This window comes from Mauremys reevesii, linkage group 11 (assembly GCF_016161935.1).
Source record: "Mauremys reevesii isolate NIE-2019 linkage group 11, ASM1616193v1, whole genome shotgun sequence".
In the NCBI taxonomy this organism is placed as follows: Eukaryota; Metazoa; Chordata; order Testudines; family Geoemydidae; genus Mauremys; species Mauremys reevesii.
The window spans coordinates 36,090,785-36,207,562 of NC_052633.1; the positions used below are offsets into that span (position 1 = coordinate 36,090,785).

The following is a 116,778-nucleotide window of genomic DNA, read 5'->3' on the forward strand; positions in this document are numbered from 1 at the left end:
AACAAGGATTGGCTGGCCTTCTGCCCTTGAAGGGGACAGATCACCTGTTACATGCACAAAAATCACATTTTTACATAGCTCAACATATACAATTAATACAGAGATACTTAAGATCATAGATTGTCAGAAATGTTCACTCTGTCTCCTTTAAGGGCTGTCACATAGTAGAGTTCCATTTTACCCCACTTCTAGCAGTGACATGAGCAGGGGCGGCTCTACCTTTTTGGCCACCCCAAGCAGTCATGCGCGGGAGGCGCCCCGGAGCCGCGGGAGCAGCGGACCTCCTGCAGGCATGACTGCAGCGGGACTGCTGGTCCCACATGGCTCGGCTGGACCTCCCGTGGCTGCGGACGGTTCGCGGGTCCGGCGGCTCCGCTTGAGCTGCCGCAGTCATGCCTGCGGGAGGTCCAGCCGAGCCACGCGGGACCAGCGGTCCCTCTGCAGTCATGCCCGCGGGAGGTCCAGTCGTCCCGGGGCTCCGGTGGACCTCCCGCAGGCATGACTGCGGCAGGTCCGCCGGCCCAGCCTGCCGCCCGCCCCCCCCCCGGCTGCAGGGGACGCTCGCAGCGGCAGGATGAGCTCGGGCCCCAGCCTTTTGCCGCCCCCTAGATTTTGCCGCCCTAGGCATCAGCTTGTTTTGCTGGTGCCTAGAGCCACCCCTGGACATGAGGAGCTGTTGAGGTCTGCAGTTTCATATAAATGCGGTGATGTCCAGATATACATGTATTTTTCATTAAACCTAGACACTGTAACCCAGACCCTTACAGATATCTAGGTGCCAAAATGCCTTTGAGGATCAGGATTTTTTTTTGCTTTCGCAGGTGGGGATGAAAGCAAACTCACCCTCAAACCCACATAAAAGAGGAGGTAAGGCTGATAGGCATGGGGCAACATTCAGAGGACTGAGCCATAACTGTGAGTGCACATGCTGTTGTTAGTGTATGTCTGACCTTTAAAAATATAGTTTTCAGTCTCTGGGGTAGGTTGGAACCATCACTACTTTTGGATCACAAGTGACTCTAGTAATACATAATACATTTGTTTCAGTTATGTCTAGGCCCACAATATGATAGTTCTTTTTCACATGGACCTCACCTCACCAAGTCACACCTGTGCAATCTCATGGCTAGATAACTGAAACATATCCTACTTGGGGCTTCACTTGAAAACCAGCAGGAAGCACCACCTGGCTCACCTCTTATATTGCATATGAGAACTGTGCTTCCATTTTCTGCACTGGCTACCTATTCACATCCAAGTGAAATACACCTTGTGTGGTCTTGCACCCAGTTATATCCAGGGGTGCTGGAACAATTTGTACAGTGAGTGTGCTGAGAGCCATTGAACCAAACTGTAAACCCCATATGATGGAAACCACTTCAAGCCAGGGTGTGCAGCAGCAACACCAGCACACCTAATTCCAGCACCTATGGTTATATCAGAGATCTTTTCTGTCCTGTGAAGACAGTCACAATCTATTGGTTCAATCTTGCTGTAAGTTCTTGCAGCTGAACAATCTGGCACCCGCATTGGGGAGTTCTTAGTGAGTGGCCCATGCTTTTGGGATCCACTCCCACTGGCATGCAAGACCAGGTTTGATAAGCTTCAGGGTGCAAAATAATGGAAGTTTGTTCTGCCAAGTTTTTTACTTGACTTCTGAACAGTTTTTAAGAGCAAGATATATGGGTTTTATTAAGAGCCTTTTTAACTTACATTTTGTGAATTTTATAATTTTATATTTTTTAATTTGAGGCACTCGTGTGATGAAGAGAGAGTCACCATTTATAAATTAGTGAATATATGAATACATGGATTTTAAAATAATACTCCTATACCCATGTTAACCACTGGATTTAATACTAAAGATTACCAGAAAGTTAAATTGCATCCATTATGTGAACAGTGGTTGGGCAAAATCCAATCTTTGCTAGTCATTAAAAAATTTATTGTTAGTGGGCTTTGTATCATCTATTTTCAAATACCACTCTAAACTTTATTGTGTTTAATCTAGTTTACTTGTTAAAGGAATATAAAAAAGGACATTAAGAATGTAGATTTAGTGTAGCAAGGCAGTTAAAATGAAGAATAATGGATATAAAGCCTTCATTCTCAGGTTTCACTGATGCAGTAACATAACAAAAATCATATTACAAGGATGCAGACATTTTTACAAAGGGTATATAAACAAAATGCACCTTTTTTCCTCATAAAGAATGGTCCTGATCCAGCAAACACTTACACATGTGAGTAACTTTATATACACACAGCTGCATTGGGCCATTAGTAAAAACAATAACTGCTGAAATTATAGTTGACACTCCTGCAATGAGCTATCTAGAAGTGGAACCCCTCTGCTCATGTAGTGCCTCATTAAAGTCAACAGAGTTGGGTGTGGGTGAAGAGGTCTCATTGCAGGGACATAGGTTGTAACAGAAAAGTTATTCTTTTGATAACCCTTTTGTAAGAAATGCACTGTTTATGCCACTGTAGTTAAGGTGAATCAGTGGTTTCCATTATAAACCTACATTTTCTGGACTTTATTACTTGCTATAACAATTTGCTGTATTCTGAAGTGTAGTAGCAAATATATCTTTTTGGAGAGTGCTAGCTGTAACTCAAATGATACAGCTTCAGGTTGGTATTTTTGTTTGTTTGTTTGTTTAGTTTTAATTGCTACTTTGCAATCCATTACTCTTCCATGGCTGTTACCTTTGTGTGTTTTAGGAAACAAAAACACAAATAAAAAATAAGGAATTGAATTTCATTATGAAGCTATTTTGTGGAGATATGTACTAATTTTGTTCAAGATATAAGGCCATGTCTACACTAGCAAGCTTATAGCAAGCTGTAAGATCACTCAGGTAGCCACTCTATGCCGACCGGAGAGAGCTCTCCCCTCAACATAATAAACTACCTTGATGAGTGGCAGGCAGTAGCTATGTCGGTGAGAGAAGCTCTCCTGCCAATAGCGTTGTGAACACTGGCACTTATGCCAGCATAACTTATGTCACTCAAGGTGTGTTTTTTTCACACCCCTGAGCAACATACATTTTGCTGACATAAGTGGTAGTGTAGACATGGCCTAATCCTGCATCTCATGTTCACACAAAACTCCCAAGCTGAGATTTTAACTTTATATATTGGCAAAACACAGAAATCAAAGATGATCAAAACTTTGTGCACTTGAGGGCTGCATTGGCAACTTGCCAAGAGTGCAAGGAACGCAACTAATTTGCTTAAAATAAGGTAGATATTAATAAATTATAATACTGTAGTATTTTGCGCGTCTATCATTCTCATCTGTACAGCGCACAGTGGTTATTATTATCCCCACCTTACAGATGAAACTAGTACACAGAAAAATTAAATAACATTCCCAGGGTTACAAAACAAGTAAGTGGCAGAGTCCAGAATAGGACCTAGGTTTCCTGATTCCCAACTTCATGCTCAACCAATTGAATAAGTAAACATCACCTGTTCATCTCAAGATAGAGCATAGCATGCTGGGACTTGTAGTCTCAGTGGGTCAGCTTTCTGTATTAAAGAAAAGGGGAGCCATGGGTCAAAAGCAGAACCTTGTGGGCTGCATTTTGTTCCCCTCCTGCTATAAAGGCTTAGTGCAAACTGTGATTGATTTATGCATCACACCATAAATCTTTTCTTGGAGGCCACAAAGACCCACAGATGCAAAAATCATCTTAATCAAAAGTATTCTAATTGTATTAGCACAGAGTGACTGTCTATTGGGTAAATAACACCACATTTTATATTTGGCTTGCATACCCCATTACATACTTAATTGCCTACAGCTTAGAACCACTAAACTGTCAATGGAATAAATAGTAAATGACTAGAAACAGGTATTTATTTAACTTCCCAACGTGAACTGACTTGTGTGTTGTGATGAAGCAGACACAGTGCAGTTTGTCCTCTGTTACTGTGTGATGTACAGTGGTTGTTATCATTATAATTTATTTGTATTGTTGTAGTGCCTAAGAGCCCCAGTCATGGACCAGGGTCCCACTGTGCTAGGCACTGTACAGAGAACAAATAGTCAATTTAATCTCTCTCTGATTCAACAAGGTGCCTTATCCCAGTTAAAAAACACCATAATTATAAGTATGTGCAGTGAAAAAAATCAGTCAAAACGGAAGGCCTATGTTTAAAATGAAAATGAAGAAAGAGTTTACTCTAAACTTAAGGCATCTATTAGTGACATGGTGACAATGTATGTGGCTTATGGGTAGTTTTTCCCATATCTATTTCCCACTGCACAGCAAACAAATGGACTTGTAACAACTGTAAGTATTTACTTAGCATTTAGGATAAGAGAATAATATAGTTTAAAAAGTATAAAAGTCATCCAAGGTTTGTAAGCTGTTATGAGAAAATATTTGACACCACAAAGCAGGTCTTTCCATTTCTAATTTTGTCTGCTAAGCACTTTTTTTTAAAGAGAGAAGACAATTAATAATTTGTTTTGTTTTACTCTTTCATGTGTAAATTATTGCTCCAATTTTTTTACTAAAAAATAAAGTGAGGGCTCACATTTAAAAAAAAGATAATATAGTCTGTATGTTTGTTGTCTGGTTTATCTATTTGTTCCTTGATCCTGAAAACAGAGCTATTTATGCAATCAACAGTATATTTTGCAGTAGTCTGGGATGACCCTAAAGGAAAGATCTGTGGTATTGTATTGCAAGTGTCCCACACACATTCAATTCTGTGTGACCATTTCAAACGTGATATGTTCTTACTGCCTGCATCTGATTTCCAAGGAAACAAGATTTTCCATGATTATCTAAATAGCCAAAGTATACATAATCCAAATGTTTCTTTATCCCACTCAGACATGGCAACTGCATGCCATTTCCTCCATAGAAAATGACAAATGCACCGCCAGCCTTCCAAGCCAATGGTTTTGTTATGTCTTCTATGGCAAAAATATATAAGTTTTTTTGCAGATCCTTTTCTGGACTGTGGGCTTCCACCAATAGCATCTAGGTAAAATGTAATCTATGACTGATATAGTCATTTCTTTTTGGTTTTCTTTTTTAATGAAGTCTGGGGGAAAATAAAGTGAACAAAAATCATAATATTAATTATTCTTAATAATGCAGAGCATGGTGAGTATTTGCTAAGGTAAGGCTGGAATACTGTACTAATTCCAATGAGAATTATGAACTGTGCTTTTATTCCTATTAGCATAACTGACAACCTGCTTCCAACTGCTAGGCATCAAAGTGAACATATGCAACACCCAACTGCTGGGTTTAATGTTGAATGAATAAATGTTAGACCTTATCTATCATTTATTTGTCTCATGTGTACACCCATGTATATTACAGACATTTTTATTCAATTATTCAGGAATTGGCACATGAGTTGCATTATCTCATTCCTCTGGGTATCTTGCAGACAGAATAATGCAAAAGAACAGGAACTAATGTGTACAGTTAAGATTGTTCATGGGGAACCAAGGTGTCATTAAGCTGCTCATATCATGTGAGAAAAAACTATATTTAAAATAAGCACTAGGTTTTAACACAGACTGTGGTTATGTTCGTACCAGTGAATTGTTTGACTCTTGTTGTAGAGTTTAGTCTTAATTTAATGTGCTTGCAAATTAAGACTAAACTCTACAACTCTTCAACAAGAGTCAGAAACAATTCACAGGTATGAACTGTGTCATTTTGATAGATACAGAGCCATGTACTGCTACAAAGCAAAAGTGTATGTATTTAGTTAGGAAAATATATGGCATGAGACAATTAATTGTAAGTGGCTTGGTGTGATCTAATGGCCTCATCCAGCTCCACTAACATTGATGGGAGTCTTTCCTTTGACTTCAATGGAACAGGAGCAGCACCCAAAATGAGGATTTTACCTGACCTTTTTATAAAATTGATACATTCCTCAAAATCTAAGTGACTGGCATGAACATGGAAACCATTACTAAAATGAAAACCATGACAAACCACTAACCCCTAAGCCATGTGACAACTTTAGAGGCAGAAGCAACACAGCTGTTTTTGAAGTTTGCATGAGAACCATGTGCTGTTAGGAAAATATGTTACTGTGGATGCATGTGTATGAGCATTTGTATTTAAAATAGAAGGAATACTAACAGTAGGCTTGGCAGGGAAAATGTATTTAAAAACAATAAAAAATATTTGTAGAGGAATCAAGTCATTTTAAATATTTGGATAAAAAGTTTTGATTTGGATTTATTTCTCCAATGCTTGTTGTACTTCACTTGTTTGGGATATTCCCTTTTTATTTATTTATTTTCTTTTTTAAAGGACAGTTAGAAGTTAGTAGCTATTTTTCTAGTGTTTTAGTGAGTGATCAGCACAGGCTTTGAACATTCATTTTTGGTGTCATTAATTTTATAAGAAGCTGTAAACATTTATTTTGGTTGCAATTAGTTTCATGCAGGTAATCCAATTACTGTGTTTTTTTAATGGCAACCTAAGAAGTGAATCAGCTATTTAGGGATAAATGGTAACATGCATTATAGAAGAAGTGTCTGTGCATGTGTGTGTTTGTGTTTGTAAGTATGTGTAATTTGGGGCTTACAATTTCATTTTACTTTGCAAATGCAAGTAAAATACAATGTGTAACCTAACACTTCAATCTTGGGAGGTCACATCCCTCAAGCACTAAAGATACTTACACCATACACATTGTCAAGAATCCCTTATGTGCCCCCCGCCCAGCCATCTGTCTTTCACCTCAACATTCAGCCCGAGATGTCTGGTCTTTTTTTTTTTTTTTTTTTTTACTCTGTTTGGGAAAGTTCTGTTTCCTGTGATCTCCCATGTCTCCATCTGTGTTAGCAGCAATCAGCAGAGCAGCTACTGATGATGATTATGCTTGACGCTTCAGAGGAAGAGAAGTTCTAGTGGAAAGGGAAAGGCCTCTATTTCAACCTTATTCTGAAGGGCACCTTGGGATAGGGTGACCAGACAGCAAGTGTGAAAAATTGGGACAGGGGGTAGGGGGTAATAGGAGCCTATATAAGAAAAAGACCCAAAAATCAGGACTGTCCCTATAAAATCAGAACATCTGGTCACCCTACCTCGGGATGGAAGATACAACGTGGAGTAATAAGCCACACAGGTTGCAACTTCGCAGCCTATCTGACTAATCTAGTTCACAGTCCTGGTTTGATTTCTACCTCTTGGACCTAAACAACAACAGCCATTTTTCTTCAAGGATGGGGCAGATTCAAGATATGTCTTGGATGCCCAAAAGCAAGCCAAAACATAACTGTAAACATTAACAACATTCACGGAACGTGTTCTGGGGCACAACAGCATTAGCCATCCCTTAGATTATACATGAAGGTAAAAATTAAAGTGGAATTTTCAAATCACCTGTTGGAATATTTATAGCCCTTTGCCAGCCACAAGACGACATTTCAAGTGAGGTGTAGTGCTAATGACAGACCAACTGACTGAACTTCTTTCTCCACAGAACTGGCATAACAAGTGCTAGCTTCCCCATGCTACCTAGACAATGTACTTCAGCCCTCATCTGCAGAGCAATTCAGTCTCCAGGCTCCTCAGCTCTCTGTCAAGATTATCAACAGAGTGCAAAGTAGTGCCAGTTGTGATAGTGGACAACTGCCAACTAGGAACCACAATGAGACACTACACCTATTTCACATAGGCCAGCAAGCAGCCAACAACCAGCAATAACTGCTGGATCTGGGCTGGCTTCTACCCAGCCACCCTAAAGTCACAAATCCACTGAAATTGATCCCCCTTTAAACTGGGATTTTATGTTTAACATCTATTTAGTTTTGGGGTTTTCTCATTCTGTTAGCCATGAGTTTATTTTGTCCCTTGCCTTCTGACTTCTCAACTAAACCCAGGAAGGCAGGAAATCAGTCTAAAACAGGCCCTTTGGGATTTCCTTCGGCTCGGTTTTACCTTGCTCTTTATTCTACAAGTGCTGACTTACAGAAATCAGATGAGAGAGATCAGCCTTGTTCACACTTGGATGAACTTCACTTGTCTGTTCCTCATTTTGAACTTGGAACTGCACAACAAAGAACCATCAGTCCCACTGGTCTTTTGCACAAAGAGATGTCTGCAGGCAAACCAAATCTTTCTGAACTTTAACAGTCAGAGGTTTTCAAATTTGATAAGATTTATTGTAAACTAATGTAATATGGAGCATTTATTTAACCATATGGTATAATCAAGAACCTGAGAACTAGAAGATAACATAAGTAATCAGATCAGGTTGCAAGTGCTGTGTGAGGCCTATTTCTTTTCCATTCTTGCCCAACGGCCCCTCCCCTCAGAGAAGGCAGGAGGTAAGAATCAATCGGGCAAAACGGAGTAGAATGGGAGCTTGTGATGCAACCCTATGATTGGGACAACGTGAAACCCAGCCCCTTCCCCCCCAAAACATCATTGCATTGGTTTAGTTTTGCCCGATAGCCTCTCTCTCTTCGGTACTGTGCTTATGTCTTTTCAAACGTTTATTCGAATTACTGTGCGGATTCTGGAGTAAGCCAGTCCCCTTTGGGAAAACAAAGTAGGGATCCAGTAAATGCTACAGCCCTCGACTACAGACCGGCATTCATTCTTGAAATGGACCTGCGAGGAACAGATAAGGTGCTAAGGGCACCTTTTTTTTTTTAAACCGGGGAGCTTTTAGAAATATTGGCATTTTTTGGTGGTGGCAACAAAAATCTTGCAAAGGATAAAGTATTTTCTACTCTTCCTTGTCTGTCTCTTCTCTGCCTGAACTCTCTCTGACCCTGCTCTCCTCGAAGGTCTGTTGGGTGGGATAGAAACAGTCCACGCCCCCTTTTAAAGTTCAGTTAAAAATGGAATTGGGGAACCAAGACTTGCTGCATTCCCGCTGACTGCCAGTTCGGCCCGTGATGATTTTGTGTGATCAACGCGAGCAGACTCTGGTTTTGAACGAGCCGGACCGCGAGGCAAGACAACATAACTTGAAGGAGATCAGATTTACTCCTCCCTCCAGGTGTAAATGTGAAGCCACCGTGTGTTTTCATATGTGTGTTTGAATGAGCAGGCGAGAGACTTTCAAGTAGTTCCCTTTGGAAAAGGAAATATGTATCAGGGAATCCGTGAAGTTGTTTCGCTTTGCATATGTGTAGATTTCAGTGTTTTTCAAGGCAGGATGCATTGCCATATCAAAGACTTCTGGAGGAGAGACCGGAGGTCACTGAAAATGCGTCCATCCCGGAGACCCTTTGAAATACCGATACATCACTGTGGGTCCTCTGTTGTTTTAACCAAGAGCTAATTAGCATTACGCGGTTGAAAGACAGATGGGCCCAATACATAAGAATAATATTGAAAACGTTACATTGAAAAGTGTGACGTAGTTTTCCAATCCGGTTTTTTTTTTTTATTTCTCCAGACTCTTAAAATCCGTGAGTTTTGGTTAAAAGGGATCGCCACAAAACTTATCTTGAATGTGCTAGGGTTCTGCTTTTATGCAAGTGATTGCTTTCGGGTGACTGACTTTTCAGTAGTCGTTTTTTATCAGGGGAGTATTATGCACTTATTTCCCGGCGGTTTAGGCTTTTTAAAATAGGATTGTGATGTCCTGGGTAATTAAACTATTTCATCCACGTGGATTGATACTGGGATGTTTTTCAAAGGTTTGTAGGTCAGTGATTTACTAGAGAAAACAAGTGGAGATTCCCTAGCGTGAGGAATCTCTCGGTTCCATTGGAGACTGAAGGTCATCCATTGAACTTCTGAAACAAGAACATGCACGTGTTCCTTTTTACTTCAACTCTCTTTTGTAATTCTTGACTTTACATGTGTGAATTCGCCCCCTTGCGCCCTTTTGATGTGTGGGTACCCTACTGCGAACCCTAAAAGTTTTTTTTAAAATTAAAATACCCTATTTGCAAACCACGCTTCTGTAGGCGTTTGCACTGTAAAGGTGGGAAAGAGGCAATATGTGCCTCTTGTTTTTGTAATCACATTGCGTCCGAATCTTTTTTTTTTTAAACCCCTGACATCGGAAGAGGGACAACAAGCATTGTATTTACTGTTATAATTTGTCAAACATACTGAAGCAAAGTCTGACCCTGGCAGAAGGCATAAAGACAAGACAGTAATGATGCTATTACCGTTCACCAAACCCTTCCCACATCCATTTCACTTGAATCCGTTCTGTAGCTATGTATTAATTTTGACTATTTTTCAGCTCCGAGTGATTTTGTATTTTATTTTTCAATAAAAACCAACAACCATGCTCTAGCACTTAATTAAATTCAGAATTATTCAAGACAAAGCCTGTTGTTCACAAAATATAAATACAATACAAATCCGGACACAGCGTTGATCATTCGGAGTTTTGACATTTAACAGGACAGTCAGTCCTTGATAGTATTGGATCTATATGAATGGTGATTGTTTCCCCCGCCCATTCAGGCACATTGAAAACTAGGAGCAATTTAAAACACCTTATAGTGCAAATTTTAAACTTCTCTGTCAGTGCAGAAACTCAACTGAACCAGCCAGTTTGCATTTTCTTTGGCTCTCTTACTAATAGCAATAATACTCTAACTTATTTTTGTTGCATATATATTACTAAGCTGGAGGACTCGGCGTGGTCTTGTTTGACCTTTAAAACTGATACAGTACAGGCACAGCGTGTGTCGGCTACTTTACCAAAAAATTCATAAGGCCAATGAGGAAATTAGCAGTGTTTCGACTGACAACTTTCCCTGATATACCCATAAATAAAATGTAAACAAGTTGCAATAACGAGCACTAATATGTAGCTGATTTTTTTTTAACAATATACAATTCCTTAGGTAGACACAGCCCAAATATTTCATTGGCAGTGATAGCCTTAGTGAAATGATTGTTTTTTTGGCTCGGGTTGTGCGAGATTAACACTGTTGCGATGCTTTATGCATTCCTTCAAGTGTCCGAAACTCGGCCTTCCTTTCCTCGCAGGTAGCTGTCACAACAGCTGGTACTGCAGCGATCAGCAGAAGTCTTTGGCAGGACAGGAGGGCACAGAATTCTTGCCTGGCTTGGCGGGGCTTTCCGCGGAGGGGGATCCGGCAGGTGAAGGGATCAGCAGCCCTTCTCTTTCCCGTTTCTTTTGTTTCATCCTTCTGTTTTGGAACCAGATTTTCACTTGAGTGTCATTAAGGCGGAGCGAGTGCGCGATCTCTACGCGGCGGGCCCGGGTGAGGTACTTATTGAAATGAAACTCCTTTTCAAGTTCTGTGATCTGCTTGGTGCTGAAATGGGTCCGCACGGTGCTGGGAGGGCTATGCACCCCATAGGCGGAGAGTTTGCCTGCAACACAAAACGTTTGTTCAGTAGCAGTGAGAGCTGGGCACAGCGCAAGGGAGCCGGTTCTCTGGGCATTAAGCCGGCTCCAAAGGCGAAGAAGTAACGCTTTGCATGAACATCTCACGCGGGCGCTCATCGCTCACGGGTATTTGAGGCGAGAGAAGGAAACAATAAGTGGCCCTGCGAGCGATCCCGTCCTCGTTTCGCTCTTAGCGCTTATGGAGGAGGAGAGCGGCGCGCCCTAAGCGCTAAGAGCGAGCTGTGCCCAGGAAGCCCCCTGGCCGAGGTTCACACTTACTTTTCTTGGGCGCATTTCTTTTCACTTTCATCCACTCGAAGGTGCCGAGCGCGCCCCCTGAGGCCGGAGAGGTGGGCTTGGGGTAGGTCCCCAGGGAGGGGGAGACGCTCTGGAAGCCCCCCGGCTGGACGCCAGGCGGTTCTTTGAGGCAGGGGTGGAAGTGGCTTTGCTCGGCCAAGGCGCTGTAACCCACCGGGAGCGGCGATCCGCTGCCGGAGAAGATGGAAGTTGCATAGCGCAGGTGGCCCCCGCCAGCATCCTCCACCTGGGCACTGGCTCCGTAGGGCAGGACGTAGCCTGAGCTCGGGGGCAGGACGTTGAAGTCAGCAGCAGCAGGTGGACCGGAGTCGTAAGCCCCTGCCAGAGCGCAGGCAGCAAAGCGAGAGGCCGCGGCTGGGCGCTGGGCCAGGCCGGGCGCAGTCCCTGCGCCTGGCACTATCCGGCTGCCCAGGTACGAGCTCTCCCCGCCCAGGGGGCACGAGGGCTGCAGGGCGACGGCGCTGGGGTCTGCAGGGCAGAAGCCAGGCGGGGCGCGCAGGGCATCGCCGCGAGACAGGTACTCCAGGTAGGAGTTCATGTCCTGGCGCGGCTCTGGGCCGGCGGCCGGGGGCGCGGGGCAGGAGCCCACTGCTGCCCGCGGATGCTGCCCGGGCCGCTCTCTGGACCTGCCCTCCTCCTCCCAGAGCCATCGCAGCGGCGGAGGTAAATATTGTCCTAATATAGAGCCAGAGGGCCGGCACGTGCCGCCCGGTGGCCAATCGTAGCCCTCCGTGGAGAGCCCACCTCAAGGATGCTGGGTGCTGCTAGCTGCCTGCTGCCCCGGCGCAAACTTTGCCAAGGAGGAAGCGGGCTGCGGCGCACAGGACCCGGGAACCTCGCAGCGCCGGTAGGGTCGAGGAGGCATCGCCTGGCATCGCCCTGCGCCGACCCGGGCTGCCCCTGCAGAGGTGCGGGGACAGGGGAGGGAGGCTCTGGCCACAGGGCTTGGCTCGGCTCGGCAGAATGGGGTAAAGGCGGCTGGTGCTGTGGGTGCAGAACACAGGCGGGCCTCTCCAGCGCGCCCCAGGGACGAGTCGCCTGTTTTCATGTGGTCTGAGTCTTACCCATTGCCTTGCACCACCGCTATAATCCTGATTGTGGTTATAGGACTCCAGGGAGCCCGGCTCGGTACCGTCTGCAGTTTTAGTTCGGGAGGCAAAGGGGGCTGGCAGTTCCCTAAACTGAAATCCCGGTCACTTTGAGTACTGCCGGGAGGCTTTCATGTGCAAAATAAATGCTCGAAAAGCCTTCTTCCCTACGTTAATGTACCTGGCCAAACCTAGGTCGACTGTTCCAACCGTTTAGGTGGGATAGAACAGTAATGTTTTGTGTATTTCACTGGAAGGCGGACGTTTCTTGTACGTTGTAATGTATTATGTATCTTAGAGGTGTTCCTAGGTTTCTCTTTGCAGTTTCATCTATCCTTACTTACAATAAATGGCGAAAACGGTCTTTTGCCAACTTTGTGGTAGCTCATCCTCAGCTATACCTGTGTTTCTTCTCCGCTTCATTTATGCGGATGAATTTTCTAAGAAATTCGAGGTTAAAATGCATCAAATTCAGTTCAAATCTGGGTGGGGTTCCATGTTACTGCACTTCACTGCAATTAATGGACCTGCTCCATCAGATAAGTGCTTTGTAGTCTCTTGAAAGTGAATCCGAGGGCTCACAATGTTAATGGGCTCTCATGTCCCCCAGGGTGATACAATAGTGTTTACTAAGTGTTTATGACTGGCACAGAAATAAATAAAAGGAAACAGGAAAGAGATTAGAGTAAATCTCACTGCTCTACCAAACTTTGTAAACTTCATTTCCCTTGGGCAGAAAGGAATTAATCTGGTGAAGGGAAAGATCAGACTTCACAAGGCAAGTGATCGTGTTTTCGTAGAGTGTTACAATGAAAGTACTTCAAAATTTGACTCATGAACTCTTGGGCTCTATTCCAATCCAAATCTACTAAACATGAAGTCACTACACGCTAAAAAGGCAAGTATTGAGTACTCCTTGGAGTTCAAGACGCATGACAGAAAAGGTGTTACCTGTCATGTAGCCCATGGGAGGAAAGGGAACGGAGCTACAGTTTAAAGTTTTGAAATATGCGTCCTTCTCTATAAGAGAAATCTACAAAGTTCAGAAGCAGACTCTTAAAAGAGAGGGGGAAAGAACATTCATAATTCAGCCCTACTCTCGCCCCAATACAATAATGCACTCCCCATCGGATACATATACCTCCCATAGAATACTCAGTTCTACCTAAGGTTCTGTCCTGTCTTCCGTTAAAAGGGTGCAGCTCCCGCTGAAGTCACATAATCGAGGCAGAATCAGGTCCTACCCCGGAGATTTTTCATGGGGCTTAGAGCTAAGGGGTCATGTCTAAAACTGCCCCCTTGCTTCTGATGACCTACTCCCCGAAGCAGCAGAGCACCTGCAACTCCCACAAAGCAAAGTTGCAAACTTCTATCCTAGTGCTCTTAGTGGAAGTTGCAGACACCCAGGCCCAATCCTGCATTCCATACCTCGATGATAGAAAAGACTGCATTAAAGAAGGCAGGTTGTGGGACATGGGCTTAAAGAAGGAAATTAGTAAGGCAGCACAAGTGAAGCATTTAATAATAAATAATAAATAAGTTGTTAAGGTTATGAACTTCTGTTAGACATTTTTGCCATTGCTTATATCCACTGAAATGTTTAGCCAACTTCAACCCTTCAAAATAAGGACTTTATGATGTTCTCTTGAACAACAAGGAAAATTCCTGTTATTTGCAGCAACCCAAAGAGTTTGTTTCCCTCCCTTTAAAGGTCCAGTATCCATTCTCCTAAATGGTGTGTTTGTTCAGTAGCTGGACATTCTAACAGTAGAACACTTAGGCCTCTGCCCCATTCTCTCTCACAAACCTTTGCTTTTAAGCTTTCAACTCAACCACAGTTGGGACTGAAGTTTATTTAGCATTAGTTCTGCCCCTTTTAATGCACAGATGGCAGAAAAACAGAAGTGTTTTGGATATTTTTCCTACCTCAACATTTTATAAAATAAAATATGGCAGGGTCACTGGACCACTATGTTGATCAATGCTTTTGTGGTGCAGTTAAATCAAGAGTTACTGAGGTTAGGGGGAAAAAAGTGTCTTCACAACTACATTAAAACCAACCAACCAAGTTTTTGATTACTGTGAACACAGATTCCTGGATTAGATTTTCCCTCTATACCCACTGACAGTCGTCTTTTAACAGTTACAAACTATGTTGTCAGTGATTCACCATAATGGGAGTCTCATTTCGGTTTGCAGCGGATCCAGCTATGAATTCGATCGTTATGATCCCAGAAAAAAATGTATTTAACCAACTGAGGCCGCCAGCTGATGTGTGGTCAGGAAATTTAGTTTTTGGCTTTGTGTCCATTTAAGTCCAGACTATGGTGATAATGAGGGTCACCACACCTGTCTGGTATAAACTTCTCAGGCGTAGTTCACTGAGATCAAAAGAGTTGGGGGGGGGCGCATTTTCATTGGAGTCTGAGGTGCTCAGCAGCTCCAAGCAAACAGGGGGTTTCCTGAAAGGGGGTTGTCTGGAAAAGAAACCTGGGAAGTTGAGGGTTGGAGAAGGGAATCTTACAGCTGGGGGAAAGGAAGTGTCAGCTCAGTAGGGAGTGCTAGGGCTGCTAAGAGCGTGGATTTGGAAAGCCACTGGGCACACAGTTTATGTCAGGCTTATTGACTAGCTCATAGATTCATAGAATTCAAGATCAGAAGGGACCATTATGATCATCTAGTCTGACCTCCTGCAAGATGCAGGCCACATAAGCCGATCCACCCACTCCTTAAGCAAGCGACCCCTGCCCCATGCTTCGGAGGAAGGCGAAAAACCTCCAGGGCCACTGCCAATCTACCCTGGAGGAAAATTCCTTCCCGACCCCAAATATGGCGGTCAGCTGAACCCCAAGCATGCGGGCAAGACTCTCCAGCCATACCCTCTGGAAAAAGGCTAACAATATCCTATCATTGACAGAGCCCAGTTTAAATCGCTTGGGTGAAATCCTGGCATTTGTCCAGAATAAGTGGAATCTGGCGGGCAAGTGCGCTGTTGCCCCACCAGCGCAGAGAACTAGCCTTAACCAAACTAGGTGCGAACAATGGCGTCCGTCCTCTTCGCAAACAAGTCACTTAAAAGAATTCACTCTAAAGCCAAGTTGGAGTCATGAATATTAACATAAAATAAGAAAGTCTGACAAATAGCTGGAGTGAAGGCACTTTTTAAAAAGGTATTGGCACTGCTCAAGCACACCTCCACTAAAGTCAAAGGTAGCTTTCCCAAGTAGAGGCAGAGTACTTCAGAATTTGACCCATTTGTCCTTTTGTTCATTCTCCTTCGTTTTCTTCCTTCCCCCCGCCCCATAACTGTTTCAATCCTTTTCTCCAGAGGAAAGTTTACGTCTTCCAGGTACCAGCTGAAAGAGAAGTGTTTTCCTTGCACTGTCATCCTTGATGGTTCTAATATCGTAGCTTATATTGACACTATGGTTATTTAAATGTGACCTAGAAAAGCGCTGAGGAAATTTCACTCCACACTAGCGTAGATACAATAGACTCTCCATACAACTTAGGAAGTGAAAGCCCTAGTCCAGATATGCACTTAGATTTCCCGCCTTACTGTCTGATATTTTATTTTTACAGAGAAGTTGTTTATTAGAGACAGTTACTGGTGGATCTAGATCTATACTGTGTCATACACATTCTCGTTTGAAATTACTCTGGGGAATATTTTTTCAAGTGGCTCTCCAGGAAAATTGACCATGTACATTTCACGAGGGTAGATATGAAAAGCTAATGATAAACATTTCAGCAACAGTTGCCGATACTCTGAATTGTTGTGACCCCACTGTACAAGCAAATTATAGCTGCCCGGATGTGAAGGTTAATAGTGGTAGTTGGAGAAAGAAATTGAAATGCAGTAGAGGAGGTAGATTATTTCGGAAAGTTTTGGATAAAGCAAGGACTACATTTGGATAATTAGCATTAGCAAAAAGTGAAGTCATCCTAGTGTAATCCAAACTCAGCTCCTGGAAAAACATGGACACACTGAAGGCAGCTCACTTCTTCAGATTGAGGAAGGTGCATCAGTCTCCCTCGGCTGACCTTTGGGGCAGTTTTGATAGGCGTTGGAGAGGATTCTGCCCCCCCCTCCCCGAATCTGATAGTTGAAGGTGAAATGGGGAGACTAACGGAGAACCTCCCACCCATAGACGGAAAAATTGTCTTCAGAAACTAGCCTGTTATGCATAACTAGGGAAAGTCCCTGTAATTCTCATCAGTGTCACTGAAATAAGACCTAGGCTGGTGACATGGAGTCTTTGCTTTCCTGTATCCTGCTACGTGGACTCTATAAACATCTGGAGAAAAGATTAAGTGGTGTAAGTCCAATAACTTTAACAACATGGGAACGTCTTGTTAGGGGAGTGCAGAGAGGCGCCCCTACCGGCCAAGCATGACTCTGCAGCACTCTACTTCGGTTTACTCTTTCCAGGACTCCTTAAATAACTCCACTACTCCATAGGCCTTAAGACACTCTCCTGCTGAATCGGTTTATATTACTATTCACACCAACACTCAATTCTGGGGCTTCTCCCCTTCACCCACACGGCAATCCTCCATTCTCTAGCCTTCCCACCCAGCCTCTTTTTCCCCTGGTGTCTCAACACAGACTTGAGCTTCTCCTCTTTCCCCTAGAGAGGGATTCAAACCTTCCAGCTACACCCACGTTCTTCCCTGCTTTGGGGAAGCCACTCCCAGCCTACCTGGTTGGTATATTTCGGTCCCTGAAAGGCCAGACTCTCCTAGCGCCTTCTATTCGCTGTAGCCCTAGAGAAGAGGTCCAACGCTCTACAACTTCACCGAACTACGCCGGTCTCCTTTCCTGTTTCCTTCCTGCTCTCTTAATCTTCTCCCCCACCTCCCTCTCCCCTTTATAAGGCCCAGGTGCTTTCCCGTAAGCCCAGCTGGACAGCAGGTAACCAGTCACAGGTGCACTCAAATCCACCCCCTCTTAAAGGCACAGGTCACCCTGTGACAGGGAGACAATGCAAAATCTCACTTTACAATTGTCAGTTAACACATACACGCCAATTTGCTGGATTGGTCCTACATTGACAAATTCCTTTATTTTATGTTATGTTAAAGAAACGCCACAAAGTACTTTAGGCTGATCAGAGCGAAATGGATTTAGATTCGTGGGACTCACCGCAATACCTCCGGGCCTGTACCTCTGCGGAAGGTGTTTTTGTTTGTTTGTTTGTTTTTTAATTACTATAACAGCTACGTTTATTTTCAAGTCCAGTTACAATTTTTCCACCAGGGAGCTTGCTAGGCAAAAATAGAATTAAATAATTGACTAATTAATTGACTAATTACGCGTTTTAACTTCGTTTACATGAATGTGAGCCCCTTAATTAAGTAGCCAAAAGTTTTGGGGCTTTATTAAGGGAAACGTTTTAGTTAAATCGTTTGTGCTAAATCCTTCTGGCTTAATTCCAGATTTGTTTTTATAGGTAAGATGGGAGGCAGGAAAATATGAGCCAATGAAGATGTCCTCAGAGCTATCACTTAGAGCAGTGGCTCTCAACCTTTCCAGCCTACTGTACCCCCAAGTTTCACCTCATTTAAAAACTACTTGCTTATAAAATCAGACATAAAATACAGACGTGTCACAGCACACTATTACTGAAAATGGCTTACTTTTGCATCTTTACCTTATTATTATAAAATACATCAGTTGGGATATAAATATTGTACTTACATTTCAGTGTATGTAGAGCAGTATAAACAAGTCGTTGTCTGCATTAAATTTTAATTTGTACTGACTTAGCTAGTGGTTTTCATGTGGCCTGTTGTAAAACTAGGCAAATATCTAGATGACTGGATGTGCCCCCTGGAAGACCTCTGTGTACCCCCAGGGGTAGGCCTACCCTGCTTGAGAACAATTGACTTCATAGAAATGACTGGAAATAAGGAAGACAAAGCCCACCTTGCTTATCCTGGGCATACTTGTGTATTGCCTTCAGGGGCAAAATTGCCGGGTGGGGACGGGAGAGGCACAAAGTCTGAGGACGCTGTTACCCCGACCAGAGGGTCACTTTTTTAATTTCGTTTTTTGTGACTAAAGGATTCAGTTGCATCCTCCCTGCTGGAAACTGAATGCTGAGCGTCAGCCCGTGAATATTAGATTGCGGTGTTCTGAGCTTCGGTTTCTGTCTCCTCCGGCTGCGGTTTCTGGTCGAATCCCAGCTGGCCCAGACTCGAGCTGAAGTAGGAGGAACCGCTGTCGAGTGAAGAGTGCACATTGTGTGATTGATGAACTCCCCCTCCTCCCCCGCCAGCCCCGCTCCTAGCAAGGACCGCAGCCTTCCCACTGCAACTGCTCACTTGGTAATGCAGAGTGGTTGCCTGTTCAGTGATTAACTTGATATCTAGTCTCCAGAAGTGTCATGGGGCAATGTAACTCTGCGCTAGCCGATCTCACGACTTTTAAAAATATAGGTTGTGGGTTCATAAATATATAATAGCACGTGGTCCTAGAGCCAACCAACACGGACCACTAATTGCACACGTAGAAGAAACGGGCTTTTTGTGCCGCCTGTCAGCCACAGAGCTATTGTTCCTGGCGAGGGATTTCAAACGTTCCCTTGGATAGACCCAGCGTCACTGCAGATAACAAACACGGTGAATAGTGAAAGCTGTGCAGATCAGTTCTTCTGAGACTATAGAGTATCTGCAGTGGCTTTCATTGTGTCTTATTATTGGCAGTCTTTGGAAATATAAAGAGACAGGAACTAAAATTGAGTGTCGTTGTCTCTTTTCTTCTTCTTCCAGCTTTTATTTAACTGCTCAGACATCTTTCTTTAACAGCAACAGATCCAAGTTAGGCTGTTGCAGAATTTGAACCATAAGGCAGAATTTCAACAATTTGCATATTGCAGAATGTGGATCAGCCAGGGCAAAATCATGCTTGAGTTCAGCGGATTCAGTGGAACTGTTTTGAGTCCGGAGAGCAAGACTGGGCCCTCCCAGGGACCCTTTTTGCTCTATATTCCTGTGTTCGTGTTTAATTCTCGCTGAATTAAACTTTTGCTCGTGAATCTACCTTCCAATCAGTGTCAGATGGTTTCCTTGGTTTTCCACCGGGCTGGCTGAGTGCGAGGAAGTCTGCTTTGTGAGCTGGTTTATTACTTACAAACAATTCACTACCGGGGTTTTAAAATTAGCCGCCTCTCTTTAGCCACTTCTACATCAATAACTTTTGCAGGGTTTTACAGAGATTTACATGCCAGCTCTGCAACCCTGACCTTATTGGCACACTCTTAATAGATGGATTTTTAAGACTGTTTGTTTGGCAGGGTTGTCTCCCTCCAGCTTCCTCTTTATGTTGCTGCTGTGCAAATGATTTGATATTTATTTTACCCTGATCCCTCCCGCTATTTTAACTCCATTCGCCAAAACTTGCCATGTCCATCCCTTAGACCTGAGCCCGTGCCAAATCTGCTGCAGCCTTTTCAGAGGGTTGCGAGGTCTGTCCCAGCATCAGAGATGCCAGTTCCAGCATTCCACGGGGCCTTCGCATTGAAAAGGCACGGCAGCTTGCAAGCCAGACAGTGCACACACGTAATGCGGGGGTGGCAGGATGGCTTTGAAAAGCCAGGGCTTTCAAAGCTGGAGAGCTCCTGCCAGTTTTAGGGTGAGGCTATTACTGATGCGTTCTTCTAAGGAGCACGCTAGGGAGCTAATCATAAATACACCGGAAGGAGACTCAAAGTATGATGAACCCTGCAACTGTAGACATTTTAGTTATATTTCTAAAACAGATACAAGCCTCAGACACCGGTTATAAAATCATCCAGGGGGGGAATGAAGTTCCCCGCGTCACCCATATGAGAGAACTGTTTCGTGCATTATTTCTTTTTCTATGGGCTTGCATTTTATTTTCCTATTGACCATTGTAAGATGCACCACCAAATACAATCAGAAATAAAGGTTTTCCAGAAGAAGAGGACCACGTGACAAACAGGATATACAGAATACCACTTCCACATTTATTTCCAAACAACAATTTACAGGAATTGTGCCTATAAAATATTAAAGTAAATTATGTAGAGCTATTAGCACAAAGATTATGACAAAGTCCCCAGCCAAAAGGCTGGATATACATATGGGTATATTTCTCCGAGCTTTGTCAAAGGGTCCCGTCTGTTGAATGTGAGCTGTTTAGGAGCCGTATCAAGTGGGACGAAGGGAATAACGCTTAGTGAAGGTGGTCAGCTGACATGCTAAATATCTTGCATAATGACTGGTTATTACCAGCCCAGACACCAATTCTTTCTTTGGTATAAATTATCTTAACGGGGGAGAGGGAGCTGATCTTTACAGTTCCTGCATTCAAAGGCATTTGCTGGTAACGCACAAGGGGTATCGGTCTTTATTTTTCCATGACGTGGTTTAGAGGCAGGTTCTCGTTTTCCTTTAGCCTGTTCTGTGGATTATAATGGAGTTTTCGGGGTCTAACTGGATGGCTATAGATCAGAACAGCACGAAATAGTTACGTGTGCTCCCTGATCGCTCTCCTTTAGTTTCGTTGCGATCAGGACGCTGAGAAGTCTTTGTACAGACTGAAAATGTTATTACAACCAAAAGAGCATTAAGCATAGTAAGTGATGATAAGCACCAGTCCAGCCTTTAAATCAGCCTCAGCATACAGGCATATCCCATTCAATTCAGTGGTTCTATGACCACTGAGGTCGCCTAACTATAGTGTGTAATTCAAAACAACAACAAAACCCACCCAGGGAGGAGGTACTTAAAGGTGTAATTTATGAGTTCTTTTTCCTGTGCACAGCTCCGTTTGAAATGGTAAATAATAAGTGGATTATACTGGGCAGAAGGTTACCTGCTACTTACATTCAAAAATAAAGATGCTTTTCATAAAGTCCCATTCACTGACTTCAGCGGGGCCAGGATTTCCCCCGGTGAGTTTTGCTGCTGACTATATATGGAATAGGATCTGGCTCTAAACCTTTTACTTTAGTTTATTACTCATCACAAGAGGCCCCCACAATCAAAACGCTTACATCGAGGTCACATTTTCCCGCCAGCTCCGCACTAAATATCTTCTTTTAGCAGGAATTGATCCTTACCAAGAAGCGCCGTTATAATAAGCTCATCTGAGGCCTGATCCAAAGCCAAGTGAAGTCAATGGGAGTCGTTCCATCGACTTCAATGGGGTTCGGGTCAGACTTTAAGTAGCCTGACTTGCAAGGAAGCCATCTTGGTCTCCTTCTCAGCAGCACGTCACAAGGGCTTGTTTGGCCCCGCTTAGAAATGAATGTTCAGGGCTAATGAATTGTCGGTGACTGTCACTGTACCAGGCGTTACTGAAATGATTCCCACGCGAATTGAAAGACCAACTTCAGCCTTCCTGACCCGGTTTGCTGCTCTTGGTTTCGGCGGGGTTGGGGGAGGGGTTCGTTCCTGGAATGAATGAAGGTTTGGAGTCCCACACAGCTCAGTCCTTGCACTCCTGATTTGTTTTATTTAGGTTACCACGGCTCACACAACTAATTGCACGCTCAAAAGGAACCGAGTGTGTGTTGAACGTGAAAGCGGGTTGTATAATTTATGAAGTTTTAAACTGCGGGCCAAGGAAAAGGACGGCGTATGCCAAAGTGTCTCTCTCTTAGGTTGCTGGTGCTTGTACAAACACTGTAAAAATGCCAACGCTATAGAGCAGGTAACATGACTTCCCATCATTAGGGTGTGCCCATGGGGTTCTATCGCAGTTACATCAGATTTGCCTCTACCAGAAGAAACCATAAGAAACGGAATTTATTTATCACATGACCCCTCTCCCACCCCACCTCCCACACACAACAGTCAGAACAGTCGGAGAAGGAGACTTGCAAGCGTTGCCCCCAGGACATACAAAGATATGATATACCAGCGCTCACCGGTAACACTGTGTTTTTATTCTAAAGCAATTTCTTCAATTCCCCCCCGCCCTTTTTAAGGGGAAGTGTATTTATAATCATTTCCCTGGTAACATGAATTTTAAATGAACTAATAATATAACCCAGCCCAGACACTATGTGAAGTCTAGCCCATAAAACATTAAACAGTAGACAACACTTGGATTGTAGACACCCGCAGACTCAGAAGATGCACGTTGAGTAACATAAGATACTATAAAATGCCAACTGGAATATACTGATTATGCATTTTTTATTTATAGGCGGATGAAGTTAAATATGCTTTCGTCTGAAGAACATAAAACTAATCTACATGTACCAGTTCAGTTTTTTGATCTATTCCCTGCAAACTGTAACACAAAGCATCGTATTTGTATAATTCACGAATAGAGTTTATTACTATTTATCTTAGTGATTATTTATTTAAAATATTAATAGCGTAACTCTGACGAAATAATCGATATGTGTCATAGAAAACAATGGTAGGTCTCGAAGTGGTTAAAATATGTCTTCGATCAAAGTAGTTTATTCTGTTTTGTTTACAGATCTACAACACGTATATTCAAATCTGCTGGGGTAAAAGTTGAAACTTAACAAAAGGATACACTTCTTTTCTCAGCGTAAGTGACATTTTAAAAATAACAGAGGAAAAACTAAATAATATTTCGAAGCATTGTTGTCCAGCAAAACACAAGGATCAGAAAATAAAGATTTCCCATGTTGACCAGAATTCTAGGAGTTAAGTATTTCTCACACTAGGAATTCCAGATCTTGTCATCAGGGGATGGCGCAGGGGCGGCAGTTACTTGTCAAACTAAAAAGTGATGCGTCGGGACGATTTTGCTGGGAATACAGAAGATCTGAATCTTAACTGAGCATTTGTAAACGCGATAAGAATAACGTCTTCCTGGAAGGACATGTCTGGTTACTAACATTGCTAATACAATTTCTACGTTTACAAAATCGTTGTAAATCCGGCAAGAGATTAAACACCGTGATATAAATAAAAAGGAGGAACCAAGATGTTTGTTTCTTTTATGAAATATTCTGTTAATTATGGCAGTAAGATTTGTTTTCACAAAGAATGTATCAATGTCTGCTACAGAAGATTACACGGATGGAGATAACTTTCCTAACTAAAAGCTATTGTGATAATCTCGGAATAGTTTGTTTACCTACACTGTGCCTCAGTTTCTACACTTAGCGGCTTCCTTTCATTTGTATATATTTGATTGTCAATTTTCTTTCATTTTTTTAATGCGCGAAATTAAGCTCGGGCTTCCAATAATGTCTAAAAAATTGATTTATGGTTAGTATAAAGACAACAGTATAAATAACAAAGGAGACGGGCAGCTGCAGCTCGGATTGCTATGGAAACCCTAATTAAATTATCACTATTAGATGGTTTCTATTTTAATTTTTTTTGCATTCTAAGCTTTTTCTATTTCAAATAGCTAGAATGTAATACCAACAAAATAGCCCACCGAATTAATGTGTGCAAGAGATAGCTAATCAATAAATAAATGCCAACCTCTCGGAGGTTTTTGTATGCAGAAGTTTATCAGAAACAAAATGGCCGAGTGTTCCGCTTTGCAGCTTGCATTATTAAAACAGACACACTTCCAACTTTAAAAGGTGGCTTACTTTTTTAAATCTAAATAGATGTTCAAACGGCACCAGACAATTTGAAATAAATACACTTTATAAAAAGGCGTTAGGGCTATTGTGTGATGCCACAGTTTGTTTTACTCTATTAAAGACTTACAGTCTTAATTAATCCTTACATAAACTACAAACACCAGCCACTGTTACAACTGTTCAAAACTACTCTCTCAACTAGTTCAGACCAAATATACTAAATAGGTGAAATGTAATAGTCACCAGGGACCTGACTCAATCTCCCGAAGTTATGGTGAATAAATTCTACAAATATCCACATAAATACATTAAGACGAGGATAAATAATCAGTGATACAAAAATGTCTCGCTTAAAACAATAAATACATATCATTTAGTCCAATGCAATCCTTACATTATTGAAGAATTCATAAATTAACTTCTCTGAAATAAGTTTATATGCAGGCAAGATCCCATCGTTCACAATTGGTCTAAAAACACCTCAGCATGACGCGCTGCTAATACTAATTGATCTATAAGACTTACCTTCAAGTACATCATTACCAGATTATTAGCCCCTTGGTTTGCAGTATATTGCACTGTCATGCTTTAAACAGCTATAAAAGAAAGGATCCTTTTCATTGACTTATTTAGAGTCGCAAAAAAAGAACGTAGCTGTTAGGGGAGAGAAATCCACTAATACTGTTGGCACTCAGAGGAAAGTAACACTGTAACGTCAGAAAAGTGAGGTAATTTAAACGTGAGTACATTTCGCTCTCTCAATCCGTCCCAGTCCACTACAGATGCGTTAGTTTGGGTGCTTCCTGAATCCTTCCCTGAGATGTGTGATGAGAAGTAAGATCTGTGTATGTAGGATGAGGGTCACAAGGTCCATGGTGATGGTTGCCTGGGATCTGAGCAGCGCAGCTGTAGTCCACGCTAGCAGATGAAGGATGAGAAAGATGGCCGATATTGAACATTGGGCCAGGAGCTGGCATGGAATCAACAAAGTTACCTCCGACATAAACGGGGCTGCCCTGCAGATTGGGATTGGCAAAGCCGCCGCTGCTTTGCATGGTGTGATGGTCATACTCTGCTCCCGGGTATCGTTTCTGCTGGGGTAAACAGCTGCTGAGAGGTGCTGTGTAAGCAGCCAGGCCATACATGTTTTGCTGTGATTTGGCAAAGGATGTTGGCGAAGGAGCATCATAGCTAAGACTATTTACAGTTGGAAGCTGGCTGGAATATCCTACGTGATTTGGGCCACTTAAGGGTGGACTTCGGTCAGGGGACTGTCCTACAGGAGAGTGCATGATCCCTTTGGCTTTCTGGTCTTTTTTGTACTTCATTCTCCTGTTCTGGAACCAGATCTTTATCTGGCGCTCCGTCAGGTTTAGAAGGTTGGCCATTTCCACTCTGCGTGGGCGGCAGAGATACCGGTTGAAATGAAACTCCTTCTCCAGCTCCACCAGCTGCGCGCTGGTATAGGCAGTGCGGACTCGCTTGGAAGCCGGGCCGGGGGGACTTTTATCTTCGCAGTTGTCTCCTGCTGAAGGAAAAGAAACAAATAAAGGTTGATCCTTGTATAGACCCTGACACAGCAGCCGGCTAAGGACGGGACAGTGCTCCAAAGAGCGTTCTGTACAACCCAAACCAACACAAGCCACTGTCCCCGTTCTGACGAGGTAAAGGACTCTGCTATTGTCAGGAACTGGTCCTGTGTGTGCCCTGTCTATGCAGACTCACTCACACCGAACCTGCGCCAGTGGTTTGACTAGAATCAGATCAAATCCCGTGTACCTTGGTTCTGCTTTCCCCGGCGCTCTTCCAAAGGTGTCTATTTACCACTCCGAGGTGTAGTTGATGTAACATAGCCCTTAAGATATTACCACACTGGAATTCAAAGTAAAATGAGACTTAATGGGCAGAGTACTGACCGTTTTATGGGAAACAGTGTGTCAGAGATTGCTGATGATTTCAGTATAACCTCCTTTCATATCACATTAATTAACGATGAGGTACAGACTATTCCGGATTTTTATAAATATGCCCCGACTCTGAGCACTCCTCAAAGAGACTTTAGTGGCCTCATATCCAAGTTCCTCTGTCCACGCGTCTCTCTCTCTCGCTCTCTTTTTTTTTTTAACCAAACCTAACACCGGATCCTGCTCCCAATTTGCACAACATCAAAACTCACATTGTTTCAAGCGGGAGCAGGCCAGACTACTTAATCCGGATACTTAATCCGGACTCTTTATTTGGATTGTGAAGCACCAGAGGCGGGGGAAGTCATTAATAAGGAGCAATGGTGGATAATAAAAGGGGTGCAAGTAAATTAGATATTGGGAGATTTCTGAATAGTCTCAATTTAACTGAATGGAGAAAGAGGGGGGGGGATGATGGGTCCCCCTTTCTTTTATCCCAAACCAGAGCAAAGGCCAAATGGCAGGATTGAAAACCAGCAGAACTGCTAGCAAGAATAAATAGAGGGGGGATTGGCTTTATGCTCCCATTAGTGGAAAAAAAGATCGGGGACCTTTCCAAGAATGAGTGTTAGGAATACGCGGTTTTCAGTGCTTGTGCTGTCTACATTTCTAAAGGCTCCGTACTAGAAGCCATTTCGGAGTCAGGGAGAAACGACAGATTGAAGCGTTTAGACGGAGGGCCAGGACATGCTGTTTTCCTCTGCACACCAGACGGGCTCGAATGGCGAGCAGGAATGTAAACCCTACATTGGTGCTCCAGTCCAGGGGCCTCTCCCTGTAGCACTGCATTGCCTCCTCGGAAAGCCTCGATCACAGCGCAGGGGACCAAAGCACCCCGCAAATTCGGGTTCTAATAGACAGAGTTGTTATCGACAGTGACACAGGCCCCGGGCCGCAGAGGACTGTACTTAGCAGCCCCTCATTCAACTATCCCAGAAGCCACAGAGTCGGTATGTCAAAGATTTTAGGGGCCCTCTCTCCCCGTGCTTCATTGGCCCCTTTGCCTTGCTGGGGAGGGGCTCTGGCCAGGCTGGTCAGTGTGCTGCTTAGCAGGACCGGGTACAGCTGGACTGGGGGGACGTGAACTGAAAGGGTGACCCCAGGGAGCGGAGCGTGCCGGGTACCTGAAGCGGCGCAGGTGTTTTTCTGCTTGGAGTTCTGCCGGGACTCTTTCATCCAGGGGAAGATCTGTTTGCTAATGGTGGCCGTGGAAGAGCCGGAGGAATTGGGGCCGCCTTTGTTTTTTTTCGGGGGGGCCGCATTGGTGGGATTCGGTGGGGAGGAGGGGGGCAGCGCAGGCGGCTGCTGCTGCTCGCCTATACCCGGGGGCTGACTGCCTGCCTGGCTGCCGCCGTTGGTCCGCATGCAGCTGCCATTCAGCTCGCTGCTCTTGTGGGTCGGGGCTCGGATGGGCGCCGAGCTCTGGATGGAGCAGGCGGAGCTCGGGTAGTCTGTGTCCAGGGCGGCTTGTGCATAAGGCTGGTGGGCCGAGCTGTAGCTGTAGGCGTCGGCTTTGCTGTAGGTGTAGCTCCCGAAGAGCCCCGAGTTATCGTAGTAAGCGGTTTTCTGCATCTTGCTCTCTGGGATCGCCAAGGCCTGGGGACCCTGCTCAAATAACATTGACTGGGTCCCAGCGGCTCACGTGGTCGGCCCGGGCCACTCACTGCCTAGGAAGCCACCTAGGGGGAAACAGCAAGAGACAAAAGAAACTTTAATTGAGAAGAACTGGTGGGATTTCCTAGACTTTAAGGCCTGATCATCTAGTCTGGCCTCCTGCACATGACAGGCCACAGAACCTCACCCACCCAGGCCCATCAGCTCTGGCTGAATAACGAAATCCTCAAATCTTGATTTAAAGATTGCAAATTACAGAGAATCAGCCTTTTACTCCAGTTCAAACCAGCAAGTGACCATCGCCCCATGTGCAGAGGGAGGCTGTAAAACCCGCCCTACTATCAGGAAGGCAGACATCTCCTTTAGCCACACACACACCCCCTTACAAACACACATGCATACACACTCCCTCACATGCTTACATAGAGACTCACATACACGAACTCATTCACTCAGTCCTACACTTTGACACTCAGACGTGCTAAGATTTGGCTAGTATACAGATTCCTTTCAGACCCTTCGTCTGTACATTTCACACGCTTTCCTTTCAGATCTTTTATCTTTGCAGCGAGAGGGAGACTATGGATTAACTTGATTGAGAAGCTACACTGAACATAAAATGGGTGAAAAATAATCCTAATCTAGTTGAATAGTCAGACAAATCCCTCAGAGTCTTTCTGAGGGTTTCCTTCTTTCTCTATAACCAAAAAGCATAGATCAAATCACCTAAGTGAAGGGATGAGCATTGGGCCGCATGTCTTTAAAATCTGAACAGATCCTCTGATAATGGCGGAAATAATGTGCAAACAATCGCCCAGACTTTAGGGACACATTTCAGGATTTGTTTGATTTCCTCTCGTTCTAGTTTTTTTAAATTTTGAACTGACGATTAATACATTCACGTCAAAACACCTGAGCCATTAAAAATAAATGTGTTAGGCTTTCACTGAAAAATGTGAGGTTACATTGTCCCCCAATATCATTGTAGTATAACTTTAGGTCGTTAAAAAAATCTCAGATGTATGGAAATGAATTAAATACTGTATTTCTTTTGTGCATTGTATCTATACATGTTTTCCTTCCCTGTGTTTCCCAGAATGCGTTCTAAAACCACATATACCCCTTCCTTTCTCTCTTTTTTCCCAGCTTTTTGTCATATTATCATTTATTTTGTTATCATCTATGTGAATATATTTATCCATAATATGCATGATTTGTGACCCTCCTATACCATTTTGGTATAAAGATTAACCCACCTCCCTACTCCCCCCCCCTTTTTTTTTCTGGACACGCAGGCGCAAAAGTGTGAAAGAGCCCCAGATGACATGATGGATTGAACCCGAATTAGAACCTGAAAAAAATAGAAAATTCCATCTCTATTGTAAATTCTGCCTCTTCTTTCCTTGAAAGATTCCTAGGAAGTTAAAGTATAACTAACACCATTCAGTAACTTAAGTTTGCACTATAAAGAAAAACGCTTAGCTCAGCTACCCTATCTTAACTCTTTGATTAATTTTACCCTGCTCAAAATCTTTCACCCAACGTTTCTTGTTAATTATTGTCAATCGAATCAATCTGAGACCATTTATATGGTTTGGTTTTCATTACAAACCATGTATTGTTTATGTATTAGCATGCAAAACTTATTTCAGATTTCAGTGTTTTCCTATCAAACTGCTTGGTCTGGAAAATGTATCCAAATGAAAAGTTTTCCATATAATCGATATTTTTGTTCGGATACAAAAGCTATAAAGAATTTGTTGAATGTAAATCTGTATTTTATCTTTTGCAAGATGGGAACCAACATGTAGTTTTGATCAATGCTATAATGTGGCTGCTACAACTTCTCTATTGGTACCCTTAGAATTTGTATGCGTTTTTTAAAATTGCATCTTTTATCCCTTCTAGCAAAATAAAGTACGGAATATTTCACCCGACAACATAGCCTGAGAAAATCTCAGGTGTCTTTCTTTAATGTCTAAATGTATTAACATATTACAGGAAAGTGGTTCTAAAATATTAAAGCAGTCTCTGTTAATTGTTATTCCTCAGTCAATATTTATGAAAGGCTTAAAATTGTATTTGTTTGCTGCTTCCCCAATGGTAATGTGTAGAACTCAGTAGAATTGGCATTCTTGCTAAAAGTTACCACAATACATATTCTGAACTAAGAGAACGAAAATTCGAGGTCACTTTAAATTGTGTATACTGCCATCTTATTCTTAAATACTGCTTCACCAGAGGAATTCTTTTCTTTCATCAACATGAGCTGATAGCTCTTTGGGAAGCTGGTAGGGGCAGAAAAACTGAGGCTTAGCCCCAACCCCACCCTGAAGAATGCAATCAACAGAGGCCTAAGAAGTAATAATCGAAGGCTTATTGTGAGTGCTAAGAAAACACAACGGTCCAGACTAGGCTATCTATGGTTTAACTGTCTTTCATAATTTACTTTTGGCAAATAATCCACTCCATTAATAATTTTCTACCTTTATCGTTTACATTTTCAGGCATAGTCTGGACTGAAGCATTTTGTTAACACAACACAGCATTGGTCTTATTCTTTTATATACACAATAAAATATAGTCCCCAAAAGAATACACAGAATCTTAAGAAACAATATTGCTGAAAAACTGTTAGAAGCCTTATTTCTTGTCTGAAATACCAACTGCTTGTGAACTCTGCTTGAACCTAAAAAGGAGGCAATGGGCCATAAATCACACGGACAATGCTCAACTGTTTGGTGGCTCATCTTTTAGATCTTTTTTTTTTAATTTTTACACGTTTTTTACTTTACATAGGGCCATGTTTTTGTATGTAACACCAAAAGCGCGGGCTTAACACTTCTTGGTTTGGCCAAAGACAGTCTGCAGAAAAGTAACCTCCAAATGGTTTGCCAGCGTTGTGCGGGGGGGTGGGGTGGACTGAAATGCAGTAGGGCTAGGCAACCACAAAGTATCTATGTCTGTGTTTCGAGTTTCCCTCCCTACTATCCAGAGAGGTTAACCTCATCTGAACCGTTATACATTACATATGGTAATGGGGCCCTTTGTCCTGTCTCTGTTTTCCAAACGCTTGGAAGCTACTACGCCTCATACAGTTATATCTGGAAATCAGACTAGATAAAAGAGATGCAAGATTGTTAGACAAAATACCTGATTCTTCCACTTACACACACACGCGCACTCACACACGCACAAGTGTGTGTATGCACGAAATACAACCACCTCAAATTCTGACAAGTTTCCAGTCTCACAATTGTGTTCGATCCGACACCCAAACATATTCATATTAAGCAGTTCGCTACTAATACTTCCACTACACTTAATTCTGCTTAGGATCAATATCTAATATGATACCGAATAAATAACAGGCAGTAAGAGCGGCCAGTGGAGTGGTTATTAAGTAGCCGGAGCTCTCACGGTGCATATCAATGCACCTGTCACTGTGGTTTGTAACAAAATTTATGACTGCTAGTACTATGGCAGTAAACGCTTCAGTAAGGAATGAAAAGGAAAACACTTCTCAAGACCTAGCACTTTCAGAAGGGTAAAACAGGCTACGCGTAGGAGGAAGACCAGCAAAAGAATTCCCTACTCCGCAAATTTTCCTTATTTGCAGCCTGGAAGGGAACATATATATAAAGTAGCCAAACGGTTTCCTTATTTACTGCTTCTCTGTCAGAGCACAGAATGTTTTCCTTCACGTTTCCAGGGACTTTTGAACCCCTCTCTTTACCCCGCTTCCCCACTTCCCCCAAATCAGGTTCTACTAATGATCTTTGGATTTGCTGGAATATAGGTTATCGAGCGGACGGATAGACGGCAACATGAAGACTTCCAGGAAATTAACTCCCCCTCCTCCCAATTTTTGTGGGGGAAGAGTGACTGATGTAATTTGACCATGGCTGCCACTGATACTGAAATGTATTCGTGTTATAGATTGTACACAATGGCTCACAGAGGGAGCCGCGTTTTAATAGGTGTATGTTCTGTTTCTCTTCCAGTCATTTAAGACTCTGTGAGCCACCTGATTACATTGGTAAATCAGGATCATAATGTTGGTCTTTCTATCTGACCTATTTCAGAGTTCTTCTGAGCAAAGCAGAGGTCTTCCTAAAATATTGTTTTGGAGCTTTAATATTACTATTTGTAACCAGCCTTTGGTACATAAAAGCAGCATTAAAAGGTTACTGGCTTTTAAGGGGCCCCACTGAAGATGGTGACAAATTCCCATTCGGTGGGAGCAGGATCGGTCCGAATGTGGTTCTATCAAATGCTTCTTTTGTTTTCCATTGGTGTTTAAATAGGTTTAATAATAATGAGCTACTTTAAATGGGGCGACAGCATTTTAAATAATGTTATTTAGGTGAAATAGCTTTTACAGTAATAACATTCTTCGTGTTTGAAGTATTGGGTTAACGCTATTAAACAGGAATAGATTTGAAAATCGATTATCAGTTACCATGTAATGTATGTTAGCTTACACTAGGGTGATAAACTTTCAAGCATTTTTGTTCTTTACATATGATAAATTATCCGTGGCGACTACTTCGGTAGCAAGCGAGGTGACAAATCTATAGAGACAAAAACAAAAACTCACCACACTTATGTTTTTTCTTGATTTTTGACTTTAACTCTTTTTGTAGGATCTTCGGATTCCTTTGGATAATCCGTTGGGACGTACCTGAAACAAAAGTGAGAACTTTCAGTGGAAGCTGTTTTGTTTTGTACTTCCTTCTTGATAAATATCATAATAAATTCACGCCTTTTATGTAGCAATTCTCTCTGTCTCCAACTCCACATCAGCTCTTTTACTAGACAGATAACAGGTGCTTCATATGTATTTACTAACAACACTTTGAAAAGAAGCCTTTGGTTTTTATACGATTCATCTGCAAAACTTTATAGAGGCCTTGTTCGACTTTTCCAGACAATGCAGTACATACAGCTCGTGAGTCTAGCGCTCAGGTAATTAGAGCCCCGGAGCTTTGTAACCATTTGGGCGGAACATTTGATAAAATAGCTCCAACTCAGATCGAAATAAAAAACAGTGCAACATTCTCATGGCTTCCTTAAGGCTTCCAGCACCTCCACAAGTTACTAGCTACTGTAGCAATGTTATTTGCCTCTTAGGGGGAGGAAGTGCAAACATGGCAATTGTGAATTGTAACTTTCCTCCCCCCTCCCCATCAGCAAAAAGATTTAAATCCATCCAGCGCTGTACAGTGTAAGTGATAACTGCATGCATTTCTCATGGGTCAGGAAAAGCATGCACTGATCCAACCATCACACTGAGAAGAATGGAAATTTACTAGAAAGACCACAGCGCCATTACCACGGCTCTCATCCATTATGTATAGCTGTGGTTATCTCGGGTTTGTCACAACAAGGAAAAACAAGGCACAGCACTTGTGCACAGATCTGCCACCCCCGGCTCTCATCTACGAATTTAGGAAAGAGGAATAAAAATTCAGTTGGAACTACCTTTTAAATCCCCTATTTAAGATACATAGAAAACTAAGATAGAAACTTAGCCTGCTGTACGTACACAACAAATATTTGTGGATCAAAATGAACATTTTGCATTTCTTTCTGTAATGTGTCGACTAAGGACTTTGAGAACATAAGGAGTGCCAGAAAATCCCCCACAAAAAACCCTAGGTCATTATAAAGACGATATCTAGCAACCATAAGCCTTTGAAATGACCTTTGGCTTGTATAGCAATAACTCACCACTTAATGAACAACCAACGGAAGCGCCTCCAATAGCTCACAACATAACAGAGCTTGCAACTTTCCAGCAAATCTTCTCTGTCCCCATCCAAACCCAGTATGATGCAGCATCCTCCCTCCAATTCACCTTAATTTATGCTGGCAAACTGGAGTTTGGGAAGTGGAGCTTCATGATTACACACGATGCTCTACCAGGTTCTTGGTCCAAGGCCTGTCCCGGTAACGTCTTATATAATATATTCACGTGGGCGTGCGTCAACTTTAAGTGTTTTATTTTTTTATAACGGAGTTCATTAGAAATAGAATAGTAGGTTACAGTGTGTAAGAAGAAAGCATAAATTCGGTACACCTTAGCTCTTGACCGGAGAGATCATAATATTGTTATCAAGTCATTGTTATCCGCTGTTGATTAATATGGTAAGTTTTCATTTTGTGTCTAATTAATTATCGACTTCTGATCCTTTTTGCAGCAGCACTACAGCCTCACCAGCAGCTCAGTGATATCATCCTTTCTCTAGACAGGGGCTACTTTGCAACCAGTTTTGCAAAGATGTATTTTCTATCCTAACGCGAGCAACATCCGAAGTTTGTATTTCTAAGGATCTGATGCTTAAACACGTTGGCTTTATGCCATCTCACCGAAGCTTCGTCAAAGAAATAGAACTGAGTCCTGATAAAAAGTTGCCAGGGATAAATCCCAGGAAATCTTTAGAACTATTCAGGCATGGACCCAATATAGGTATTATTGAAATTTTAGGTGAAGTTATAAGTGAGTGCTTCCATCGAGCCAAATGAAATGCTGCTTGCAGTAATTGGATTCAGCTGACTAACTTGGCAGGCCAGCAGCTTGGAGGCATACAGCTAAGAAAAATGTTCATTGCCTTTAAGTTCTGATCGAGCAGAGCACACGCAATTGACAAAACAACTTTCTTTCCGTCCTTTCATTGTTCTGCATAAATATGGATGAGCATCAAAAATGAAGGAAGATTTGCCTAAGAGATATAAAGACTTCTGTTCAGATTTTATCCAGCAGTGCCTTATTCTGAGTTTCTGGTACCCAACACAAAGGTTGGATGTTATATTATGCTCATTTCAATAAGTATAATCGGGAAAGATCTTCCATAATTCATATATTTTAAAAGGTAGAAAGTTATTTAAAACACAAACTTTGCGTTTAGTGGGAGGTTCTGGCTATTTTAAGCAGCAAAAAGTTGAGTTAAGGTTTAAACATGTTCCTGTGAGATCTATTTATTTTTACTAGACAAAATAGGTATGAAATTTGTATTTTATTGGTTTTAGACCCCAAACCCTCCACTAAATATTCCCTCGCTGAACACGCTGTCTCATTTATTAGTTGATCAAATTATGGAAATAGATTTAAAGAAAACGTCTTGGTGTATGAATAGCAAATAATACTTTAAGAGCATGTGTGACTGAAAGAAATACAAAAAACAGTAGCTCAGATAGAAATACAACATCAAATGATAAATATGAACCAGAGGCTAAGGAAATACTTGAGTATGTGAGTGCATTTGCTAAGAGCATTCAAGAAACCATTTGTGGAGGCTCCCTTACCGGTGCATTTGTTTCAAATGTTACAGTAAAGATCAACCCGGCTACACCCTGCCCAACAGTCCAAGCCAGCGAATTAATAGGATGCTCTATAGTATTTTGGCAGTGACAGTACATGACAAAGTTTTTCTTTCTTTTATTTGTTCAATTGTCCTATCATACTTGAAACCACCAAAAACAGGAGCGGGGCAAACATATTCTCCTGAACGTTTGGAAAGTGTTTCGTAAAAAAGAGCATATAATTAAGATGATACTGTTATAAACGTAGATGGAAACATATTTCTAGACATATTTTGCACTCAGATCACAGATTACTAACAAGTTTTATTTAGTCTCTGACTAAAGGCGATAATGCAGCTCTATGGTTAAAGGTTCCATTTTGTCATGCAATTGCTTACCTGTGTATCAATTTATCATAAACCTGGGCTCCTCGGTCTCAATATCTGTGCTTGCAGTTGTTAGAATATATCCTTCACCCTTTGTCTGCAGACAGTACTGTCCTAAGCCTGATCTTGCGGTTTTACAGACATTTTCATACACCAGTATTCCCGATAGAATGAAAACAGGTTCAGGCTCAACTACCAATAAAAGAGGGCGAGTGGAGTTCGGAATTTGTTGTTGTTGTTGTTGTTTTTAATTCACAACAACAGTCCTTGGCAATCAACCCCACGGAATAAAAGTCAGCAATTGGCCGGCGAGTGCTTTGTTTTGGTTTTAAATCATGCGGCCATTTATGATTTTTATGAGAAGAGCAACAGAAACCCCTTTATAATCAGAAATATAGGCGCTGCCTTAAAATACAAGCATATTTGTTCACGTGATCCTGAGAGCAGATTGTTCTGATTGAGGCTGGAACTTTCACAATGTCCGTCCTCTCTAAGCCCCCCAGAATACACATGTCTGGGGGTATTACACAGGGATCCAAAAGCACCCATAAGCTTCACGTGAAAGCAAGGCAGCAGTCCAATGCAAAAACGTCTCACATTCCTGGGTTGTATTATTGTTTTAGGTACCAAAGGGCAACAATTCCTTCCCGACGTGTTACAAATCCCTTTGGATAAATTGATCTTTTTGGTAAAGTACTTTGCAGACCTTCTCTTCCTAGATAAATCAAGCATTCTTAGAGCTTTCGGACAAATTGAACTATCACAGCAACCTTCAGTGGAAGGATCCTTAATCCATGAACACTCTGTAATCGCTATTATATTAATCCTTTTCTTTGTGGGTAAAACAAATACACAGGGTATTAATTTGAATGGTAGATTTTTCAGCCATCGCTGATCAAATAAATTATTAAATCAGAAATTTCCGATAGAAGATTAAAAGAATTTTGGATTTTATGTAACCGAAAATATGGTATAATAAAAACTCGGAAGCACAAATGTACACTACAAAGCTGTCTGAAATGGTTTTACTAGTATGCACTAATCTTTGTTTTCTCCTTCTCTATAGGGGGGAACATTTAGGTAAACTCAGATTTTCCAGATCGGAGGACTAAAGAAGCCTTAGAAAAATCGCCTTACTTTTTTGTTTGTGCACTGAATCTGATCTCTCTCTCTCTCTCTCACACACACACTACATGTATATATGAATACCTGTACATGTACACACAGGGTTAGAACACTCTTTCTATATGTAATGAGTGTATACAAATGTCCTGACCAGCTCAAATTCTGTAAAAATGTATTTTAGCTCCTTTGTTTGATTTTCTAAGGTGTCTGTAGCTATAAATACACCACATCTAATCTAGGATCTACTGAGATTTCATTACCATCCAAAGCATGGAGACCTGACAGTAACGTATTACCTTACAATACTACCCATAAGCGTATTGTAACATTTATCTAAATTACTTTGCTTTTCCTGACTTTGCAAACAAGTTATAAAAAGATTGCAGTCCAGTTACTGAAGCACGCGTTCAAGGTAAATTATTGTTTAGGACTCCGGATTTATAATCTTGTATTTCTTGGAAATGATGTACTTGAATCTTGCATCAAGTAAAAGTCAATTGTTTTTGCATCATTTTCTGTCAGCCATATATTTCTATGTCCGTGTATCTATCTATAGATCTATCTATCTATCTATCTATATAGATATATATATATTCGGAATAGTGTTCACACATTTTCTAATGACGAAAATCTCGTTTGCTCGTTACACAAAAGTGAAAGTGCAAAGTGCGCCATTAATCAAGTAAAGATCAAGAGGAGGGATTGAGAAGAAAAATCTCCCTTTTTATGCTTAATTTGTAAATATCGCTTAGCAAAAGTCACATGTCACCGAGGGGTTCATTTAAGTTATACGGCATAAACATAACAACAACAGCAAAAATTAAGCTATTGCACGGGGACCGCAAAAGCAATAAAGAAGTGTGAACCTCCAGCGATAGTAGGACTCAAGCTTTGAGTGAATTTGTCTCCAGTAAAGGATCTGAAGACTTCTTCAGTCCGAGCATATGTTCATAGAGCAATAAAACAGAAAGATTTACAGTCTTCGCCCGCCCCCCCAGCAGCCTCGCACCCTTTCAGGAATTACTTACGATGATTTATAACAACAACTCCGGCAATTGTCAAACTGATCAAATATCCCAGGCTATATGCAGGAATAAACGTTATTATTAAAGCGTTTCAATTTATGTTCGGGGCCATGTTACCGCGTGGCTTTGTGGAGTTTGGTTTCTTTCTGGGCAAAGAGGATAACATAAACTTCATTGATGAAAACAGAGGCGTTATCGTGAAGCAGCAAAGCTGGTTTTTAGGCTCACCACCAACGCGCATACGCGTTTGCCATCTTTGAATAATTGAATTAATGTGTTATTGTTTGAATGTATCATTCATAACTGAGGAAACTTTGCCTCTGTCCTGCCACCGAAACGGAAGTCATAAAAGCTACAATCTGGGTTTTTAGAAATTACTCCAGCGAGGGATAATAAAGAATATCCTGTTCGCAGAAAGTATTTCCAACCGACTACAGGGTTTAATAGAGAAATCTCAGCCTTGCGGTCTGTGTTTTATAGGATGGGGAAACATGGTTTCTATATAAAAACTGCAACCCTCAATTTTCCTTCCGCGTGGACAACTGGTTCAAAGTTCTAAGAGTGTGTGTCTCCCGCAAAATGACCCAAAGACTGGGGGCTTTTCTTAGCTTTTTTTTTCTGTTTTCAATATCCTCTCCCCGCCCCTCCACCCCCCGCCACTCACACATACACACACACGCGAATGCTCTGCTAATCATTTCAGATAGAAACGGAAAAGGACCAGGTCAAAACTGGGCATTTACCCGACAAAAATAAAAATAAAAATACCCCCTTCCCTTTGTGTAACGGTAGCAGTAATGTCGGGGGAGGGGGGCGAAGCAAGCTCGGAATTCATTATCTGCTGCTTAAAACCTGCCTTGGGTAAAATTTCAACTCAGTTTTATAGCCTTCTATTATGACGCAAAGAAAAATTTACGACCCTTGCTTGAAAAGAAGTTCAGGGCCTTTTCTCACCATTTTAAGAATGGGCAGCAGATGCCCTGACAGCCAGTATTGTTCCCAGTAAGACATAAGCAACCAGTAAATCTTCTCCCATTTCACCACACATACAACTCTTAGTAAACCCTTTCCTTTTCTTTTGCCGTCTGGTTACCTCTACGCAGAACGTATACAAGCACTCACACATAAACAAAGGAAGCCTTTGCCCAACATCATAATCTTTCATAAAAGTGTAAATCTTTTTTTCTGAATCTAAGGTCACCACACAAGCCTAGTCCAACTTCTGACTATTGCACGGTTCCAAATCAGGAAGCAAAGGGTCCTATTTGTCAAGCATTTGACAGCTAAGTTCATTAAGGATTTAAATAGGAAGGAATAAAAAGTAAAATGTTTACATACCAAGCTTCTCTTTTTCGTCTGCTACCAAAGATATAGGTGTTCAGGGAAAGAGCCTACACCCTTTGTATATTATATTCTTGGGATCTCTTCAGTTTTCAAGTCTGATAGAGTCCTTTGCTTGGCAGATTAATGACGACTCCGTGTTTCTTAAGGGACGTGCTGAATTAATTATTTCGCAAATCACGTGGTCAGGACTTGTAGAAATCTATTCTTATCATCTTCCTTGCACTTTGAATTCTGCGTGTTATGACTGCTTCTAGCAAGACCGTTTTGGTCTATACGGTTACAAAAATCAGGGGGAAAGGATAACAAATATGGCCGTTGGAAGCTCTGTGGCTCTGCATTGAAAGGTCCCTATTTACTGTACTGTACAGTGAGTGGTGTTTGCTATTGACTCTGCCTTTGCTCCTCATTCTTACCTTAACGACTAGCGGTGATATAATATACAGAATTGTATTGATGTATTGGTAGTAACAGGAGGAGCCATTAGACACAAGACGGTCAAAGTATAATCAGAAAATGTGCCTGAATATTTAAACTTAATGTCTGGGTACTTAAAAATACACATGCACGCACATCTTCCCCCCCGCATTCCATTGTATTCAGGGCACAAGCCTTATTTATGGCATTATGTTCATTTCACGTTCAAAGAAGTATAATCTATTTTTGGACTCATGCCTTGGCCACTCTTCAAGAAAAGATAAGTCATATGTGACATATATCTGTGCTAAAAATAGTGCAATCGACCTCTTGTAGTAAGAAATTGTTGTTGTTGTTGTTGAAGGTGCTTATATAAAAAAGAAAGGAGGAGTCTGCTACAGGTCTACAGGAAAGTTCAACAGTCTACATTTTTCTTTTATTTGTGGCTTATTGAGATCAGCTGAAATAATTAAACCTTCTTCTCATTTTAAAAAACTACTCCATTTCACTCCGATTTTTAATTTAAAATTAATTTCTTTCATCACCCACCTGAAGCGCACATCTCTTGTGTAGGGTTCAAGGTAACTTCAGGTGTGGTTTCTTAATACTTACCAAGCGTGCATGCATCCGTGAGTCATTTAAGAGTGGCTTGTTAAATGTAAAACATTAACAAATGGATGATGGGCACTTTAACTGCGGCCTGAATGTAAATACAAACTTCAGTTTGCCCCAAAGTCACACCATTCTAGTCAATGTTGTTAGAAAATCTGTTCAAAGGGACAGTTGGATATGATACTTTGGGACTATAGATAAGCTTCCATGTTTTTACAATATTATGCAGGGAAGGGCCTGAATGGTTAGAGAATGGAGATTCATATGATAAGGACAATTTGGTCAAGGTACAAAACAGAATGTGTTTCTCTACACATTTTTTTATTTCAAATATATATGGAGGAGTTACATCAAAACTACAGGAGACAGTTAATATAAATAATACTTTAATGAATGGCAGCAAAACATTGATAAAGCCTATAAAAAGCATCATACGTAGACAGATATCATAGTATTTTTGGACAATGCAATCTTATAACAAAAGACTACACAACATTGTATCCGTGATAAGAAAAAGAAACATCTTTACTTCTTAAGCTGTATAACGTAACCTCTCAGGAAAGTTAAAAACACTTCTGCCTTTTCTATGGAGTAGAATGGGGGATAACAGCAAATTAGTGTTTGCAGTCATCGTTACACAGAAATTTACAACCCTGCACCTTCAGAACACTGGCAGAAATATAAATACTATATTTTGGTACGCTGGTGTCTCAATTCAAGTATTTTCAGAGTTTACTAATGTGATTGTAACCAAGTAAACTTATACTCCTGCTCAAACTAGACTGGGAAATAGGATTTTAAGAGCTGTGTCTGAACATTCGTCCAGAAGATATTAACATTTCAAAAGACAATGGGCCAACTTCTACTTTCAGATATATCCTTGTTTTACTTCAATTACTTCAGTAAATTTCAACGGGGGAGCGGAGAGAGGTTGCACCTGGGAGCAGAATTTGGCCTTTTCACTTTAGGTATCCATCTCAACCTAACATATATAAATCAAGGATTCGTTTCTCTGAGCAAGTTACTTTAAAGAATATTACACAAAGGAAGCCAAAGCTGTGGGCTTCCTCCCCAAAATAACATATCTGCATGGTTCACAGTTTGCTCAGCACAGACACTAGGTAAACAGTAGCGGGATTTATCTTAAATCAGACTAACCAGAGCTTCTTTTTCAGATTAATTTTGACAGAAAATACATGAATTGTGACAACTGTGTAGAGTTAACGTTGATTTTAAAAAGACTTGCTTTCAACAACTTCGAAACTTGTCTGAGGAAAGCCCTTCCCAAATGCTGCATCTAACTGCTCTCCATGTTAGAAAAAAGGAAGAGTAGTTAGGGTCCAAAAGGTTAAGGGTTTAGAGGTCACTCTTCCCGGCTGAAATACAGCTAATCGAATAGAAAATTTGTCCTCTGGATGAACCTGTTTCTGCAATTTAGCCGAACTTCAGTAAAATACCTTTTCAGCTTCTCAACGTGAAAGCTTCACAAAAAAGACGTCTTTACTATGTATGAACTCTGTGCTTTTTGTATTAGAAACAATGATGAGAATAATGCAGGAATATCCATCTTTAATATCACGACGTGGAGCTTCAAGAATGGCCATGTGCAAGTCTGAGAACTAGGCTAACCCTAAGGAAGAACAAAGAATTGTCTCCAGGCTATAATACAAAAGACCAAAGCTTAGAAGACACTTTACTGAATTCTAAGGATGAGTAAAGGGCAGAAATTAATCCCTGATCACGGTTAATTTTGCCAACTAAATTATTTTTGAAGCTCTTGCCTTTTTATTTCTAACCTATATTAAATCATTTTTCCTAACGTTTTCTCAAGTAAAATGTCCAGATACTAGTTTATTGTCAACAGAGTCCAACTAGTATACGCTTTTGAACTTTCCAAATAACTCAGATATTGTTATCTTGTATTTCTTTGTATAGAAGTAAGAATTTAGGTTAAAATAGAAGCAATGTCTAGTTAAAATAACTGGTGCACTGATATATCCTCGTGACTGTTTTCAGTGTGCAAGAGTAAAGGACTGATCTTTAAATTCGTCTACATTAAGGTGTAAGTTAAGAGGGCAAGTTGATTTTGCTCAGTTCATTAGCATTTTAGCGAAGAAATAAGAAAGGCTCATTGCTAAAAACTTTTCAATGGTGCAAAAGACATTCCCGAAGAAATCAAAGTACATTAGACTTGTTCAGCTATTATAAAAACGTTACATTTCCCCCCAAAAATAACTTTCTTTCATTTCTAAGCTCATTTTTTCTTCTTAAAAACGAGCAGCCCTCCCCAAATCATATTTAACATCCCTCTAAAAAACAAGACTTTCATTAAAAAGAGGACATGAAACAAAGAGTATGTCATCTATTATGAAGACAGAAGGGCTTAAATAATGCCACAAATCGCTTTGATTTTCAACTCTGGATGTTTATTTTATTTTTTTACAGCTTTCTATCTGTTTGTTTGTTTTTCTTAAATTAGGAAACTCTGCTTTAAAGTATAGCGCCGAATAAAGCAGACATTTAAAATACAATACAAAGAATGTAACTTCTTGATGATACATTTGTAAGAGTTAGGAACGCTTTTATATTGACAGAAAAGGAAATCAGAAAAAGAGATAGAAAGTTCTGTAGGTTCAGGTTAACTGAGCATTATGCATATGGATACAGAAAAGAAGAAATACTGGATTTCACCTATCCTCTTTAGTATTTTTGGTTTGACTTTTTCTTTTCTTTCTTTCTTTTTCTTTTTATTCTTTCTAATTAACAATAAATAAATACGCTAACACAAGCAGACAAAAATAACCCGTTTTAATTTCACTTCTACGCATTTGTTCTGAGGTGTTATGGAAATGAGCAAGTGTTTTCATCACACTCTGAAATGTAAAGCAGCACAAAAAGTTCACAAATACTAGCCTCCCTAGTTTAAATAAAAGACTAATCCATAGATTTCTGTCCTGAATTTGCCCAAATGCATAATCCCGAAATTGTATGGGGCAGAAAAGGCAACAAAAACAAAATACCGGAATAAAGCATCAAATCTCAACTTTAAAATTCAAAATTGAACATAGTTTCATTTTCAAATATTTATTAATTTTTATGGACTGAAGATCTCACGTAATATTTCCCCACTTCCCACTACCTGTAAGAAGAGTTTTTAGGTTGTGCTAATGTAGGTAATTCAAATAAAGTCCAAAGTATTGTCATTTTGTCTCCTTTGTACAACAGCACCTTAAAGCAAGATGACCCTCTTGAGTCTTTAGCTGCTACATGCAGGCTCTGCTTGGATAATGTCAGTTATGTACAGTACTGTTCCGAATCAAAGGATGAAATGGAAAATTTCACCTCTTCTATAAAGTTGTCAAGTCAGTGTGATGGTCCTTGGAAACAGTCTGTAAATGTTGGTTTGAACCAGATGAAGAAGACCTACCCTTAGTGTTGGGCAGTTTGTGGTCTTTTTTCCACTTCATTCTTCTGTTCTGAAACCAGATCTTGATCTGGCGTTCAGAGAGACACAAAGTGTGGGCTATTTCAATACGTCGACGCCTAGTCAGATACCTGTTAAAATGAAATTCTTTTTCCAGTTCTAGGACTTGCTGCCTTGTGTAGGCTGTTCTGGAGCGTTTAGGTTCCCCTCCGGTGTAATTGGGATTCACTGAGGAAAAAATACGTATAACTTTAACAATCTAATCTTGGCTTTCTAGTTACACTTCAAAAAACAAACCTTACAGGCTACCATGTGACTGTTATGTCTGATCACATTTCCTTACAACAGACGTGCATGTTTCTTCCTTCTTTATATAGAGAGATACTCTGGAAATCTCTACCATGCTCCTAAAATGGAGTTTTCTCCTGCACAGAAAAGAGCCACATGGCCAGCGGCCTATTTCCTCTGCCATAAAAATTTATGACGAGTGTAATTGGCTACCTCAGTTTAAAAACCTCATCTCTTACTAGTCTTGGAAGGACTTTAGCAAACATCGAACCGGATTAGCTTAATCGGGGTAGAAGAGCAAAGTAAGAAGATAATCCTTACCCGAGTTAACATGGACTTTCTTCATCCAGGGATAAACTACTGCTGGCTGTTTAATTGCTGACCCGTTTGGGGTTTTGAGGTTTTGCTGCTGGCTGCAGGCTCGCGAGTTGGATATTGGAGGCGGCAGACAATGCTCTGCTTGACCGGGGAAGTGGCTCGGTGGGCCGGATTGCTCCTGTCCATGACCCCGCGGCTGCACTGCAGAGTCTTGGGCATTGGTACAGCTAAAGGGCTGTTCGCTGTAGTTTGACCGTGGATAGATTCCCTGATGCTGAAAATCTGAGCCTTGCGATGCACTGTAATAGTCGGAGCCCTGCTCAGCTAAGTAGTTATTCTGTAAATATTCCTCGCAAGGAGGAAATTTAGGATCCACATACTTAGAGTTCACCATATACGAACTCATGGCCATTAATTTCTGAAGGTAGAAAATACTAATTTTTCTCGTGTTGTCTTTTTTTCTCCTTCCATAGAGCCCTCCTACTTGCTGTCAACTGAATAAAGTTAGGCAGCCATGTGACTGGCTCAGCCAATGGAGAGGCAGGGAGTTTATCACCGGATTTGTGTGCATCTCATAATTTCCACCAATTTAACTAAATAATATACGTGTAATCAAGTGACCAAAATTCAGTATAGTTTATTTTCAAAAGCAGATATGAATATGTTAAGAATATTCATCAAGCGCTGACCGCTTCATTGACCCTCAGGTAAATCAAGCTTTTTGTCTGAATTGACTTTTCTAACCTTTGATGCCCTTTAGTCTAATTCACCAGCAATAATTTCAAACATGGTTTATTACATTTGTCAGACAAAATATCGAAAGAAATAAAGACCGAGAAGCTAAAATAGCATTCAGAGGAAGGAAATTGATAAGGAAACAAGAAAAAGAAAAGACATCAAAGAAGAGGGTAATATGATGTACAATAGATCTGTCCTGTCTTTGTCTTGCAGAGGTCATCCAAAAGTTACCAGAATCTAGTTCTGTTGAATAAAATTAGGCAATCAGTAACTTCTACTTCACTTTGCAAGTCTCAATATTTAAAAAAATCACACAGATAACAAGGAAACATTCATTTTTAATCACTAAAATCCAATCAATTGAACTGGAGATGGCATTTAACTTTATGTACAAAATTCACAGATGTAATTAGATAAATGCAGTCTTCATTCATCAGTAGCGTTCTTGGGATACAAGGAAATACCTTTCAGTGTTTCAAATCCTGCTGGTGCTATTGTCATAAATATTTGGATGAAATCTGTATACTTGATAGGAAAATTTTGCTAACATCTGGCATATCAAACTAACTTGTTAAGTATCTTTTAAAAGATTCATTACTTAATTGGTATTTTTCAGAAAATTTGTATTGATCATGTGAATAACGTTTTAAATTAACAGACTATTAGTAATAGTTACTATTGAACAACACAAATAGATATTAAGCATTGTTCTACTGAGTAGTAAATATGATAGAGGCAGCAAAACTTTTAGAACTCCCCAGTATTCAGCATGCACATGTCTTTTGATACCTTCAATATTTAAACTTCTAACCATTTGCAGAAAGGTGAAGTTTTTGCATCGACCATATATTCCCCTAGAATCGAATCTGTGACTATGTGAATACCACACAAATTCGGTTCTACAGGGTATATATAGACAACGTAATAACATTCTGTTTTCATCTACAATATAATAGTCAGGATTATTGCAATTTTCTTATTCCTTACTGTCTTCTGAGGAATGCAAACTATTCGGTTGTGATAAGGTTCTGAAATATGGATGTGATGAAGGGTGTGATTTCAGAAAAGATTCAGGTATGTTATTATTGATGAAATGGATCTTTATAACTTTGTAAGAATTTGTAGCCACAAATTTCTACTAACATTACAAATGATCAGTAAGATCTGGTTATTACTTTAGATGCTCTGTCATTTAAATTTCCACTAAAGCCAATGGATGTTACTAATCAAATTAAACTATTTTAAAAATAAAAATTAAAAATTAAGAGGAATTATACATTTTACGCTATGGGTCTAAAGAAATTTTACCTAATTTGATTACTTTTTTTCCCAAAAAGGATTTCTTTTAATCGAAACAGGAATAAAAAAGGAAGCAACACACACACACACATATATAGAGAGAGATTGGTGGAAAGAGATTTTAATTATAACGTGGGGTTTTTTTTTGCTTTATTAAAATAGTTTCCAAATTTATCTCCATCACATTATGCTGTCTCTAACTATTATTCCTGTTAGCGGAATGTGAACCTATCATCAAAACTCTCAGCTTAGACACACTCTTCAGGTTTTCCGTGCGGTAGCGTTTATGGTGAAGGACAGGGCGAGAGGTCATTCTAAATCATTTACAAACATATCACAAAGTTTCATTATTTTTACGTTGTGGACAGCAGCACACAGGAGTACAAAAGTTCATGAATTGTGTCTGACCCAGCCCCTCAGTGCTGTCCTGTGGTCAAACTCTCCCTCTTCGACTATTTAATACAAGGAAAATCAGGACAAACAAGAGTGTGCGTGCATATTTCGGGGTATTACGTTTATCAAAGTAAGGTTTGCTTTGATGCTACATTTAACATCTACTTTTGATGTGTTTGGGGAAGATATTTTTAAACATCAACTTTCTAATTATGCCGGTGCTAATGATAGCAAATGCAACTCCAAACGATTTTCTGAGCAAAATCAACTGTTCCGGATTGCTGATATTTGCATCTAAATATTTTAATATAGCCTCTTTGCTTGCTCTTTTTATTAATAGTGCTTAACTATGAAACGTTGAACAGTTCAATATGCTCAACAATACAACGCTACACAATCTGGTTCACAGCTCAGCAGAAAGTTTTGGTTTTGGAAAATCATGTATAGTGTTGAACAGAAGGGATCGATAGCGTTGGAAGAATCACCTTCATGTTCTGTTAAATAGTGCCCATTTTCATATTTGTTAGACGCTGTGACCTGCGGTTCACCTTATTGCACGACTTGCTCAGACAGGTCAAAGCCAAAGAGTTATTGATGAACAAAAGCGTTAAATATTCACCTCCTGTTCAACTGCCCATACAAATGCTTTTGATCTATCAGCCTTTTTGTATTCTGGTTCATAATCAGTATGCTAAATGTAGGTTTGTAAAAAGAAAGTAATCCACAGATTTAGGGTCGGCCACAGAATGATATGGCAAGAGCATTCATGCAATTCCGTGCTGAGCTATATAAGAGAAGATACCTATGGAAGGGAATTCAAAACCTACAGCAGAGACAATTGTTTAGTTCAGTCAGAGAGGATTCGAAAAATAATATTGCAAAGTAAAATCAATATCAGAACGATCGCCTGGTATTAAGAAGTAAAAGAGGTTGTTGGTTAGATTGTGTGAAAAGGAAGCAGAGAAAAATATAAATAAAGCACAGTTCCACTCCTGAACATTACCACAATCAGTTCATGCTTTGCAGACATGGTAAGAAATTGAAGTTTAATGAATCTTCAGCAACCTTAGATTTTATTTTTCCCTTAGAAAAACAAGTCAATGTTCCTCTGAAGCATGAAGTTAAAATGCATTTAACTAAGATCTTTGCCATTATTTCAGTCATAAAGCGTCAAAGGCAAGCGTTTTCTACTTTATATTTAGTTGTTGTCTTCGTCACAGATTTCCCCCCTTAATATTCTCTTGTGTTTCATTTCATTTTGAATGATCAAAGATTGGAAAATCAGTAACGTTTGACGTTCCTCCACTGAGCTCAAATATTAGTTCTATTCCACTTCCTTATATCATTTAAATTAATGTCATATTTTCACTAGCTCAAAAAGACTTAATTGAATCAGAGGATCAGTGATACTATTTAGAATAACATAATTACATCACTAGGCAAACAACTCAGCTCACTAATGCTAACAACATACAAATGCCATTATGCCATTCATTCATTATGCCATTCCAAACTAATTTAAAACTAGATAACAAACGTAACTGTGTTTTGAATCCTTTCTGGAAAAAGAGGAGGAGTAGCCAAGCTTATGAGCAACTGTGGTATAACATGATAAATTCAGTATTTGCACAGGGAGGCGCTGTATAGCTCTAGCACGTTAAAATGGTATTACTGCTAATTAGTTTATGCTACTTAAGTGCAGCATAATATGACACCTGGCACTTGTGTTGCACTGTAATTATCTCTAAAGAAACTGTACATCAACAATTTTTAATATTATATGTGATTATAAACATGCACGAGGACAGGCTTAAATAAATTGAAGCCCAAGAGTCTTTATATACAAATAAAACAACTGTGTAATCACGTAAAAATGGCATCTCTTCTCTGATTTTTCCAGTCAAAGGAAAATAATCAGTGTTTTCACGAAATGGTAATTTTGTAAGAAATTAGGAGTTACTTACTGTAGACGTCTTTCCATTGTGTCGAACCTGTTGCAATAAAAACGTTTGTTATTGTTATATTTAATTGATTAATAATATTTCTTTACAACATTTATGGAAACGTGTGACGTGTATACATGTAAATAGGCAGAAAAAGTGATGGCAAATTCTGAGACCAGAATAGTAGAAAGGAATTCCATTTCGAACTAAGAATAATATTCAACCAGATTTTTATGAGCACATCTTTCTCCAATGGCTGAAGTGTGCTAATTTCACTGTTCATTTACTGTTCATATTGTAAACGTTTTATTTCAGAGAGGGGGAAAAGGGGAGGAAAACCCTCTACTTTCACCACTGGAAAAAAGAATAACAAAGGCCTTTTTTCTTTTGTAATTCACTCACATCCAAATTAGGTATTCAGCTCCACCTTTGATCACTCATAACCTATAACGTGTAGCAACACGTCACGAAAACATCATATCCATTCTGAGTCTAGAAAGAACTATAATTCTATTTCAATATGACAGGAGTTACTCCAATATTATTACCCTTTAAAACTGCCAGTAATTATCCAACATTAACCAAGGTATCTTGGTCTGTATTACCAGAGGGTATATTTTAGTAGAATTTACCTTCACCTTTCTTTTCTTTTTTAATTAAATAGAGTTAAACAGTAATTTAAAACAAAATTTTTGTGCATTCAGACTGATGCTCATTAAAATATATACGCTCAAAGAGAAAATGTCAATCTGGTTTTATTTGTAACAACTATTTTGCATCATCCATTGCATTGCTACCCCATCTTGGAGAATTGTTCTATTAATATACAAAGCAATTTAATAGGTAATAATAGTTCACTATATATAGTTTTCCAAACCTTCTTTTCCCTACACGAATCGTTTTTTTTCTAGGATAACAGCTAGCACTTCCAATAAGAGTGGAATCTCAGCAATTAAACACTAAAAAAACACCTTCCCGGGATAGAACAGAGTTAGTTTCAGAGTGAGATGCTACATTATAATCCTGAAATCTCAGACATGGAAAAGCAACCTAATTCTATTCTCTGCCTGATCCTAACTACCGGAACTGTACCCGTCCATGTTTACAGTAAATCTGATTCCAACCTTGTAATATCAGGGCTAGTTTCAGGAGGCACAAAAACAGCGGAGCCTCTCGATCACGTATATGGTTGTATGAAGAGTAATAAGGGACTTACTGTGTGCTTTTCCAGTGGAAGTGGGGGACCTGAAAGAAGAAATGTCTCGATGTTCGGATTCAAGCTGAATGTTCCTTGCTAACACTTTCCCTATTACTGCTTCCAGGAACTGAAGCATCTGCACTTGTATGCTCTTAAACTAATTTATGGTGGGAATTATATTTTGGCTTGTCAACTCTCAAGCCATAAAACAAAGTTTATTGGAATCACGTGCCTCTAAATAGCCACTCAGGGCCTATCTCTGTGGAACCATAAATAACCTTCAGCTTTAAACTTTTATTCACTAAATAAAGGTTCGCTGAAACTGTTCTACAAAATGAAAATAGTTCAAAATATCGAGGCTGCACGGAAGGTCATAGCTGTATCAATATGAGGGTCTTTAAACTAGTATATTGCAAGGAATACGGCTTAAAAGTGGAGTTAACTCTCCAAATTGCTATTGGGAGAAGGAGCGTGTGCATTTCTCTGTGAGTACCAATTCAAACCTTTATTTGAATATGTATGTAGCTCGTAGGGACGGGGAAGCAAGGAGAAAAGAGACGTACTTCATTTAGGTGATTCTCCCCCACCCCCTTTAACCGGAAGTTTATGGCATTTTGGTCAAGCGCCCATAGAAAATGGTTTTGACTGATTAATCTGTTAAACTGTTTCTCTGTGGATTGGTGCCAGAAGGCTGAAGTCTCCCAACACATGCATGAAGCTTCTAGGAAATGTTTGTCTGAAAGGCGTTCGCAAGTGACCAAATGCTTAAAACAGCAAGGCGCTGGGGCTTTCTCAAGTGAGAAATCGCGAAGCCTGCCACAATGAAATCTTTGATAACTGAAGCAGTAAGGAGGGCTATAAAACAATAAAACAGCTCGGGTGTGAAGGGAGCAGGGTGTGAGTGAGCAAATGAGGATTTCTAAGCACAGGAAGTCAAATCTCACTAGCAGTCTCCCAGCCTCCCTTTGCATAGGGAAGCTGGGCACCAATTACCGCGTCCTTTTCAGATTAGAACGGCAGGTAGTAAGTACAGCAGCGTTGGTGGAAAGGAGAGGTTTGCTGATTCATAGTAAAGTCTAGATCTGAAAAGAAACAGGCAACAGACGTAAAAGTGTTTGAATGGAGAAGGGAGCTCCTCTCTCCCCGAATCACACATACATTATTAAAAATTATTCAGCTATAGATTCAAGATGGTAGAATAATGTCTAGCACGAATGATAAAGTATTTGTTATTGTGAGGAAACTCAATAGTCTATAGGCGAAAGCTGGTGCCATAGTCCGCAATCTGCCTAATAAAGATATATTTACATTTTAACTTCCCCAAAAGTCTCACTGTTTCTATAACCATGGCTTTCACTAGGGAGAGAGTATGAGGAGTCCTGATTTTTTTATTATAATAATGTTTCTCTCTTGCTTCCTTTCTCTGACACCTGGTTATTTTGCACTCGGTGTTTTCCTTTTGCGTCCTAAAAACTGATTCAAATATAACGTTTTCGTGTATTCATAAATAGGACAACTCTGTGAAATAGTTTGTTTCTTTTTATGCTCTGTACTGCCTCCGATTCCAGATTCTATCTGTGTTTGGACTGAAGAAGCCTTCTGGATGGTTTGCTATATTCACACTTTCAAGGATATGCCGAACTATAGGGGAACTACCATATCATCTTACTCCAAGAAAGCTATGGACCAATGGAAGTTCAGAATAAACTCTTAGCCAGTACAGTGTGTGAGATTTTAGCTATGGACATCGTTTTAACATGAAAAGGACAGGAAGGGTTAAATCCTCCCTTACCATATAGAAAATATATCCCTCACAGGCTATTTCTTCCAAATCTTCATTTGGGCACTATCGTACCGTGTGAGCAACAGTCTTGAGAATGACAGACCGATAGAATGGAATTGGACAGAGTCCTGGAGAAAGCCCTTCTAGCTGAGAATAGGCCAGAACCTACATCGCCTGTCCAGCTAACGAACCCAATGACTGCAAGTGGATTTGTGGGTGCGCGGGCAATAGAGAATCGAGCCAGCTATGGGATTGCAGAAAGTTAACTGTAGGGAGCAAAACAAAGGCAGATCTCTACATAATATTCCCATATGTACAGGCAGGTTCTGGTCTTTCTACAACTTGGGCATTGTAACATTATGGGTCTTTCTGCAATGTAATGAATTGATGGTGACTGACTATCACATGCACCCTAAATGAGATGTATCAGTGTACTTGTGAGTATACTCATACAAGTTCTGAAAGAGCATTATGAGCCTTGTGTACATGATTTGGAAGAATACAGTCAATATCACGTTTATTGGGGATTGGTCCTGCTTTGAGCAGGGGGTTGGACTAGATGACCTCCTGAGGTCCCTTCCAACCTTATATTCTATGATTCTATTATTCTGTTTCAGTCTTCCTTCCAAAGAACAGCAGCTAAAGCGTCGAAAGTGCTGACCAACTGAAGCATCCAAAGCTAATTACATGGAAGTCCTACAGATAATTATTAAGTGATAGTTAAGGTAAAAGTGAGCTAATCACAAATAGTTTCATTGCAAGGGCGAAGGAAGTGGTTGTAGATCAGAATCTAATGGGGAACCGTCATTGTTTAGGCAGGTCAAAAAATGAAGGCACCAACTCATGGAGTCTGAAAATCATATTGTAGAGGACACACTTTCTTCATATAGCAAGGTAAAATGCGTTTGAAGCTGGCCAGATAACTGAGATCATTGTGGTACAGAAAAGAGGGGAAACATTATTTAAATCTGGCAGGTTAAGATCATGAGTCAACTCAGATCATTTATTAACAGTGTAATAAATTAACGGTGTAAGATTTTCTTAATCTGCATGCACAATCACTGTAGCTCCTTTTGCAATAACCTGGACAATATAAGAGAAATGTATAAAGTGGAATTTGGCACTATAAAGAGAGGAAAAAAGACCGAATGAGCTGTGGGAGAGGAAGTGTTTGTTCACTGAGGTGGCAAAGAACACCATCAGGAAGAAAACATGCCACAACTGGACGGTTCTCAGTGCAATATTAGAACATTGAAAAAATGTGCAGTTCAAAGCAAAACACCATTATTAAGCAGCTAAAAAGGTGTAGCAGACAGAATGCACGTGCAAAGGCTGGAAGACACACATTATTTAGCCTTAGTACTTAAGAAATCAGAATGGAAGCAACAATTTTAGGGATGGATACAATCAAGTCATTCAAGTATCCTGAAGGATGCATAGAAGATCCAGAAATATTGGGAGCGAAGAGGGGATGGGAGGTAGAGCACACAGCGAAGCTCTGCAGAGAGTAAATTGGAATATAAATCTTACTAATTGGGGTATGGAGATACTTTGCCTGCTGCTGAATAGCTCCAGTCCACTCCAGGGAAATATGATGTTCTTCCTGCCGAATTCATTATGAAATGCTAGTGTGTCTTTAAAGCTCTGGTCAGTGAATACGGAAGGCACATTTTTGTTGTTCTAATGAGAAACTGGATTTTGGAGGATTCCGAATAGTACCTGCTTTCAGGTATTGATGTTGCTGATCTTAAAATGGAACAGAAATAGGGAGTAAAGTAATCCAATAATCAGTTTTCACTGGAAATAGTAACGATACAGGAGTGGGATTATTGTATCGCTTCTCGGCCTTCTGGCTGGGGAAGCATTATCTAAATTTGTATAGAGTGCGACTGGCGTTTATGGTACTGGGTGGACATACAGACAAGGATCCTACCTCGAGGAATTTACAATCTAAATGCAAGCAGCGGCTGTGACGTACAATATCATCTGCGTCAACGCTTTCAGCTCAACCCATTGTGCGATCTTTATGATGGCCAATAAATTGGGTGACATTATTTTATCAAAATTTATCCAGCCACGGGAATGTGTCCTGCTCTTGAGTGTAGAGGTGAGGGCTTTCAGTGAACACCTATGGAACTCGAGAGCCTCACCCCCAGCAGCAAGCCTGTAAAGCGAGCAGTGCCAGCGAGTGTGGAAAGTTGGTTGAGTGGGAAGATCAATAAGACAAACACGCTGACTCTGGCAGAGCATCCCAGCCGGTGTAAGGGTTAGGAGTGAAGCTGAGGTGGAGCACTACATGGAGTCCACAGGGTGTGGGAGCTGCCGTAGGAAGCCAGGCTCACCATGGACTGGGCTTATACCATTGAAGGGCACTGAGGACAGAAGGGAAGGCGCTGGGTGACCAGGAAGGTCGGGCTGGTACAAATACGGTACTTGTGGCCTAACGGTGAAAGTTGAAGCCTGCGCCTGAGAAAGAGAGAGGGAGATTTGTGGGTGAATGTGCGTTTGCCGCCTGCTGTCAGAGAGCGGAGAGTAGCCAAATAAGTGGGGGTACTACCGCAAAGTGAGCCTGAAGGGGGAAATGCAGTAGGGGGTGCTGCAGCGGAGATCAAAAGGAGAGCAAAGGAAACGGTGACTGAACAACATCAAAGACCGGGCTGATGACACTGGAGATCAGCTAATAGTGAGCACTGGTGAATCATAGTACAAAAGGCTCCCTATACACCCTCATAAACGAGGACTGCACGTGATGGTCGTGGAAGCTGGTAGTGTTTTAAATGTCAGTGGCCTGCGGCAGACTGGGCAGTGCTAGGGAAACCGTGAATCGTTCTTTGTATGGGGAGGTGCAGTGCTCTTCTCAGATCCTGTAGGTAGATTTGACTCCGAGAATTGGGCCCCCTGCTGAGGTGTATGTTGGCGGGTGGGAAGGGAGGCTGAGTGCAGCTAGAAGGGTCAGCACCAAGAGTTTAATGACTCAGTGGATGATGGTCAGAACAACTTCACTACACCAGTGACTATCTCGGCGTTCATCACAGGGGTCCTACCAACCCCCTGCAGTACCAGATTGAGGGGGACAAAACGGATGTGATAAAAGAAACGGTTTTCCACCCTCGCGAAAGGTTTGCGTCGCACCCTGGATGATACCCTGGTAGGGTGAAAGGAAGGAAAAACGCATCTGAGTATTTCCCAACAGTAAATAGTCATCAGGAATTGTCTCTTGATGGCTGTTTCTGCTGATTGCCAGATGAGAGCCTGGGTGATCGGGTACATGAGTGCAATGTGCACTTGGCATTGCTGCTGCGCTGCTCAGGCACGGTGGACGATCATGTAGAAGGTGCTCGCCCCTCTCATTGCGTAACAGCTAAGCTAAGGGCCATTCTTAACGACAGAAAACTGTGAGGCTTGTCCTACAGCGCCTTCTCCTGGACGAGAGGCCGGAAAACGAAATGGTTATACAGGAGACAGGCCTCCCGGTTTCTGAGGGACAGGTTCCCACCCCAGCGAGACAGCTTTGAATGATCGGGGAGAGGGGGGCCGAGGGAGAGGGTCTGTGGGGAAAATGTTTTCTGAAAACTTGGCCTTTTTGACGTAGCCTAGATAAAGTCTGATGAGTTAATTCGCAGTACACAGATAAACACATAAAAATATCAACTCTCCAAATGGTTTACAACATTACCACATAAATCAAGGGATACTACCTCTCCTCCTCTTTGACTTTGCTATATGCTGTATCCAAACGAAGTGATAAGCAAGAGTCCAGGGATCACATAACCCGCATGCCAACACTCATCGGAATTATAGTCTATTTTCGACACATAAACTGAGCAAGCAGATACAAAAGACAGAATATGATTGTATAGTTTTGAAAGACAAAAGACAGCAAACATCTGAAAGGAATGTTTTCATCTTCTGCCTCTCTCTATATATATTAAATAAATAAAAAAAAATCTTCCTTATACTTAGGGGCAGACTGCCAATTTACTCACTTTGAGTGGCACCTTACTCTTCGAGTATTTCTATTGCTTTCTGGCCTAATAAAATACCAGCAGGAGAAAAAAGCATACAACTGAAAATAACAAATAATCAATGTTAAAAATAAACCTGTGTCTTTCCTGACAAAGGGGTAAACTCCGGGGCACATTTTGCCAGCTACTCTGAAGGAGAACTCCCCATTGCAGGCAGTGGGGGATGCTGCTTTAAAGGTGATTGCACTCTCTGGTCCAATTTCTGGTATAATGGTAGCTTTTTGAAAACAGCGAAAATAAAAGAATATCCAACATTAGCAAATATAGAATCAAAAGCGCATTGGGCTTTTTTTCCAATTTAGTTTTTTTTCAACTTGCTTGGGTTCATTTTTTAATTTTTAAAAATTTATTAGGCAATACCTGCCTACAGTGTAGATGGAGCTATCTATCTATCTATCTATCTATCTATCTATCTATCTATCTATCTACACATACACTAGAAATGCCCATTATCTGAATGCACGTATGTATACACACACATAGAGAGAGAGAAATAGAGAAAAATAACATCTTTCCTAGTAATGAAACGGGTCAGAGTGCATACATAGATGTGAAACATTGCGTAGTCTTCCTTTTCATTAAAACATGCCAAAATAAATTGTTCTTCTTCCCACCTTCACCTTTGCAAGCACTTGAAACCATTTTTTCATGGGAGTTGATATAATCACCGGTTCCCTCTGATTGGCAAACTAAGTTCAGTCACTCGAAGTCACATGTTTCTTGGAGAATGTAGGACGCTTTTATTATTTTGTTATTTCCCCCTTTTAGAATTAGAGATTTGAGATTCCTTCCTTTAACAAGCAAAATTGACAACATGCCTCGGTGAAATATATTCTTGTTGTATCGTATCTACTTTGGAGGCTCTTAGTATAAACTCTACCGAGCTGAACGGTTGCAATGTTTACTATGCTTCATCTTTTCCTTTAACTTCCAGGTTTTTTTCCTCTAACACTGCCAGCAGCATTCACTGCCGCACTGCAGTAGAGCAGTAAATACCTTTAACAGCTGCCTGCCAGCCAAGGAGTGAAATACTGTCTTTGTTCTGATTTTTTCTGCCCCAAGAGCTCATAAAGCACTCCATGAGAAATATATTTCTTTGAGAAAACATGACTGGAAAATAAACAAATCGTTGGATTCTAAGGCTCGGGAAAAAAATCTTGTATTTATTTTCCCTATCTATTAGGTTTGCTTTATGTTCGCATCACCCCCGGATATTCACCAAGCATCTACCGGACACAGATTCAGCTCATTCATCTGTTTTTTTCTTCGGGACAAAAAGTGAGGGAATTTACTTACAAAAACGAAGCATGGGCTATAACTTTATTTTTAAACGTTAAACGAGTGTTAATGAGGTCTGGATAGCACGATTGGTTCCTGGTTGCAGTTTCCTTGATTATAGTTATTCTTTACAGAACGTACGTCATTAAAGTATATTTAATGAATCATCTATTTCCTTTCAATGATTAAATTAATTATATAAATCAATATTCACATTGTACTTCTCACACCTGTTACATCAAGAACGCTTTGCAACCAAATAAACAGACACACAGATACACCCAGATACTTTCTTTAAAATGTTAGCAATTTAGAAGCACATACACACATACTTAGCAGCATGTGTGTGTGTGTTAATTTTAATAACAGAAATATATCGAGAGAGGTAAAGAGAATTGAATGCCGTCCCTTTTAGAAAAAAACCCCGTCAAATACCAAAGAAACCGTTCAATGTGTTTGTGTGTATATATATATATATATATATATATATATATATATATATATATACACAAACCCATTGTCTGTATATATAATATACACAGTAGACAGTTACTACAAAGCTTTTTTAAGTTCTGAAATATTCATTAACTTCAGAGTCTTATATTTTCCATTATTATACAATGGGTTTGTATATATATATATATATATATATATATATATATATATATATATATATATATATATATATATATATATATATATATATACAAACCCATTGTCTGTATATATAATATACACGAGCATATTTTTAAAATTCGCCCTTGCGAAGTTATAGGGTATTCTCCCCACCCACTCAGAGCTGCTATTAATTAGAAAACATTTAAGAGACAATTTTGCAAAATTTTAGATAATTGTATTACTAATCAACTGCATAATATTACCTATACTCATAAATATATCACATGAGGAGTTATTCTGAGAAACAAATAATTAGCTAATGCATAATTTTCCAATTAATATTGTAAATTGTTGCTGTGTCAGAAGTTATTTCCCCAACCTAACTGTCATTTTAAATCAAATGTCATTATGGTGTTGCGAAAGGATACATATAAAGCACCACTAAGTTAAGAGTCTTCACTTTACTCATTATAGCAAATTTATGGGATAACAGACCTATTGGAAGGCACACACACTGTGGGATTGACACTGTTTAATTCTGCAGGCTTCAAAATAGCTATCCTGGACCCAGCAGAATCCTTTCTATTATCATAATCAATTTTGAATACTATATACAATGCTTATATCTGACATAATAAAGGATTGCTTGTGACCTAAATAATGCTGTTGTAAAATGTTGTATGTATATATAATATAATATAATATAATATAATATAATATAATATAATATAATATAATATAATATAATATAATATAATAACCTTTTTCCAGAATTGTAAACATTAGATGCAATGCAACATTTCTATCACTGAGGATGAACAATTATATAATTATTATATATACATTTCAAAATACAGTTTGTAATAGGTAGATTATACATATATGCATAACACATAAAATATATATCATTTGTGTATAATAGCTATATATTGTAAAATTAATCTGTTTATAAAAGGTTATTAACTTACATATCTGTAATTTTACCATTTACAAGTCGTACTGCGAGAACTGTTGTATTGCATTGCATTGCATTGTAGTGTATTGCATGTTTACAGCTCTAAAGAAATGGTAGTCGTGAGTGCGTTTATGTGTATTCCTTGTATCAGTATAATATGTGGTATACCATATAGTAATAAAATAAAATCAAGACAATGTAGATCTGGCAAAAAAAATCACCCTAGATAGCCCTGGAAAATTAAATACACAGTAAACAGTTACTACAAAGCTTTTTTAAGTTCTGAAATATTCATTAACTTCAGAGTCTTATATTTTCCATTATTATAAAATTCTGCCTTGTGATGAATAAAGCTAAGCAGCAAGAAAGAATCAGACCACATACACATCCTTTATGGTTTGTTATAATTAAAAGCATAGAGAGAAGAGATGCTGTAAAATATTTATATTCAGTGTCAACGTCACTCGTAATTTGCTAACGGCATAAATCCAAAATAACTGAGAACTGATAGCATTATTCATCCAGGCTCAACATTGATAACTTTCATGTGACATTCAGCGTTGGAAATTATTAATGACAAACATTCTGATCAGAAAAACACCTGTTAATCTGTAGTTATGCAAATACATTATATAATCCGGAGCAAACTGCAAAATCATGAGACTAAGCAATTCGTCAAAAAGCCCTTTATTGGAGCAAAGCAAAGAATATCCCACAAATTAAAATGTCTGTTCTCTCTCTTTGAGTAGCGTACACTCTGCTTCAACTAAACTTCCTGCTTCGGCATTCAGCAGAGTATTTTGATCGTCTTTGCCACATTTTCTTAGAGCTTGTTCTTCGAGACAGCCCTTAAACCAGACCAAACACCCCCCAATAGAAATAGGTTTGAAAGTGGTGTTTGCTCGTGGCTTAATGGATCAGAAACTGCCTCGCAGACAGGTGACAAAACAGGCAAGGGCAGTTCGCAGCCACAGTCAGTGCAGTTAGTGACCTACACTCGAAGATATTTGAGTGCCTAAATGAATGCTGCGGATATTATTGTCCCGAACACTTTCTTTTATGACTTCTCAAGTCATTTGGTGGCGTCTGGGTTATGGGGAGCCCTGTAATAAGACAGAAATGAATGAATTCCTTACCCGCTCGCTGCACTGGAAGAAGGCAGGGGAGCCGAGGAGGGTCGCTGTAATCCATTAGACGGGTTGATAGCAATCCGAGCCGCATAAAATAAAAAGGCAAAAGACAATGGGCTAACAGGTACAGGGAGAGAGCTCTACCCAAAACAACCTGGCTCCGGGAGCCAGCCTGGCAGACTGGGACCTTGCCACTCGGCAGCGAGATGCTCGCTTATGAGTCCTCAAAATAGCTGGAGGCTGACAAGGTAGCAGCCCGCAGAAATCGGGCGAGGTTTTTTTTAAGAGCCCTGGTCTAAAATGGATCAGTACACAAACATCATAGCGACTGTAATACACCTCATCGGAGACAAAGGTTAGAAAAAGAGGGGTTGAGGCTCTCAGAAGGCAGAATGCAGGGGGAAATTCGCCAGGGAAATCAGGAAAAAGGCCATGAAAGCCATCACTGCCTGCACATGACCAGCCTCAGCCAATGACGAGCCCAAATAGGTCATAAAAAGGTCTATTACCAAGTTGTAAATTTTCTTCAAACAAAAAGGAATTTACTGCAATTCCTTGCGGATTTTGCACATACTGCTTACCAGCGCCATGTTTCTTTTGCCTGCTCTTTCTCTCTCTAGCTTTATTTCCTCTCTTTCCTCTATTTCCCGTGACATGGCAGATCATCTGTGCATTCTGACTGGGTCGTGCAATCAACCCCACTGGAGAGTTGCACTCCCAGGCAGAGAAGTTATGGAAGAAAATGCAAAAGAAATCCGGGTTTGTTTGAAGCGTGTTTATTTCCACAAAAACACAAGCCTGGGTCTTAAAGTCTCTGGGGTCCTCCCAGAGTTCTGGTGCCAGCGCTATTCAAAAGGGAGATCCTCTTCCCTACCTGTTATCTACATTTCTCGATTTTCATATACCAGGAGTGTTGGAATTTATTCTGAATCAGTTTTTTAATGTATGTCATTTATATCCTCCCCCCCCCACCCCCGCAACAAAAAGAAGCGGAACTGCTTTAGCGCCCACTACTGAACTCAAGCTCACCGATAGCCTACAAATAAACTGATCTGGAATAACTCCTTCCTAACCAGTCTCAAATTTATAACGCACACAGGTTGCTCGGTGGCTTCTTTAATTCGAAGGTGGAATCATCCACGTTGTTCAACTGCTGCGTGTTTTTCCATGTTTACGTGAGTTTAATTAATCCGTTTGCATTTGGAGAAAACAGCCACGTGTATGACATTTGCTGCTCAGAAAAAAAAAACCAAAACTTGGATTTCTTAAAAATTGTCCCTGGACCTATAAATGCAGATCGGAGCAAAATCGCTTGACATTCCTGGGTGTTTCCTCTTCATATTTTGACGTTAGGAAACTACTACGAATCCTGTCCTATCAGCATCCAAGATAATTGTGCACACAAATGGAAAACAGAGTTAAAAATAAAGTGTTCTGAAATATATGCACCCTCTTCTTTAATATTCCACATGAGTGAATTACACGTGAGCAAAGGGACACCGAAATGAATGTCACACAAGTGCAATACACACAACAACTTCCATGCATAGAGGTATCAACAGCAGAGATATTTTGTATTTCACTCATTTAAAACACAGATGTTGAAAATTGAAATTAAATCGCACAACCTGTGCAAAAATTAAAGGTGCCATTTTCATAAACTGCTCTTGGGGATTTGTTTGAATTGGCGCTGCATTCACTAGCACATCAAACCCACTTTTCATTCCAAATGTTGCCTCTCCCTCTGTAAATCACAGGACCCGGATTTCACGGGGCCGTACGCTGTTATACTGTGGGCCATTTTGTGCCATCGCTGTGTTTAGCAGAATTCCACACTGATATCCGAGAGCCAAGGGTACGAAATAGCATTATAAACTCACAGAGCCCAAATTAAAAGTGTTGTGGGGGGGAGGCTTTCCCCAAGAACGAATGAGATGGGTGCACTCTGGGGTAATATTGTTAGCCCACCGCAAATAAATTGCACAGAGTTCCTCTTCTTTGCTGGTAGCCTGTTTATACACCTCTGGAAAAACATGCCAACAAGCAATATTGTAATAAATATCTGTGTTTGATTCCCCCCTCTTTGAAAAATAGGTTTATTTTAGAAATCAAATATGTGTCCACAGAAGTCTTCATCCAGATTGATACATATCAGTGAGATAAATAGTCACGTTAAAAAGCAGCATTCGGGTTTATAGACTATGGTAGTTATTTGTACGCTGGCTCAGACAGTCCTGGCCTTTCAAAATGGCTTTCCCTGTAACAGGATTTTCCTATATATAATTTAGTCAAGCCAGTTTTGGTCCGGAGCAAATATGTTTATGTTGTCTTCGGTCAGGGAATATATTTTTAGCGCTGATATTTAAAAAAAAATAGAATATAGAATATCAGGTCGCCTGTAAATCTGCATTACCAAATCACATAGCCTTTGCTGACACTAGGGGGGTACTGGTGTATTTATGCAAATTCATGCAGCAAAATGTTTGCTTCATGGATTTTCTGCAGTCTCCACACGTTTACGAGTTTTAACCAAGTAGGAGATTAAATTTTTCACCTTTATCAAATAGATCAGAACAATAGCTTTGCTTGAATCACTCCTCCTTCAAGGCTGTTTTCTTTAGATGAGGTTCAGTCTGAAGTAACAAGTGGATTTGCCTAAAAGAAACCAGTTAACCTGAATTTTATAAAATTATTGCCCAGCGCCTGTTTTTAGGCCATATTTCATACCGACTTAGATCGTGTCAAATCCGGGAACACTCTATTCAGTTCAGTGGAATTAATATAGATTTGTAGCGGAGCAATTGAGATTGGACTTTGTTCCACTGATACAGTTCTCACTACTGGCTGATCCTGCACCACTGAATTCAAAGGGAGCAGGATCGGGGCTTGTCTGAACTAGCAGTTTGATCTGAGTAAACAGCGCAGCGCAGGACTGCACATAGACTGGGCTAGAGTGTAGGCCATTTCCGAAACCCACTACACACACCCCTCCCAGTATACGTTACAGGCAACTGGTGTTTACATAATTTTAAGGTTGGTGTCCTCAGCAAAATTTAGATTTCTGTTTCCGTGAGGACATGTTTGTTTATCAACCAGATAATTTAAGAGTGGGAAGCCATTTGGTGCACCACTGAGCGCGTTCCTCTGGTTTCTTTGCACGAAACATAATTTACGCAATGTGTGAGGGATTATGGGAAGGAGAAGGTTCTAAGCAAAATCTTGATGGAGACTCTGAAATAGAAATCTTCACCAAACAAGGATTATTTTCACTCGGTCAGATCAGATCATGCGAAATATCATGCCTCGGAGAGAAAAATAGTATTTTCTCTATCAGGAAAAAAAAAGACATCGAAGCATTATACTAAAGCAGTTGGACTTGCCTGCGTCTCAAGCAGAAGCACGAGTAGCAGGGTGTGCTTTTCTTATGAGATCCTGGGGACCTTCAGCCTTATTGGTGAGATCCCTTTACACCGCCTGTTCTAAATATAAACATTTTCCTCTGGAGCGTTTTATATCTCTAAATTTCAGGATTAATGAGACTACACAATATCAGCCCCCAAAGGTTTGTTTTCAAACAGCCCCGCACGAAATGAGTGAAAAACAAAAACCAGAAATATACAGATAGGTTTTTTTAGGGGTAAAAAGGGCCTTTTCCTTTGTTTGTGCTTGTCTCGATCTGCACTGGTCTAGGGCCGGATCCTCAAAAGACTTAATTACTTGAGTAGCTTTTATTCACGCTTCCAAACCTAGCAGACACAAGAGTACTCATGTGAGTAAAGAATATTTAGATGAATGAGGTTTAGCAGGATAGAAGTCCTGTGTTTGGCTGCGCTTTCCTTTAAAGATAAAATAAAAGTCCACCTGTCCAATAGCATCGTGCGGGTATGTGCCAGAGTCCGATGATAATACATACATACGTACATACATACATACATACATACATACATACATACAAACATACATAAAGCATCACTTCAGAGACACCTTGTGTTCTACTTAGGTTTTGTAACATTTTAAACTTAAAGCAACACTGAAATACCTGATGCATAATATTTTTGAAACCTGAATACTCTTAATTAAAATTGGATTGTAATTTAGCAGTGTCATATATATGTCTCTTACTAAATTAAAAAAATGGAAATTAACTTTATTACCCTGCTGACAGTTGATGTTCTGTAGTATTACAAAGACATATTATTGTGGAAATGCAGACAGTACATGCCTAATGAAAGCGATCTACATTTTATGAAATAGTCAGAGATGTGTTCTACTATTTTGAGTTTTGATCACAATATTCATTTGCAAGAGGCATTGCTGTTTTCAAGAAAAACAGTATGAAGACGTACGGACCTGCACCATTGGAAAAAAAATCAAGATGGTTCAAACGATCTTACTAGGCCCATTCGGGTAACACAAATAAATATGGCGACCCTTAAATAAACAAATATTGCAAAACGGAAAATGGACAAATACCATGCAACTTATGAAAATTACAACAGCAGCTGAAAATGAAAATACGAGGAAAATTCCTGGTGAGATGAATGGTTTCTAGTAACTGTGAAGCAGTAGCAGTGTTGGACAGTTAACTAGCATGGACCCGATCCTGCATTACCTGTGCACCCCAAAACCCCCAATGACCTCAAGAGACTACTTAGAATAGAAATGTAATAGAAATGCAGGAACAGGCCTTCTGAATTATACCATCGGCCTTTCAAGTATTCGCTCAATAGACGATTTAATCGTAACAAAGTTATTTCTCTCAAATATAGCAAAAAATTAAAAGTCTGCTATCATTGAAATCAATAACAAGCTTCCATTGACTCAGCCGGAACAAGATAAAGCCTATTCTTTTCTTTTTCTTTTTCTATTTTTTTTAAAACCCTTGTGGCTACCGCACTTTCCACAGACTTCAGGTCACCTGCTCTTTGTTTAAAAGAATGCCGTTTTTCGGCTATGTTCTTTCGAAATATTTGGCTTAAGCTCTCCCAGCAATACCATATATAGTGAGACACGATTAAAGGAAAAAGTTACGGAAATTGCAGAGCTCCAGAAGGTTATCGAGCCAATGAATTACAAAAGGGAGATAAGAGAACTGAGAAGTATTACATTTGAATAAAATTATGTTTATTTTAATCAATATCAATAATAGAAGGTAAATAGTTTAATAAGATAATGTCTTCAAAATTATTAGATTTCTTTAACTTACTCAACATAATATAGCAAAAAGTTTAAAATAGTACAAGTGCACTTGTTCTGATTAATAAAGCATTTTATGTCTCGCTTATTGGTACTTATCATTAGGAAGTTTATGTCGTTGACAGTAATCACCATCTTTTAAACATTGGAAAATTACAATAAAAATATATTGCTACAAATTCGGTATCAAATTTCCATGTAAATAAGAGTAAGTGAGCTAGAGATTGTGCCTGATACAGTAAAAACAAAACCACAGAACACAAAGCTCAGAAACGTCAAGCCAATGACACAGGATAACTTGAAACATACGTAAAGACCTTTGCAACAAAGAAAACCGGCCGTGTTTCCCAGCATATGTGGATCGTTATTTCCAATAATCTTTTATTAATGTTTAAAAGCCAAACTTAATTCGTCTGGCCTTCAGCTCTGTCTTCTTCCAGATCATGTGCTTCCTTTTTGGCCTCCCCTTCCTTTCCCTCCTGCCTGGAAGCTGGGAATTTGTCCTTGTTGTTTTCTTTTTTCCATTTCATCCTCCTGTTCTGAAACCAGATCTTTACCTGCCTCTCGGTGAGTCCTAGCGCGTGGGATACCTCAATCCTTCTCTTCCGTGTCAGATAAGGGTTAAACAGAAATTCCTTTTCCAGCTCTAGCGTCTGGAAACGACTGTATGTTTGTCTTCCTCTCCTCCTACCAGGCGCTGCTGATTAAAACAAAAACACAGGATTTTTCAAAACAAAGAGCTCATTGCCCTGAGCGCTTATATGTGTCTGTGCAGCTAGATATAACCATACAGCCAGGAGACTAGCTAGGAGCATATAGACGGATTAATACAGATATGTGGCTAGTTAGATATGAAGTTGTGTACAAGGGTACAGAAAAATAGCCGTAGACATTACACTACTCTGCTTTCATTACACGTCAGAACTTACTGGCTTGTTTTATGACCTGATCGCTGGAAAAACACACCCAGTATTTACACTTAAGCACAGGGCTTTTTTGACACGGGTGTACCTGTATTCATGGGATTTACGCCCTACGCGTATGATCAGAGAGTTTAAGGCTACCGTGGTGTCTCCTGCACCTACGGCACAGGCTTTGGTTTCCTCGCTGTGTTACTTTATTCGCACACACCAGCGCGGTCCCAGCACACACAGAGCCGCAGAGACAGGAAGAGGGAGAGGAGGAGCAGAGAGAAGGGAAAGAAGTTTAGAACTCAGACGTGAGATGGAAGCAAATTGGTTTTGCCAGCGTCCAACCTTGCGGTCTCATCCAGGGGAACATTGGAGCGGGAGACGAGCTCTGATTTAAGTGGTCTGGTTCCTCGCCAATATTAGCACTGGACGATTTACAGTCAGGATATTGTACCAGCTCGGCCTCTTGCTGGGTCGTAAAAAGCTGCTGTCTCTGTAAATTATCGTATCCGTAAAATTTCGCGGGCTCCCCGTGACAGGTAATCCCGCCGCAGGGGGCAGGAGGAGGCGGCGCGGGCGCGGGGGGAGGAGGCGGCTGGTAGGCAGCCGCGGGGCTCCCCGCGGCCGGCAGGTAATAGTCTGGGCCGCCGCCGCCGGGCCCGGGGTGCGGCTGGAAGCCCGCGGCGGCCGCGCTGGTCCCGTAGAGCAGGGCAGCGGCGTGGCGGCCGCTCAGCTCGGGCGCAAAGGGGCAGTCGTAGTACGCGGGGCCCAGGGGCTCGCCCGCCGCCGCCGCAGCCGCCGCCGCCGCCTTGTACTTGGCGTACAGCGGGTTGACAAAGTAGGAGCTCATGGGCGCTGCCCGCGGCCGGGGGAGGGGGCCCGCGGCCAGCACAGCAGCTGCAGCAGCCGGCGCGGGGGGCCCAGGCCCCGGGAGGGGCTGCCGCGGCCGCCCCGGCCCGGCCCGCTCTGCGCTGCGCTGCTGGCGGCGCCGCTGCCGTCCGGCTGCTGCTCTGCGCCGCGGCGGTGCCCAGGGCTGGGACGGACTCGCTCCCCGAATGACCTGCCTCGCTGCTTTTACGGTTTCCTATCAGGCACACACCGCGGCCCCACACACACGCACACGCGCTGCCGGGCAGGGGGAGCTTCGGCCTCGCTTGGCACGTCCCGCTCCCGAGCCACAGCGCAAATACCCCCCTCCCCGCCCCCGCCACCTGCACCCCCGGGGTGTGCTCGGAAAGCGCATATTTAAAACCCCGCGGAGCAGGCCGAGAGATCGGCCCCAGATAACTGCGGGGCGGGTTGATCCAATGGCTGAGCGCGCTGGGGGCCAGACGCCTGCCCTGAGACACCGAGACACCCACGCCTGCCATAAACAGGCAGCTCTGCCAAGGGCTAACGTGCCTCCAAATTCAATGGTAGGGCTAGCGTGCAGCGCGCAGGCCCGTGTAACACACGGGCCAAGGGGAGACTTGGGGGAGCGAGGAAAGGCACCTAACCCGGAGAAGCAAAATAAGGGCTGATCGTCTGGCCCTATAGCCACCCATACATCTCCTCTGGAAATGCAACGGGGAGATGATTGTTGCACATGTAAACCCATGCAAAAGAGAAAGGCCCCGGTGTCCTCCGCAGGAACTCAGGCTATTGTCTAGGACAGCAGATAGGTTGGAAATGAGATGCACATTTACCCTTGACGCATTGCACGCATGGCTGCGACTCCCAGGTTAATTGATACTGAATGGAAATCATGCCTATGAATATACTTTCCATCATTTCACCCTGGGTGAACGTCATTAGCGAAGAAAAAAAAAGAAAAGAAGACTGTGTGGTTGAGCATTAGCATCGCTTGGGGACGGAATAAGAAATAGGGCAGGAAGGTTCTCAGGGGCCAGGGAAGGAAGGAAGGGCTCGCAGGCCATTTGCATTTCTCGGTGTACAGTACACGCTGCTCTCTCTGAATTCTCTTCAGCTGGATGCCAAGGGAGATTCATAGATTCCAAGGCCACAAGGGCCCGTGTGGCCATCTATCTGACCTGTTGTATAACACAGGCCATAGAGCTCCCCCAAATAATTCATGGAGTACAGAGGCTGGTCAATGTTTGTTCCAGCGTTCCATACCTGAAGCTCCGCGTTATTAATCTGTGATCTCGGCAAAGGGATACCGGGAATCAGTCAGGTCCCTCCCTACGAATTTAGTGATTCGGTCTTTAAATTCAATTCAAACCAAGATTTGAGCGTCTGATCCAGCTCCCACAGGAGTCAGTGGCCAAACTCCCGCTGGTTTCAAGCGGTGCAGAATCGACTGCCGATTTTTCCATATTTCGGCAAAAGAGTTTCCTTAAATAACGGTCAGTTTATAGGATAAAGATGAATATGATCTCATTGTCTGTTTAAAACAGGACATTAACATTTAGGTGAAATATTATATAGATCCAGTCAGAGCCATGTGTGACCGTCTTGTGCGAATCGAAAAAAATATTTGTGGTTACATAAAAGAGACTCCAGAATCCTTTCCCATCTCTCTCTGTCTCTCTCACACACATACTTCTCCCTTATGTTATTATGTCCAATAAACTTTCTTTTTTTTCTGTTTATGTAGGTAACGTGGTAACTTCCACAAAATGAACTTGTCTATGCATAAAAACCCGAGACAGAAACATATCTCATGGAAAGAATATCCAGTTTAACATAAAACACGTTAAGACATCTTTCGGCGGAAAGGAAGAAATAGAATGTCATAAAATATACAATGTTATTCCAGAGAATTTATTTTCCAGCTCAGTTGTTTTAAAGGATATGTACGTAAATTATTGTTGGCGTTATGGTTTCTAATCTGTAATTGCTTCTAACGAGTATCCTGTGTTCAGTTGAGTATGTGTGTTCTAAAAACATACTGAATTGCGTATTCTATAAGTGTAGGCCTCGATCCTGTAAATCCCAATGAAATGGAGCCGTCCATACTTATGACAACGCATACTTCTTGTGTGAAAAAGGCTGCCCACCTGATTTGCAGAGCTACACCGTTTAGGATTTACACCGGCGCAACTGGGAGCGGAGTCAGCCCGTAAAAGCCCGTAAAAGATTGTCCTATTGATTCCTTTTGTGAGATGGAAATGTATGGCTATCGAGACAGACCTTATTTTCCTTGCTATGCTAATTGGGTATAGGAATATATCTAGCGATTGCTTGTGAAATATAGCAATGTATTGTATTTCATAACAGTGTATCTGTCTGTTACGTTCTTAACTGTTCTTTAAAATAAATGTGTTTTATTCCCTGGGAAATTTGTAGGTTTTTTTCCCCTGGACCCGTAAATATTATTTATTATACGCAGATGATCACTCAGAGAAAAAATAGATATGTTTTATCTTAATGAAACATATACCAGTTCTGACCTTAATAAACCTCGTCTTGTTTGTAAAACACAAGGACAAGATCACAATTTTTTTGGAAAAAATATCTTTCAAACTTAGCTTCTTACCTTCTTTTACCCTTGGTCTTTATAACGTTTATGTTCATACTCCAGAAGTCTGTAAATTAATCGAAAGAATGCACAAGACGTTTGCTTAATATTCATAAAGAGCTTCAAGTATTTTATGGTTTCAGCAACAAATCCTAGAAAATACAGGGAGCATTTTTCGACAATAGGCCCAATAAGCCAGCATTACTTATAGCTTTTTTTTTTTTCAGGGAACAACTTATAAGTAAAGGAGTTTATCATTGTGTTTATTGTCATAACTTAAATATAATACAATGAGCTGAAACCTCCTGGAAAAACATAGATGTTTACATATTTATGGCGTCATATAATTAAATATTGTGCCATGTACGGTGTGGTCTGCAAGAATCTTTTTGTCATCTCAAAACTGCTGATTACGCAAGGTTTTTCTAAGCTATCCATTTAGCTCATAGTAAAAAACAGTTACACTTGTTTAATTTCGATTACAAATATAAAATTCGTGATTAAAAGTAGTATTGTCTATATTTTTAATAAAAATATATTCTGCACGAAAGCCAGAAGCATTGTCGGCTCAAGAATAATAAAATGGAGCAACAGCGCTCTCTAGTGGTCAAGTGAAATCGTGATCAGCAGCCAATTCTGTTACTTCTCTGTTTATATACTTACTCTACCTTGATTTACAAGTAGTTTACTTGTTTTAACTCTGGCTTCTATGAATTATATAAATACCATCTCTTATCTTTCACGTTCAACATCTAAAGTTATCTAAACAATGCATACAACGCCAAAGGAATGTAGAGACCAGCACTCTTTGCACTAAGAAATAGAGTGGAGTTGAATTCTATATCCTTAGTCACAAAAAGCTTTTTATTCATAGTTCATAATACCATATCTTTTAACACATATATACTACTCTTTCTATTTTACCGGGTAAAATTGAGTGTCTTCTATACACAAGGCAGTCAGTATAGACGTCTAAAGTCTTAAATGTTGAAAACCGTTGCTATCCCATTTTGGTCCTGTTACTTTACATATTACCTCACTAATACTAGAGGTTTGGTATTTTCAGGTTCAGAATTTTTCTGCCTTGAACTTGCTTTTGATTTAATTATTTTTGTAGCTGTAAACTTAAGTAAAGACGATTCTTTTCACCATCCAGCCAATTGTTTATCCCAAATATACCGAACATTCCACTTAACTGATTGGTAAATAATATACTTCTTATATTTCATTCTTAAAGCAGTCAGCGTATAGGAATTAAAATGTCGTGTCGTTGGACACAGAGAGTACTTTGTTTAAATGGAAGTTGTAGGCTACCCAGTGGCTCGAAACGCCTTCATTTCCCTCAGACTATTTGGAAATAAATATACGTTTATACAACGCAAAAAATAGGACAACTTCAACTCTTCCATTTCGACTGGCAAATATTAAAATCAGGTTCTACCTATCTCGCCTTAGTATGATTGCGATTCCTTCCCAGCCTGTGTAATGGAATCAATGCAAGAAAGCGTCCCGCTTGCAGTAATACCGTGTACATCTGAGATCAGCCAGTAAAAACGGCTACTTTCAAAAATATGCCCATATTCGTACCAGTATTTACCGCCATCTAACACTTCTACAAATATAATTTAACAATCAATTAAATGTTAAAACCTCTGTTAACTTTTCGACCTGAGTGTCTTTTCTTGCCCGTATTGTCTTGGCCCAACGGTGACATACTGCAATTTATAGTCCAGATTTTAAGACCGAGTTTTGTCTGTATTTTTGTTTTCTTCTAACAACCGCAAACATCAAAATAAGATAGTTTCAAAGAAAAGCGCCATAGCATATCGTAAACTCATTAGGTCCAGACGTCTAGCCATCTCAATGGTTTTATTATACCTAGGTTCTTCCTGCTTTAAAAGAATTATAGGTATAGGGCTGACAATGAATGGGGAAGCAATGCAACACCTTTTCTTAGCACTATTTGCCTTTCCACTTTTTTCCAGAGGTAAAAACATTAAGTACCAGGTTTCTGCAACTCTTTCCATAACCTTAAACAACTGCTCATAAATATTTACAGATCCTTCATTTTAATGGTTGTTCTCTAAAAAAAGCAAGGTTCTTTTACAATGAACTTCATCTTAATTATCGTGATAAAGTCGTGTGTTTATAAATTTTGAAGGCATGAGACGTGTTGCTACATGCTCTCGCCCCTCTCCCCCAGCTGATAACCTGGAAGTGGCATTAATCCATTCTGAAGCTATTAGTGCTTAGATTAAACAGCACAGAGATTCAAATGGCAAAAATTAATTAATTAGGTATCATCGTAAATATTTGGCTTTGGAGATCCATTTCGGAAATATTTCTTAGATCACTCCAAGAGGTCATTTGTGAAACTTCACTGATTTTTGAAAGACAATTTGTGTATAATGTGTTTCCTGAAAAATTATGTACCAATATACAATTTAAGCCAAACCCCTTGTGATTAACGTTTAGAGAAGGTCGTTGCTGACTATAGTAGAAACCTTGTGAATCTTTTTTCTTATCTCTGCAACTACAAATGTAACGCTGTATTAGTATCTGTGTTGAAGTAGTTTTCATTTGGAGCTACAGTGTGCTTCTTTCCAAAATTCCTGTGTACAAAATAACCGAGAGATCAGAGTCTCTATTGCCTTTTTTAAGCCTCGCGTTAATGATAAATTAACCAGTATTATACATACAAATACTTATTGGAGCATATACCAGACATTGAGAAAATAGTGCATTTATTGTTTTCATATGATTGCGGCTAATTATGAGTGCCAAAAGAAGAGGAAGGCACACATTGCGTATATAACTGCAGTGATTTCATTTGATCAAGTCAGAGTTTATTATGGAATAACTGACAATAATTACAACAGGTCTTTAGTTAGAAACATGTGGTGGCTGATACAACATTTACCAATATTCAGAACTCCAACAATCCAAGGCATCAGTAAATGCTAGGCCTATTGAAAACTGCTTCAGGTATGACACAATCGCCTACAGTGTACTGAAGAAGAAAAAATAAAATGTTCTCATTGCCTCACTCTGGCACCTATTGCAAAGGACAAAATTCAGGACTAGAAAGCAAAGGTTTTGGTAATGGTTTCTTTTAATAAGTCATGGACAACACAATACTGCTATTGATTTAAACAAGTGTACTTCAATATATATATTTATTATCATAATTATAATTATGTCCTTTACCTTTATTTTGGCAAAGTGACTATCTACACTACATAACCTTTTAAGAAACATGTCAAACATTTAACATTAAGGTCCCAAAGCTAACGTGCACTCACAATATCATAAACCAAACAGTTTGGGGGGAAAGGAGAGGGAAATGAAGCAACTTTTATAAACACATTGGCGAGCAAGACAGATTTTCCCCAAAAAACCTGACACGGACCACATTTCCATGTCTACCTAAGAGGTCAGACTGATACAAAGTTCTGCAAAAACGCATCTGGTGCTGGAGGGGGAAGAAGAAGAGGAATGCGCGTCTACACCCGGGCTAGTCTCCTTTATTTCCTTTCTCCTTGTTCATCTTTTTCATTTTCATTCTTCTGTTCTGAAACCATATTTTGACCTGTCTCTCTGTGAGATTTAAAATCCTAGCTACTTCGTAACGGCGGTCCCGAGTCAGATACATGTTAAAGAGGAATTCTTTTTCCAGTTCCAGAGTTTGGTACTTTGTATAGGGACAACGCTTTTTCCTCGTTGAACGAGCGTGGATCCAGTTTGCTGCCGGATTATCTGGAAAAGGGGAGGTATATAGGGAGAAGGGGAAGACGGGGGTGAGGGGAGAAAGGTCGTTAAATTAAATTTAACGAAGGATGGACTCTTTTCACAACATTGTAGGAATTATCATAAAAGCCTTAATACCCCAGTCTGTTTACTGTACAAATCATGTCTTGATGGTAGGTGGTTATGTGGAGTCTTTTATGGGTGCTTGTTGCTGCTTGCGCTAGGGTAGGCGTCTAGACGTTTTTATAGGTTAGTAAAACTATCAGTTTTGCACATTGGAGCCTTACAGGTTTCGGCAATAAATCAAAGGGGCAATTTCTTTTTTACTTACTTGGGTCAAGTTGCTGTTGCTTCTCTTCCTTCAGATCGCTGCTCGGGCTGGGGTTGTGGCTGCAGCCTGGAGGCTCCTTGGGGCTGCCAGTAGCCGTCTTCTCCCGGGTCTCCTGCAGGAAGGAATTGCACGTGTACTCGGGCACACTGATCCCCTGAGACTCCCGGGACGAGGAGCACTCAGTCCTTTTGGAGGTGGAGGAGGAGGAGGAGGAGGAGGAAGAGGAGGCAGCTGCTCCCGTTTCAGGCTTTATCCCGTAGTGGCGCCCGTTGGAGGAGCTGGAGCTGCTGCTGGGGAAGCCGGGGAAGGGCTCTATCCAGGAGCGCACGTATCTGCCAGTCTCGGCTGCTCCTAAGTGGGGCTGGTGCATGTAGGGATGGTAGATCCCTGTCATTGCCGCAGACGGCTGAGGATGGACCGTGGACCAAGAAGTGGAGAACACGGTGGATTTTGGTGCAAAGCTACAGGAAGAAAAATCTGAACTCTCTGCAACACCTGATGGCCTGGAGGTCGCACTGTGACCTGCCTGGACGAATCTACTCCCGTAAACTTCTTCGCTTTCATGGCCTATGAGAGAATCGACATAATAGTTACTTATGGTGCCACTAGACGACATTTTTAGGCTCCCCTCTTAGTCATATAAAAGGTTACACTGTTAACTGTATATGATACCCTCCCTGAGAACAATCGTAGTATTTTGCAGACTGCAACCCTCAACCATTGGTTGTGGCGCCCACGTGATCATATTTACCAATACTAGGAGTAAATCAATCCGCTAAACTGGGGCTGCTGTGATTAAAAAAAATCGTCAACAACAACAACAACAACAGACAATTAAACCCAAACTGTAACTGGACGGCCCGGAAGGAGCCCACGGGGAGACAGCTGCGCCTCTGCCCCAGCAGGATCCCGAGCGGGCGTGGCCCGAGCCAGCGGCACAAGAATGAGACAGCCGGGAACTATTTCTTCACCTCCTAGGAGTGATTTCTGCCATTCATTTCTTAATCGGTGAGACGCAGGGTGTTTAAATAAACCCAGCAGCCTGGGCTTCCGAATTAAACTGAAATCTGCCGAGAGAACCCGCTGGGAAAGGAGAGATTCTTGCTTGTAAAATCAAACCACATCCCAGCGCTCCGAGTATACGACTGCTCATAAAACAGGAAAATGTTACAGTAAAAGCACATTGTGGTGACTTCCATATTTCAAAGCATGTGGCTGTATTCCTGCCCCTTTTAAATAAAGTTTCTGTTTAAGGGGCTTTTTAAAAAGAGAGAGAGATGCCCATAGTGTTGTTTTAAAACAGGTGGAAGACCTCTGTAATGATTTTATGCCTTTCCATAAAATTTTTATGAGGTGGATTTGATTATAGATTAATGTGTCCCTAATAAAACGGACTGATGGGACAGCAAAACCTGTGTCTCCCTGCACAACTGACTCGTTCCTGAACACACGCGCCTGTATTTGTTAAACTTCGGGGCTCGGATGTTCCAACATGGCAAACGTTCTTGTATTATTAATTGTAGCCTCGACACAATTTGGGGAGTGAACTACCAGCAAATGTGATCCAGCGAAATCTCTTACAAGTACATTACAAATATAAATAAAACCACATTTGAAAACAATTCTATGTCAGCAGGCGAGACATTGCACTAATGATAGACCACGTTTTCTTATTTAGTGTCTAATGCACAGCAGCTTCTAATACCTTCCTACCAAGCATATGCAAAACTCATCTTGCTATTATTCCCACCCCCCTCCAAAAATAGTTTGAGAAGGATAATCCCCTTTATTTACCTCACATCCCTAGATGGGTTCTTCTGAACCGTTTGTGCTTCACCAACTAAAAGAATATTTGGTTAGTATTTAAAACTAAATTACCCATATTCTTCTGCACATTTCTGTTCCTTCAGACAGACTGAAGATGGACGTATTTGAATCTGAAGAAAATGCACACAGTTAGTTCATAACCCACAACAGTACTCGTTGAGAATATAACATAACACCATACAGGAAAACAATTCCTACGCACTGACAAATATAAGGAAGGGACTGAAATTCCTGTTTATTTAATGATTTATGGCTGTCTTCTTCCTTTGCATTTGCATGCTTATCTTTTATTTTCCATATACACAGCTTGTTTCATGTTAAGATATTGCACTTAATTAGTCATATATAGAAACTGATTAGTCAGGAAGACTTAAAATGAACATTTTTTTATACATGTGAAAATTTGGTATGTAGCCAGCTAGTTGCATTTCCACTACTGAAACTTCTTTGGCGATGTATTGAGAACTTTTACGCGAAAGAAGAAGAAAGTAAATAGAGGTTCAGATATATTTCTTATTTAAATTGATGGAGATCCTTAGAATTGATATTTTAAAACCAGCATAAAAACGCCATACGTGAATACTATCGGTGTCTTTAGCATCAAAATGTTTGTTCTCTGGCTTGAGGAAAATGTAGTATGTTACTAATTGTTGCCAGTCCAGTATATCTAAAATATATACCCAAGACAAGGGAGGAAAATTTGATATGAACTGTAATTGTGTCATTAAGGAAGAAAACATTTAAAATATCTCGTATCTTATCTCTTGCTTTGGAAATTTCATGGGTGGAGAAAGGGCGGGTTTTTATTTTTTTTATTTTTTTTTGTTTGAATGTTGTTTTTCAAGAGCAGACAGCAGTATCCACACGTTTCTTTCCAGTATTGTTAGAAGGTGAAAGTATGTTCAAGCATTTGGACTTCAATGTGGAGTCATGTTCATTTGCAAGCCATTTACAGTTCTGTTTAGCATTTCATTCCCTCCTCTCCCCCCACCGCCCCAGTTTGCAAGCTAAAGTGACCGTTAATAACATTTTTCAGCTATGTACCGTTAAGAGTGGTGAACTTTATTAGCTTCATGTATGTTACAAAAGCGGAATTGCGTGAAATAAAACTATCTTCCGAGCAAACAAAAATGGTGCAGAATAACAAAAGTAGGTTTGTACAGGCTGTCGTACTTTAGTGTACACCGTTGTGAGCACTGCTAGTAGAAAAATCCCACCCTTGCCAGATATCTACGAGAATTGTTTCTCTTCCACAATGCTCTTAAAGCTCTTGAGCTCATCAAGAACTTCATTGTGTTTTTCTGTACACATATCTCTGGATTTTGTATGTTGCATTTTTAAAAACAAATGAGGACTAGAAATCAAACTCTACACATTGTAGGTACACAATGACTGTTATTTTTTAAATCAACACACTAATGTCAAATAAAACGACACATAGATTGCTGACAGCTTGTACTAGAGATTTTTTTTATCACTTACCATTTATGAGTTGATTGAATGAGGATGTCCAGTTTATGCCATAATATTTTACTATCCCTTTTGCATTCACTTTTCAGACTGCGAACGATTACACAACATTTTAACAATTAATCATTTGTTTACAGTCACAATTATAAAATAATTAGGTTTATATCATTTCTCACCCCCACACACTCCCTAAATAAAACCACACACACAAAAGAGAAGAAACAAGAAAAGAAGCTACATCAATCCAAACAACTGCTGATCAGGAAGGATCAGGAAACCAACCTGAATCTGTACTTTTAAACATTTTTTTAGAAAACCAAAGGAACTGTAGAAGTTTACAGACTTTATTGCATTATACATGCGAATAGAACATGCACAAGAAGAACATATTGCTGTTGTACGACTACTATACCACATATGCACCACAAGAAAATGTCTACAATGGAGAAGATTTAACTATTCCATTTTATGAAGGACAATTTCTAAGTTCATTTGAAAGAATAGTTACATTGTAATGTGCTTTTTTCCCAAAAGTTTTTTCCCCTTAAAGTATTGAATGTATTCAAAATGTTATGGCCCGTATATTAGCCCCCACATAAATACCATTTTGTTAGAAAAAACATGAAAAAGTCACATTGTTTGGATGTTCGACAGTTCCAATAAGTTAAGACCAAATGATAATATTCAATCATAGTTACCCTGCATTACGATGAGAAAAAAAATAAATTACACGTGCTAGGTTTTTATATATATATACTCATCATAGTAATACATATTCACTTGCAGCACTAAATGAATGAAGAAAAGTCACATTCTATCAGAAAAAAATGAAAAATGAAGGTTTGTTTTTTTTCAAAGTCTCTCCTGCATTTTGCAACTGGCGGTGCTGTGCCCCTTTCTCACTGTTTCAACCCCCAGGTTTACGGATTAAGAGAAGGTCAGATTAGCGGTCAGTTCTCGGATTCGGTTCTCCCTGCTCATCTTCTTGAGCTTCATTCTGCGGTTTTGAAACCAAATCTTGACCTGCCTGTCAGTGAGGTTTACGCTCTTACTGATCTCTAGGCGGCGCTCTCGAGTGAGATACATATTGAATAAGAACTCTTTTTCTAATTCCAGTGTTTGATGTTTAGTATAAGGACACCTCTTCTTTCTGCCACTCTTTGCAGTTAACCAATTGCTTGTTGGCGTATCAGACTTGATTTCCTCTATCAAAATTAAAGAAGAAGAAGAAGAAAAATAAAATCAAAAATACCTCAGGCTGGTAAAGTGTACCCTTGGCCATGAACCCTCATCTATAGTGTCTGGCAGATATGTTAAATGCTGGTATTAAACATTGCTAGTATGAGGTGTGTGCACTGGAATAGATATTTAATTGTTGCCAGTCTCAAGGTAAATAGTTCAGATAAAATGATTCACTATCGTTTGGAATTTGGGGCTCTTTTAAAAATTATATCCAAAGTTTTCAACTAGTACATAACATTTGAACAATATTTAACCTGCCATCAGAACAATGATAAAATTTTAACGTATCTGGGCTGCACATGACAGTACAAGTCTTAAGAGACATTTATTAAGACAATCTCTCAATTAAAAAGTATTAATGTAATATATTTTCTATCAGATTCCTGTATCTCATATGTTGAATTACACAAAGAGGCATAGAAGCAGATATGGGCATTTTTCTTAACTAAAAGGATAATTTTTAAATCAACATCTTATACCACGGATTTTTTTTCCATTTTCCTTTTAGAATTTTTCCAATAGAAAAAAAAATTGTCCCAGATAAAGCTAGACTTGAATTGTTAAATACATGTTATACATAGAATTTCTATGCACATATTGGGATAAAAATGGTCCTAGAGGTTGCCAGGCACATTTTTATAAGAGGAAATCTCCCGTTTTTTGTACTCCACCATATCCCGTTCGAAATTAAGGCTATTGTGCACTTTTAAAAGGAAAATATAATCAAACAATTAGCTCCTTCATCACTTAAATACATTTCAAAATAATGTTGTACTTTTAAAGACAAAACCAAGGTTATCAAAAGCACCACCTCAAAACAGTCCACTTTTAATCAAACAGACAGCGGGCTACTGTTTCCTTTGTACATTTGTTTCAAACTTTATACAGCTTTGTAGCACCCATTTCTCCTCTATTTTAATGGGATCATAATTAACTTTCAATGCAATCAAACCACAATTAGACTGAGAGAAAATAGTTGACCAAAATATTACAAGATAAAAGTTAAATTGGTCGTATTGTACATGCTCCAGAGCTATTTTAAGGTGTTTCATTGATTTTTTGATACAGTAATTTATTACAAAGAATAACATATATATTCTCCGCATGCACAGATGCATACGAGGATATGTAAATATCAAAAAAGAATTTGCAATCTTTTGTGTAGCATTTTTCCCTTCTAAAAGCTTCAGAGACACAGCACCTGCAGCCCGATTCCTCCTTATCATTAAATGTTATGGCTGTAATGCTTGTTAGTATTTTACACTGTGTTTTACGATGCTGGCGTGTTCAAGTTATAGCACGTTACGGTTTAAACTTTATAATACCGACCTTTACTTTCCTTCTCCTGTACTTCTGGGCTGGACACAGAGCCTTCAGCCAGGCAGCTCCTTTCATCTTGTAAAGTGGACTTTGGCTCTGGACTTTCCACTTGAGAGACTTTAGCTGAGTTGTCTTGGTTGTTCGGATTTTCATTCATTTTCTTTTCCATCTGAAGTTGAGAAGATAGCTGCGGTTTGGAGCTGCCGCGAGGGTTTAACTGTAACATTACAGTTGAACTCGTTTCAGGACTATTATTGTACTCTTGGGTTTTCCCAGTGGCGTAGGTCTGGCTTAGTCTAAAATATCCTGGGACAGGAACCTCAGGATTTTCAATGGGACATGATTCAGAGACCAACCTCTGGTAGGAAGGGACGTCTGAAGAAATTAGTTTTGTTCTCTTATCAGAATACATGCAGCAATTGCTTTCTTCCTTAATATTTGTAGTAAAGGAACAAGTGGGTACCTGCTGTGTAACAGGTTGCTCTATTCGACAAGACCTATTCGGATCTGTCCAACTGTCTACTTGAGGTATATAAGGATGTACATTCATACCCATATTTTGGTGATTAACTTCTCTTTTAGCCAGAGACGGTAGAAGTCCACAGGTTTGCATTCCATAAGTTCCAATGTCTGTGCTAGGTGGCATATACATGCTGGCGCTGTTAGAATAAAAACTGTCACTTCTACAGGCACTGATCAAAGAATCTACTAAAAAGGTATTAGCAGCAGGAGAGCTGTTTGGAAAGGACATTTTGGGGAGGAATTTGAAGAAGAGAGATTGTGTCCTTTGTAGGCTGACATCTCTAGGAAAACATACCCTGTGTAATTGTGGATGCCTCTGCACAACCACATGACAACCAAGCCAATGAGATTTGAAAATGGCCTTGAGCCGCTACCTCCCCGCGAGTCACGTGCTCCGCGGGACAGTCCGGGCTGAATCCGAAATGTGGTCAACAGCGACATCTAGAACGTCAGGGGAAAAGTGCTCGCTCTGCGCCGGAGCCCTGCGAAGCAGCCCTGGCGCACTGCGCTGATTTAAAACAAGGGGCTTTATTTCTTTTAGTTGTGTTTTATTCCAAACGAGCTGAATCCGAATTCACCGGACCCCTGGCAGCTTCCTGTCCCTTGGTCCAAGGAGATGGGGACAAACATGAAACAAGATCCTTGCAGGCAGAACGCCCCGGAAAACCACTGTCATGTACATAATGAAACCCCATAGTTTGTGCATTTTTTTTTTGGTACGAAAATAAGTGGTTTCTACTGATCGCATGGACGCTCATTACTTCAAGACCCTGTGCAGTTTCAGGCAGAAGACAGTTATTTGGAAGCAATGTGCTCTCAGAGCAACCGCCCCAAATGCTCACTGCATGAGAAAGGCTCTTTCTCCCCCTTTTCCTTAACGCTAGTAATACTAATTACAAAAAAAAAAAAAAGAAAGAACCTTAAAAGTTTTAGACAACTGGATGTGCTGAACCATGTGCGAAATCCGAAAGTGTCATTTGGTTATTATGCAAAGAAAAATATGTTTTCCTTTTATGGATTTTGTAAAAGCATTGGTCCCTGACAAGCGAAAGGTACAAAAGGTTGTGGAATTTATTAATACGTATTAAGAAGAATCAAGGCGATCAATAAAATTCTCATCTACATTCTTGGGCTACTTGGTAATTTTCTTGCTTCTGAAGCTTTTTAAAGAGTTATACCCTCTGTTGCCACACACGGGAAGATATTTTATTAACAAATCAATCGAGACTTTGTAAAGGATAAGATTAATAGTTAAGATTTAGCATAATGGCGTTCGTGTTATGAATTATTGAAAATTATACTATTGATTTTTTCCCCTCGCTACTAACCAAGAGGGTCAATTTTGTTTTAACACAAACCGTCAAATATTAAAAGCTAGATTTTGATCATAACGTGAGTGTATCGTTACCCTAGATTCCTAAAATTGTTTTACAATGCTCTCGCTGTCTCTGCATATGCAAAATAAAATAAGATAAAAATAAAATAAAAAATGACTTGCCCTGGACACTGAAAGCACCGTAAAGATAATTTTTTCTTCTGTAGCATTGCTCGTTTAAAAACATACAGAAACTCAGTTTTATTAGAACTGTTCAAGACACTTCTTTTTTTCCAGAAGAATAAATGCCGCATGAATATTTTTAAAAAATCACAGAAAGCAACAGTAACTGCCTACATGGCAAATTAGACTTTTATTTTCCAACATTTTAAATGTGTTTTGTTGTTTCCCTCCTCACTTTGTATCTATATTTACATCCAGAGCTATTACTTTTAAAATTGTGGGAGACCAGATTTGATCGCGAAACAATTCATTATATTTTTGCCTAGTTTCAAACTCAAACATTTCTCGTTTAAGACTCGTGCTGTCAGGGAATTTCATACAGACAGAGTGAACTTGTTGATAAATTCCGTTTCAGGTTCAGCTAGCTATTTGTTTTGGGCCTTTACATAATCAAAACATTGTTTTTAAAAAGTCCAGATATCTAAGAACAAACAGCACATAAAGGGGCGTTTAAACTGTATCTTTTACACAAAAGCATAGCTTGAAATGGCATATTCCAGCAACGTGAATTTGATTTTTATACGAGTTCCTGGTATTTGAATGTGTTCCACTTTTCCGTACACTTTACATTGTTGGAAACAATAACCCTATTTAAAATCTCGCTGTGGCAATGAGACAGACCCTTTAAAACCTTATCGCAGCTGTTCAAATACAACATCATTGTCAGGTTAAGAGCCAGTGTCTTTTACAGCTTCAGTCTAAAGCTTCAGTGTTGCCAGAGAGTTTAAATATTTCCTTCATAATATGAGCTGCTTTTAAGATTTTTCTGCACTCCCTAAGTCTTGTATACCCCCCTCTGCCCTATTCGTGTATCTTTAATCGCCACAGCGCATTTAGGACAGAAAATGGGATTATGTGTATCTTTAAGATCATTATCAGAGCCATTGCTAAGATTTGCCTGAGCTCAGGAACAAACTGCAGTAGAGTTCACTGCTTGCGGACTGGGATTTTCCCCCTGCTTTCTAACAATTTCCTCTTTTGGAACAACAGCCCTGACAACCCACCGAGTTTAAAGAAACAAAATACTATTTTCCTTGACACAGTTTAAGACTTGACTGTTAAATCTAATCAGGAATTTTATGCCCATCAAATGGTCTTTCGTAATCTTTATTTACTCTTTAAGAAAAGAGTGTCCCAGAAATATTCCTACTGAAGTATTATCCAAGAAGTTTGCTATGTATTTCGCCCAATAGTAAAGTTAAAACAATAACCTAATCCTTAAATGCTCTGCGTTCCTGCGTCTGTTTTATTTAATGAGCTGACTCTGCTGCTGCTGATTATACATTACGTTTCCTTGATTTAAGTGAAAATATGATTTTAACATGTCAGAATATGTAGTTCAAATTATTATTATTTAATACTGAGTTTAGGAATGTCGAATAGCTCAATTTGATCATAATAAATCATGGCTTTTTAAAATCGTTCAGGAAGCAGCCTAGCTTTTATTTGGAAAAATGAACATTAGGAAAGCTGGAGTTTGTTTGCCATAGAAGTTGAATAAACGCGCAGTAGTCTATAGGGAAATGGTTACTTACATTCTGGGGTTTTAATGTCACTATTTTTTAAATCATATTAAGATGGAATAAAGTAATTAACATGAATAAATAAATCAATAGTGTACAATAAACGAGATATACAATCTACATTAATATAAAAGGTTTGCTTTCAAAGCCCCATTTTTTTCAAAGGGGGGGGACCCCCCAAAAGGGCCCATATATACTAGGTTACTATTTGTAATAAACTATAGGTTGACATTATGCTTTTCAGTCTTAATAAATATTAGTAGTAGAAATTCGTGGTTAAAAGACGTTGCTGTGAAGTTTAATTTTCATTCTCCTCCCCTATGTTATTACAGGTTATTTGATTTTTTCCCCCAACTGTTCTAACGATTCTTACTTGCAATTTCCTATGTTGGTATCGGATTATTGGCGTAAAATGGGAGAACGGTTACGAAAAAGGAGAGATATTTTGCAGATGTATTAATCAGTGCAAAAGATATTGCGAGAAATAGCTAACTTTAAAATAGACAGAAACACAGGAAGTCTTTAGTAATATTGCTTTCGATTTGAGGATTTAATGTAGGAAGACGCTAAAATGCAAACGATATGTTTTATATCACGCTCTTATATTGCTCTGAGATTGACGAATATTTTTATTTAGCAAAAAAAATTAATTGGCTACAATAGTGTGACCTTTCTTTTTTAATAATGGAATTGTAACACTATCCTGCTTTTCGTGAGTCACGTTTTTCTACGAAAGAATCAACTTCTTGCTTGGATTGTCGGAACTTTTAAAAAAATATACCGATGCCATTATGTATTTCAACAGTATTATTGTTGATAAAACAATGGTGATTGCACATTAGCTTTTCCTGAAATTGTGATATTAGTGTGTTGTGTGATCACACATAGGTGCGTTGCCTATATTAGGAAGATATTCACACATGGTTTAAACCTTAGCCTATTGTGCATCCATATTTCTTTGTACACATAAGTACAAAACTCAGTGTGTGATCTGGTTGTTATCAGCTTTTAGCGTGTAGATAGGCCAGTGAATACGCCCAATCTTATTTATTTTTAATGCACCTTTACCTATATATAAATTCCTAACAATTTGTTCTTTAACCAGAAATACTCTGTTCGTTGTTCTGATGGGACCAACCAAAATAAATTGGGAAATCGCTAACAATTTTATAAAAAGTATACTCTCCCTTATCCAGCCACAGAACCATCAAATTTACATGATGATTCAAAAAAGAACGAAGGCACATTTTAATCTTCATCTAATTATTTAATTAACAGCATATATAATTTCAATCACAAGTTTACATTCGTTGAGAATGGCCTTAGTATAATTGTGAAGGGCTAAAACATATAAAAGCCAAGAGGTGGAGTGAAGAGGCAAGATCTCAAAAGAAGTACGTTAATTTTAAAACCAACCAACCAACCAACCTATCAACAAAAAGACTCTTCTGTATTTATTCCTTCTCGAGCTAAGTAACTAAATTAATTTTTGGGGCGAGAGGGTTTGCTATGTATTCTGGATTCTGTTGATAAGCGTTACCTTCCTCTTCAAAGATTCCAATGATCTTAGATGGGACAATGTCATTTTATTACAGACGGCAAAGCTATTTCTAAGAAAATGTTAACAATGAACTTCTAAAAAACCTAGCAGACAAACTGTCAACTAATTCTTTCACGGGGATAGGGCTTGTTAAATAGAGAATATAGTTGACCAAGTAGATCATGCATTACCTAGTTTTAGGTGAATTTTGCAAATAGGCAGATAAAAACTAACTGATCTTTGGTGTTATTATTTACAAGTGCGTGGGGTGCGGGGGGGGGGGGGGAAAGAAACATGTAAATTCACTGGAAATTTTCCAGGAAATGTATAGTGTTATATTTAATTTTCAATTCTTTTAGTTACATTTTAATAGCTTTCTACAGCATTATAAGGAGAGAGATTTTATTTAACAATCCCTTGGGAAGGTGATGTTCCGATATTCAAAATATGTACTCTTCCGTTTTGTCATTTACTGTATATTAAATAGGCATATCCAGAATCAAAGTCCGTCTTTTGTTTAAATTACATACACGTCTAAAACTATGTTATAGCTGTGTTTACACTTCTTTAAGAACAGGCTTGCTAAATATCTTACAGATAAGCTTTGGAAAAGAGACACATATTTTGATATAACTTTCGTTCTTTGGGTGTTAAGATTGCCCTAAAAAGAATAAATAGATTTTCGCTCTGCTGAACGAATTCTGAATATCATTATACTTCTCTTAAAATTATAGGATTTTTAAACCTCGGATGTTTTATAAAAGATTACAACCAAAAAAATTCTTTTCAAGTGGCATATTCCTTGAGCATGTCACGGTTGTGGGTTATTTGTTTAATAAATCTTTTTGATGCTTTATTTTCTCATTTCGAAAACCCTGAAATCTTATCGTTACTTATATATTAGATATTTTATTAGTAGTACAATTACTATTAAAAGGAAAATAGACTTGAACATCAGGACGATTGTAAGCATTACAGAACGTGAGCGCGCCCTCCTGTGGAATTCAGAAGCAAAGCACAAGGGAATTTATTTATCTTCTTTGGCTTTCCGTTCAACCTTGATGCTTTTAGGTGTATTCAACAATGGGCTTAATTTCTGTTTTTAAACAGACATTAAAATATAATATAGCTGAAAAATTCGGCAAAGATTATAGCGGTATATTTAGTTTCTGGTGATCATCTTTGCGGTGCCTTAACATTTTAAATGACCATGTATGCTTGGATAATTTATTAAATACACCATAGGGATCTGAAAATCAAATAACTTATTCTTGCACTATGGATTAAGACTCGGAAGAGATGTGCGATTTTTGTGATAATGTTAAATGATTTATTTTAATAGTTTCCTATTAATACATGTTTCTCCATTCGACAGAATGTTTCCTGTTAAAAATATATTTGAAGATGAATTCTCTGGAAATATTGTTTTCCTCCAAAATACCTAGTTATTTTTTACATTCCACGGCTCTCTATGTAGTATTTTAGCTCGGAGCGGTTATCGAAAGAATGGCCTTTCCTAGATTCTCTCAACACCACATAAGTATTAAGAAAAATAGAAAATATTTAACATAAATGACGGATTCCATTAGGGACCTGTCCGAACATAGCGTTATGGGGAAGTATTCATGACAGATGGAATTTTCTTAGCGCTATGATGCATTTGCTAATAAGGCGAGCTAAGCAGTTAACGTGTGTGTGTGTGGTGAGTGTATGTATGTGCTTGTAGGAGAAGGAGATCGAGAGACAGAGAAAAAGAGAGAGAGAGTGGGTGGTGGTTGAAAATAACAGAGGAACCTTAAGGCGCCTAATTATTCAGAAAGGTTAAAGGTGATGACCTTGACATTTTGGAAGTTCAAAGGCATACACTTATGTTTTTCTTGCTAAAGAGTTTAAAATTTTATTTTTTTAACTGTGCCACCTTACGATTTCATCAGATCATTTTTAGGGTTTTTTGGTCTTTTCCGGACTTATTTCCGTACTTTTGCGTTTTCTGGATGCAAGTGTCATGAGACCCACTTTTCTATTCTTTTTCTATTCAAAAAAGCCAAATTCTTTTCTCATTCCTTTCCTTTATTGCACTTTGCGGAAATCTCTTTTTCACCCACCAGAAGGTGTATAATATAACCCAATTAAGCTGTTTGGAACCTCGGCTTTTATGGTGTTGTCTAGACAGTTCAAGGTTTTGTAAACAGCTTCGCCAGGTCATACTGCATGAAGTGAAGAGGGGACCTTCACCACATTCTTTTACTTTCAAAATGAAGACAAGGGCCAGTTATTTTATACTAAGTTGGGGAAACTGATTACATTCCTGTGATTAAATATAGGAAACTCAGAACGACTTGGTAAAAAACATGGTGAAAATATTCTGTTTTTTTTCGCTACACTTTTTTTTAACTAGTTGCAATTGTTTACAGCTGCCTGTTGTTTGAAACATTCAGGGTTCCCATTCTGATAATCCTTTCCTAGCTAGTAAACATCCATTTGAGCTTTGAATTCTTGTCTCGAACGTTAGACGCCTGAACAGTTAATAAACCTTTTTCATAGTTTATAGTAATTGTGGCACCATCAAAAGTGGTGCTCTTCAGACAGCCATGTTTGGGCTGCCTTAAACTGAGGGGAATAACAGTGAAGGTTTTATATAGAATCAGTTAGAGATTTAAACTAACATTTTAATTCTGTTGAAAATAAATTGACTTAACTTCCTCCATTGTTACTTCATTGAATTTGGATCTAGTCGGGTGCACACTCTGATCTTTCAGAAATGGAAATCCATAAGTGAGCAGAAGATATAACCTTAACTTTACTAGAAACCATTTATTCACATGTAAAAGACAGTGGCCCATGCGTTTATATGACAATAGAAACACACACACACACAGACACACAGACACACACACACCATGTACATTTACCATCTTTTAAATAAACTGCATTCATTTAAGGGAGGAAAGGGTTATCCTAGATAAAAACCAACAGGGAAAAAAATCTTTTTGAAAAGCAAAATCTACCATACACACCGCCGGTCCATTGGTTTCCATCATGAAAGAGAGAAAGGAAAAAAAGCCACCTTGGGCGATAAACCCTGGCGAATGGACTTTTGGATTTACTCTAGCTTCCCCTTATAAGGAACGTGTTCCGCCAAACCCCCGATATCTCCAGTGGACATTGATTGTTTGGAGGCACCAGAGTTGAACAAGAAAATGAAACTTTGCGTTCCGCAGGGTGAATGTGTCCTGTAAACCAATCTCCTGGTGTACTCAGATGGCAGGTTAGATAGGGATCTTTTCTTTTCTTTCAAAACAAGGGGTTTCCAGTGAAATATTGGAGTCGATCTCTGTTCAGTTTCTTTTCTTTCATCCTTCGATTCTGGAACCAGATTTTAACTTGTCGATCAGTGAGGTTCAGCATTCTGGACAACTGCAGTCTTTTTTCTTTGTTTATGTACACGTTGAAGAAAAACTCACGTTCCAGTTCTCTTATTTGATATTTGGTGTAGGGACATCTCTTTTTCCTTGATCGCTGGGGAACTATTGAAATTCAAGACAGAATAAACTGATGTTATGCTGTTCCAATAAACACTTTCAGATAACAATAGATAAGACACATTCATAACATCCCATTTACTAGAAAGCAGCATCCTAACAGTTAAGAAAACATTCTGAGAGATTTCTCCCTTTCCCACCCCCCTTCTGGGTAACTTTGCAAAAGGTGGACATTTCCAACTCCCCCTTAAAATAGACCCTATCTAGCAGTATAGAGAGATGTTTAAATTGGTTGGACATATTCCAAGGTTCTCAAACTACTCCCCTAAACAAATGAAAATATTAGAATCTATAATTAAGGGTGCGCTGGAAAATAGCTGTGAAATCTCTCTGCCCCCTCCCAAATCAATAATTTAATAACAATTAATATCCTCCTCCAAAAATAGCGTAAGCCCACGTAAATTGGTTTCCTATCGTAAACACGCTTTACAACGGTAAAGGAAATCTTATAGGATATATAAAATCCTTTGGATGCTTATAAAATTGCACATAAAATGCGGCTTGTCAAAGTGTTGGCCTTCTACGGTTGCCCCGAATTTACTACTGATACCTACCTGAACTGTTGCTCTTCTCTGCAACAGCCTCACCAGAAGGGGAACCGGCGCTGTTTTCTGTTGTCACTTTCTTCTCTTGGCTGGAAGGTGTTTTACTACAAGTGCTATTCTGAGGTTTCAAGTCACTCTTGGCCGCTTCCCCCTCGTTCTCTGCTTGCTGCTGGTATGGAGGTCCATGGGCTGTCTCATAAAACTGATCAAATCCTTGCGGGAGAATGCCGTTCCTTCCCACCGTGTTGTAGAAGTTGGAGGCAGCGGCGGAGGGTCCATGGTGGCTGCACACAGGATCCGTTTTGAATAACATTTCCGTCCTCCTGTTAGCAGGCTGGAGAAAGTCTCGATGCATAACCTCCTCAGCTGAGTAATAAGGAGCATAACTGCCCCTATACTGCCATTTGCTGCGCTCTAATCCGTATTCCCTGAATGCCACTTCTCGCACAGGTTGGACATGAGGTAAATTAGAAGAATAAGGAAAAGTCATTTGACAGGAAGACGATTGCGACAAAAAAGAGGGCTTCGTCGAGAAATCTGAAGGTGAAACGTAATAAGCGCACCCTGGTAGATACATATTGGATGTACTGTGGCTGCAATCGTCAAACTCAGTCATGTCTTCCTTTTTGCGATTGCAAGCAACCAGGAGACTTCAGTGCATTGAACAAGATCCATCTATTGCACAAGAGGGTTTGGACAGGATCAACTAAGAAAAAATCCCCACCGTGTGCTGACGTGCAATTCATCTTGATTGATTCTAGTGGTAATTATGTCACGTGACGCCATGTAGAAATGTCCTTATATCTATATCAGCCCTTCTGAAAGACTCCTAAGACCTCTCCAAAGAGCTTCCAAGCACCGAGAGATGAGCAACGCATTTGTACAAATGTTACATTTTTATCTTTCTTTCTGCCACGGCAAGATGGGGTAAATATATAGAGAGGCTAATCACCTGAGAATGCACAGTCTGTGTAGCGACTCCTACACACTGCTGGAAATCCAGCCCCTACCACTGAAGCAAAACGCACGCACACAGAACTCCTCCGATCCCCTCTGTCTAGGCATGTCTCTACACATATTTAGGGAAATGGGCACAGATAATTCGACTGGGAAAGGTCATCCCTAGCTATCTGGGCGTGAGCTTCAAATCGGAGACCTCGACACTGTAATATGACAATTTAGCATCGGAAATATTTGCTTGTTGCTACTTACACTGGTGATTAGCTGATGGTAGTAATTTTAGGAAAGCAAAGACCGTATTTACATATTATAGTAGATTTGCTAACTCAGATCTAGAAATCCATAGTTGGCATAAAATCTGTTACAAAATTCAAACTATGAGACTCAGTAACCTTATTTTTCCTTTCCCTAAGTACAAGCCCTGTGTGTTTGTCTGAGGGTGTGTGAGAGAGACTGAAAAGAGAAATATGCAAATAGCACATTACTATTAGGCTATTTTGTTAAAGGAAGTCTCTTTCGGGGTTCATTTGGAATTATGGAGAGATTATGATACAACATCATATCTTTGGAGGAAAAGAAACCCAACAGCCACGATTTCTTTGGAAAGCGGAATATCAGACAAAGTGACCGGATACCATGAACTTCAACCAATGTTTATTTTCATTTCATAGTTGGGAGTTTTGGTAATTAACGCAGAGCCACATAATAAGCGTTAGCCCATCTTATTTTTTTTAAATATTATACCTAAAATGAGCACAAAAATGGGCCACGTAGTATGAAAACAAAATTATTTAATTAATTAATAAGCTTCAGAAATAACCCTGCACCAAGACAATTATTCATTCCGAGGGCATTTACCAAATATCTAGAGGAATCTTTTGTTCCTCCCCTGTACAAAATGTCCAGTTTAGCCACAGGGCATGCTCGTCTCCAAATAAAAAAAAAACCATGCCGTTATGCCACATAGAATCACTTTTGTAAAAAAAAAAACACCTTGAAAGCCAAGCATTTTCAGAATACTGTCTGCAAACACTCAGGCCACAGATGACTTAAAATCTCACACAATGCAAAGCCCCTACAGGTGTGGAAGCGGACTGAAAGAATAATGAAAACAAACAAAAAGGAAAGAAAGAAACCCAGAATCTTAACTTGGTTATTGCGGCTGAACCCAGAAAAGGGGCTCAGTATAACCCGATGGGATATAAAACATCTGCACTGCGTGGTAGCAAGGGTATCCGCAATGACAGACACCTACTATGCGCACTTTGCTTTTAGCTGTAGAAAGAGGGAGGTAGAGGTATGAAATCTTTTATTCCGATTCCCCCCCCCAAAAAAAAATCTTCAGACGTGTCCATATGATACAAGGGTCGTCAAAGCAGCTCCCAATCTGAGCATAATTTCCTATTTTCCAAAGGGACTATGTCCAAAGCCATTCAGATAACTTGAAGTTCAATCTATTTTTTTCAGGGTGCCTCGCTTGTATATCACCATTAATGCAACAATCTGATTTATCCCATCAGATATACTCACTAAAGATCCCATTAGATACAACGCACAGCACATAACACATGATTTCCTTCCTTGCGGAAGACTTTTCAAGCCTTTTAGATTTTCCTGCAACAACTATCTACTAAAAATGATGACTGCGTAGCTAAAATGGCTTCTGTGTCCCTTCCCACCCTGAGTTCCCAGCAGAACATGGCAAAGATTCGTTTGCACGATGCTCCAGGATTTCTCAAAACTAAGTTACTAATTTGATAGGGAGCTATGAACCTATAGAACTTCATTTTCTTTAGCACCCAAAACAACTAAGTAAGCTATAGTCGAAATCGTATCCCTTCCTTTGGCTGCAGAAACCCTAGAATCAATTAGATATTGGGGTAGGAGTCAACCAATTTCAAGCAATTCAAGTTCAACGACATGCCGACGATTTGTTAATAAGAAAACAGCTCAATTAGGAAACAATCCCTGCCCAAAACCAAAACCCCAACAATCTATTTTTTTGAATGTCCACCCAATAACACCGCAAAGATTCCACCTGAATGAGATGAATGTGCGAATCCCTGATTGCTAAAGCATTTTTACCTCATTTTGGATCCTAGCCCAACTACACGTAATCCTTTTTCCAAGCAGATGAAATAGCATCGAAACATAAATGCACATAATGGATATATTCAAGCGAATACTTTACCCTTAGGCGTCTTGTAACATCTGCAATCGTTGCCTAGAATTAGTAAGTATACTTGTCCAAGTGACATTTCCAAAAGACCTCCGTGAAAATTAAGACGACTTGCATAACATTCGGATTTAAAAATATACCCAGTCCGGCTAGAGAAGATGCGGTATTTTTGTGCCACCCAAGATAAGACACTAACTTGACCTTAACTTTGTTATGGCGCCCCTAGTATCTGGAGAACGTGAACAGACACTGTCTGGCAGCTCTCGTAAAAACTGACTGGAGAAGAGATTCTGAGTCATTTCATTTATTGCCACTACAGTTCTGCAAGAAAGCTTTTCCTCCCTGCCAAACTTTAATTATTTATGCTCTTTTAGGAAACACAAAAGCACCCAGAGTTTCCTTTCCTTAGCAATAGCAGGAATGAAAACTCTATCTTAATCAGCTTATCCGAATTAGGTTTCGGTCCGAATGTAAAGATGTTTATGTTGGACTGAATAAATGAAAGTATGTGTGTTTGTGTGTATTGCTACAATGCATGTATGTCTGTGTGCTTATTTGCACGTACATAGACATACACACACCCAGAAATCTATAGGTAGATAATTAAATTTAGGAGTATATACATAGATGAGAATATATTCGTGTTTACTTATTTAATATATAGATATTTATTTAATACATACATGTATGTGTATATGTATTTAGATACAATTATATATGTATATAGACCCATGGATATATATAGTATGTATATCTTTGTGTGTGTGTGTATCTATCTATTTAATCACACACTCAACTGAATGTGTGTGTATACATGGTATATCTTTCTATATATGTATATTTGCGTGTATGTATATACACACAGAGCGACGGTAGTTGCTTTATACTTAAGGTTGCAGTTTATATACAAAATATTGTGCGTCTGTGTGTGTGTGTGTGTGTGTTTATGTGTTTGTGTGTGCTTTGGTTATATATTTTAGATCCTACGTCTCTTTTATTTTCTACTTTCGCTTCAAGGCAATAAAGAATATAGATTCACAGTAAGTGAGCATCGTAGAGCAATTAAGCTTAATGAATAATGCATTGTTCTTTTCACATTTTTTCATCCAATATGCCTCACAAGCTTTAATATTAGAAAATTAAGAAATAAAATGGTTGGGCAGTTTGTAAATGTAATGAGAGGAAGGTGGAAAATGCAATATAAACAAGTCAATTTTTGCTAGACATATTGGAAAGGACTAGTATGCGGGGGAGGGGTTGGATCAGCAATGAAGCTTCAGAAGTTTGGGGTCTTTTCCTCTGGATTTTTTCAATAGAATTACTTTGTATTATTATTATCGAAGAACAGGAGAAGAAGAGATTTGTATTTGCCAGTTCCCATTAGCTTTAAATAAAAATCTTTAAAAATCTAATTTCTGGAGTTCTCAGAATGCATTGTTTCGCTGGTGGTTTTCAGAAGTGTTCACTTTTGAATAGCGAGATCCTCAGGCGTATTTTTTCCTCCATTGTGTAATGAGGTAATATGATATTTTAGAAGACAAAAATACTAATCCTCAGTTTGCTGGCTCTTATTCTTATCATCGAAAATATATCTGGATCCGTTACCGCTTTCCTCTTCTGCAGCAACCAGCCTCAGGCATTCAGAAACATTGCTGATACAGTGCACCCCAAAAAAGCCAGTATTTATATCCAAAATGAGCTGTAAAGACTGTTTCCTTACAACTGCCATAACACATTTTAAAGCTGATGATTGGATAGGAGCAAAGTTCAAATGTGTCTTTTTTTAAAATTATATTTTGGCCAACGCTGAAGCTGATTTCAGACAGACACTAGACTTGTATAAATAGATAGTTTCTTTGTACTGTTTACTATCATTTTGATCCTTAGTCACTCGACTTGAAGGAAGTACATTTAAGTATATTTCATATCAGAAAAACACGAGTATAACCCAGTCTCTGTCATTTTGAATTATTATTATAAAGGAAAGGCAGCCCAAGATTTCGCATGCATAAAAAGCCTCTGCATTAAAAACTGATTTACGTGAAAAATACATTCAATAGACATTTTAATCAGGACCTAAAGATCCCTGGAAATTTTTTAAATATAAAAGCCAGTAAATATATGTAATTTTCATTTGATTTGCATCTGGTAGAGAGCTCAGCGTACTGCTCACAAATCAGTTTCACATTTAAGGTAAACGGATCACCCGCAAAAACGAAGTAAGAGAAATGGATTTAATTCGATGAAACATTTAAAAAACATCAGATGAGTTGGAAAATGTGTCGAGCTCTTCTCGATGAAGTTAGAGGTATTTATAACGGGAGGTGTTTGCATTGCACAAAGGCACAGAAGCTTTTGTCCTCATTAAAAAATATGTGCGAAATGCTCATTTGAACAGCCAGATGAAATAACAGTAATGGAAGTAATGCACCGGAGAGTTTTCAGTGTTTACCTGGTTCTTTGGCGCTAGTATTTGTTGTTAAGGTATGTGATTGAAAAGAAATTGCAGATCGGCCTGTATTAACTGCATCTTTATCGCCTACAACCGGGTACTCTGATTTTTATTTTTTTCCCCCAGTGTAACATTTGGACCAGGCCAAAGTCATCCCGACCAACAAGGCTAAAGGCAGCGTAGGCTGCGCACAGCACGGGCCACCAAATAAAGGATTTGCAGCAAACAAATGGGGCGACCTACAAGATTTTTTTAGTTCCATTTCTAGATCATGCAGCTTGAAACAGAGCAAAGTTACAGTAACGTTGGCGGCGGGGGCCGGGGAATGTCTAGTTTTTAAAAACTCCTTCGCAAGTGACATTTCGCTTCTTTCTTTCAGGAGAGTGGGGTGGGTGAGGGAGCTCAGACACTGAGTTTTGCACTTGGATTCTGGTCAGTGAATCAAAACATCTTATCATGGAGGTGACTGGGAGAGCATTATTTTTGTCAAGGCTGTTCAAAGGCAGTGAACGTGTGTGTGTGGGGGGGGAGAAGACACCTCGTCATTTTTGCTGACAAAGACAGACCCATCTATACGTCGAAATAAAAGTTCCTTTTCTTTTAATGGAGCAGGCAATAAGACCATCAGCATTCTGGGCATCTGAAAACCAAAGCCAAAGGCAGCCCGTTTACATGTATTTATTTGTGGTATACAAGTCAGAAGCTGCGGCAAAGGGCTCAAAGGCCTGACCATTGATTTTCCATTCACTGTTCCTAGTTTAAAAGTCTAGGTATAAGGGCAGGGTTGCAGGAGACAACTGCAGTCTTCAGTCGCACATGAATGTTTGAAGATACACAAAGGATTTTTTACCCCCAGTACTTCAGGCATTTTCATTCAGTTTGCCGCAGCCTATGACTGCAGAAGAGAGATTTATTCGACCCCTTTTTAAATAAGTAGCAGGAGTTAATGCATCATTTTCAACATGCAAGAAGCAGAAAACCTTTGGGCGCTTATGAAGCCGTGTAGTCAGGTTAAGCCATGCACTTGCGCACAAGTCACGTGCCCAGTTAAACTGTATGCCTCTGGGTTCTCGGATCTATGCCATTACATCAATGGATTATTAAAAATAGGGTTTATTTGTTATAAACTCTTCCATTATTTAAAAAAAAACAGGTTATTCTCAACCACAAAATAAACAAACAGAGCATTCTCGTACTGTAGGGAAAGTTAATATATGAAGGGACTAGCCAGTATTTAAATATCCAAGATCATTACTAGTCAATGTTTCTTTATTTTTTTCTGCAAATTTATGTTTACATACAGTTAGAGAAATGGACCTTAGCTCAGTAACGCTCATCCTCCAAGGAAAGAAAAAAGTAGAAGAAAATCTATTATAAAGGGAAATTAAAGATAAGAGCTGATAATACAGGTCTTAGTGTAGCCTTTTGAGGGGTTTACTTTCTTCGTTTTGGCCAAGAATTCAATATTTGCGAATTTACAAGAGCCCCAAAGGTTTGCTTAGAACGTCTAGAATTTGCTTTAATAATAAAAATAATAACGTTTTTATCGGGAATATACTCTACGCTAGAGTTGCAAAAGACAAGTTCAGTACAGGAATGGCAAGATATTTGTCTAGTACATAGAAAGCGCCTGCTCACGCATTACTACTCTTTTCTTTTTCATCCGTCGGTTTTGAAACCAAATTTTAACTTGTTGATCGCTTAAATTCAGTCTGTTTGATAGTTCTTTCCTCTTCTGTCGGTTAATAAACTCATTGAGGAGAAACTCGTTTTCCAATTCAGCAATTTGTTGTTTTGTGTAAGGTTTCCGTTTCTTTCTTAATCTCCCCTGGGCGGGACACCAAGGCAAACCTACAACAAACATGTTGATAATTTAATGGATAAGTTGTCTGCAATACACAGAGCATGCAATACACCGCATTACTTAAATGTAACTTGCTCAAGGTATGTTTTTGTCAAGTACACTGGACATCACAAGAGCTAGCTATCCTGTCAGATTAACTGATTATCTCCACAAATGGATAAACGTGTAATTAAAATCATTCTAAAGGTCTTTTAGAAAATTATTCTGTAGGTCTCGTCTAGATAAAGTGAGTTATTTAAGGCATACCATCCTGCACTGAAGGTCTCAGACACGACTGGACTGCTGCAGACTGCACTGTCAGGTTCAAGTTGACCGAATTCTTGATGTCCTCCTTTAAGCTTGAAGGAGAGGAATTCACTTCAAAAAGAGCCGACGAGCCATGCAAACCTCTTTGCAGGCTGGAGTGGTCATACTTCACTGGCTTTAAGTTGGTTGGATGAGTAATACTTGGGTCATTGGCAAACGAGAGCCTCTGCCTGCATCTTTCCTCCTGTTTGGAGCTCGCTTCGTGGGCGTAGTATTTATTGTTTTCTTCCAGGCACTCTTTGTTGCTGTTGGAATTGATGTTGATTGGAACAGAGCCCGTAAGGTAGGGCTGCGAGGAGCCGCTGAAAGCGTGGTTCTGAGGCTGAGTTGTACACGAACTTGAGCAAGTCCAGGGGATCGAGCTTCTGGGGTAGGAAATGGTGGGCAGAGCCGCCAATTGACTGCCATTAGTCCGCAAATTAGGAAAATAAAAGGAGTCCGGCGACTGCAAATTCAAGAGAGAACCAACGTAGCCAGATCTGTAGAGACCGCGATCACACATTTCCAACAAAGGCCTTCAGCTGTTCTTACAGCAGGATTTAGTTACAACGCGGAATAAGCGGCAAGCCTAAAACGATTGGACGAAACTTTGCATACAGGTTCTTCAAAGCCGGTAATTCCAGCACCGCCTACACCCACTGAGCCCTCTTGTTCTAAGGATTATAGAAATACTTGAAATATTAAAATCCCTAACTTGCGAGGGGGAGGAGAAAGCCCTGTCCCCACTCCTATAAAAATGAGTGGAGTGGGAGTGGAACGCTGCTTTACAACAGGGAAAATAGGAGAAAACGAACATTTGAAAAGCTTTAGATAGGGCACGTTAGCTAGAATCCGGAGATCTGTGATTTCTCCTTGTGCCTACTTGACTCGATCATTATGTTTATTACGCTTTATTTCTCACCTACGGTTTTCTCATTGATTGTAAAGGTGTGAAGCTATTTGCTATATCTACATATGCATATGTACATATATTGTTATTGGAAACAGCATTATATACATGCATATATACATGCTTGAAATTAAAATCCTCGTTGATGATCTGCTATTACTGGTATTATTATAATAATGACCTGATATGACTAGTTGTAGATTTATGCCCCTTTCAGAGTTACACATTTTTACTTGCATTATCACCCATGTGGGGGAAAGTGTAATCATTGAAGGTCTGTGTTCTTTACAGGGCGTTTAGTAATTTACATTTTAAAAATCAAACGTGTTCCACTCTTTCTCCCAACATGTTTCTTATTGAGGATACTTTATTTTTAACACTGCAAAGTAATACAAAAAAAACCCTCCAAAGATATATCACGTGTAATACATTTTAGAACAACGCGCCCAAAGTACAGGTTTTATTGATTTATTTTCATTTTCGCAAATCAGGCTTATTAATAAGGATTGGCGAGGGAAGAAGCTAAGAATTAGTTTGGAAACTGCGAGAAAACACATTTAATCGGAGGTGCAATAAGCCATGGCAATAATTAGAGTGGTCGCCGCGAGTTTAAATTGCCTGACTGATATGACATAATTTCCACGGCATTTATTTTTCCGCCTTTAGGAGGTCAGCTCTTGGCACTGGGAGTTTTTCAGGGTCAAACATGATTTCAAGAATTCCTCCCCCCTGCTTTTTGCATAACAACTGCATTAAAAATGACATTAGTGAGCGTCCACACTTCATATCGCATGGCTTTGGCAAAGGGTGAACGAATGAGTTGTGGAGCTTTGGGGAGCTGGAACCCATGTGCTAAAACATACGGAAATATGGGGAAAGGGGGATGATATGGGGCAAATTGTCAGAGGAAAAAGCTTCAGATGATTCTGGATATATTTGAGATCACTCTTCATCAGTCAGCGGTGTTCAGAGCAGGTTTTCGGAATATAAAGTCGACTTCTAAATAATATTTTCGGCGTCCATCCATTTAATACATTTCACACAGTATATACATACACGCTGCTCCATAAACGGAATGTCCCCACAACGGACTTAACCCAGCTTCAGACAGAAACATAAAGCACTGACTTCATCGCGTTACATTAGCTCGATTAAAATATCAAACATGGTTAACACTAAAGGTTAATTTTCCATGTTATTGTCTTGTTAATTATAGTTTTAATCTTGGCTTTTTTCTATGAGGAGATCAGAGGCACTGGCAGTCTTGACATTTTCCTAATGAAATTCGTCTTTCTCTTTAATGGGAATTTTGAGTAAATTATACAGTAATTTCATTGCCCTGGAAGAAAATCTTTAAATGATTACTCTCCAGATTATCCCCCAGACCACACAAGACCACACAAGCAGTGCTGGAGGATATTACTGACCACTGCCCTTAATTTTTATTGTTTGAGTTATGTCTGCCAATTGAGTCTCTCTTATTAACTTATTTGTTTTCCTTTCTCAATATGCTGGAAAATAGTTGGGAAAAGTTTAGTTTTCTTCTGCACTAGCGTTTCATAAAGAAAGCTGTAATTGCGTTTGGCCTCTCAGAAGAAAGGAATGGGCATTTTGTGTTCAAAAGAGTATATTTTTCCCAATAAAAAAAAAGAATAGATGTGAGCTCTGTTACCGGAAAGAAAGGTGACACTTCAAACTAGTTTTTATGGTGTTAGAGAAACCAGGGCTTTTCAATTAACCTTAAACTAATCTATAATTGTAAATTAATAATAAAATAAACGTGGAAAGAAAAATCTTAGCAACAAGAACATACAGCAGAGGTATTTGTAGCTGCAGAAAATAATGGTTATGTTTAAGTCTGCCCAAACATGACAAAGTATCTCGTAATGTAATCCTTGTTCGAAGTTTTTGCCCGTGGTGGGGTGAATATAGCAGTGACCAGAAGTCTTATTGGAGAGGATATCTTCAGCTGTAAACACATGCATCATTTGTTCAATCATATTCTTTAATAAAACGTGCATATCTCTATATTCTTATTTGTTCAAGAAATGTAATGGTTCATTATAGCTAGATCGAGACCTTTACTCTTAAGCGCTTTTGGGTAAGTGTTGAATCAAAATTAGTGTGACTACTAGATCTGATTACGCTTCCAACCCCTTTGATTTTAGAGGCATAGTCTATCCATTTGAATATGAACGTTGCGCCGTGTAAATTAATGGCATTGAGTTGTCATTTGTACTGTGGAAATGCAGCACCTGGAACGGGAGTGAAGTGCTTTCCTAGCCTATGCCAGAGATTGTCCAGGAGATGGCAGGATTGTCCTATACATCCGCGCTCACTCCAGTGCACAACTATAGGAGTCAAGATCAATGGTAAATACAGGGCAGCCAAGTCGCCACGGCATATTTAATTTCAATTTATTAATGTATTCATTAACTGTGTGAAATAAAACTATACATACATTATATAATAAATATATTGTCATCATAATTCTGCTAATATATATAATCAATGTACTCATGAATAGTGTGAAATAGAACTTTCTTTCACACTTTTATTTCTCACAATTAGTGAGTACATTAATCATATATAGTAGCAGAATCATGATGATTATGCTACGTTTCATCAGTCTAAAATAAATTACTATACATAAACTGTGGGGACATAAGGTATCTTAGTGAGGTGCAGGCAGTGATATGAAATGTACACTGCACATACAATGGCTGGGTATATTATAATTCATCTGATATTCCAAACAACTGTATAGATCCCAATAGCCTGTGATGTAAACGTTGCCTCTAGCACCAACGCAGCTATCCATATTTTCTACCGAAGCATTCTTTAATTTCTTCCATATCACTTCCGTGCTCTTTGCCTGTGTATCTACAGAAAGTATCATTTTTAAATAATGCTTCGAAATGCAGATGATAAGGCAAAAAGGAAGCCCTCGCCTTTCTGACTATAGTTGCGTTTTTCTCTCTATTTCTGCACGTTAGGTTCCATGGGACAAAAATTAAAAGCAAACTCCTCACGTGTGATTGAGTTAGTAGCGCGTTCAGATTTCATTCTAATGTATAATTTGCATGTCAAGTGGAGTTGTAATCTTCCTAAATCTGCATCTCAGTATTCTGATACAAACTGAGAGTAAAGGCTAACCTTACATCAAAACATAATACGAGAGAGTTCTGGGCAAAAAGAAAACTAAATGTTAGCAATAAAAAAATCTAACCAATGAGTATTTCTTAGTTTTAAAGTATTTTTAAAATGGGATGAAAAGGTTCTAACAGACAGACTGACTTTAACATATATAGAGAAAAGGGATTTTTAAAGTTCTAAACAAAGGCAGTATTGATTATCAGAGAAGGGTCAACACTTTTTTGGACATTTACTCTACCTTCCATGTACTTCAAGTTAGAGATTTTATGTTCCCCCAAAGTCTCTTATTTTCCCAGGGAAAGAAAACCCATTTTGGAACCTAGTTTTCCTGCGGAGGGAGATTTTTTTCCAAGTTAAAAAGGAAGGTGGGGGCGAGGGTGGGAATAAGCGTAAGGGTACCGTGTGAGCCTAACACTTCGCTGTACAGGTCATTTTGTGAAATGAATGGGGCTGACAAAAAGTCTGGGCCGCATTCTGAGCTCCACACTCTGCCAAACCAGCTGCATCAGGGAGGCTTGTTGGTGTATGAATGCAGATTCGGCCAAGGACACAACGAATATTCTAAAATGGAACATTTAAAACGCGGCAAAGCTGCTCAAAGAAGCTGCATTTCTTGCGCAGACGAAATATCACAGTGGAGCTGAAGTTGCTGGAAAACCACCGTTATGTTTCATATAGCAAACTGTAGGCGGAAAGCATCTTTTACTCAGTATACAAATATCTGGTATAGCAAAGAGCTCCGTCTTTGGGATGTATTCTCGACTTTTTAATGCAGCCTGTCGTTAGATATCTGACTTGCTTTAAAAAAACAAACAATCAAGCCATAAAAGTAGCCTTTCCATAATGCAGCCTGCAAAACGCCATGCTGTAAAAATAAATGCGATTTTCTTCAACTGTTGTTCTATTGAAAGGAAATCGTTTTTATTGAAGATGTTTTAAGGAGCTCTTGACAAACTTATTCACGGCTTTGAAGTTGAGCCCCCATTTCCAACACAATTCCAAGTAAAAGCAGACCTTAAAACAAGAACGGAAACAAAACCGTTTGATGGAAAGTGACTTAGTGTATGTCTTACCCACATACGTTAAGTATCAACGTGTTTAGAGCAATAGGCTATTATAATAAATAATAATAGTTCGGAACACAACATAGTTTAATCATTACAAGAGACATAAATGGAGAGATTTTCTCTTTTCTCTCCTAGCAGTAAACTGACTTGTATGCTCAAAATCACTGCATGGGTATCATAACAGCACACTAAGATTCAAACAAAACTAAAACACAACCGCCAGCCTCTCTGATCTAAATAAATTATGGCATCTTTCGAAAATCATCATTTATTGCTTCTTTCATGAACACCCGTGTATTTTTGTAACTTAAAGGTATCAGCAAGCTTCACTTCTGTAACAAGAAGTTTTCAAACCACATGATAGGGTGAAGGTGGAGAGTCTTGTGCTTGTTCAGACAAACAGGAATAATAGGGCATCCAATACATTATATAAAAATACACATACGTTTATACACACCTTTATACAGCATGTCCTCTATATGCAATATGATTAAACACTGGAATTCAGTTTAACTGTGTGTTCCTAGTATGCAGCTAACTAGCTAGCTATAAACTGATAAAATTTATCTGTTTTGGACTATCTTTACTAATGAAGAGCAAATTATAACCCTATAAAACTGTATTGTTTGAAGTAATTGTGTGTGATGCATTCGAATAAATGCATCTGCACAGAATATTTTGTTATTCTTTAAATTAGGGAGTATGAAATCATTAATCTGCAAATGACAAAGTAAAATCCCCCAAAATATGTGGAATACAGACAGTCGTGGAAACAGCTGAAGTAAAATATGTTTTTCTAGTTCCAATCTGGCTCCAAATAACATTATTTTCTGAAAAAAATAATAATCACCTCCCAACTACATGAAAGTAGCTATTTTCACATTAACAACCACTCACTCTATATGCTGGTGGGCTAACTTTACTTTAGACTGAGAACAGTGTTGTAATTATTTCTTAATTCCCAATTACATTACATTAATTATTATTTTTTTTAAAGAATTCTGCATCGTTGTGAAATTTATGATACCAAATCACAACTGACAGTCGTGGCACCCGGCTGTTCGGAGACAATTTTACAGAAAAAACAGATAAGTATTTAAGAAAATTATAATTGTAACTGATCAACATACTTAAAGTCGTTTATACTGGCCTCGAGGGAGGAACAGAAGATATTAAAATACACTAAAAAAAAAGAAAGAAACAGAACTACAAAGTCAAGTTTTGGCAGCATTCTCCACGGATCAGAGAAAAATGCTGACATTAATTAAAAGCAAATCACAAAATCTCGCCGCCGTAGGAAGGGGGGAAAATATTAAATATATTTTCAAGTCTTTCCAAAAGTCTTTAGCTGATCGTAAATTGTATTTATATTTCCGTCACTGTCCACAACCAATAGATCAAGATACATTGTCCTTCAGCTTTGAGACTATTTTCTTATCCTTCACCCTTCTATTCTGAAACCAAATGGTAACTTGTCTCTCAGACAGGTTTGTGGCTGCGGATATCCTTCGCCTCTTGTCCTTGTTAATGAACTTGTTAATGGCATATTCATTCTCGAGTTCTTTAAGTTGCAGTTTGGTATATGGCACTCGCTTCTTTCTTCCACGTCTGTAGACACACATATCTGGCTGGTTTAGTGCAACGTCCCCTATTGTAAAAGACATTATGCGAAAAATTAGAATTGTATGACAGGCGTTTAAATCTTAACTGATACTTGCTGGACACTGGTTTTCATGGGAAAATAAAGAACGTTAGGTTGTTTACAGCTTATTATTATTTACACATCCGTATTATTTACACGCTATTAAAGCACGAAAATCTTGATGGTCTGTCATCGCTTTCCAAGCCTGCATTGTAGCTAGCCTGCAAAGTTTCGCAGTGCATTTGCTGGGGAGGGTGGGGGGTGAGTTTAGTTACATGTATGTAAAGTACACAGAGAACTTTGCTTAGTGTGTGTTTCCCTGTGTGTCTGCAAGTGGTTTTGTGCATGTGCACACTCACCTCATGCAGTTTCTTAACTACTCTGGGTGAGTCTTAAGTGCTAGCCTGAATAACAGATAATCCCAAGCATTCGAGACATCAATTTGCACAGCTTCCCAAAGTATCAAAGGCAAAAGTGAATAAAAGTCCAATCATCAGAACAAATTAAAACTAGCCATAAGGCTAGGACAGCTGGGCATGCTAAGTTCCAGGGCTCTGGGATCTACCACACAGGGTGGAAACTCAGTGTGATATTCTTAACAAACATCTTCCCCTACCCCGGGTGGCTGTGTGCGCAGAGTAACCAGGTCGCCAGGCCGGCTAGTGTAACACAGGGTGGAAATTAAACTCAGACCAAAGCTCTCCCTCGCGTACCTGGAAAGGACGATTTCCAAAAATGTGAGCTCTGGGCCTGGTCTTTTGCACAGTAAACCTGACTGTTCCAGCCATTAGCCAGAGTCCAAGACTGATAGCCCTCCATCGAGATGTATGTTTCGTGCCTCGGCTCCCCGGAGCCGAACGTGGAGACCATGTCTATGTACCCGGGAACGTGCTGGTAAGGGTTGGTATAGCCCTGGTAAAAGGACACTTCCTTGGCCCGGGAGGAGACTTCATTGGCGGGGACGCTTGTGCTGGCCAAACTGGAGACGTCCATATACTTTTCCACGGGAAAGCCGCCAATGGAGGCATGGGGGGAAGACTTCAGGGCGTTCTGCTGAATCCCGACCCCGTGGGACATCCGACAGCTGTAATATCCATTGCCAAAGTGATAGCCGTAGCCCAGCGCCGGGCCGGCCGGCGGAGCGGCGGAGCCCGGGCACTCTTTGGAGGGCGGATCGGAGCGGGCCGCGGATCCCGAGCGCTCCGGGCCCCCAGCGTACGCGAACCCCGGGGCGGCCGCCGAGCGGCCCGAGTGAGCCGCCCCGAACACGGGCGACGAGAGAAAATTGCGGCACTGGCTGGAGGCGCCGCCGCCCCCGTCTCCTCTTAATCCTTCCATCTCGCGGCTTTGCTCATGATCTTGCACATCCCTGGCTGCGGCTCGGTCCCGGGCTAGGCACGGTGCACATTGTTATTGCCTCCAACAGGTTAGATCATTGTGGTACGTTTATAAAAACTAACTTCAGGTTGGGAGGGGGAAAGGGGGTGGGGGCGGCCTGCTCCAGATTAGTTTGCTGGAGTCCGGGGGCGCCTCATAGGCTGCCGAGGAGCATGTGATCCTCCAGGCGCATGAACGAGTTCTGAGCTCTCAGCCCCTGCCCGGGACCGGCGTGTCCCCTTGCCTCACTTATTCATATTTTACAGTGTGGATCCACGGGCGTTTACTCCGAAACGCGCTGATTACGCTAGTGGGAGAGGGGGTTTTATGGCCCCCCCTTTCTGCCGCACCAGCGGCGTTTTCATCTCCCGGCGAGCTTCCATCGCTTCAACAGGCTTAAAATAAAGAAAGAAAGAAAACAAACAAGCGCTCCAACTTTTTGACCGTATTGGTTAACCCTTTAATTGTTCAGCACAAAGCAAGACCAAACGGCTCCCAGAGAAGGAAGTAGATCTAATGCGCAGGAAGGGACGGGAGGGAAATGTACCGTCATTGTCCAGAATATCTCGGTGTTTACTGCAGTTCTTCACACTTGAGATTATGTCTCTTACTTCATTATCGAGTCATATGGTTATTTAAATTATGGCTCAAAGTCACGGGAAAGTTGCTAATTATTAGCAGCCAAATTGTTTTAATTAATGATCCTACTCCAATATTTGAACGGTTACTGCTAAATGCACATAAGGGGGATGTATTTAAATAACCATTTAGTTTAGAATTAAACATTCCTTTCCTAAGTAGATGTATTGACATTTTTTAGTTATTAATGGTTGCTACACGGAAGTTTGCAGTATCTTTCTACTATCTTATTAAGAAATATAAGACGTTGCATGGTTTTGTTATTATTGTCATTTGGATACTAGATAAATATACGCAACTTACTATGTGCTCTAGCAGGGTATATAAATGACAGTGCTGTTTACGTTATTTCTGAAAAGTATAGTACATAAACATATATAGATATATGCGTGTGTGTAAGATCACAGACACAAAAACACACGCACACATAAATGGCAGATCTTATATCACTGCTGATAGCCATTAAAATCCACTGTCTGTGTATTGCACAAGATAGCCATTAAAATCCACTGTCTGTGTACTGCACAAGATGTTAAACCTGGGATTCATTACATGTGGCTTTTTTCTTGAAGTGTCAGTTAATCTAGTGGTAAAACTGACAAGTTAAAATGCCGTGTTTGCTTATTATTATTATGGCTCTAGGATTAACTTTCCAAGACTGCAGCAAATCTTTATATTGTCTAATCGACACGAGTGCTGTGTTCGGTTTTGAACTTGCTGTAATGCAAAGATCCTAAAATGTAGCACGTTCTATAAACGTATTTCAGGTTTATTGGATTGGCTCCTTTCGGCGCTCTTGCTCTGGGTTTACTTGTTGCAAACACTTAACACGCAAACTTGGACAGAAAATGCAACAAAAAGTTACTACAGGGAAGCTTCTCCGAAGTAAAAGGAAGAGGTTTTTTTTTAAATTAAAATGATACTAGAAATGTTTTGAATGCTTAAAACACACACACACACACACACACACACACAGACACACACACACACACACACACACACACAGACACACACACACACACAGACACACACACACACCCTACAGTGGAAGATTCAAAGAAAGGAACAGGTTATGGAAGGCGAAATTAATATATGACATAATTTTGTTTTGAAATGCAGTTTGCGTTGATAATAACAACCAAGGATCACAAGCCCGTTGGGGTATTTTATATAAAAAAATCTGTGATCTCTCTTTAGTAACCCTGGCTTAAGTGAGTTGAATGAGAAAGCGAACCGCTTCGCAGTACTAGCAGGTCTTTTAGCTTTGTAGCAAGTCTAATAATATTTGGCAGTTTCTGGAAGTGGGGTGAGGAATGACAAACTGGTGCCAATAATCACAATAACAACCGCCTGGCAAACACAAGTTCGTGTTCATTAGCTCCAACCACTTAATTACTGTTAATCTTTCATAATCAGGTAAGAAGTCAAATAAATAAACCAGACAGGGCTACGTACTTCGCTCAATATCTGTTCCCAGGATATAAAATGGTTCCTAATTAGGGAAGTGGTTCCTAAGGATACAAGTAAAGACTCATTCCTTTATTTAACTGAATTCAGCTTTCCCATGGATTCTTAACTAAAATATAGAGTATTCTGAGGTATTTAAGATCGAAAATGTGTATTGCATTGGCCATGTGCATTTTCTGTTTCTATCTCGTACTGTAGTTCTTCTAGCCAATACGTATATCGTAATTATCTTTCCTGTCACAAAAATATAAAAAAGCGATTAATAAAAACAAAAGAAACTTCAAGTATGAAGTTTCTTGTCTGTTTAGCCCTCTTACATCAAAGCAAATTAATTTGTTATTATGTCTTAGCGCGAAATGAGACCAAATACGACTTTCGCTTCAATGAGTGTTTCTCTGATTCCATGCCCAGTGAGACTGTCTCTGAACCGTGGTTTGGGATCAATAATTGAAACTCAGTAATATGCCATTTTGTGAGGTGTGTAAAAACACAGCATTACCTTACTCTCATGCTTTGCACGAACAGGATATTATGAATGTGAATAAAAATAATGAGCTCATAAGTCAAAGTCTCTTTATAATGTCTGCAAATATACACCCAGTTTACATGTGTTAAGATTTGTTGCTTTAACTATGTGGTACACTTAGGTGTAGAACAAGAATCTAGATTAATTAATTATTGCTTCTGTGTAATATTATACTTTTGATAATAAAGTATTCTAAAACAATTCCTTATCTACTTCATTGATTGTGAAAAAGTGTTTTAGAAGGCAATGGCAACTGACAACTTTGAAACTTGTTAGTAGATCGTAATAATGGATGTTTTCATTTGCTCCAGAATGTTACAGAATAATTTTCCTTCCCTCTAGAGTATAGTAAGTGTATGCATAGTTGACACCATATCTGTATTAAATTTTCCATTTAGAAATAATACGGGCATCAGTATAATAAATTAGCAAGATATCTGCAAGCACATCTTGCAGGAAAGTTACTGGGCTCCTCCCATAAAGGACTATGCGGCATTTTATGATTTTGAAAATATCTCATGTCCTTAAAAATCTTCGGAAAAATCTACTAGAGTCAGTGCTCAAATCTTTGTCCTAATTAAACATACGGATTGAGCAATTGCTGTGCTAGTCTCTTTCACCTCTCTTTTCCGTCTGCCCAGCAAACACCCCCTCATCCTTCCACCCCCCCCCTTCTCTTACCTCTTTTCCAGGCTGTCATGTGATCTGGCTTCGGTAACGTTGTCCTCTTCTTAGCTATATTTTAAATCTTTTTCTTCCTTTCGATTGCCCTTCTGAAGTCACGGTCTATTGCTATGGTTTGCTGCAGAAAACAAAACCATACCTAGCAAACCAAGGAACTTTGCACTTTTGGGTTCAGCCTGAACAGCTCACATACAAAAGAAGGAGATTAGTAATATTTCAACAACTACCTTCTCCAACCCTCGCTAGATTTCTTTATTTAATTTTAACCATTTTATGTTTTTAGTGACTAAGTGGACAAACATTGTTTATTTTCTGTGTTTCTTTTTCTTCCAACTCAACAAAAAGACCTAGTAGAAATTGAAACAATTGCAATAAAGAAAAGGCTTAATTGCCGTGTAAGGATATTTGTTAAAATGTTTTCCAAATCTGTCTTATGGATGCACAGAACTTTACTTAGGAAGTCAATTGACTTTTAAAGATACATTTTCATAGGCTCGTAGAAATGTAAGCCTGTAAAGGACCTTGAGAGGTCACCGAGTCCAGTCCCCTGAGCTTTAGAACATTGAAAAGTATCACTCTGCGCAGTGGCCTCTACAAAATCCAATACGACTTATAAGCAAACGTGAGTGTTTAACATGTTTCCACCTCCCCCCGCCCATAAACGGGTATAAAATCTTTCATAAATCCCAGCCAATATTTAGAATCATAACTCGTGCTGGCGTACATACAAGTATGTACATATACATATACATGCAACATACAAGTCGCTGCAGGGAACTAAAACCGGTGCGGTTTAAACCGAAATAACTTTTACATCACATAAAATGTTATCAGCTGAATTTAGCATCACACGTCCCATTAGTGAAGCTAGCGCAAAAAGACACAATGTTATTAACTTTGTAAATATATGGTGCTCAAAGTTTTCTTTGAGTTGTGATCAAGTTGTATATTTACCATGGCAGTGAAATATTTTAAAAAGCCCAAGTAATTAGACAACTATGCTAGAGTCCTCCTAAATAATAATTCTAGCTTTGTCCGCCTCTCATTAGGAAGTAGAATAAATATAAGTATATGTATATATGTAGGTGTATGTAGGATATGTGTACTTTAATTATATCTTTATATACAGGAGAAGAATATGGGCTCATAGAAAGCACGGATGTCTCCAGTAAAACTCCAGGCAGCTGCTGTACCCAGCAGTAAGTCTTCAGCAACAATATTAAATGGCTTCCAGTTTTTGCAGAGTTTGAGGTGTAAGCAGAGAGAGACATTCTCTCAAGTTGCACCATTCAGCATTTCCCACGATTATATCGTACGATGCAGGATCCCAGCTCTATCACTAGATGGCTCTACACGTTTTTCTGTGGAAGCTCAGAGTGCAGATTAATAATGTAAGTTTGAACTGTATTGTTTCCTTGTATAATAGAATTGGACTTTCTAGCTTGCAAGAGTGAAATACCTGCGTATATAGATAGATAGATAGATAGATAGATAGATAGATAGATAGATAGATAGATAGATAGATATACTACAAAGGAGGGAAGAGGGTTCCTACAGAAAGTGAACCTGTTGTCTTAGCACAAACTTTCAGGTATTGCCTTAGTGCAATACATCTCAGCGTGTTTTTTTTCTTCATAAAACAAGCCTTCCTATAATTCGCTATAGATCTAGAAGTAAATAAAGCAAACATAGGCTCTAGTTTCATTTTGTGAGTAGTCAAGTCAAGGGCAAAGGACATTGTACAATAACGTTAGATCTCATCAGACCATTTCACCTACACATGAAAATTCTCTTTTTCACCAATCAGTTTTCATAACAATTGGGCAAAGCTCATGGATCACTATATACTTGAGCCTGCGTCCTCCTATAGATGCCTGGGTGAAATCAACTGCAACACCGGGCCTTTAGTTATTTGAGGGACAATATAGACATATACAGCCAGAATTTTTTTCTAGCTCTCACCTGAAATAGTGCATCTACACGTTGTATGTTACCTGCAATAATAATAATGTTTTACAATTTACCTCTGAACACCCAAAGTTAAGAAAGAAAAAAAAATATTTTAGCCAGTGTTCCCAAGAACACATTAAAGCTAGTTAAAAACTGGTTGAGATTTCAGTCGATTTAATATGAATTTCTCTTTCAGTGAAGATTTAACAGACATGATCAAAATATTATTTGATATCATAAGTAACAACTCTCAAGATAAAATAAAACCCTTTGGCTGTAGGCCTACGCAGCTATTTAAAGCTTATAAAAACAACTGAGTAAACAGAGGATAGCAAAAACTCATCTATTTTCATCGGTCTATATCACTTCCTTTACATTCGCTTGCTGATATAACCCTCTAAAAACGTGTTGAAAGTTTAATAGACTGCACTCATTATTAAAAGAAAAAACTATAAACATTTATAAAAATATATCAATCTAGTTTTCTAAGAATATAAATATCAAACAATTAGCTTATTAGTGGATATCCATTCTTGAGAAGAATGATTAATTGTATTGTGCTTATCGTTTTTGTTACTTAATATTTATTTCAGAGAGGATTATTACCGTCTTTATGGCATGTAATTTGTATGTAGCTACATTTTGAAACACATTATTCATAAACTGAAGTATTAGTATTATTTAAAAGGCGCACAATGTAACAAAACATTAATTAAGGTAATGCACAGTCGACCTTGTGTAAAACATATTTTTCACATTGGGAGTTTTGTTGTAGCCTATTTCACCTGCAATATATCATAAAACAGTTATTTTCTTTTTAGTGGTACAGTAACATTTTTGGAATATAAAACTCTACTGGATTTGGTAGTGTTCAGATGTAAGTGTGTTGGAGATGTGGTGTCTAGCTGTGGTCTTCAAAAAAAGTGTGTGGGGGGGATGCTAACTCAGTTAAAGTATTTAAGAAAACAGACGGGGGCGCCAAACGACAGCAATAAAGCAACCCACAGACTTCCGTTTCCCCTCCTATAACTGGTAAGGCACTATTCAATCTGGACGAAATAGGCTTTCAGCTCTATATTTTGGAGGCTATTTTGCATAATAATTATTTCAGCTGGTAAAACATAAGTTTGTATCTAACTGGGACCAGTACCTTTTCCCATGGAAAGTTTGGTTACAGTCTGGATTATCCAGCTATAGTCAATAATAGAGAAGTTTTTGAATTAAAGTTAGGCAGTGTTTACAGTATCTACAAACAGAGCCCAATATGTACATCGTCACCCTTCTGTTCAGAATTGTTTAATCTCATGGAACTGCTGTCCTTATAACATTTTAATAACAGGACAGTTTATGGAGATTGTCAGACAACTCTATCTTTTCAGTAAATATCGGTGTAGGAAATTGTGCTCTCTCCTGATAAAACAGAAGATACCGCTTTGTCATCACTTATATTGGGGTAAGAAAGGCAAATATATCACCATCTCTTACGGGTTTAAAATTATTTATGGAGAAACGTAGTTTCAGAAAGTGTGCGCTTGGATTGTGCTGGCAATACATAAGGCGTTGACGTTTACATTCCTTCTATTACAATAGAGGTTTTTCGTGTTTAAATTACGCACACTACTCAAAGCTCCCTACGGTTAGTGAAAGTTGATAGTTACTTCTGTCTGGTCTGGGGCTGTAAAACATAGGACACCAAACTGCAGCTAAATTCACATTTCAAAGAGCTGACACAAAACTCCCATTAATAGAATGCTGGATTTTATAAACAATGCCTAGAACGTTTCCTAAATATTTCATGGAATTTTTAGGGAGACTTTGAATACGTTCTTAAAAAGCCGACAAGAATCCCGTTTTCGACGTACGAATCATAGGCAAGAGCATAGGAATTTAGGAGATGTGACTTTAACATTACAAGGAAGAGCTTCTCTTGGCAAAAAAAAAAATCCTATGTAATCACAGGAAACGTTGGAATATTTCTATACCTGATCAAACTCAGAAACTCAGGATCTAAAACTTTACTATGTGGGTAGAAAAAAATCTCTCCGAAAGTAGAGATTGGGTAGCTATTGAAGAGTACTCCAGAGATGCTAATGACAAAGGATTTATCTTCGTTTAAATGGTTGCCATCAGCGTCATTATTACTATCAAAGTTATCACTGAGGAGAGCTTTTCCGATAGTCACGTCTACTAAGCTTGCTAGCCCGTGTCCTTTACAGCACAAGACATTTTACTCCGGATCAACCCGGAAAACAACGGACAGCTCAGCTAACTAAGCCACAGGTAACCTTGGAGAAAGAATGATGATGAGGAGCATGTCTTTACTAATATCTGATGCTTTTGAAATACTAAAATCAAGTCATTATATCTATATATATTTTTAAAAGCTTCACTTTTCGTGGGGAGGGTGTAAAAAGAAACCTGTTTAGAGAATGAAATGACAGTGCGGCAGTACGGTGCTTTAAATCATGAATGCATTTAACGTTATTTGGACATTTTTGCCATCAAACTGCACAACAGCGAATTTTTTTCCCAAGAGGGGAAAAAATCGTAGACTATCTCCGACAAAAAGCAAGATTATAGAAAGTTAGAAGGACACCATATTTAAGGATGCAGCGAGGAAAATATACTAAACCCCCCCCCCCCAGGATTACAATAAATCCATGTGCAGGCTGCTGTGGTAGATGCACTTAAACTGCTATGTACCAGCTGCAATAGTTTTTAAAAATCTCAGTATAAGGTTTGTGTGTATGGGGATAGTTGGGGTGTGTGCTAGTAAAATTCTTAAATAAAAGTACGAGTGCATTCTTAACTGAAAAGGAAAAGTAAATAAAATACAGTGGAAGGGCAGTCTCAGTCCGCAGGTCCTCTTCCAACATTTCCTTTAGTTACGTTCTAAAATCCGCTCTTAGATACATAAAGCATTATCTATTATTTAGCATGTAGTTCTGTCCGAGGACAAATGAGAAAGAAGCTGCATCATTAGGACCTAAAAGGCAACAAAACAAAAATCAGAGCATAATGATGCACCTAAATGAAGGGGGAAATGTTGCACAGCTCATTTTATTAATCAGACTGTCAATTTCACCCCAGAGGCCAAACCCCAGAGCAATTCAAGCAAGATCTGATCACGTTAAGGACAAGAGCTTTACTCTTCACTTCTTGTCTTTCTTTCTTTCCACCTGGATATATTTGTCTGCTCAGAAGCCGCCTTCATTATCCACTGACAGAAGCTTGTGTTTATTTGCTTATAAACCTGTTACAATAAATGATTATTCGAACAGCGTCATTCCTACCTTAATGACGAGCACTACTTTTTGATGAATGACATTTCGGGCTAGAAAGGATGTATGGGTCATTTTGACCAGTCATTCCCTCGCTTTGGCATCCCACAATTTTTACGCCTCCCTCAAAAAGAGATAATAATATTTAGAGACACTTGCCGGGCTGAATGTGAATTAGCCCCTGCTGCAGCTCATCATTAGTACAGGACCAACCCTGCAACTTTGACATTTTTGATAAAGCTGAGATGATGGAAAGAATAAGAAAGGAGATGATTCTGATGGAAAGAGGGCTGCACAGCCCTACAGCTGGCAAAAGGCTCTCGAATTTGTCAGACTCAGCTGGAAATGCAGTGCTGGAGGCCCTTGAAAATTCTCAACACACTGGTCGCCTCAGCCCTAGACTAACTTCCGCCTCTCTGCATAGCACTATAGGGGACATCCCTGCCAAAGGCAAATTTGAAATAGACACTTTATTCAATCTTCAACACCAGAACAGTGAAAGCAACGTCTCCTCAGAAATTGCGCCGTCGGAAAGCAGGAAGAAAATTAGCCATTATTCAGAAGTTGCTCAAGAGGCAGATATGAACAGTGATGTGGAGGTGGGCTGCTCAGCACTCCGCTCCCCAACTAGCCTGAGTTCCTCCCAGCTGAAGGAAAACAATAACAAAGGTAAATATTATTTGATCCTCTTGATCTAAACGGTACTGTTATTTGATTAAACTTGTTAGCCTATGGAAATAGTGCTCTCTCTATAGTAAAACCGCTGCTAAAACCGTACACAATTATTATTAATGTGTTATTACGATACACAAGATACACTAAACAGTGTTTATATAGCAAAATGTCTCTATATATTAATGGAAATCGCTCTCTTTCTCCCATATCTATAACTATATATGCGTATTTTTATAGTTTCTCTCGTTCTGTAGATCTGTCTGTATTTCTCCATCTATACAAATATACATACATGGAGTAAATTCAGTATATAGATACGTAGAAACTATGTATCTATGTATATGTGTGTATTTGTCTTTCTTTGTACGTATAAAATGTGTCATTGTGTATTCAGACTAATAATAATTGGCCATTGTTCACTTTCAATCTCTGATAACGCTGACTATTCAAATCCCTCCATCGTACCAGGTTTGAAATAAATTTGGTGAATTATTTTCATTGGGGAGTGTAATAAGAGAATAATCAATGGATTTCTTTGGGGCAACAGTAGATGCATTTTGTCAAATGTGTCAAAAGAAAAACAATCTACACCATAATGCAAGACATAGCTTTGTTTATGGCTGCACTTATTTTGTGCCTCTCAAACGAAAATAAGAAACGTTCATGTAGCTGTTAAACCTGATTCACAGATTAGAGTTATCAGATCATCGCAGTATGAGAGCGGTACCACATCTCTAAAATTGTGCTCTGCATATGTACTCTTCTGCAGCAAATTAGCCAAGTAAGCTAGAATTCTATAATTACTAAAATGCCTAATTTACTTAGAATAATTTCGTTATGAAGTGATTTAAAAAAACTTTATTGATTCTATTAACAGCAGCAATTTGTAACAATGACAGCTAGCATTAATTATCAGAGTTCACAGCCAGACTGGTAACGTTACCTCCTGCTTTATTTAATACACACAAACACATCTGGAGGAACAAATCTTTATTTCACAATTTCCTTGCTTGTTTGCCAGGCTATTCAGAAAGCAGCTCAGCTCCTACTACCACCACCTCGTCCTCAGGTTCGAGTTTAACCAGCCTGCACAGCAGCAACGCACTGGGCAGCTCAGGCTCTGGGGCTGACCAGGTGAGAAGGTACCGCACCGCCTTCACCAGGGAGCAGATAGCCAGGCTAGAGAAGGAGTTCTACCGGGAGAACTATGTGTCTCGGCCCAGGAGGTGCGAACTGGCCGCAGCGCTCAACCTCCCTGAGACCACCATCAAGGTATCTCAGCTGAAGCGCTACAAACGCGGGGCTAGTACACTCGATTTGGATTTTGGTGCTTTTGTGCTGTCTGGGAGCTTAAAATATGAGATCGAGCCCAATTCCCGGCTAAACAGATGCTTCTTACTGACAGGAAAATGCAGTGGCTTATGCCCTCCTCCTTTATGGCAAAAGAATGAATCCAATGATAACATAACAATAGAACATAAAAATAAATACTATTGCATAATTCCCACCTGGTTTCTTAGCTATTTTTATCTGTGACTTTTGGTTAAAGAACATCCGGTCTTGTCTTTCCTGTTGGGTTTGTTTGTTTCTCTGAGTTGAAACTTTTTTAATTTGCCTTTTAATTTTCCTTGTCAATTTGTATTGCATTTGCACGTTAAAAAGGAAACAAACGATGATATTTAAAAAAAAATGAAGCAGAGAAATTGGATACGTCACTATAATAAAATTCAATTTCTCCCATTTCGAACAAAAGCACTTGAAAGACAAATACTGTATTATTTAAAATGATTTAGAGTCTGACTGGCACAAAGCATTTCAGCGATTTATTCAGGTGAAATCTCTTTTCGTTGGATTATTTTAAATAATTTGGTTAATTATAGGACATTAAGGAGAAGCAGTGGAGAACTAAAAAGCTTGAGACAAGAAAACAAGCTGCTCCGTTACAGAGGGCGAATCTTAGACGCTCTCCTTCATGCTTCAGAAAGATCTATATTTTTGGAATGTTCATTTCCTGAAAGTAGCTTTAGAAAATAATATAAAGCAAGGATGCTAAAGCGGAAGGCAGACGCAAATGCCCATTGTTACAGGGCAGAAGCAAGGCTGCAGCGTTTGCAACTCGGAATTTCATTTGCATGGGTGGTTTTAAAAACAAAACGCAAACACTATTTTGCCGTGTGCAAACACCGTGCAATTAACAAAAAGCAAACAGAAAAGCTTCCCAATAAAAGCAGCTGGGTTCCTTCAAAGGAGCCACTTTCATTTTTAATTCCTGACAGCCGTAACCGTCTCTGATGTCAGCGGGTTTTGTGTGTGCGCGAATTTGGAGGAAGGTTTTTAGGTAGTAAACCAGGGGGATAATTAATAAATAAATCACAGCCAGGCTAAGCAGCGGGGGCGGGTACTGAGAGGGGAGCGCGCCCGGCACAGCCGTGCCCTGCTCTGGAGGTCCTGCTGCCTGCGCCGGAGCAGGGCTTGGTTTGTGTCGGAAGCCGCTGCCGCGCTGCTGTCTAAGGCCGGCCCGTGTTTTGTGTCCCCCCTCCCCCAGGTGTGGTTCCAGAACCGACGGATGAAGGACAAGCGGCAGCGCCTGGCCATGTCCTGGCCCCACCCGGCTGACCCCAGCTTCTACACCTACATGATGACTCACGCGGCGGCCACCGGGAGCCTGCCCTACCCCTTCCACTCGCACGTGCCGCTGCACTACTATCCCCACGTGGGGGTGACGGCGGCCGCGGCGGCTGCGGCCGCCTCCGGAGCGGCCGCCGCCTCGCCCTTCGCCACCTCCATCCGGCCGCTGGACACCTTCCGCGCCCTCTCGCACCCCTACTCCCGGCCGGAGCTGCTCTGCGGCTTCCGCCACCCGGGCCTCTACCAGGCTCCCGCCGCCGCGGCCGGGCTCAACAGCAGCGCGGCGGTGGCGGCGGCGGCCGCGGCGGCCGCGGCTTCCTCGGCGCCCCCGGCCGGCTCCACGGCCTGCTCCTGCCTCAGCTGTCACAGCAGCCAGACGGCGGCGGCGGCCGCGGCGCTGGGCTCGCGCGGCTCCGGCTCGGATTTCCCCTGCACGGCGGCCTCGCAGCGGGCGGAGAGCGGCTTCCTGCCCTACTCGGCGGCCGTGCTGAGCAAAACCGCGGGCGCCTCCCCGGACCAGCGGGAGGAGGCGCCGCTCACTAGATAACTACCCCGCCCGCAGCCGGGGGCGACCCCATTGCAAGGGGCGGGGGAGGGGGGACCACAGCCGGGCTCTGGAAAAGTTCCTTCTATTTTTGTATCGTTCGCTCCCCACCCCTTTGGAGGAGACACGAGCCGGGGGAGGGGGCTGGGACCCAGACTGACATTCCCCTGCACTCCTCCCGCACCCCCCGGGGCCCAGCCCGAGGCGCGGGGTGCCTGCAGGCCCCAGGGGCGGGGTTTGCGGGACAGCGCAGCGGCCAAAGGCTGCCCGGGGCGCCACCCCCC

General features: G+C 40.0%; 10 protein-coding genes across 14 annotated transcripts; 1 reads left to right on the forward strand and 9 right to left on the reverse strand.

The window, feature by feature from the left end:
- Positions 1-10,201: 10,201 nt before the first annotated feature.
- HOXD1 (homeobox D1) lies at positions 10,202-17,585 on the reverse strand. 3 transcript variants are annotated; one of them, XM_039495468.1, is made up of 2 exons: positions 11,614-12,284; positions 10,202-11,318 (listed from the first exon to the last, which is right to left on the reverse strand). In XM_039495468.1, the coding sequence occupies exons 1-2, from the start codon at positions 12,188-12,190 to the stop codon at positions 10,999-11,001; spliced, it is 897 nt and encodes a 298-aa protein (XP_039351402.1). In that variant the 5' UTR covers positions 12,191-12,284; the 3' UTR covers positions 10,202-10,998. The 3 variants fall into 3 exon arrangements, 1 of the variants encoding a protein (XP_039351402.1); XR_005586375.1 differs by lacking the exon at positions 11,614-12,284 and adding an exon at positions 17,444-17,585 and having other exon boundaries at positions 11,183-11,318; XR_005586376.1 differs by lacking the exons at positions 10,202-11,318; positions 11,614-12,284 and adding exons at positions 15,666-16,096; positions 17,444-17,585.
- Positions 17,586-23,133: 5,548 nt separating this feature from the next.
- On the reverse strand, positions 23,134-59,844 carry HOXD3 (homeobox D3). 2 transcript variants are annotated; one of them, XM_039495466.1, is made up of 5 exons: positions 49,704-49,807; positions 48,509-48,535; positions 32,474-32,557; positions 27,384-27,938; positions 23,134-25,823 (listed from the first exon to the last, which is right to left on the reverse strand). In XM_039495466.1, exons 4-5 carry the CDS (start codon positions 27,877-27,879, stop codon positions 25,072-25,074), a joined length of 1,248 nt encoding a protein of 415 aa, XP_039351400.1. In that variant the 5' UTR covers positions 27,880-27,938; positions 32,474-32,557; positions 48,509-48,535; positions 49,704-49,807; the 3' UTR covers positions 23,134-25,071. The 2 variants fall into 2 exon arrangements, with proteins under 2 accessions (XP_039351400.1, XP_039351401.1); XM_039495467.1 differs by lacking the exons at positions 48,509-48,535; positions 49,704-49,807 and adding an exon at positions 59,481-59,844.
- On the reverse strand, positions 43,281-44,541 carry HOXD4 (homeobox D4). The gene is made up of 2 exons (XM_039495469.1): positions 44,118-44,541; positions 43,281-43,736 (listed from the first exon to the last, which is right to left on the reverse strand). The coding sequence occupies exons 1-2, from the start codon at positions 44,524-44,526 to the stop codon at positions 43,432-43,434; spliced, it is 714 nt and encodes a 237-aa protein (XP_039351403.1). The 5' UTR covers positions 44,527-44,541; the 3' UTR covers positions 43,281-43,431.
- A 4,814-nt stretch (positions 59,845-64,658) lies between the features above and the next one.
- On the reverse strand, positions 64,659-66,431 carry HOXD8 (homeobox D8). Its single transcript, XM_039493658.1, has 2 exons — positions 65,927-66,431; positions 64,659-65,370 (listed from the first exon to the last, which is right to left on the reverse strand). The coding sequence occupies exons 1-2, from the start codon at positions 66,429-66,431 to the stop codon at positions 65,075-65,077; spliced, it is 801 nt and encodes a 266-aa protein (XP_039349592.1). The 3' UTR covers positions 64,659-65,074.
- Positions 66,432-71,948: 5,517 nt separating this feature from the next.
- Positions 71,949-91,400, reverse strand: HOXD9 (homeobox D9). Of its 2 annotated transcripts, XM_039495926.1 has the most exons (4): positions 91,360-91,400; positions 74,998-75,056; positions 73,120-73,686; positions 71,949-72,797 (listed from the first exon to the last, which is right to left on the reverse strand). In XM_039495926.1, exons 2-4 carry the CDS (start codon positions 74,999-75,001, stop codon positions 72,556-72,558), a joined length of 813 nt encoding a protein of 270 aa, XP_039351860.1. In that variant the 5' UTR covers positions 75,002-75,056; positions 91,360-91,400; the 3' UTR covers positions 71,949-72,555. The 2 variants fall into 2 exon arrangements, with proteins under 2 accessions (XP_039351860.1, XP_039351859.1); XM_039495925.1 differs by lacking the exons at positions 74,998-75,056; positions 91,360-91,400 and having other exon boundaries at positions 73,120-73,790.
- On the reverse strand, positions 77,302-80,134 carry HOXD10 (homeobox D10). The gene is made up of 2 exons (XM_039495924.1): positions 78,988-80,134; positions 77,302-77,621 (listed from the first exon to the last, which is right to left on the reverse strand). Exons 1-2 carry the CDS (start codon positions 79,727-79,729, stop codon positions 77,344-77,346), a joined length of 1,020 nt encoding a protein of 339 aa, XP_039351858.1. The 5' UTR covers positions 79,730-80,134; the 3' UTR covers positions 77,302-77,343.
- HOXD11 (homeobox D11) lies at positions 87,189-88,824 on the reverse strand. Its single transcript, XM_039495928.1, has 2 exons — positions 88,218-88,824; positions 87,189-87,648 (listed from the first exon to the last, which is right to left on the reverse strand). Exons 1-2 carry the CDS (start codon positions 88,822-88,824, stop codon positions 87,416-87,418), a joined length of 840 nt encoding a protein of 279 aa, XP_039351862.1. The 3' UTR covers positions 87,189-87,415.
- Positions 91,401-95,247: 3,847 nt separating the features above from the next.
- HOXD12 (homeobox D12) lies at positions 95,248-96,471 on the reverse strand. Its single transcript, XM_039495459.1, has 2 exons — positions 95,910-96,471; positions 95,248-95,650 (listed from the first exon to the last, which is right to left on the reverse strand). Exons 1-2 carry the CDS (start codon positions 96,469-96,471, stop codon positions 95,412-95,414), a joined length of 801 nt encoding a protein of 266 aa, XP_039351393.1. The 3' UTR covers positions 95,248-95,411.
- Positions 96,472-102,459: 5,988 nt separating this feature from the next.
- On the reverse strand, positions 102,460-104,123 carry HOXD13 (homeobox D13). Its single transcript, XM_039495953.1, has 2 exons — positions 103,437-104,123; positions 102,460-102,729 (listed from the first exon to the last, which is right to left on the reverse strand). The coding sequence occupies exons 1-2, from the start codon at positions 104,059-104,061 to the stop codon at positions 102,479-102,481; spliced, it is 876 nt and encodes a 291-aa protein (XP_039351887.1). The 5' UTR covers positions 104,062-104,123; the 3' UTR covers positions 102,460-102,478.
- Positions 104,124-112,892: 8,769 nt separating this feature from the next.
- On the forward strand, positions 112,893-116,497 carry EVX2 (even-skipped homeobox 2). Its single transcript, XM_039495952.1, has 3 exons — positions 112,893-113,316; positions 114,344-114,594; positions 115,868-116,497. Exons 1-3 carry the CDS (start codon positions 112,893-112,895, stop codon positions 116,495-116,497), a joined length of 1,305 nt encoding a protein of 434 aa, XP_039351886.1.
- Positions 116,498-116,778: the final 281 nt, after the last annotated feature.

Bases quoted from the DNA above. Each gene is read 5' to 3' on its own strand.
- EVX2 (XM_039495952.1), top strand. From the start codon at position 112,893: ATGATGGAAAGAATAAGAAAGGAGATGATTCTGATGGAAAGAGGGCTG. The intron at 113,317-114,343 runs GTAAATATTATT...CTTGTTTGCCAG, and splicing joins GAAGGAAAACAATAACAAAG to GCTATTCAGAAAGCAGCTCA. The intron at 114,595-115,867 runs GTATCTCAGCTG...CCCCTCCCCCAG, and splicing joins TCCCTGAGACCACCATCAAG to GTGTGGTTCCAGAACCGACG.
- HOXD13 (XM_039495953.1), bottom strand. From the start codon at position 104,061: ATGGAAGGATTAAGAGGAGACGGGGGCGGCGGCGCCTCCAGCCAGTGC. The intron at 102,730-103,436 runs GTACGCGAGGGA...CTTTTACAATAG, and splicing joins TTGGAAATCGTCCTTTCCAG to GGGACGTTGCACTAAACCAG.
- HOXD4 (XM_039495469.1), bottom strand. From the start codon at position 44,526: ATGGCCATGAGTTCGTATATGGTGAACTCTAAGTATGTGGATCCTAAA. The intron at 43,737-44,117 runs GTAAGGATTATC...TTTTTTCCTCAG, and splicing joins GAAAGTCCATGTTAACTCGG to TGAATCCCAATTACACCGGA.
- HOXD3 (XM_039495467.1), bottom strand. From the start codon at position 27,879: ATGTTATTTGAGCAGGGTCCCCAGGCCTTGGCGATCCCAGAGAGCAAG. The intron at 25,824-27,383 runs GTACCCGGCACG...CTTTTCCTTCAG, and splicing joins AAACACCTGCGCCGCTTCAG to CAGGAGACAACTGCGAAGAT.
- HOXD11 (XM_039495928.1), bottom strand. From the start codon at position 88,824: ATGACTGAGTTTGACGATTGCAGCCACAGTACATCCAATATGTATCTA. The intron at 87,649-88,217 runs GTAGGTATCAGT...GAATTTCAATAG, and splicing joins AGAGAAGAGCAACAGTTCAG to TTCCCCAGCGATCAAGGAAA.
- HOXD8 (XM_039493658.1), bottom strand. From the start codon at position 66,431: ATGAGCTCCTACTTTGTCAACCCGCTGTACGCCAAGTACAAGGCGGCG. The intron at 65,371-65,926 runs GTTGGACGCTGG...TGTTTTAATCAG, and splicing joins CCCCTGGATGAGACCGCAAG to CAGCGCCTGGTAGGAGGAGA.
- HOXD1 (XM_039495468.1), bottom strand. From the start codon at position 12,190: ATGAACTCCTACCTGGAGTACCTGTCTCGCGGCGATGCCCTGCGCGCC. The intron at 11,319-11,613 runs GTAAGTGTGAAC...TTTGTGTTGCAG, and splicing joins AAGAAATGCGCCCAAGAAAA to GCAAACTCTCCGCCTATGGG.
- HOXD9 (XM_039495925.1), bottom strand. From the start codon at position 73,735: ATGTCGTCTAGTGGCACCATAAGTAACTATTATGTCGATTCTCTCATA. The intron at 72,798-73,119 runs GTAAGTAAAAAA...CCCCTTTTCCAG, and splicing joins GCAACAGCAACTTGACCCAA to ATAATCCGGCAGCAAACTGG.
- HOXD12 (XM_039495459.1), bottom strand. From the start codon at position 96,471: ATGTGTGATCGCGGTCTCTACAGATCTGGCTACGTTGGTTCTCTCTTG. The intron at 95,651-95,909 runs GTATGCCTTAAA...TGTTTGTTGTAG, and splicing joins GAGACCTTCAGTGCAGGATG to GTTTGCCTTGGTGTCCCGCC.
- HOXD10 (XM_039495924.1), bottom strand. From the start codon at position 79,729: ATGTCCTTTCCAAACAGCTCTCCTGCTGCTAATACCTTTTTAGTAGAT. The intron at 77,622-78,987 runs GTCGGTATTATA...TAATTTTGATAG, and splicing joins ACAGGAGAAGGAAAGTAAAG to AGGAAATCAAGTCTGATACG.